The 144179-nt window shown below is 41.5% G+C and overlaps 1 protein-coding gene across 2 annotated transcripts; it reads right to left on the bottom strand.

Moving 5' to 3' along the window:
• Positions 1 to 28161: 28161 nt before the first annotated feature.
• On the bottom strand, positions 28162 to 115503 carry KIT (KIT proto-oncogene receptor tyrosine kinase). Of its 2 annotated transcripts, none has more exons than XM_027544520.1 (21): positions 115324 to 115503; positions 76750 to 77019; positions 73368 to 73649; positions 72158 to 72294; positions 67804 to 67975; positions 63071 to 63260; positions 60818 to 60933; positions 44382 to 44496; positions 42504 to 42697; positions 41197 to 41303; positions 40980 to 41106; positions 40602 to 40706; positions 40407 to 40517; positions 38925 to 39075; positions 36899 to 36990; positions 36316 to 36443; positions 35177 to 35299; positions 32161 to 32272; positions 31948 to 32047; positions 31496 to 31601; positions 28162 to 30402 (listed from the first exon to the last, which is right to left on the bottom strand). In XM_027544520.1, the coding sequence occupies exons 1-21, from the start codon at positions 115388 to 115390 to the stop codon at positions 30274 to 30276; spliced, it is 2934 nt and encodes a 977-aa protein (XP_027400321.1). In that variant the 5' UTR covers positions 115391 to 115503; the 3' UTR covers positions 28162 to 30273. The 2 variants fall into 2 exon arrangements, with proteins under 2 accessions (XP_027400321.1, XP_027400322.1); XM_027544521.1 differs by having other exon boundaries at positions 42516 to 42697; positions 115324 to 115472.
• Positions 115504 to 144179: the final 28676 nt, after the last annotated feature.

Genomic DNA, 144179 nt, shown 5'->3' with positions numbered 1-144179 from the left:
AAGGAACTAATAATTGAAAAACAGACGGTAGTATTCTCATGAAAGCTGTATGAAAGTGTTTAGGTATAAAGAATCATAATGAACACAAATTACTTAACTAGTTCAATAAAAATTTTATATATGTATAATGTGTGTATATGTGTATATGGAGAGAGAGAAAGAGGCCATAGAAGGCAAATGGGGCCAGTATTAACAACAGGTGAATCCAGGTCAAGGATTGTTAATTGTGTTTTACATACTATTCTTATTCTTGCATATTTTCTCTAAATTTGTTTTGAAATAAAAATTTTCAAAATACATTGACTTATTGGACAACTTCATTGCACTGACACTAGTTGACACGGATACTGAAGTTACAAGTGTTATAAATAAATCAACAGTTGAGCAACCTGCACAGCCCATTCTATTCCATTCTGTGTTACTGAGACATGTACCACTTCTAATGGTACAACCAGATTTCTTTAAAAAAAACAAATATATATATATATATATTTGTGACCCTATTAGACTCCTGCCAGGAGAATTAGCAACAACTTGCAAGTCCCTTTTAATATCCCTTAAGTCTGGAAAAGATGTAATGTCTGGGACACTTGAGAAATTTTCAACACCATTTATCAATTCGATCACTGAGAAAGTCCTATGCATGTGCTGACCCTGGTATTAGGCACCAAGGCTAGTGCTGAAAAATAAAGAACATATATGCTTCCTGAACTCAAAAAGGGAACTTAAGAATATAACAGGGAGAACAAGATGGTGGAGGAGTAGGTGGATGTGGAGTATATCTCTCTCCACAGATACATCAGAAATATACCTTCAGACACAGAAGTGCATGCAGAACGCCAACTGACAGTGGACAGGGGTACCTGACCAGTGGAAAGGAACATATAAAACATGTAAAACTTGGTAGGATGAAGGAACTAGGGAGAAAAACAGGAGTGTTAGCAGGGCTGGACCTGCCCTCGGTGGGTGGGGGAACTGAAGCAGGGGTCTGATCCCCACATCAGGGCAATTGTCTGAGTCAGAGGAGAAACATTTAAGGCTGAGAGTAAAACAGCTGATCTGTGGCGGCCTAAATGGAATGAGAATGACAGTCCTTGCCACAGCCATACCCCCTGGAAGGCGCAGCAGCTGGGAGCTGGAGTTTAGGGATTGTGGAGCAATCCCAGGGTGAGGTCTGCTGTTGACTGTGGACAGACAGATCAAGGGGATATGAGGGAGGAGATTGTGGTGGGAAGTGCTGGTGGAGGAAAGCCAGGCAGCCATGGAAGCAAGGTGATACTGTTGAGTCGCAGGTAGAGGGTGGAGACATCACCATAGCCTCTCATCCCACACACCAGCACCGGCAGCTGAACAATAGAGAGGCTGGCCCATCAAACACCTGACATACTGAACTACAGAGTAGGGCCCCACCCAGGGTGCTCCTGAACTACAGAGTAGGACCCCAGCCAGGGGGGCCCTCCATGTGCCTGGCATGCCAAACAACAGAGAAGGACCCCAGGCAAAGGAGCCCTCTAAGTGCCCAAACAGGCGGAGCTATGGAGAAAAACTGGCCAAAGAGGCCTTCTGATTGCCAGCTACAAGAGGCTTGAAAAAAGACTCTGAAAGGGCCTTAACACCTGTGGTAGAGGCAGTCCATGTCCTTGGCACACTTGGCACAGCCAGGGTCCCTGCAAGCCAAGCATCTGTGCCACCTTCATGCCTAACTCTCACTGGGGCACAGCTGCTACAGGCAAAAAAAAGTCTTGTGTCTACTCGTGCAGGGTCACTTCGGTCATGTCCAGCTCTTTGTAATCCTGAAGACTGTGGCCTGCCAGGCTTCTCTGTCAGGCAAGAATCCTGGAGTGTATTGCCCAATACCTGGTGCTGCCAGAAGCCCTGCTACCCAAGCAGCTGCACCACCTCCACACCGGGCCCTCACAGGGACAAACCCAAGCCCTCCAGGACAGCCTCAGGAGCAAACCCCAGTGGACGGCCCACATACACAGGTGGAAATAAAACCACAATGGAAACCCAGGGGCAATGTGGCTAAGGAAGAAGACCCAAAACCTTTCCACCACTTGTACAAACTGCAAATTAAATCCACACGATCAATTAGGCAGACTCTGTATCTATGGAATACATAAAAGGACATTGAGAGCTCCCACAAAAGAGAAGGCACTAGTTCTGATAGCTGTGGACATTGGAGGGAAGAACACACAGGAGTAGGGCCAGATTAGAATATAGCTGCCCGCACAACAGGTCCAGAGATCAGCACAGAGTTGGAGGGCATCCTAGGGAGGCAAGGTGGACTGTGACTCCCGGCAAGGGAAAGGACTCTGACAGCAGTGACAGCAGAAAAACGTTTATTATTCTTATGTTTTGACTTGGTTCACAGATTCTTTTGTACTTTTTTTTTTCCCTCAGTCACATTTTTTATTGTTGTTAGAAACCTCTGCCCCTGAATTGGACTTTAGCAGTTCTGTGGAGTTCTCCTTTTTTTTTTTTTTCTTTTTTTAATTTTTTAAACCTATTATTATTTTTTCGACATTTATTCCTTTGCTTTTCCTACTATTCTTTTCTCCTTTCAGTTAATCTTTAACATATATAAATCTTCTTTATCTACCTCTATTTAACTTTGCATATCTCTTCTTTCTTTCCTTTCCTCTCAACATGCTTGTTAGTTTTATTTTCATTGCTTTATTCCCCACTTGGCACCTTGCTTTAGTTTTGTTTTCTAGTTTGTGCTTTAGTTAGTTTTGTTCTTAACTGGTAGATAAAAATTTTGGCTTCCTTTGTTTGTTGGGTCAATCTATTGTACTTTATGTTTGTTGGACTGTTTTGATTTTGCTTATGGGTGTATATGTGTATATTCAGTCACATTTTTTATTGTTGTTATAAACCTCTGCTTCTATGTTGGGCTTTTGCAGTTCTGTGGAGTTTTCCTTTTTTTTTTTCATTTGCTCTTTTTTTCATTTTAATCTTTTAAACCTGTTATTATTTTTTCTACCTTTATTCCTTTGCTTGCTTTTCCTACTGTTCTTCTCCCCTTGCAGTTAATCTTTAACATATATAAATCTTCTTTATCTATCTCTATTTAACTTTGCACATCTATTCTTTCTTTCTTTCCTCTCCTCTCAACATATTTGTTAGTTTTGTTTTCATTGCTTTATTCCCCACTTGGCACCTTGCTTTAGTTTTGTTTTCTAGTTTGTGCTTTAGTTAGTTTTGTTCTTAACTGGTAAATATAATTTTTGATTTCCTTTGTTCGCCAGGTCAGTCTACTGTACTTTATTTTAGTTGGACTGTTTTGACTTTGCTTGTATATGTGTGTATTCCATTATTTGAATTATTATTTGCCTGATTTTGCTACTGCCATTTGTCTGGGGTTCATCTTTGGTTTCTCATTTTTGGGTATTTGTTTTAATCTCACTTAATGCAATAACAAACCACTTGTGGAATCGTCATACCTTACCAGAAATCAAGACCTGAGCCTCTGGAGTGGGGGCACTGACTCTAAGACCCTAGACTACCAGAGAACCAACCCTAGGGAATATCAAATAGTGAGAATTCACACATAGAAAACCACTTGAATACAAGACCCTGTATCATCCAACCACCAGTAGCACTCTATGCAGGATGCCTCTTCTAAACAACAAACAAAACAAAAATACAAACCAAATCATCAGCAGACAGGATTACCACCTCACTCAGCCTTGCCCATCAGAGGAAAAACAAACAAACAAACAAAAAAACTCAGCACAAATCTCACCCTATATGAAGCTTACACAAATCACTGGACCAATCTTAGGAGGGCAGAAACCAAAAGGAAGAAAGAATTCAACCTTGAAGTCTGGGAAGAGGAGACCTTAAACACAATAAGCTAAACAAATAAGGAAAAGGCAGAGAAATACTACACAAATGAAGGAACAAATTAGAAACACACAAGTCCAAATAAATGAAGAGGAAATAGGCAAACTACCTGAAAAAGAATTCAGAATAATGATAGTGAAGATGATCAAAAACCTTGAAAACAAAATGGATAAAATGCAAGAATAAATTAACAAAGGCCTAGAAGAATTAAAGAATAAACATACAGAGACAAACAATACAATTACTGAAATTTAAAATACTCTGGAAGGAATCGGCCGAATATCTGAAGCAGAAGAACAAATCAGTGAGCTGGAAGGTAAAATGGTGGAAATAACTTCTGAAGAGCAGAATAAAGTGAAAAGAATGAAAAGAACTGAGGATAGTCTCAGAGACCTCTGGGACAATATCAAACACACCAACATTTGAATTATAGGGGTCCCAGAAGAAGAAGAAAAAAAGAAAGGGTATGCAAAAATTTTTGAAGAGATTATAGTTGAAAATTTCCCCAACATGGAAAAGGAAATAGTCGATCAAGTCCAAGAGGGACAAAGAGTCCCATACAGGATAAACCCAAGGAGAAACATGCCAAGACACATACTACTCAAACTAACAAAGACTAAACACAAATAAAGAATATTAAAAGCAGCAAGGAAAAAGCAACAAGTAACATACAAGGGAAACCCCAAGCACTTAATAGCTGATATTTCAGCAGAAACTCTGCAGGCCAGAAGGGAATGATAGGATATGTTTAAAGTACTGAAAGGGAAAAATTTACAACCAAGATTACTCATTCAAATTCAAAGGATCTCATTCAAAATTGATGGAGAAATAAAAGGCTTTTCTGACGAGCAAAAGTTAAGATAATTCAGTACCACCAAACCAGTTTTACAACAAATGTTGAAGGGATTTATATAGTTAAGAAATACAAGAGAAGAAAAAAAAAAATCTACAAAATCAACCCCAAATAATTAAGAAAATGGCAATAGGAACATATATATCAATAATTACTTTAAATGTAAATATATTAAATGCTCCAACCAAAAGACATAGACTGGCTGAAGAGATTCAAAAACAAGACCTATATATATGCTATCTACAAGAAACCCACTTCAGACCTCAAGACACATATAGACTGAAAGTGAGAAGATGGAAAAATACATTCCATGTAAATGGGAAGCGAAAGAAAGCTGGAGTAGCAATCCTCATATTAGACAAAATAGACCTTAAAATAAAGAAGATTACAAGAGATAAGGAAGGACACATAATGATCAAGGGATCAAACCAAGAGGAAGACATAACAATTTTAAGTATCTATGCACCCAACATAGGAGCAATACATAAGACAATACATAAGTCTCAATACATAAGACAAACACTTTGCGACCCCATGGACTGTAGCCTACCAGGCTCCTCCCTCCATGGGATTCTCCAAGCAAGAGTACTGGAGTGGGTTGCCATTTCCTTCTCCAGGGGATCTTCCCGACCCAGGGATCAAACCCAGGTCTCCTGCATTCCAGGCAGACGCTTTAACCTCTGAGCCACTAGGGAAGCCCAAGACAAACACTAACAGACATTAAATGAGAAATTGAGAGCAACGCAATAATAGTAGGAGACTTTAACACCCCACTCACACCAATATCAAAATAGATCATCAAAACAGAAAATTAGTAAGGAAACACAAGTCTTAAATGATACATTAGATGAGATGGATCTCATTGATATCTTCAGGACATTCCATCCAAATGCAGAAGAATACACCTTCTTCTCAATGCACCTTATGCAGAAGACTACACCTTCTTCTCAATGCACATGGAATATTCTCCAGGATAGACCACATCCTGGGTCACAAATCAAACCTCAGTAAATTTAAGAAAATTGAAATCGTATCAAGCATCTTTTCTGACAACAATGCTATCAGACTAGATACCAATTACAAGAAAAAAACTGTGAAAAAATACAAACACATGGAGATTAAACAATGCATTTCTAAATAACCAACAGGTTACTGAAGAAATCAAAAGGGAAATCAGAAAATTTCTATAAACAAATGACAACAAAAACATGATAACTCAAAACCTATGGGATGCAGCAAAAGCAATTCTAAGAGGGAAGTTTATAGCAATACAATCCTACCTCAAGAAAAAAAAAAAAAAAAAACATTGAATAAACAATCTAACTTTATACCTAAAACAACTGGGAAAAGAGAAACAAAAAAACAACAAAATTAGTAGAAGGAAAGAAATCATAAAGATCTGAGCAGAAATAAACACACAGTAAATGAAAGAAACAATCAGATCAGATCAGATCAGTCGCTCAGTCGTGTCCGACTCTTTGTGAACCCATGAATCGCAGCACGCCAGGCCTCCCTGTCCATCACCAACTCCCGGAGTTCACCCAGACTCAAGTCCATCGAGTCAGTGATGCCATCCAGCCATCTCATCCTCTGTCATCCCCTTCTCCTCTTGCCCCCAATCCCTCCCAGCATCAGAGTCTTTTCCAATGAGTCAACTCTCCGCATGAGGTGGCCCAAAGTACTGGAGTTTCAGCTTTAGCATCATTCCTTCCAAAGAAATCCCAGGGCTGATCTCTTTCAGAATGGATTGGTTGGATCTCCTTGTAGTCCAAGGGACTCTCAAGAGTCTTCTCCAACACCACAGTTCAAAAGCATCAATTCTTTGGCACTCAGCCTTCTTCACAGTCCAACTCTCTCCTCCATACATGACCACAGGAAAAACCATAGCCTTGACTAGACGGACTTTGTTGGCAAAGTAATGTCTCTGCTTTTGAATATGCTATCTAGGTTGGTCATGACTTTCCTTCCAAGGAGTAAGCGTCTTTTGATTTCATGGCTGCAGTCACCATCTGCAGTGATTTTGGAGCCCAGAAAAATAAAGTCTGACACTGTTTCCACTGTTTCCCCATCTATTTCCCATGAAGTGATGGGACCAGATGCCATGATCTTCATTTTCTGAATGTTGAGCTTTAAGCCAACTTTTTCACTCTCCACTTTCACTTTCATCAAGAGGCTTTTTAGTTCCTCTTCACTTTCTGCCATAAGGGTGGTGTCATCTGCATATCTGAGGTTATTGCTATTTCTCCCGGCAATCTTGATTCCAGCTTGTGTTTCTTCCAGTCCAGCGTTTCTCATGATGTACTCTGCATATAAGTTAAATAAACAGGGTGACAATATACAGCCTTGACATACTCCTTTTCCTATTTGGAAGCAGTCTGTTGTTCCATGTCCAGTTCTAACTGTTGCTTCCTGACCTGCATACAAATTTCTCAAGAGGCAGATCAGGTGGTCTGGTATTCCCATCTCTTTCATAATTTTCCGCAGTTTATTGTGATCCACACAGTCAAAGGCTTTGGCATAGTCAATAAAGCAGAAATAGATGCTTTTCTGGAACTCTCTTGCTTTTTCTATGATCCAGCGGATGTTGGCAATTTGATCTCTGGTTCCTCTGCCTTTTCTAAAACCAGCTTGAACATCAGGAAGTTCACGGTTCACATATTGCTGAAGCCTGGCTTGGAGAATTTTGAGCATTACTTTACTAGCGTGTGAGATGAGTGCAATTGTGTGGTAGTTTGAGCATTCTTTGGCATTGCCTTTCTTTGGGATTGGAATGAAAACTGACCTTTTCCAGTCCTGTGGCCACTGCTGAGTTTTCCAAATTTGCAAACTAAAAGCTGGTTCTATGAGAAGATAAAAAAATTGTCAAACCTTTAAGCCAGATTCATCAAGAAAAAAAGAGAATAATCAAGTCAACACAATTTGAAATGTAAAAGGAAAGGTTAGAATAGACAATGGATTATAAGAGACTATTATGAACAACTATATAGCAACAAAATGGATAACCTGGAAGAAATGGATAGATTCTTAGAAAAGCTCAATTTTCTAAGACTGAAACAGGAAGAAATAGAAATTATGAACAACCCAGTTACAAGCACTGAAACTGAAGTTCTGATAAAAAATTTCCCAAAAAACAAAAGCCCAGGACCAGATGGCTTCACAGGAGAATTCTATCAAACATTTAGAGAAGAGCTAATGCCTATCCTTCTAAAACTCTTTCAAAAAACTGCAGAGGAAGGAATACTTCCAAACTCATTCTATGAGGCCACCATCACCCTGATACCCAAACCAAAGATAACACACAAAAAAGAAGAATACAGGCCAATACCACTGATGAACATAGATGCAAAAATCCTCAACAAAATTTTAGCAAATAGAATTCAGCAACACATCAAAAAGCTCATACATCATGATCAAGTTGGGTTTATTCCAGGGATGCAAAGATTCTTCAATATATGCAAATCAATCAATGTGATACACCATATTAACAAATTGAAAGATAAGAACCATATGATAATCTCAATAGATGCAGGAAAAGCCTTTGAAAAATTCACCCATTTAGGCACCCATTTATTCACCCACAAAAGCACCCATTTATGATTAAAACTAAGCCTTTGACTGTGTGGATCACAATAAACTGTGGAAAATTCTGAAAGAGATGGGAATACCAGATCATCTGACCTGCCTCTTGAGAAACCTATATGCAGGTCAGGAAGCAACAGTTAGAACTGGACATGGAACAACAGACTGGTTCCAAATAGGAAAAGGAGTATGTCAAGGCTGTATATTGTCACCCTGCTTATTTAACTTATATGCAGAGTACATCATGAGAAACGCTGGGCTAGAAGAGGCACAAGCTGGAATCAAGATTGCCAGGAGAAATATCAATAACCTCAGATATGCAGATGACACCACCCTTATGGCAGAAAGTGAAGAGGAGCTAAAGAACCTCTTGATGAAAGTGAAAGAGAAGAGTGAAAAAATTGGCTTAAGGCTCAACATTCAGAAAACTAAGATCATGGCATCTAGTCCCATCACTTCATGGGAAATAGATGGGGAAACAGTGTCAGACTTTATTTTTGGGGGCTCCAAAATCACTGCAGATGGTGACTGCAGCCATGAAATTAAAAGACGCTTACTCCTTGGAAGGAAAGTCATGACTAACTTAGATAGCATATTCAAAAGCAGAGACATTACTTTGCCAACAAAGGACCATCTAGTCAAGGCTATGGTTTTTCCAGTGGTCATGTATGGAGGTGAGAGTTGGACTGTGAAGAAAGCTGAGTGCCGAAGAATTGATGCCTTTGAACTGTGGTGTTGGAGAAGACTCTTGAGAGTCCCTTGGACTGCAAGGAGATCCAACCAGTCCATTCTGAAGGAAATCAGCCCTGGGATTTCTTTGGAAGGAATGATGCTAAAGCTGAAACTCCAATACTTTGACCACCTCATGTGAAGAGTTGACTCATTAGAAAAGACTCTGATGCTGGGAGGGATTGGGGGCAGGAGGAGAAGGGGACGACAGAGGATGAGATGGCTGGATGGCATCACCAACTCGATGGACGTGGGTCTGAGTGAACTCCAGGAGTTGGTGATGGACAGGGAGGTCTGGCGTGCTGCAATTCATGGAGTCTCAAAGATTCCGACATAACTGAGCGACTGAACTGATTCAGGAAATAGTCATAAAAGGAACCTACCTCAACATAGTAAAGGCCATATATGATAAGCATAGAGCAAACATTCTTCTCAATAGTGAAAAACTGAAAGCATTCCCCCTAAGTTCAGGAACAAGTCAAGGGTGTCCACTTTCACTGTTATTATTCAACATAGTTCTGGAAGCCCTAGCTACACCAATCAGAAAAGAAAAAGAAATAAAAGGAATCCAAATCAGAAAGAAGTAAAACTCTCACTCTTGGCAGATGACATTATACTGAACACAGAAAACCCTAAAGATAGTATCAAAAAATTACTAGAGCTAATCAGTGAATTTAGCAAAGTTGCAGGATACAAAATCAATACGCAGAAATCACTTGTACTTCTATATACTAACAATGAAAAATCAGAAAGAGAAATTAAGGTATCAATCCCATTCACCATTGCAATAAAAAGAATAAAATACCTAGGGATAAACTTACCTAAGGAGACAAAAGAACTGTACACAGAAAATAAGACACTAATGAAAGAAGTCAAAGATGACAAAAACAGATGGAGTGATATTTCATGCTCCTGGGTAGAAAGAATCAATATTGTGAAAATGACTATACTACCAAACACAATCTACAAATTCAATGTGATCCCTATCAAATTACCAGTGACATTTTTCATAGAACCAAGACAAAAAATTTCACTATTCATATGGAAACACAAAAGACCCTGAATAGCCAAAGCAGTCTTGAGAAAGAATGGAGCTGGAGGAATCAACCTTCCTGACTTCAGATTATACTACAAAGCTACAGTCACCAAGACAGCATGGTACTGGCACAAAATCAGAAATATAGACCAATGTAACAAGATAGAAAACCCAGAAATAAACCCATGGCTACCTTACTTTTGACAAAGGAGGCAAGAATATACAATGGGGCAAAGACAGCCTCTTCAATAAATGGCGCTGGGAAAACTGGACAGCTACATGTGAAAGAATGAAATTAGAACACTGCCTAACACCATATACAAAGATAAACTCAAAATGGATTAAAGACCTAAATGTAAGACCAGAAACTATAAAACTCTTAGAGGAAAACTATAGGCAGAACACTTGATAACATAAATCAAAGCAAGATCCTCTATGACCCACCTCCTAGAGTAATGGAAATAAAAACAAAAGTAAACAAGTGGGATCTGATTAAACTTAAAAACTTTTGCATCGCAAAGGAAATTGTAAGCAAGGTGAAAAGACAACCCTCAGAATTGGAGAAAATAATAGCAAATGAAACTACTGACAAAGGATTAATTTCCAAAATATATAAGCAGCTCACACAACTCAATACCATAAAAACAAACAACCTAATCCAAAAGGGGGGGGAAAGACCTAAATAGACATTTCTCCAAAGAAGACATACAGATGGCTAACAAACACATGGAAAAATGCTCAGCATTGCTCATTATTAGAAAAATGCAAATCAAAACCTCAGTGAGATATCACCTCACACCAGTCAGAATGGCCATCATCAAAAAGTCTACAAACAATAAATGCTGTTGAGCCTGTGAAGAAAAGGGAATGCTCTTGCACTGTTGATGGGAATGTAAACTGATACAGCCACTATGGAAGACGGTATGGAGATTCCTTAAAAAACTAGGAATAAAACCACCATATGACCCAGCAATCCCACTCCTGGGCAGATACACTGAGGAAACCAAAATCGACAAAGACACATGTATCCATTGTTCATTGTACCACTATTTACAATAGCTAGAACATGGAAGCAACGTAGATGTCCACTGACAGATGAATGGATAAAGAAGGTGTGGTACGTATACACAATGGAATATTACTCAGCCATAGAAAGGAACGCATTTGAGTCCATTCTAAATAGTTGGATGAACCTAGAACCCATTATATACAGTGAAGTAAGTCAGAAAGGAAAAGATAAATATCATATTCTAATGCATATATACAGAATCTAGAAAAATGGTACTGAAGTATTTATTTACAGGGCAGCAATGGACAAACAGACATAGAGAATAGACTTATGGACATGGGGAGAGGGGAGGAAAGGCTGAAATGTATGGAAAGAGTAAAATGGAAACTTACATTACCATATGTAAAATAGACAGCCAACGGGAATTTGCTGTATGGCTCAGGAAACTCAAACAGGGGCTCTGTATCAACCTAGAGGGATAGGATGGGGAGGGAGATGGGAGGGAGGTTCAAAAGGGAGGGGATATATGTATACCTATGGCAGATTCATGCTGAGGTTTTACAGAAAACAACAAAAGTCTATAAAGCAATTATCCTTCATTTAAAAAATAAATATTTTTAAAAAGATTGCCAGGAGAAATGTAATTTCAGATATGCAGATGACACCACCCTTATGGCAGAAAGTGAAGAGAAACTAAAGAGCTTCTTGATGAAAGTGAAAGAATAGAGTGAAAAAGCTGACTTAAAACTCAGTGTTCAAAATATGAAGATCATGGCATTCGGTCCCATCACTTCATGGTAAATAGATGGGGAAACAATGGAAACAGTGACAGACTTTATTTTCTTGGGCTCCAAAATCACAGATGGTGACTGCAGCCATGAAATTAAAAGATGCTTGCTCTTTGGAAGAAAAGCTATGACCAACCTAGATAGCATATTAAAAAGCAAGAGACATTACTTTGCTGTATAGTCAAAGCTATGGTTTTTCCGGTAGTCATGTATGGATGTGAGAGTTGGACCATAAAGAAGGCTGAGTGCTGAAGAATTGATGCTTTTGAACTGTGGTATTGGAGAAGACTCTTGAGAGTCCCTTGGACTGCAAGGAGATCCAACCAGTTCATCCTAAAGGAAATCGGTCCTGAATGTTCATTGGAAGGACTGATGCTGAAGCTCCAACATTTTGGCCACCTGATGCAAAGAACTGACTCATTGGAAAAGACCCTGTTGCTGGGAAAGATTGAAGGCAAGAGGAGAAGGGGATGACAGAGGATGAGATGGTTGGATGGCATCACCAACTCGATGGACATGAGTTTGAGTAAACTCCAGGAGTTGGTGATGGACAGGGAAGCCTGGCATGCTGCAGTCCATGGGGTTGCAAAGAGTTGGACACAACTGAGTGAACTGAACCGATAACTGAGGACACTGGAGCTCAAAGATCTTATGTAATTTTCTCAGAATCATACAACTAGTAATTAGCAGACTCAAAAGTCCAGGCAAAGCTGTCTGGTTCCAAAGCTCATCCTGCCAATTTGTATCTTCAGCCTTAACTACTCTCCTGAGTCATACCTGGAATATACAGATGTCTGCTTTATATTGTCACCTGCACGATGATGGGCATCTGTAGGCATCTCTTCCATGTCAAAATGAGCATGTCCAAAATGAAGTCTTGATGTTTCTCCTCCCTCTTTACCCACCGAGTCCTCTCTTAGTAACTTTATCACTGTACACCAGATTTTCTCAATGAAAAACTACAGTTGCTATTGATTACCTTCATTCCCTAATCCCATAATGCTAATTCATCAGCAAGTCCTGTTCACTTTGTGTCCAAACTACATCCTGAATCTAGCCCTCATGTACCACCTTCACTGTAAGCACTCAAGTCAGCACTGCTCCTGCAGCAGCCTCCTGCTTTCCCCTCTTGCCCCCTAAACCATCCACCTGGCAGCCAGGATGACCCTTTAATAATGTAAAGCAGATCAAGTCACTCCCTACTGAAAGTCCCTCAATGACTTTCCGTTGCACTTAAAAAGCTAACTCTTGCATGACAGAGGTAGGCATCAGTTATTTCTTTGGTTATCCAGAATCCTATCCTACTTTGCACGCTAGAGACATTCCCTGACTTTTGGGTTTTGATGGGTGATAGATTCTACATCCCACTCAAGAATGCATCAGATACTCACTTTCAGACTCTTTTGTGAAGTGAGTAAGTGGCCACTTAACCAATCAGCTCTCCTTGTCCGCCATGATGGTTATCTTTATTTGTCAAACTGACTGGGCCATAGGATGCCCAGGTATTTGTGAACCATTATTCTGGGCGTGTCTGTGAGGGTGTTTCTGGATGATATTAGCATCTGAATCTGTAGGAGTAAAGCAGATTGCCCTTCCCAGTGTGCATGCTCAGTCACTTAGTCATGTCCAACTCTTTGTGACCTCATGGACTGTAGCCAGCCAGGGTCCTCTGTCCATGGAATTTTCCAGGCAAGAATACTGGAGTGAGTTGCCATTTCCTCTCCAGGGGATCTTCCCGATTCAGGGATCGAACCCAGGTGTCTTGAGTCTCCTGCATTTGTAGGTAAATTCTTTACCACTGTACCACCTGGGAAGCCCCCTAGACCTCACTCCATCACCAAAAGCTTTACTTGACCAATTGGCTGAGAAAGGAAGAATTCCCTTTCACTGCCTGTCTTCGAGCTTAGACACTGTCTTGCAGAAGACTGTTCTTCTTCTGCCTTCAGGCTTAAACTAAAATTTATTCCATCTGCCCTCTTAGTTCTCTAGCTTGCCAACTACAGATCTTGGCACTTCTCAGCTCTATAATCATGTGACTCAATTCTTTATGATAGAACAGATGATTGGTAGATAGACAGATAGACAACTCACATCTTACTGGTTCTGTTTCTCTGGAGAACCCTAATATGCCCACATAACCACCATAAAGAGTCTGCCCACAATGCGGGAGACCTGGGTTCGATCCCTGAGTCGGGAAGATCCCCTGGAGAAGGGGGTGGCAACCCACTCCAGTATTCTTGCCTGGAGAATCCCATGGATGGAGGAGCCTGGTGGGCTACAGTCCATGGGGTCACAAAGAGTCAGACACTACTGAAGCGACTTCACTTTCACTTTTCACTTGGTGACTACAGGGACCCAGTGCAGATGGCAGCATCAGTGGCATTGGCTGCCATCCAGTGGAGTATCCAGTGACAGGGATGATGGCAGGAGCACCATGTTAGTGTCCAGCTGCAGTCCCTTGTTCTTGCCACTTTTCTACACCTGTCCCTGACAATCCTGTGGGCTATCCAAGTTCCTTACAGTAAATTCTTTTTCTGATATAATTATCCAATCATCCTCTATTACTTACTGTTACTTACAGAAGGGTTTATAAATGTGGCTAATGAAAGCTGGTCACTGCCTCCTCCAGTTTCATCACATACCACCTCCCCACTCAGTCCCTACACTCCACCCCTTGGAGTCTTTTTCCCCAAACTCTTCCCATTTTGATTCTTGGGTCTTCCCTGGGTATACGTAGAGGCTCCTTCTTGTTATTAAAGATTCAGCTCAATGGATCCCTTTCAGGGAGAACTTTCCTGACTGTGTGACTTAACACAAATCCTTCTTCATCAAAGTGCGTTTACTGATTAGTTTTCTTTTTTGCAGTGGTAACTACCTGCAAGTTTATTAGTCATGCTTTTACTTGTTTATGGTCTACCTCGCCCATTAGAAGTTATCCCAGTGGAGCAGGGACCCCTTCTGTCCTGTCAGTGCTCCCTCTGCAGAACATGGAGTGGTGTCAGGCACATAACCAACCTGCAGGAATCATTTGCAGAAGAGAGAAAAGGGAGGCCCCTTGAGGGAGAGTCATGGCAGCCAGATTTCTCAGAGGGAAGGGATCACTCTTCATGCTTGAGCATTTGATTTCTAAGTGCAGTAAACTCATGAATTTTGTCCTTCTGAGGATCCAAGCTTTGCCCCCTCAGGGTGTCAGCAGGGGTGGTTCTGTCCATGTGGATTGCTGCCATTTAAACCCTGAAAACCGCTGGAGTGTTTGACAGTAAAAAGTTAGCAGGCCAAAAGCCGCAATCACCCCGAGCTACAAATGTCATCAAGAGAGCCCTGGCTGTGTTGTCAAGAAAGGGCACCCGGGGATGCTTTTCACTGAGAAGCAACAATAACAACAACAACAAAAGATTTATTTCTTTGCTCTGGTCTGTCTTCATCTCTTCCTATGCCTTTTGCGTAGGAAGGGGCGCGAAGAGAAAGGGGGACAAAAAGCAGAGGAGGGTCTGGTTTTCCAGGCTTTGGAGCAATGTCTATAGGGCCAGCTTGGCTGACATGGGCAGAGGGAGGAAGACCAAGGTTACAGGGAAAGGAGGAGGGGAGAGAAAGGGTGGATGAAAAGAACAGACCTCAGAGAGCTGAAGGGAGCTGGAAGGAATGAGAGGAGGGAGAAGAAAGGACAAGGAAACAGAGGGAAGTAGAAGAGGATGGAGAAGGGAAAAGGAGAGCAAAGGAGGAAAGGAAATGAAAAGGAGGGGTGGGGAAGAGCATGATGCTGGGGAAGGGCATGAGGCTGGGGAAGGGAAGGCAAATTCCGGGGACTGTGGATCCCAGACCAGGTTTTTATTTTGTCTTTGTTTTCTTGAATGCTGATAAGAGCAAGTTCCATCTGGGAGTTACTGAAAAGAACTCCTGTGCCTTTAATCTGGATCCCATCTTCCCCTCCTTTCTCTACTCCTTCCAGTGAAGTGAAAGTTGCTCAGTTGTGTTTGACTCTTTGCAACCCCATGGACTGTAGGCCGCCAGGCTCCTCTGTTCATGGAATTTTCCAGGCAAGAATACTGGAGTGGGTTGACATTCATTTCTCCAGGAGATCTTCCCAACCCAGAGATCAAACCTGGGTCTCCCACATTGCAGGCAAATTCTTTACCATCTGAGCCACCACTCCTGTTCAGTACCCATGGTAAGCAACAGGCCCATGTACTGCACTGACCCACTGACCTTGCGCCAGTGATTTACATGTGTTGACTCATTTTTGAAAAAACTTTATTGAAGTATAACTGATTGACAATGTTGTGCCATTTTCTGCTGCACAGCAAAGTGACATGGTTATACATATATGTACATTTTTTTCATATTACTTTCCATTATGATTTATCACAGGATACTGAATATATTTGCCTCTGCTATACAGCAAGACCTTGCTGTTTATCTATCCTATATATAATAGTTGGCATTGGCTAAAAACCTTTGTTGACTTTTAATCCTCAAAGCAACCCTATGAGGTAAGGTCAGTACTGTCAGCCCCATTTTTTCAGATGGGAAAACAAACACAGAGGGGTTACCTAACTTGCCAAAGTTCACACAGCTAATGAAGGGAAGGAGCTGGGGTTTGATTCTAAGCAGTCTACCTCCAGAGTCCACCTTCTCAAATATCCACTCATTTACTACATATTTATTGAGGAGCTACTATATTCCAAGCACCATAAAGTCTCTTCCAATCCTCCAGGCAAAGCTAACTGTTCCCATCTCTTTGCTCCCAAGACACTGTGTGTACCCTGATCCCACAGTAATAAGTTGTACATATGTGATCTGCCACCCCCAGGAACCCATATATTTCTTGAAGTCACCATCCATGCCTTGTTTTTCACCCAGCCCTCTGCTTTCTACAGAGCAGGTACTGAAAAAATAGTTGTTGCATAATTGTGATTCAGTGATTGATTGATCAATATTATTTGGTGTGACTTTGGAAATAGTGCCCCCGAATTCTAGAATTGCAGGCTTCAGGTAGGGAAAATGGTAAAGCAGCAGTTAAGGCAGCTAAAAGATAAAGTATATATGTGCCTGTCTGAGCCCTGATTCATCTACAGCAAAGGGGTGCAGCCCAAGGCAAGATTGGGGTGAGGGAGCGGGGAGCAAGCAAGAGTGATCTTGAAAACCAGGGTAGGAGGCATTTTGCTACAATTCCTAAGGAGCTGTGCACATCTCAGAAGGGTTCAGTTCTGATGTTGTGTGTCTGGGTTCTGAGTCAGGGCTGGGACTGCACTTATTATTTGCTTACATCTAAAGGGCCTGGGTGGAATGCCACACAAGAGAAAGGTCATCACCTGTTCTCAGCTGATTCTGAGAATCTGAATTGCAGACCCTAGAGATCAACCGATCCAGTGGTTTTTACAACTTTTTTCTTGCTTTGGGTAGCAGACCTTTCTTCTAACCAGATATATAGATCAGATAAACATCAGGTAGCTCTGGGTAACTCAAGGGCAGGGACTCAAAGTCCCACCCACTCCCATCCCCATGTTTACTGAGTATTTCAAAAACCACTGATATATCATGACCATCTCATTTCAAAAATGGTTGAGTCCAACCCCACAGAACTTAAATGACACCATCTGAAGTTACCTCAGTGCTGAACAGCCTTTGGGTGGGGTTCAACAGATCTGAAGAAGTTTCCTCCATTATGTCCTTCTGCTTCTTTTGTAATAAATACAAGTGCACTAAAAACAATGATGAGAATGGTACCCTGTGATGTCCAGCATGTGGTTTGCAGGGCACTCTTCTGGAGCCCATGGCTGAAATGCTGCTGCTCATTGGGACGTCAAGAGACTTTTTAGACAAATAACGAATCCCTGAGTTATACTCAGTGCACTTGTCGACTTGTTGGCAGATCGACAAACTCTTTTTCAGATGTGGCAGTATAATTTGTTGGAAGATTAATTTGTGTGACAGGCAGGAGCTGCCAGAAGACAACATTCCCTCCCTTTTGGAGCCTTCATTTTTTAAAGCCTCGGTTCATAGAAGTCATTAGGCTAGCTTTTCCCAGAATGAATGAGGAGACAAGTGGGGACCTGCCAGGGAGGCTGGGGATATAATTGGGGAGACTGTTGGAGACTCAAAGGGTGTAGGAAATGGAAAGCCTGGCCCCCAGGTATCTAGACCCTCAGCCAAGAAGACCAGGAATTGAGTATCTGCCTGCTAACACTTAGCCTGGATTATCTCATTTAATTCTACAAACAACCAAAGAGCTAGAAACGGTTCTTATTTCTATTTAATAAATGAGGCAGCCGAGACTCAGAGAAATTACATGACTCACCTGAAGTCTTAAAGCTAACAAATAGCAGAGCTGAGATTAAAATTCAGGTCTTCTTGACTCCAAACATTCATCACTATAATGTTCTTTTTACAATTTTCTTAATCTAAGGTAGAAGCTGATGGAATACTCCAAAGTATAATTTGGCAAAAACATTTCTGGGGTTATGGTTCAATATAGCCTGTCCATGCAAACAACTTTCTTATGTTCATGGAGAGAACTTACCTTTCGTAGGAGAGAAGAGATGAACTTATTATCCTTTAGATGATTGTGCATAAGCATTTTTTCCAACAACTAGTCTTCTGATGGATTCGGAATGTCAGGGAGTTGGAGGTTATACGGCTTGACAGCTATTGGTGTGCAGCTATTATATTTTGATTGTTGGTTATAAGCAGGCTAATGCTTAACTAATCAGCCCAAACAGGGGTAAGGATTGACATTCTTATGAGTAGGGGAACTGCAATCATTGGAGAACAGTTCAAGGAGGAAGTGATAACTCATTGCTATCTGAGCAGTGAATATCTAATGTAACCCTGGTGTGGTCTGGCTTTATTTTAATCATGGGCAGCTGAACTGTAGATGCATGTGTATGATTGGAAAATACCTCCTTTTCTTTCAATTTCCTTTAGACATCTAAGAAAAGCTAATAATCTTCCTTTTAAAATTCACTGAATAAAAATCAATCCAGGCACACTAATGCACCTTCTACTTTCTTGGCCTCTTTTTACTTACTAAAGGATATTATACTTTCAGATTTAATTAACCTTTAATGAACACACACACCTTACCTGGCATTGCTCTAGGCCTTCTCATATGGATCATCTTTATCTAATAAATTGACTAAAATCTATTATCACGTACTTCCCCAACTCTGTTTTTAACCCAAACAAACAAATGCATGTCAGCTTCTACATTTGTTAGAGGTAGGCCCCAAAATATAAGGTCTATAAACTGTTGGTAGCTAAAGTGATATTTCTTATCTGAAAACGTCAGGTTTTTGGTATGTCCACGCAATGCAAAATTTTAAGCTTCATTTACATGTGGTGATCTAGAGTGATAATCATGATACAGTATAAGTTAAAAACATAAGTTGCAGAATATATAATAATCCCATTTCTTTAAAGAACAAGAAATACATATATAAATATATATGCAGAGAGAGCTAGATAGATGATAGAGGTAAAGATATATATTTGTATAAAATAGAAAGCTATGGAAGGAATCATATCAGAATTCACATTGTTGACCTAAGAGGGATTAACAGTTAATTTGAAAGCAACAAATTGGTTGCTTGGTGCTGGACAGAACTGGAAAACTTGCAGACAAGGAGGGTGTAATTCCTCCAGTATCTTCCTGTTCAGTCAAGAGTGTCTGTTTAATGGCTGAAAAATGCTACCCAAATGCCCCCAGACAGGAAACCTTCTAGTAAGAGGAGCCATCAGCTAGTCAACCACGTGGAAATGTGATAGAATTTTAAGCTACTGAACTGTAGGGAACTTCTGTGGTTTCTCAAATGTGGTCTGTGATGGATTAGTCTGGAGTGACTGTAGAGAAGGGGAATAAGTCTGCCAGGCACACCTCTGGTTCCCCATTGCCATGGAATGTTTTGCTTCCTAGAATTTCCTTTTAACTGGGGATTCAGCAGCAACCCAGCAAAAGAAGTTGAAAATTTCTGATTCCATTGAAAGAGACTTTGGAGCCAAACAAAATTTGCTTAAATTCCCTGCATCTTAGTTTCCTCATTTGTGTAATGGAGACAAAAAGTCCTACCTCCTAGGATTGTTGTGAGGATATGATGAAACAATGCAGGACTTCCCTGGTGGTCTAGTGGCTAAGACTCTATGCTCCCAATGCAGGGGGCCCAGGTTTGATCCCTGATCAGGGAACTAGATCCCAAGTGCCACAATTAAGACCCGGCACAGCCAAAGGAAAAAAAAAAAAAAAAGATGAAATAATGCAAGCAAAGTGCTTAGTACTTAATAAATGGTTGTCTAAAAGGAAAAAAAGTTCACTTGAGCTGTAAACAGAAGAACATGTAGGGCAAGTGATGGGCTTGGAATACCCTTCACAGTATCATTAGCTTCAACTTTCCCTGCCAGCTTTAAACATTATGCATTTCAGAGACCTGAGTTAGCCTGGACTTGTGGTTTTTACCCACACATGTTGAGCACCTGGGGAATTCCTCCTTCTCATCCTGGGGACTTCCACCTCTGCTGTGACTCACGAATAGATACCTTCTTGTATCTGAGGCCAAGGAAAAACATGTGAGGCTTTTACTGAATGAGGCTAACCCACGTAGTCTGTCTTGATTGAAAAAGGACAACAGAGGCAGTTTGACACAGTGCTTTAGAACCACACTCCAAAGCCAGACTCCCTGGATTCAAATTCTGCCTTGGCAACTTACTATGCCAAGTTACTTGACCTCTCTATGCCTCAGTTTCCTCATCTATAATATATTAAACATGGTCATTGAGAGGATCATATTAGTTAATGTATGTAAAGCACTTAGAACATAATAAGAGCTATATAAAGGTGTTATGTGGGTTAACAAATAAATAGCATTCCCCATACCCATGTCCAGGGAGACATCACTGATCGACAGCAGCATTCTGTTTCACTGAACCTGTCTGAGGTTCTAGTATCCTCCTCGAGAAAGCCACTTGAAGAAGTTACTGATAGATTAGGTCACCGAATGAATACCATTTTCACAGACTAATATCATATCAACTGGATGTAAGCGGTAGAGAAAGTCAGTTAACCCATTCCAGTTTTTTAGACCACCCACCCCCTCAAGAGTAAAGCACACCCTGATTAGAGCAAATGATGCCATATAAGGGAGGTTTGGCACTCAGGTCTGGTGACTTGTCACGTCAACACAAATGTTTTCAGCTGCCCTAGAATGTCTATTCACATCCTGAGACAAATAACCACTACAAAAGTGCTTGCCTGTCCTCATTCTTCATTAGCTATAGAACAAAAGCAGCTGCTAAGCCACAGACCACAGAGAAAAAGGTCAGCCTCATACAATACACCAGGGTCTTGCTGATGTGTTTGAAAAAGCACGCACACACTTCAAAGCCAACGGTGGACAGAGACATCTAGAAGAGCCACTTGAGAACATGCATTTCAATTAGAAGCCTTTACCCTGAGGATCCAGCCCTTGAGAGGTTAACACCACCTACCCCCACAACCCCGTCAAATCCACATCATGAAAGCTGCATTTAACCAACAAAAGTGGAATCGACAGTGGAGGAGACATATGGGCGACAGCTTGTTAATTTATAAGCAACAATAACAACTGTTGGAGCAAAGGAAAGGTGGTATTTTCACCCCCACTCTCACTGATCTGCAATTCCTGATTTGCCCTCTTTCTCCAGTGCTTCTCTGCATTTCAGACTCCAGCCCCTGCTGCAAACACTATTATGTTTTTCTCACAAGGCTGGAATGAACAAGACTGTTCTTTTAAATACAAAGGGGAAAATGTCCTTGAAGGATATGAGTAGGGTCACGTGGTACATAGGTGAGAGAGCAGACCATGAACCTGGGAAATCAGTGGTTGATTCTGGAGCCTCACATTAAGTTTGGCTTCAACCACCATTCTCACCAACATTCAGAGGAGACGGTATTAACAATAGGGAGCAAAATGGGTGATTCACTTTCTCTTTCTTTGTAAAATTGAAGGTGAAATGAAATGGCTAAAACCTCATCCAAAGCGCAGAGGATACACGGAGCTTGCCTGTCTATATAACCAACTAGTTTATAGTGACGTTGCTGTTTAAAATTCAGAGATCAAACGAACTAGAGCTTCCTCTCAACTCGACCGCTCCTAGCTGTGGGGTTTAAAGCAAGACAGTGAGCCTCTCAGAGGCAGTTTTCTGATCTTTAACTAGAGATAAATCATACCTACCTCCTAGTGTTATTTTGAGGCTTAAATAAGGTAATCTATGTAAAACATCTGTTGAAGGACAGGGAGAATAAAAAATACCTATGAACTAAGAAGTTATCCTGAGACCAAAAAATGAGTCAGGCAGCTCCATTTAATCATTGAACCAATTTATTAAAGAGTAACTTACAGGATGGATTGAAGAAGGAAATGGCAACCCACTCCAGTAATCTTGTCTGGAAAACACCACGGACAGAGGAGCCTGGCAGGCTATAGTCCGTGGGATCACAAGAGTCATATACAACTTAGTGACCAAACCATCCACCACTACAAAGTGAATATATGCCTAAAGATAATGTGTGAAAAGGATATTTGCCATATACTAGCTAGTTTTTTGGAGAAGGCACTGGCACCCCACTTCAGTACTCTTGCCTGGAAAATCCCATGGACGGAGGAGCCAGCTAGGCTGCAGTCCATGAGGTCGTGAAGAGTCAGACACAACTGAGCGACTTCACTTTCACTTTTCACTTTCAGGCATTGGAGAAGGAAATGGCAACCCACTCCAGTGTTCTTGCCTGGAGAATCCCGGGGACGGGGAGCCTGGTGGGCTGCCATCTATGGGGTCGCACAGAGTCAGACATGACTGAAGCAATTTAGCAGCATAGGATGGATTGACCAGACAAAGATCTGGAAGCATTTGCAGTGCACCCCACACTGCTGAGGGGCCACTGGGACAATTTTATACATAACCTAGGGTATGGGGGTACTTGCTTGGCATCAGAGAGTGAATTCCTAAGTCAAGATTTATGAAAGTGTAACTAGCCTCGTGGGTACTGGGAATACAAAGGCCTTTGTCATTGTTTGGAGACTCAGAGCATAGAGGCCACCTGGTTGTAATGGTTATAAGGAATAATATCTATTAACTACAAACCTGTTAGCAACAAAGAAGGGATTTACCACAGAGCACAGTCCTGGGTAGGAACAGTGGAAGGACAGGAGGAACTGTGTGGGTCCAAGATGGTGTCAGTTATGTTAACCAGCCATACAGCATCCAATATAGACCCAGGTACATAGTAGGCATTCAACAAATGGTAGCTTTCATTATCATCATTACCATCGTCTGCATCATCACTCTTAATATCCAAACAAGGCAACCTATCAATTATCACTGTTATTTGATCAAAACATTTAAAGATCCCAGTGATCTAAATAACTGAGTGCATTCTATGGGAGTCAAAAATGTGGTGTCATCTTACAAGGCAAGAGTAATCAAAAATTAATTCATTAAAATTAGTTGAATACTCATTAAGTGCAAACAAGCATGAGATAAATTTTGGAGAAAATGTTCTAAAACTATATCATGGGGATGGTTGCACAACGCTATAAATTTGAAAAAATCACTGAATTGTACACTTACAATGAGCAGATTTTATGGTATGCTAATTATACTTCAATAATGGTGTTTAAAAAAAAAAAAGTTCTCCTTGGGCAGGAGCTGAAGGGGGATTTAGATAACAGGAAGAATAAAAATTACCTTGTAATAGTATAAAAAGGCAAAAAGAAGGGAATATGAAAGATTAAGTGACACGGAGGGTAGAGTGAGATGCTCTAAGATGCAATGAATTGGAATTCTAAATGGATAAGAGAAATAGGATGGGCAGAGGCAATTTTAAAAGAGCTAAGAAATACCCCATATCCATGAAAAACATCAATCCATAGATTCAGAGTCCAAAAAAATCTCAATAAGAAATAGAAAGAAATTTCATCTCTGGCTGTTTCTGTTTTGTAAGTTCATTTGTATCAATCAGAGCTTAGACATTTCATAGTGAAATCAAAGACAGTGTTAGAAGCAATAAAGAAAAAAGATAACTCTCTTCAAAAGGACAATATATTGATCTGACTTTTCAACAACGATAGAAATCAGAAGAGGGCATGGAAATAAGGATGTTGAAAATTTTAACTGCCATTCTTGAGTTTTAAATCCAGTGAAAAAAATTTTCAAGAATGAAGGTGAAGACATCGCCTTTAGACAGCGAACACAAGAAGACCTGACATCTACAGATCTTCACTAAAATAAAGTTCCTCCTCTGGTTTTTTACAGTCATCAAAACTCTTCATTTCTTCCACCTGCTGGAGCTTGACTCCTCAAATCTAGACAAGGGTTATCAGATTTAGCAAACAAAATATAGGGACACCGTTACATTTGGATTTCAGATAAACTACAAATATTTCTTTAGTATCTATGTCCCCAATACTACATGGGACATTTAACTGGGTGTCTTCTATTTTATCTCACAACCCTAGTCTATACTGGAAGAGAAATACCAGAGACAGAGTTGGAATCATCTTACCATGACAGCCACATCCCAGAGATGATATGAAATAGATCAGGGGTTGATGGGAGCATATCAGATGAGAGAAGACATGAAGGACCAGACCTTGCGCAATTCTCATCGTTGAAGGGGCGATGGAGGAAAACAGAGCAGGAAGACGAAGCGGGGTAAGGGGGGCAAGTTCCAAGGAGGAGCATAAAGTTTCCTTCATTCAAGAAGTACTGCGCATCTTCTACAGACCAGGCACTGTTCTAAATAATAAAATAATTGAAAAGTGTGCTCTGAAATTGGCATTTTGCAGATCATTTTCTTAGTTTTCCAGAGAGCCAATTTCAGTACACTAGTGAGGATCAGGCCACCTGCTACAGTACAGAGGGTTTTTGAGACACTTCTGCTATGGACTGAATTGGTATCCCACCAATTCATATTGAAGTCATAACAGTAACTTCCAGGATGTCAAAACTGACCTTACTGGAAATAAGACTATTGCGGACATAATTAGTTAAGATGAGGTCATACCAGAATAGAGTTGGCTAACCCAACATGACTGCCATTCTCAAAGAAAGAGAAAATTGGACACACACACACACAGGGAGAACACCACGTGAAGAAAACAGAGATCTACAAGCCAAGGAACGCCAACGATGGCTAGTGAACCACAGGGAGCCAGGTGACAGGCAAGAAACAGACGGACAACCTTCAGAAGGAATCAGCCGAACTCTGCCAACACCCTGATTTAGGACTTCTAGCCTCCAGAAGACAATGAATGTCTGTTGTTTCAGCTTCCCAGTTTGTGAAACATCATTATGGCAGGTGTAACAGACTAATACACTTTCCTTTACAGGTATCCACTGGAAGGCTGCCCAGCTGGTACTAGCCAGGCTGGTCCCAAGGCCCCTCCTGGGAGTGCGTGTGCAGGGTTTCTTCATGGAGAGGCTGGCCCTGCTGGGCCCTCCCAAGTTCAAGTCTAGGGTGTAGCTCTCCTGTCTTATTTCTGTACCTCCAGCCCAGGAGGGTCTTTGTAGCCTCCACACTGCACAAGAAAGAGAACTTCTGTCTCTTTCCCTTCCTCCCCAACCCTGCCCCAGCTACCCAAGCCCTCCTTTTCTCTACTTCTCTTCTCCTCTTTCCCACAAGGCAGCTGGGTGTTCCTCGGTGAGGCTGCCAGAAAGAAGTTTCTTAGTTCCCCTTCTCTCTTCTCCCCAAAGCCTCAGCCCTAGGATGAAATGAAGCTGCCTTTCCAAGGTGCTGGTCTGGGTAAATGTTGTATATTTCCCGTCTTTCCAAGACCCATTTCCTCCCAGACGGCTCTCCCTTACTCTGTGCTGATGGAATGTTTAATTATTCATTCAAAAAAGATTAATTAATCACTCATGAAATATTGTGCTAGAAGCCTCAGGAGCATCTGAGAACACCTGTTTCTCAAGAAATCTTGAAATGTGGTGATCATTTAAGGGTGACGGGTGAATCTCTCCTTAGGCTAACTCCCACTGACAAGTACAGGCTTCCTAGAGAAGCTGAGACTAAGGCATCTCCATGGGACAGAGTGCTGTGATAGAACAGGGATGACTACACGGACACAGATGGGGAGATGCCAGCATGCTAAGACCAGGTACTTGTCACCGTGGAGGTGCAGAGACTCCACAGACCACTGAGTGAACTTGGGCTGGTCTTCACACCTAGCAACTTCTCAAGCAATTTAACCTCTGGAGTGTCTACTTAAATATTTTAACAAGTGAATGATAACTTGTGAAATAAGAGACCTTAGCCCATATAGGTATGCTAATTCTAACACTGAATATAGTACAGGTGGGGAGGAGCTAACACAAGAATCAAAATAATTATAGTACCAGGCAGAATAGATTGTAAGAGCAAATAAAAAAGGATGGGTACCAAGTGTCATGGGGATTCAGAGGCAACTTCCAATGAGATTATTTGCCCGGTCCTGAAAGCTGGGGGCTTGCTGGGAGAGAAGAGACAACATGAAGTCGGAATGAATGGGAACACAAGTGTGGGGCACGTTTATGAGTCTATGGTAACATGAGAGAAGAATGGAGGGAAGGCTGGAGCAAAATAAGAGCCTTGAATTCCTGGTGATTTTAATAAAATTTTAATAAAACAGAGACATCGCTCTAGCAAAGTCAAGTTTCACGGCAAACTAGTACAGTTTTGTTTGCATTTTAGAGGAAGACAGTAGCTAGAAGCACATTTCTGACCAGAGTTCTATGTGGGGTACCTGCTGGGTTACGTTGGTAGTTGGTACAAGAGCATCTTCTTCCTTCTTAAGGAGCCTAATCAGTCATGACCAAAGTTACCATTTTTGAGTGCCATTTATGTAATAGGCATATGAACAGACTTCAGTTGAGTATAATGAGGCAGTCACCACTGTTACGGGAGATGAGATTTCAAGAGCTCATCTGTTCAGTGTCACAGAGCAGTAAGAGGTCGGGACAAGGCTGGCACCTTTGAACCCAGAACGTTGACACCAAGCATCTACTTGATTAAAGCTGGGTCAGTGAAGGAAACACCTAGACTAACAGAACAGGGGCTCCGGACTGCTTCTAACTCGAGAGTGCACATACAGGAAAAGTCTAAATGACACTGAAAATATGTATAAAGGATTTTCCTGTTTTGTGGTCAATTAGCATTCATTCTTGTCTGTAATACAATAATGGAAAATGCTTAACTGAAATGTGGGTCTATTTTTCATTGATTATTGATATGTTTCTGGTCACACCATTTCCCCTTAAGACTTTACAAGGATTCCTCTTCATTACAGGTCACCTTTAACCCCTCTTCCCTCTCCTTTCAGGAGTTACTTCTGCAGGAGTAGATGCCATGACAGTAAAGAAAATAAAAACTGATGGTATCTGGTGTGCTTACCTCATTTTTAATAGAATTTTGTGGTTCAGGGTAAGTCTTTATTTTAAGCTGGAATAACTCTTAGGCTCTATGCAGGGTTCACTGGTCTGGACAGCCCTCCTGAATACAAAGGATGCGCCAGTCACAAAACATACTGAATTAAATAATACAAGTCACCTCCCTCCAAGCAAATGATAGAATTTTGTCCCAGAAACAAGTGAGAATAAAGACTAAAAGGTGGAGCACGAACATTTCAGGATGGATGTTCAAAATCTAAGCCAACAAGAATACAAACCATTTTCTCAAGATTCCTCATGTCAACCTTGTGAATTACTGAACTTCACTGTTCATATTAATTTTTAGGCAATCTCTTTCAGGAGGAAACAAGCTAGTTATATCAGATTGAACCACATAAAATTGCTGCTAACCAAGATGGGTCATTTCACATGAATCAACTTAATAATCATCCTAGCAATGTTTTCTATATTACTTTTCAATTTAAATGGAGATCCTGGGTTGTAAAAATAAAATGAGAAAACACAGCATATACAAATTCTTAATAAATGTTTATCAAATCTTTAAGTATACAAATCCTAGTGATCTGATAGGCTTGCATGTACTTTACACACTTTACACACACGCATGTGTGCATGTGCTCAGTCGCAAGGTTATGTCTGACTTTTTGCGACCACCAGGCTCCTCTGTCCACAGGATTTTTCAAGAATATTGGAGTGGGTTGCCATTTCCTTCTCCAGGGATCGAACCCAAGTCTCCTGCATCTCCTGCATTGGCAGGTGGGTTCTTTACTTATGAGCCATCTGGGAAACCTCACCTTACACATACTAGGTACAAACCATTCTAATGTCAGGGTGAATGCACTTTAACACTTTTTAACACTTTCAAGTTTAATTTCACTGACTCTGAAATAATAAAATAAAAATTCCATTGACTTTATATTTACACTTTTATTAGAATTCTTTAGAACTGTGAACAGTTGGACAACGTATCAGGAAAAAAACACATAGAACATAAACAACCTTTAAACCTGCACCGCTTACATATTTACACATAAAGTTACTGTATATATAAAAAATATTTTCAAGGACTCATGGGATTGGGAATATTCAAAAGACATTATTGCTACATTTCAATATTTACAAAAAAAAAAGCCACAAAATAATTTCAAACATAAAGCTACTGCAAAGAAACATCAGATGTAAAAAAAAAAAAATTATAAAAATATAAACTTTCAAGAATATCCAAGACAAAACTCTCAGTGAAGTGCCCCTGAAGTACCTAGACATCTACAATTAACAACCACTTTTCTTACTATAACCAAAGTCAATAGAAACGTAAAGAAAATTTTCAGACAAAGTGTGGCAAACAGCAAAAACGTCTTACATTAGCAACAAAACGCCCCAACCTGTTACCTTTGGAAAGGTGCGAGAGCATAGAACTCCAGTGCAAATGGTTACTTTCAGATAAATGGCCACAGTTCTCTAAATGAAAGCAAAGACACCTAGGAGGGGAAAACCGTGAGGGCAGCATACCTGAATCCTGCGAGACAACATAAACCCTGCCATGTACCCATGGACCTCTTATAATTGGGTAGAGGCAAAAAAAACAAACAAACAAACAAACAGGTAACACTAAGAATAATATCCAGGCTACAGCCTAAAGGGTAGATAGAACTGAAATATGTTTCAGTAGGACAGTAGCATTAATAAGGTCTAAGGAACAGGTACAGTATGTTGAGTATAAGTAACAGAGTGCCTTAAGTGCAGGTGGATTGCAAATAAATATGGACTTAAGCACTCCTCTATGTAGGCTTTTGGTTAGCTTCCCTATACAGCAAGGTGAGGTGAAACAAAAGCTGGGCTGCTGCTGAAAGCCAGGCTACTTCTTGGGTGCTGAAGGACCCTTCTGGGCTCAAGGCAAGACTACTCCCAAAATATTTTGTCTACAAGCATACATACACACACACACATACACACTTATATAGATACTGGCCAGGTGTCCAGGACATGCCTGTGATGGAGGCTGAATCTAAAGTTTATTTTTGGCTACAGAAGAATCCAAACTAAGATAGCACTGGTTGTCACTCCTGCCAGAGTCATGCAATAAATCACTTTTTCAAACGGCATCAAATCCACTGAACACGATGACATTCTGAAGCTGGTCGGCTTGTTCTGGACAATCTCTAGAGCAAGTTCATCGGCTACAAAAGGAGATTTTTGTTAAGACTGTGCTTGGCAATAATTTTTTTTTTTTAAAGCACTGTTTCCTTCAAACTTGTTCTGGCTCATCAGTTATTCCTATACACAGCAGACTCAAGCCAGAATTGTATTCAGAAACTACACCTTGTGGGTTTTCCCCCCTCAAATATGTGAATGCATACAATTTATAGATGAGTATATACAAAATGTGGGCTGGGAGGCCATCTCTCCAATTCAGCTACTATTAGTGAATTTGATTTAGAAACCAGGTCAGAAGCACGAAGGCTCATGCCCAGCAGTCTTTATTCAGGCCTGGAGAACATTTTTCCATGGCCTATGTCTTACTCCCAGCATGAAATACTAGATTTCGTGAGCCCAGATATTCATAGGCTTCTGGCCTTTGAATAACATTCTATTTTCCGCATCAAGGGATAAGGTTTCAGCTTCTAGTCTTGCTACATCATCATACCATCATGGATGATTATGAGGAATGAAGGTGACTACTGCTATGTACTCAAAACTATCAACTACATTTTTCAGATAGAAATTGGAGAAACCTTGGGAAGGACTCAGTGTGTCTAGTCCATCCCACCCTCCCTTTCTCCAAGTCTGAAGTTTCCTTGTTAGCAGGGGCTTGTGTGCTATTAGGAACATAGGCAGCTTGATGGTAGCTGATGACAAAAATCATCAGCCACTAAAGGGTGCTCATAAAGACAGGATTACATCAGGGTGTCCACTACCCTGGAGTAGGATTCGAGTGGAAGGAAAACAAAGGAACCATTGTGAAAACCAAAAGAGAGGGGGTTCGGGGTTGTCAGGAGACCCCCAGATGCAGACTGCTTCAGACATCTTCGTGGACAAGCAGAGGCTGCGTGGAGGAGGCGCTGCTGCCCACAGAGTTGATGCGCACAGAATGGTCCACGGCGGGGTTCTCCCGGTGGGGGCTGCAGTTTGCTAAGTTGGAATAAATCTGAGGAAAAAAAATCCACAGTCAATACGCCAGTACCCACAAGGAACAAAGGGGCACATGTGCAGCTTAGGAACTGCAAATAACTTAGGAAGATTCTTACAGCCAGGAGGTTGACAAGACCTTACAGCCAAGAACCAAATCACACTGACCAAGGATAAGCTTTGTTTTATCCCTCATTTTTCCATGGTCTGATTACGTAAGAAGTGATAGTCCAAAGTGTGCTTTTCTGCTGGAATGCATCCAGGAATGAGAATGACCTAACTTTTTTTAAAAGGTGCATAAACTTCTGTAGCCAATTCCCATCTAATGGCTGATATCATTCACTAAGAAACTGGTGGTTCTTCCATTGAGAACCAGGCACTTGGGTGTGAAATGCTGTCTAATTTGAAATGTGCTTTGACACCCAGAAGAGCGAGCTTCAACCTGAAAGTATCAATGGTATAATCTTAAGAAAAGATAGCTCCAAGCACAATCCAGAAGAAAAAAGCAGCTTAAAAAAAAAAATCTGAGTCGAAATAAGGATCACTCATTCCTCCTTAAAAGCAAAAGAAATCATGAATTTGAGTTTTGAACTCCCCGCTTCTCAAATCACTAGGAGGGATCCCTCAACTTCAAGCAACTCTTCATTCTCTACGGTTTGTGGCCATGAAAGCTATCTGCCATGTTCTGGTTATTTACTTGAGCAGAAGGTTTATTTTACTGCAGGGAACAAGCTGTCTTTTCTACGTGCCTTACCCCAACCCTCCAAAGGCTGAATGGCCTGACACGTGAGACAGAGCAGATGCAAAGCCCCATGACCAACACTTGGGGTGGAGAAGGAAAAGTGGCAAATCCTTATGGAAACTTCTATGCCCACACTTCTGAGTGTCAAGCCCTCTACTCTTTCGCCTCTTCATCTCATATCCCTTGGCTCAGAGTAGGGGGCTAGGCAAAAAGAACTTGCTTCCATTGCTTCACTTTCCTACTCAATTTATAGCCTAAGCAAAGGAGAGAAAGGGTGGGTAGCTTAGTCCTCACCCCCAGAACCTGAGAAGGAGGACATGCTTTGGAACCAAGAGAATGGAGGTCCTGTGCCTGACTGGAGTATACTCACATGATTGGTGCTCTCTGAGATCTGCTTCTCAATCAGCTGCACAATCTGCTTAAATGTTGGCCTTTTCAAGGGATCAGCATCCCAGCAGGTCTTCATGATGTCATACCTGCAAGACCAAGGCCAGTTATCACTCCTCAATGCCTTTAACTGATCTGCAGGTATATGCCATTCAACAATTTTGAACATAATTCCAGGGTTACACAACTGGACATATTCAATGACATGGGTATAAATAAAACTGTGTGTACTGAGACTCTGCCTAAACTCTATGTGGTAGCGAGTTTTATGAAACTCAGCGACCGAAATAACATTTGCCCAAGATGTCATAACAAGGAACCAAATGACATTTTAAGCTATGCTTAGTGAAAACCCTCAATATACGAGTTTCTGTTTTTAAAAAAGGAAAACAAAAGAGGAAATGTTATCTGAAGGAAGGACATCTGGGCCCTTACATTTCCGCAGGTGCATGCTCGGGGCTGAGCATTCGGAAACCTTCCTTGATCATCTTGTAGAACTTAGAATCGACTGGCATTCCAGGGTAGGGGCTGCTTCCTGAGGCACAAACAGTTTGCAAATCAGCATGACAATCAGCAAGGAGAGCACTGGTAGCACCTTAAAGAAGATGCTGAGTGTGATTAAGGTGCCTTTGGCAAGGCTCACTTTACCTAAAGAGAACAGCTCCCACAGAAAAATCCCATAGGACCAGACATCACTTTCAAATGTGTATACACAGTTGAAAATACTCTCTGGTGCCATCCACTTCACAGGGAGTCGAGCCTGCAATGGAAGCACAAAAGATCCAACAATGTTAATCACAAAGCTAAAAAAAAATCAAAACCTGAATAGAAAATATTCCTATAGAGAGGTGGGGTGAGAACTTGATGGGCATCTCACAAAGACCTTCTACCCATATGACCTCAGAGGACCCTGATTGCCTCTGAGAATTATGTTATGTGTGGTTTTTTTAGTTTGGGGTGGTTTTTCTTTTGTGGGGTGGAATAGGGTATGCGTGCCAAGCAGTGGGCAGGACCTCAGTGCCCTGACCAGGGACTGAACCCAGGCCTTGTCAGTGAAAGCCCAGAATCCTAACCATGGGACCAGCAGGGAACTCTTGTGAATTATGAATTTTTACTTTTTTTCTGACTACCTCTGAAATAAGTGGATCACCAGTACAGCTGACCCCTGAAAAATGAGGGTCTGAACTGCATGGGTCCACTTATACACGAATATTTTTCAATAATAAATGCTACACGATCCATGCTTGGTCGAATCCAAGGACGTGGAGGAACCATGGATATGGAGTTCTGGCTTTCATTTATACTGAGATTCACCCCTGCCTTGTGCAATGGTCAACTGTATACTATCTTCTGGAGTGGGTTGCCATTTCCTTCTCCAGGGGATGTTCCCTACCCAGGGATCGAACCTTGGTCTCCTGTACTGCAGGCAGATTCTTTACCGTCTGAGCCACCAGGGAAGCCCCAATACTATCTTCATTTTCAAGATGGGGGTCACTGAGTCTGTACAGCCTGGTGGTTACGAGCATAGTTGTCAGAGACAGATACTTGGGTTCTAACCTGGGCTCCACCACTGGCCTTGTGTAACACAGAGGTTAGTTACCAAAGAAGGTTAGTTACCCTTATCTCTTAATAGAAACGTGGCCTCCCAGGGTAAGGACTACATTGCCCAGCTCCTTCATAGCTGTGTGCAGCCACGTGGCTCGGTTTTGGCCACTAAGTATTATATGACAGCTTTTGGAAAACTTCCTTAATATGAAGTTAGCATGTGTCCTGTGGCCTTTTCCTTCTCGTCTCTTCCTCCATTGTCTTGCCTGCTGGATCTGTTGGCTGGCTTTCTTGAGGCATCTTGGACCATGAAGCTAAGGGCCACACCAGGAATGGTGTAAAATGGAAAGGTTGAGGAATTTGCTCCCTGGTATAGAACCTCCATACCAGGCCTGGCCAGCAACTCCTATCCTTATTTTACTTTCCTCTTGGGTGTTCTGTCAAATACAGCCACAATTATCCCTCACTAACACACTGGGAACATCACATACATCTGTAATAGAAGCCTCAGGATATTCTTCCATAAAGCAAAAATTGTACCTCAAATTCCATGAGTTGTCTTGTGGGTTAAATGAGATAATGTGGGTACCAGTGCTTAGTTCAGTATGGCTGATTCACTAGGATCTGAAAAATTATCCTGTACAACCAACCACTTGATAAGACAGTAGTGGCTTATGCTGACTATGACTATTTCAGGGTGGTGAGTGGCAGATTCAGAGTTTAAATTCAACAGTTGAACTTCACATCCTGAACTCCTTCCGCTAACATCCAGCCAAACTTTCTGTGACTATTCCTCTTAGAGACATTTCTGGATTCTTGGATCTTAATTTACCACAGAAAGCTAAATCAACCCTTCCCATAATCCATTTAGGACCCAAAACTGGGAAGACAATTTTTTTCTGGTCTTAAAGTTATTTTAGTCAGTAGGAAAAAAATATAAATGCTTTCCAGTATCCCCTCCCAGATTTTGTGCTCAAGTTCTTATAGGGGCTCTTAACTTGAGATCTATTAATAAAAGGTGTCTTGAAATCAGAGGTGCTGGGGTCATCTTTACCAAATACGACACACCCACCAAATGACAGAACCAGGTTCGAACTCAGCAAGACTGGGCCCGGAACCCATTAGCCTTTTGTCAATATTCAAAGGCCAGGATAGAGAACCACCTTTCATTCTTCCTTCCAGTAGTGCACCAGGATGGTGGGGACTTGGTGTTATTAACACTCCTAGCCTTAGTGAGTTATTATTATAGAAACGCATGCTGTCATCAGAAAGTAAACCCAGCAACATTTCTACAAAAACCAAGTCTAGTACAGCCCACCCACAGAGACGCCTTAGTGATGGAGAAGGAAATATTACATTATGTGTAGGCACACCAATAGCTACCTCTAGGAATAGCTCTGGACTGGAGCTATGAGCCTGGGAAAATAGATGGAGAAATATATATGTTCAGGACTACTGGCTTCCCATACTAATGGGATATTGCTCTGGGAATCATAGGCTCTGGTTTCAGCCTCTACTGATCCGTGTCATCTCAGACAAATATCACAAAATACACTGTGCTTTTAGTTTCCCCAACTTTTAAAATGTGAAGACACTGCATTCTAATGCCAAGGGGTTGCCCTGATGATAACAATGAAAATTGGCAATGAAATAGAGCACTTTGAAATAAAATCACTATGTTCCATAAGCCAATTATTCCTTATGAACGTCTTTAAGAAGCTCTCTTGATTATAAGATCCAATATTCTATATACCTAATTCTGAACATTATCTTAGATTTTAATCTTTTTCATATAGCCTCTCAATCTCAAAATAAAATTCTCCTGCTGTGACCTTCAGGTCCACATTTGTTTCACTTGAACAAAATCGAGTTCATTGCTATTCTCCAGCTATAATGAAAATTAAGGCTATTTCTGTTTCTTTCACATGCCCCATAATTACACAATTAGAATTAGGAATTCTATTATTGGAATTTTGCTAAAGTATATTTAATTTGACTGCTAAAATGCATGATATCGCAAAGGTAGGATTTGCATTATGAAAATCATAAAAAGACAATATTTTTTAAAAATTGAAACGAAAATCTTTTGTTGGACTGTCAAGAGAGAGTGAGTACTCACGTTTCCTTTGACCACATAATTAGAATCATTCTTGATGTCTCTGGCTAGACCAAAATCACAAATCTTTGTGATTCGACCATGAGTAAGGAGGATATTTCTGGCTGCCAAGTCTCTATGAATACACTATTAGAAGAGTAGGAGACAAAGAAAACCATTTAAATTTATTTTAAACTTTTTAAACAGTGGAAGCTATATTGAATGCTAGAATGCTGCTTTCGTTATACAGAGCCAGTAGCTTTGCTTTACATTTAAACCATTCGGTGCCCCAAAAATAAATATCTAGATGGCGCTCTGAATGGTGTTCAATTTGTGTTTTACATTGTTAGGACTTTAATTACTATAATTGCTTTCAAAACCAACTTGAATAAATGCTTTCCCCCCCCTTAGGACTGCTTTCCTTTTACATGCTTCTCTTTGAATATGTCCTTTTAAAAAGAGTTTCTAAAATGTCTACAACTTGAATTTGACCCCCTCAAAGGACAAAGGGAAGAGGCTCTTTATTTCAGCCATCCTATATCCTCTTTTAGTTTGGTAATTGTTCGGAAATGTCACCAATGACACTTAAGGGTAGGATCTGTAACCTCATCCTATTCTGTTAGCCTGGTTTCCTAAGAAATTCCTCTCACCCTTCTAGAGACCATCTTTCTTGTTTTGGTTCCTTCATTCTCTTCCTATCCTCAACCTTTTGATCAAATGTTTATTACTCTCTCTCGATTCCTTACTTCCCCAGCACTTGGTAAACCATACATGCAATATTTGAAGTCTAACTTCAAAAAGGCTCAAGTATATGCTTCATCAAGCACTGCAACTACAAGAGATACCCTTTCCTTTGGCTGATAAAATAACTACCTCTTTATTTTCTAAGAGCAGCTCCTACATCCTAAAAGCCAAATTCTAAATGAATTCATTGCATATAAAAAATATATTCATAGAAAGCTCATTTAGACAGGCTTGCACTTTAAAACTTATGAGAACAGGAATTTCAAAGAGACAGCAGTTGGAACATGAAGAAACTATATTTCCTCTGCTTTTGGTTACCACACTTCAAGCGACACTCTGCATTCTAACTATGGCTCTAAATACTCCTTGGGGGTGGTGGGGGCAGGGACAGGACCCTTCTGAGAATCACCCCCACTTACATTCTTTGAGGCAAGGAACGCCATGCCTTTTGCCACCTGGTAAGAAAAGCTCAGCAAGTCCTCCAGGTCCAGGGCCAGCTCATCATCTTCCATGATAGCAGGAGTCACGTCTCTTTCTATGTATGAACCTGTTAGGAGAAGAAGGATTTTCTTAGCAATTAAAATCTTAGAGACAAGGAGAGTAAAAGACAGTGACAACACCACCAAGGGCTGGTAATCAGGGAACTGATGTGAACTTGCAGGCAAATCCTCTCCCCAGTGTTAAGGACAGGAAGGTGCTGAATCACAAAGTTAATATTCCCAATCCTGGGCTAAGTTACAAAATCTTTAAGGAAGAAGAATGGTGGATGAACACAAAAGTCTCATATTTTTTTATATGTATCTGATGTATTTTGATATTCATATGTTATCATATATGCAACAAGATGCTCAGATACAGTAACACAGGCTCTGACTCCAAATACCTGCTTACCCTGAGCCTATTGTAAAGAACCGGTTACTACCAGGAATGATGTTAGATTCCATGGTGATATGAGAAACTCTGAGTCAGTGAGGTTGTTCTTATTGTTTGATAGGTACCTACCTATTCTTGCAGATCTCCTCTTGTCTGCCTTGGTTGGTACAACATAAGAAACTCCAGGTTTCATGTCCATGTACTCATTAGTACTATCATTGCTGGGAGAAATGAAACGTCCATCAAATCACGAGTAAATAAAATGAGAGATGGGGGAGCATGTGAGAGGCAGGCTATCTCTCCACTCCCTTTTTTACATAAGAGGCTGATTTATTTAAAGAAAGTATTGCCAAGTTTAAATGAAGAAAATCTTATTCAGTAAGATATGAGTTTTTAATATTCAACATTTGGGTCCAATCCCTAGGAATTAGATGGCCTTTTTTTGTATTCAACTGTAGTGGGGACTCTGGTTAGAAATGTCCTATCTCTCTACACCAGGGATTTAATGAGAAACAGAGAACCAAAACCATTATCCCACATCACTTCAAACTCTCTAAATTAGCCTCAAGAGAGATAAGATGAAAGAGACAAGAAAGAGACAAAGAACCAGAGCTCCTGAGATGTGTTATTAGTGGGGGAAGACAGGGATCGTTAACATATAGCGACTGATGGAAGATAGTTTAAAAAAACCAAGTTTGGTTCAGATAAACACCAATAATTTGGATGATTTTCTGAACCATCTGGACCTCTTGAATCTGTAACATTTGGCTGGAGAGTCTTCAAGATTTCTAGTACTTCCTGCTTCTGATTAGCATAGAAACACCATGACAACAATCTCCTTCAGAGCGTGCTGGTGGTTCCAATCCCATATGGGATCCCAAAGCACAAAAAACACTACATAGGATTGAACTATTTAGGCCATTATTTCAGAAAATCAAAAAATATATGTGAGGCCAAGGTTTAGAAATAAGGCGAAGTGGTTCATTCATTCACATAAAGAGCATATGTGCTAGAGAAACGACCAAAGGTGGTTTGGTTTACATTGTATTTTACTGCCCCTTGACACCACTCAAAGTTTACAGGATCGAAAAAAAATAAAAAGCTTCATCTAGGGTTTAAAACTTCAGCCAGAGGTACAGAAAAACCCTTTAAGAGGTAATCACCCATCAACCATATTTACTGAGGTCTCTTTCAGGGCCTGGGGTTAAGTTCAGGAGACAAAGTCTTGCCTTCTCAAAATACAGGGGATATGGTAAATAAAAAGGAAAGAGGAAACCCATCACACAACTGCAGAGATAAAATGTATAAGGGATTAGGCATGATGACTATGATTCTGTCGGGCTGCATAAATCTAGAAAATCTTAAATGGTGGATCTTAAAAGAAAGAAAAGGCAAAAGATGGCAGAGAATTCTATTCTGATTGTAAACTACACCAATTCTTCTTAAAGGAACTTGAAACTCTTGACATATTCAAATTCAGAATGGTATCAAGGATAAAAGAGATGAAAATAAGGTGCAGAATTTTTAAAAATGTGCTACAGTAGTTGTGCCTCTTGATAACCTAAGTTAAGGAAAAAGAGGGCAAGGAATACAGAAATAATTCGGAGGTAGATGGTGAGAAACCTCAGTACAGAGAGCTGTTTGGAGCTCTCTGCCATTCTGTTAAAGGAATTCACTGTGACAACTTGGCAGCCTTTCCCATGTTCCCTATAAACAGTCTCTCACTCTAAAGATGCATATAGGACCCTATTGTACAGTATAACGAGAACGACACACAGGAAAGAACCACGGTAAGAGAAACAGGTACAGAAATCATACAGGACCCTGGCTCAACAGTATAAAGAGAACGACACACAGGAAAGAACCATTCTAAGAGAAACAGGTACAGAATTCATTCAACTAAAGAGAACTAAAGTTCAGAAAAACACTAAAGATACATTTATAAAAATCAACAAAAACTTAAGTTCAAGACTATCTGAATCTGTAAAAACAGTTTGAACTTTCTAAACCGTTAATCACATTTAAATGATTTAATAATTCTGATTTTGCACCTCAAAGTACCTCAGTTCACTTTTTTAAAGAATCAGCCTTGATTGCAAACCCTTATGACCCCATGAACTGCCTATCAACAGCTATTTATGTAAATCAGTCTTACCAGGAAGACTCCTTTGAATGAAGAAGGTTCTTATAAAGCGCCACTTCGGCGTGATCTTCCTGCTTTGAGCAAATAAATGAATCACGTTTTCTTCTCAAAAAATTCAGAAGATCACCATAGCAACAATATTCTGTAATGACCAGGGTGGGCCCTATGAGCATTTAAGAGAAAGTTAGAGGGAGGTAAGATATACAGACCACCCAGTCTTCCATAAAAATACTCAGTGGCAATCACAGCCATTCACATTCAGGGTCAATGTTAAGCCTACCAAGTACGAGTACAATCCTATCTATGAACATGGCTTAGCAGAACGTGGGATTCTGTGGAGTAAAACTAAACAACCTTTGTAACCTGAATTTCTGCCTGATTAGGGGTCAGGTGTGACTGCTGGTTTTAGACAGAAGTTACAGCTTTCATCATTAGTTATCAAGCTTCCTACGTGAGTCCTCTGATTCACTTCTGTTTACAGAGGGGGCTTCACGCCTTTTGTAATGTCATTATGGAAATGATGATGAGCATAAGCACAAATGGCAGCATAATAGGAAAAGCAACCATCGGAACCACCAGCTGAGACCGGAAGGTGGGAGAAACCCTGAAAAGCAGGGCCATCATATGTGTTTGGGGCTCTATCAGTTGAATTTGTTTTCTTTCCCTGTTGTAAAAGCCTAAAAAACTATAGCTCTGAAGTTATTTAACAGACAACTAATTAACTTGGGCAAAAATCTCTCATAAACAATTCATGATGTCGGTGAAGCAACATTTATGGGGGCTGTTTTAAGAAATTACAGAAAGCTGTCAACTTGACCGTGGATCTCTCCAGATCTTGAGGAATGGCTCATTTTAACACATCTTTGTTCCTTTAGACCAAAATGTTTTCTGGAAACATCGTAGAAAGCCTTGATGGGAGGACTAATGAATGCTTCAAAACTGGAAATTTCTTATTTTATCAAAGTGAAGTCTTTGCTCATTTGGTGTAGATTTGAGGGCTGGTAGGCTTGGAGGCCTATTTTTAATGATAGCATGCAGATGAACATTAACTCTTTAGTGGCTAAAGAGTCATCCAGCCTATATAAAAGCTTGCAAGATAAAAGAAAAGCTTTCTGGAGGAGATGAGACATTCTCAAGATATTCAAGAGGTCAATGCTGGTGTGACATACACGACAGTATGTCCTGGGTGTTCTACCCCATGATGATAAACACAAAATGTAATTCTTAAGAACAAGACACATGAACCTGGGTCTCCTGCATTGCAGGCAGATTCTTTATCATCTGAGCCACCAGAGAAGCCCCATATATTCTTATATACATGAAAATATACATTCTTAACATTCAGGGGGTCGGGGGAAATCCAGCAAGAGGTTAACCATTTGGGTCAAAATCCTGCAAGGAGCTTATAATCAAGCATTGTCAAAAATCATATCAAAATCTCCCGCCTTTTGATAATTTGACCAATTACAAGAGGCAGGTTGGCCACAGCCTTACCTCCAATGGTGCACGCTCCCAGAAGATTCACAATATTCATATGATTACCGAGGTAACTCAAGACTTTGAGTTCAGACATTAGGGCTTCTCGTTCTGTTAAATGGGCGCTTGCTAAAATTAAAAACATCTTATTTTAGCAAAAAGCAAATCTGGGACACTGACGGTGAGCACCCATAACAGCCTGCAGGAACTTACGTTTGAGCATCTTGACAGCAACAGTCATGGCTGCATCTGATTTAATTAAGCCATAAGCGGTGGCCTCAACAACTTTCCCGAAGGCGCCAGCACCCAGGGTTTTCCCTGTAGGAAGGAAGACAAGGGAATAAGTGGTGGTGGTGGAACTGAAGAAACATTTGTGTCATTTCAAAACCAATAAAGGAATTAGGGACAAATGTGTCAAGATACACTTCCCTAAAGTGTACTTGATGCCAAATCTACCAAAGGCAGTGAAATCACAGAAAAAAACCTTATTGTTTCAAGTGAAATAAAATAAAGAAAGTTATTGGGATTCCCTAAAGGCAATGTGATGTGAAAACACAAAGGTGTCATGGAAAACCCCTGTAGTATACTGACCAAAACTCAGCCTGTTCCTGGGAAACTCCCATTTGTGATCATAAGGAAGTTGTGTTGGGTCTATGTAAACATAATTGTTTCCATTTATCTCCTCGACAACTTTCCACTGTACTTCATACATGGGTTTCTGTGGAGGGAGAAAGGGAAAGGAGTCATCTTTTAATGGTTAATGGTTCACCATTACAGCATTTGAGGGAGAGGACAAATAAATGGTTACCTGCAAATATTTGTATGTAAGAATCATCACGAAGATACACATTAAACCAGCTGCGATCACAAAACCAATCAGCAACGGCGTGAACAGGGTGTGAGCATGGATTTGTTCTAAAATCAAAGAGGGATGTGGAATCACAACCTATTAGCTGCATCAGATCATCACACAACACCTCTCACCTCCAACTCACCCACCTCCCGCACTACCTACCGCCCATCACAGTAGGAGTCAAACCAGGTGCATCTGAGCTCCCTGCCTTGGCTATTATTTTACTCTAAGGATCTTTTAACATAAGCACTTTCAACCAGAAAACTGTGGGAAAGAAGCTGAGATTTCCACAGCACAAGAATAACGTTAGGCAGTTTTTCAGTAAAAAGTGACATCTGAGTGAACTTTGCACTTCAAATTCCTGCCTTGAACTTTAAGATGTTTCCTTTATGGATGTTTTATTACTTTATTCTTTATGCTTTCCTGTATTTCCCAAATTTTCTACATGGAGCATTGAGTGTCTTTCACAACTGAGAAAAACATTTTTTAAAGTGTTCTTTTCATTGCCCTGCCTGGAAAAAAAACATCCATGATGAAGAACAATATAAGACTCTTCCCCTCATCACTCAAATACTGAACAAATACCACTTTTTGGCACTCGTCTTTGCCAACTGAAGAAAACACAAACTGAACCCTACGAATGTATGCACCGAGTTCTTTTGTCTTCCAACTTCATACCAATTCATCAATTTGTCTACAGGATCATTTAACTTATGTTGGGAGAGCTAGTCATTCATGAATCAGATTTTAAAGATGTTAAAAGAAAATAGCTCATTAACATGATTTCACAAAAGTTAATGTTAACTTTCTAACATGGTATCTGGTGATGTGTTAAAATAGTTGATTTTAAGTAACAATTTAAATAATTTTTAATTGAATTTATATTTTTTAATTGTCCTTAATTCCGATTCTGTTTGGATATAAGGTAAATCTACTTCCCCTATTTTATTTCTCTACCCTTTTCTAATGGAAACAGTTGGAAATACACAATTTTATATATATACACACATGCACATGCATACACACATATATACATATGTGCACACACATAATACATATAACACATAAAGTGCATGGTTACTGCACACACTTTATTAACAAACTAGCACAGAATGAAACTTAGTACATTTGATGACAATCACATGCGTAATGTAGATATTACCGGAAATGACATGCCAGTGATGGAATGGACTTAAAAGTCATGATTGACATGGCAGGCAGAGTCTAAACATCCCCTTAAATTGGATTAAAAAGAAATATACCTTTGCTGTTACCTTTAAATGCAAAGTTAAAAGAGGCAGAACTCTTGCCCACATCGTTATAAGCCCTGCACTCCACCGTCCCATTGTGTTTGAATGTGCTGTCATCAATGGTGCTATAAACCACTAGTTTTCCAAATGGTGAGACAGATGAGTTTTGGATCTGTACATCCACTGGCCCAACGGGAACAGAACACCTAGGTGGGAGAAACAGCGGCCCAGACTTACTCTCAGAGAAAATCAACTGAAGGCATCGGATACGGCATACTTTTAAAACCAAGTCAGAGATTCATAATCAGATACTCCCTTTTACAAGTGGAAGTGTGATGACAAATGAACATGTCTGTGGCACTGAGAGCAAGAAAAGCACTTCGAAGAGGAGGAAGAGAAGAGGTTTTGAGGTGAGATGTGGGTTTGAAATCCGGACTCAAACACCTACTCTGTTGACTTGTGAGTAGTACTTAAAAGTCTCCAAGACTCAGTTCCTACAGCTGTAAAACTGGGGTAGTAATACCCATCTTGGAGGGTTACTGAAAGGATTAGAGATGAATTCAGTAAGACGGCTGGCTCCCATTCCTGCACAGCAGCCATTTATAAATAGAGTAATTGTGAACAGATGTATGCAGGGTTGAAAAGGAAGACGGCGGAGGAGGAAAGCAATAAAGTCTATAAGGATGAAGACAGGGCCACCCCCACACCCCGGAAGTGAGGGTGCTTTGGCTCGAAGTGCCATGGAGGGAGATGGAGATAGTGCCTGCTGGGTTGAATGAACTCCAGGTGGCAAAGATCATCAGGAACCAGACTCAGATGACTGTATTTTAAATTATCCCCTGCACATGCCTAGCAATTTTGTTCCCATACCTGGCTTTCTCCCTTAGCTCGTAACACCTGCAAATGGTAGTTGTCAGTCTTCTATCCATCTCTACTCACTAGAATATAAACTCACTAATGGGACTCAGGTGTGTTTTGTTCACTAGACCCATGTCCAGCATACAGTTGGTATTCCATAAACATTTTCTCAGCGAATGTCTACAACTCCTGGGGCTGTGTCCCCTGTGGGCAAACTTTCCAGGGGTCTTGAACCTCTCTCCTTCTCCCCCAAAGTAAACACTCAACTAAAACCCAGCTGAAAACAAGAGTCTTATGTAACCTCTCCAACTTGCTGTTTATTTTTTTTTTTTAAAGAGCTATTCTGTGAAAAATAAAATTTCTATTATTATTGTGACTACTCAATTGTGATGTTACACTGGGCTTTAAAGCCTGAGCGTAAAATAGCATTTGATGGATAAAAACAGTGAAGCTGACCCCATTTTCATCTTCAGGTAATGCGAAAGGACAATTTAAGGCTTAAGTGTGGATTGTGAAAGAGAGGAAGTACAATTCCAGATGCGCTCCACTCAGGGGCTGAGCACCTCATCAAGGAGAAAACCTTTTTAAAACATGTAGCTCCCCAGCACCATATGTATGGTAATTGTGCGATCATTACTTTTTTGGTAACTTGGCAATTAACTTCTGAGGTAATTTTTTTCATGATAACTACAGTCACATTTCCCACACATATTACCTCCTGTGTATATATTGGAAATCTAATTACTCTGTCCTGGGAAATTGCTTTATCTACCTGCAGGCTGGAAATTGCATGATAAATCCAAAAGATAACCACCAAAATAAAGACGTCGTTCAGTAATCATGTTTCAGCAAACAAAATTAATGTCTACCAAGAAAAATAGAGCAATTATGCTCTCTAAAAAGCCACATAGATAGAAAAAAATTAATCAAAACAAAGTTTAAAAAAAATACTTTGAAAACATATTTGAAATTCAACTGAATTGCAGTCTTTTCCTGATGAGTATTAAGTGGTAGCCAAAATAATCATCTCACCTCTGCTCAGTTCCTGGACAAAAGTACCAATCGATGGTTGGCTCCGGGAACCCTGCGGCCACGCACTGTAGCATGCCATTCACCAGCCTGTCATGCGTCAGGATTTCTGGTTTTGCTGGAGGAAGAGAGAAGTGGCTGTATGTCAGACTGCTGGAAAACCTCACCAAGGCTCCCTCCACAATTTCTGAATTTTTAAAAACTTTCTCAAAGCTTAAGGGGACCCTTAGGGAACATGTTGCTCAAAGGGGAGAATGTGAACCAGAGAATGGAAGGTACAGGTAGGCGGATGTGAAGGTTTGACCAAGAAAAAGGCTTTCCCGGTTAGAGCTACCCAGCCCCCGTGTGGACTGTTCATCCTGTGGATGTGGGGGTCTCTGAGCTCTCCCTGCCTCAGGGATGACTGAGGTTGCAGGACCACCTGGCAAGGTTTCTGTCCCCAGGGATGGGGAACCTGAAAGATGGGTTCTAATCAGGATTCCAGGGTTCCCAACTGTCTAACAGGTGAAGATGCTGAAGCTCCAATACTCTGGGCCACCTGATGCGAAAAGCTGACTCATTCGAATATACCCTGATGCTGGGAAAGATTGAGGGCAGGAGGAGAAAAGGGTGGCAGAGGATGAGATGGATGGATGAATGGCATCACCGACTCAATGGACATGAACTTGGACAAACCCCAGGAGATAGTGAGGGACAGGGAAGCCTGATGTGCTGCAGTCCATGAGGTTGCCAAGAGTCAGATGTGACTTAACAACAACACTGTTTATTAAAGTATTCCTGCCATTAGGATCTCATTGGAATGTCAAGTTATTGCAGGAACTAGAAGAAATTAGGAGGGGTTACGGGAAAAGAGAAGATCCCCCCCTCGGAAATGTCCCCCCTCCTTTTTTTGATGGGGGTGGAAGGGATGGTGCAGACAAGGAGCTGAATCACCCCTTTAAAGAGAAGCCAAAACATCAGAGTAAAACACAATATGGGCTTTTAACTCCCAACTTTTATTTCAAATGCAAAATAGGAATAGAAAATTAGAAGAGGAAACCAGCCCAAGAGTTTTACTCATACATATGTCTAAACCTGAGTACAATCACTGAAAAAGTAAACTGTATCAGCAGGAATGCTCTCATTTGACATTTCTGTGTAACTATAATAATCAACTGATATTCAATCAAAGGTACCCTGCAAATTCTTGAGATTAGTGAACAGAAAAAGAACTTACATTCAGCTGTTCTACTGGTAATACACTTGAAGGATTCGAACCCTCTGAGAATGAGTAAACCACACTGGAAGCATCTGATGGCAGGGACGGTGATGAGCTCATCCCGCATCCCTGGTACAGCATCGCAGGTGCCGACCCCAAGCCTGTGCACAGAGCTACGGGTGGCCATGAGTGTGGTAGACAGAGCTGTACCCAAGCTCTGGCTCTTGGTGGATCTCTGCTCTCCACCAAGTCTCCGGGTAGCCAATGGGAATAACAATAGTAACAACAGGAATTCTTCATAGTGATGTTGTGACAATGAAATGAAATGATTCTTGACAAAGAATCCAGAATGATTCACAGAAATCAAACAGTAAAAGCATTAATTAATGGGACTTCCCTGGTGCTTCAGTGACTAAGACTCCATGTCCCAGTGCAGGGGGCCTGGGTTTGATCTTTGGTCAGGGAACTAGATCCCACATGCTGCAACTGAAGATCCTACATGCCTTGACTAAGACCCAGAACAGCCAGTAAATAAATTTTTTAAATATTTTATAAAAAGTATTAATTACTAATTTATTACTCATTTATTATTTTTTCTCCTTAGAGTACCCACCTTCCTAGGTTAATCAAGTTTGGTACCAATTAAGTTAACTGTATTGGTCATTCTAAATATTCTCTTCAATATCTAAAGATATTAGATATTGAAGAGAAACTGCTTAAGACAGCATGATAACATGTATGTGTTTTAACCTGAAGAACTGGGAATTTGACATTGATTACATTGCAACTGATAGAAAAAATAAATATATTTGGTCAGAGGAAAAGGCCAACAGGTCAGAAACTAATTTCTTCGAAGGAAGGTAACGCTGATAAATGACATCTTTGTAGAACAACCTCTCAGCACCTCATCTCCTTGCAGGCAAAATGGCTTGGCAGGGATCAAAGTGTCTGCATGCATGGCACACCCACCTGTCATTCAACCTGGCCCTGCTGACGGGCAGGCCATTTGGCTAATACACACAAAAGAGCAACACTCCAAAAGCAATCTCAAGGTAGGGGCATCCTTGAGAGTTTGGATCCAACGCCAGCTTTCACAAATAGAGCAAGAAGACAAGCCATCGTCTTGCGAAAGCATCCATCTGGCAAGTTTCATTTAATTATCATGGGCAACTGTGTGACCAGGCTGAAAAGTAGGACATAACACAGAAAATAGTGGAACTTTAGGAGAATGCTATTTGCTGAAGACGGCAGGCGCCATACGGCAGGTCTCTCTGGACTCAATTCAAGTGTCATCTCCTTTTCCTAGCCATCCTCAACTCTCCAAAGCCAAGTTGATTGGTCTCGCTTCCCTACTCCCGAAGCACTTCAGAGCACCTGACGCACTTCTATAATATCCTGGTCTGCCTCCATCCGACTGTTCTCAAGGGCAAAGACCATGTCTTACCGATTGTACTTCTGACTCCTAGCAGAGTCTGACCTATGGCAGACACACAGTAAGAGCTGTTAATTATTAAGTCCTCCCAAAGAAACAAGTCCTTCAAATTCCAAAGGAATTCAATTAGTGTCACAAGCAGGGACCTGGAATAACAGCCTATGGTGACTTTCCTGTTACACCATTTTGCAGTAGTGGGCCACGAGATAAGAAATCCGCACATAAACCTGGCCATGTGGATTTTTTTCTTCCATACTGAGATTAACGAGGAGAGAAGGTCCACACACAGATAGCAAAGACAACTGGATATAAGACAGATTTCCTCATAACAACCTTCTTCTTGTCATTCATTGTTCCTAATGCTACATGCTGGATTTTTAGTGGAATTAACTATTACTCAGTAGGAAAAAAAAGAGGGGGCTGAAAGGGTGCATTATGTTTATAGTTGTTATATCTGGGTAGTAGAGTTATACATCAATATCTGTTTCATTCTTCTGACTTATTTTCTAATTTTTTTTTATAATGAGCACAGCTAATAATAAACTTATAAAACATTTTTAATTTAAAAATTGGAACAGCTGAAAATTACATAATCAACTACATTTACCTTTGGTTACAAGTGCCCTAAGATCCAAGCCTTCCAGCGTGACACCTGGTAGCAGTTATACAATGGCCAGGGCTGGCAAACAGTGTGGTCCGGCTGGCCTACTTGTTCCTGTGTGCTGGTTAATCAGGCACATTTTTAAGCTACTATCCCAACTATAACCTGAGGCAAGCCAAGCAGCTTTTGTCCTGTTGGCTCGTAAGCTGGCCAACCAGGCTCAGAGGGCCGCTCAAACCTCAAGGTGCATTTGAAGCACAGAGAGATGAGGTTAAAAAGCATATTCCTGGCCCACTTCACCTCCCCCAAGATTAAGTAATTTGAGAATCTGACCCAGAATGGGGTTATTCTAGAGAATCTTCAAGGGACCCCATCAGGGCCAAGACAAGGATGTGGCAAGAAAAACACCGAAGGTGAGGAATTTAAGAAGGCTCTCATCCTCCAGGCCCTGCAGATTCAGGTAGACACCAAGAGTGAGCACCTCCTTAAATTCTGCACCCTAGGCATCTCTCTTGCCTCATCCTAATTCCAGCCCTGTCCCTAATGCTGGTGACAAGAGACTTCATTCTGAAAGGGCTAAATTACACGAGTACAGCTTGGGCTATACGTGGCAAGTTGCACAAGAACATGTTTAATGCATAAAGAATGAGCTAGGTATAATTCTGATTCCTAAAAATGAAAATCTGGGCTCATCTGCATTTTGTAAGTGCCTCAACGCACCGTCTAAGTCATTAAATATACATTTTGCTTTTAAAGATACATAACTCCCTGCAATTCACCAGGTTAAATCTGAGCTGTGTTTTCTTAGATATTCTGCAATCAGCAGTATACCAAATGACACATTCCCTAAATCCTCCCAAGTTGGAGGTTTAGATAAGCCTAAGAGGTGTATAAGTTATGTATTTCCTGTAGAGATAAAAAAATAGCCTTGTCTCCTTTCAAAGCACTGTGGACCTGAGTCATCTGGCATCTCCGACAACACTGATCAGCTTGTAGGCAGATTTCAGAGTGCTTGTAACTCTTCTGAGAATTTAGTGCTCATGCAATTAAAAACCCCAACCATTTGCTGATTTATCCCACAGATATATGATCTTAAAAAAAATTCCTTTTCACCACCATCAGGTCTGTAAGGAAGGCAAGAACAAGTTGAATTTTAAAAAATACAGCACAGATAATAGGAGCTGGGGGGCTGGGGGTGGGAGGAGGTATACAAGTAACTGGTGCGAAAGAGATGAGCATAGTTTTTGGCTTACCCTAACTGACTCCACCAACTCTTGCTACACACACACATCTGCCTACACTCTCTAATCAGCAAAGAACTCAGACTTTAGTGTCCGTGTGTGTGTGTGTCCATGTGTGTGAACATGCGTGTGTCCAACTCTGCAACACCAGGGACTGTAGCCTGCCAGGCTCCTCTGTCCATGGGATTTTCCAGGCAAGAATATTGGAGTGGGTTGCCATTTCCCTCTCCAGGGGATCTTTCTGACCCAGGGATTGAACCTGTATCTCCTGCATTGGCAGGTGGATTCTTTACCACTGAACCACCTGGGAAGCCCAAGTGCCCATATAACAAAAGACTAAATGAAAAGGAACCACAAGGACGAATTTGTTTTTACAATTGCAGGTCTGATGATATTTAACAGCAAGACAGCGATGCTTTGTAGCAATTTGTCACTATCCTAATTTGGATCTGTGTCAAATCCACATTCCTGCCATAATATCATTATAATATAGGAATTTAAATCAACTAAAAAAGTATTTAAAAACTCCGGTTAACTTTTACCTATAAAAGGAGTATTATACTTAAAAAAAAATCTCCAGAACAGATATTTTGAAGGTACATTTTGGATACTAATATATACAAAATAAACTACAAGATCCTACTGTATAGCATAGGGAATTATATTCAGTATCCTGCAATAAATCATAATGGAAAAGAATATGAAAAAGAATATATACACACACTCACACACAGAACCGAAACACTTTGCTGTACACCAGAAACTAACAAAACACTCTATATCAACCATATTTCAATTAAAAAAATGAAAGAAATTACATTTTGTTTTATACTTTCTTAAAGACATCTACAAACTGGTGTGTGAGTACTTTAACAGAAATTCATTTAACCAACTAAACAAAACTTCCAACTACAGTCTTCTGCATCGAGTTATGTTTTGCAGAATGTCCATCATTTAAAAAAAATCATTCTCCTAATAAAGTGATGTCCTAAATAAAAAGTATGCAAACTTTTGATGTGAAAGGTGAAACTAAATATTCTACATTTTAGGGGTTATGAGTCTCTCTTACATACACTCAATTCTGCCACAAATGTAGCCACAGACATGTATGCAAATGTGCAAGGCTGTGTTCCACTAAAATTTTATTCACACACACTGAAATTTGACTTTTTCACATCTCACAAATCTTGTTTTTTAAAATCATTCCTACTTCCCACCCATCCCAAAGAAATAAAAAAAAATTCTTAGATTATGAGCCATTCACAAACAGGATACTTGTAAAATCTGGCCAGAAGGCTACAGTTTGTCAATCCTTATTCTAAACAGCCATCAAAAAGATCTCCCTATCCTAGAAGTTAGCTTTACAAAAAATGATGAAACTACTTGGAGAAAGCCTTTCTCAGCCAGAATCACTGTGCTCAATTTACAAGAGCACCATCACCAGTGACCCAGGGGTTGGGGTGCGGGGATGTGTACCCATGTTACAACGCAGTCCAGCTTGCTGCCTAGGAGTGCAGACATGTGATAAGGTGCTATTTTTCTACTCTGTATAAGTAGTGGATTCATTTGCCACATTAATTTAGAAGTGGAAGAGAAGGGTTAACACAATGCCCGTTGAAAAATTACATACCTATTCTTGGATTAATTTAAATTTCCACTATACATTATAGGTGACCGTGTATACATCTGTAACCGAAGGGGACTAATTTGATGTTAAAACACATGGGGCTCAATTGGAAAGGAAATTTCCACAGAGCAGCAGTTCCACTCACATGAAAGCGACTACTCAGGCTATTTTTAGAAAAGTATGTCCCAGGGCCTGGGTCAATTCTAGCTGAAGTTTGAAAATGAAAAAGTGAAGTGTCTCAGTCGGGTCAGACTCTGACCATATGGACTGTAGCCCACCAGATTCATGGAATTCTCTAGGCAAGCATACTGGAGTGGGTGGCCATTCCCTTCTCCAGGAGATATTCCAGACCTAGGGAATGAACCTGGTCTCCTGCATTGCAGGTAGATTCTCTACTGTGTGAGCCATCAGGGAAGGCCCAGGAATACTGAAGTAGGCAGTTACAAACCTCTTCTCCTGCTTTCGCACCATAAACATGAAATAATGGCCAGATCATACCAACAAAGGGCCTAACGATCTAGATAGGTTATCCTGTTCTCCAATCAGTTCAGTGATTGAATCAGATCAGATCAGATCAGTTGCTCAGTCCTGTCCGACTCTTTGCAACCCCATGAATCGCAGCACGCCAGGCCTCCCTGTCCATCACCAACTCCAGAGTTCACTGAGACTCACGTCCATCGAGTCAGTGATGCCATCTAGCCATCTCATCCTCTGTCGTCCCCTTCTCCTCTTGCCCCCAATCCCTCCCAGCATCAGAGTCTTTTCCAGTGAGTCAACTCTTCACATGAGGTGGCCAAAGTACTGGAGTTTCAGCTTTAGCATCATTCCTTCCAAAGAAATCCCAGGGCTGATTTCCTTCACAATGGACTGGTTGGATCTCCTTGCAGTCTCCTTGCAGGGATTCTCAAGAGTCTTCTCCAACACCACAGTTCAAAAGCATCAATTCTTCGGCACTCAGCCTTCTTCACAGTCCAACTCTCACATCCATACATGACCACAGGAAAAACCATAGCCTTGACTAGACGAACCTTTGTTGGCAAAGTAATGTCTCTGCTTTTGAATATGCTATCTAGGTTGGTCATAACGTTCCTTCCAAGGAGTAAGCGTCTTTTAATTTCATGGCTGCAGTCACCATCTGCAGTGATTTTGGAGCCCAGAAAAATAAAGTCTGACACTGTTTCCACTGTTTCCCCATCTATTTCCCATGAAGTGATGGAACCGGATGCCATGATCTTTGTTTTCTGAATGTTGAGCTTTACGCCAACTTTTTCACTCTCCTCTTTCACTTTCATCAAGAGGCTTTTGAGTTCCTCTTCACTTTCTGCCATAAGGGTGGTGTCATCTGCATATCTGAGGTTATTGATATTTCTCCCGGCAATCTTGATTCCAGCTTGTGCTTCTTCCAGTCCAGCGTTTCTCATGATGTACTCTGCATATAAGTTAAATAAACAGGGTGACATTATACAGCCTTGACGAACTCCTTTTCCTATTTGGAAGCAGTCTGTTGTTCCATGTTCAGTTCTAACTGGTGCTTCCTGACTGGCATACAAATTTCTCAAGAGGCAGATCAGGTGGTCTGGTATTCCCATCTCTTTCATAATTTTCCACAGTTTATTGTGATCCACACAGTCAAAGGCTTTGGCATAGTCAAGAAAGCAGAAATAGATGCTTTTCTGGAACTCTCTTGCCTTTTCCATGATCCAGCGGATGTTGGCAATTTGATCTCTGGTTCCTCTGCCTTTTCTAAAACCAGCTTGAACATCAGGAAGTTCACGGTGCACATATTGCTGAAGCCTGGCTTGGAGAATTCTGAGCATTACTTTACTAGCGTGTGAGATGAGTGCAATTGTGCGGTAGTTTGAGCATTCTTTGGCATTGTCTTTCTTTGGGATTGGAATGAAAACTGACGTTTTCCAGTCCTGTGGCCACTGCTGAGTTTTCCAAATTTGCTGGCATATTGAATGCAGCACTTTCACAGCATCATCGTTCAGGATTTGGAATAGCTCCACTGGAATTCCATCACCTTCACTAGCTTTGTTCATAGTGATGCTTTCTAAGGCCCACTTGACTTCACATTCCAGGATGTCTGGCTCTAGGCCAGTGATCACACCATCGTGATTATCTGGGTCGTGAAGATCGTTTTTGTACAGTTCTTCTGTGTATTCTTGCCATCTCTTCTTAATATCTTCTGCTTCTGTTAGGTCCATACCATTTCTGTCCTTTATCGAGCTCATCTTTGCATGAAATGTTCCTTTGGTATCTCTGATTTTCTTGAAGAGATCTCTAGTCTTTCCCATTCCGTTGTTTTCCTCTATTTCTTTGCATTGATCGCTGAAGAAGGCTTTCTTATCTCTTCTTGCTATTCTTTGGAACTCTGCATTCAGGTGTTTATATCTTTCCTTTTCTCCTTTGCTTTTTGCTTCTCTTCTTTTCACAGCTATGTGTAAGGCCTCCCCAGACAGCCATTTTGCTTTTTTGCATTTCTTTTCCATGGGGATGGTCTTGATCCCTGTCTCCTGTACAATGTCACAAACCTCATTTCATAGTTCATCAGGCACTCTATCTATCAGATCTAGGCTCTTAAATCTATTTCTCACTTCCACTGTATAATCATAATAGATCCCCCAAATTAGCTACACACCCAGCCAGACCACCAAGTTTCTTAGGAGACATGAAAGAAAAATCATGCCAACACACCTAAATTTTTTCAAAATATAAGAGACTCAAACTCCACTTTAAAAGTAGGTTGCCATGATATTCCTTTATTCTTCCAGTTTAAATGTCTATAGCAATTCTTGCAACCACAGAGATCCTCTACATAAGGAGAAGATATTAAAGTGTCACATCAAAAACAACACTCATAATTCCCAAGCAATTTAAGAACAAAAACTCATTTCAAGTTCAGGAAAAGAAAATAAAAACAGACTTCAGATATTGTCAAGTATCTCAAATTACCTATAAAAAAATTAATGTAGAAAGACAAGAAACTATTTTTACATAGATTAGCTACCCATACTAACATTATTTCTTAATTTGGAACTGTCCTGCAAGCCAGCACAGCTTATCTTCCTAGACATATGTTCAAGATACAGGAGCATGAAAGACAATGACAGATGATAACCTCATTGACTTCCTGCCACTAGAGTAAGGTTGCTCATTTGAGATTAAATAAGATAATTACAAACTTTAAATAATCATTTAATAGATTTCTTTTAAAATTCAATCACATCATTTCAGAGTTCCACCTCATACACCACAATGTCTCAAAATGGTATCAGATACTGGTATCTGATGGTTAAGGAAATCATGAAATGGTTAAGGAAATCATGAAATATCCATGCAAGGAGAAAGCAAAGTGATATTTGGGCTTCCTGGGTGGCTCAGATGGTAAAGAATCCGCCTGCAATGCTGGAGACCTGGGTTCAATCCCTGGGTTGGGAAGATCCCCTGGAGGAGGGCATGGCAACCCACTCCAGTATTCTGGCCTGGAGAATCCTCATGGACAGAGGAACCTGGTGGGCTACAGCCCCGGGGTCACAGAGTCAGATTCGACTGAGCAACTAAGCACAGCACTGTAGAAGAAATATCACGGCATGGAAAACGGCTCACAATGCGTTCACCGTTCAGCACCAAAACACAAGGTGATGCAAAAGAACTTCATTTTGTCATCCCCCCCAGAAAAAGTTTTTTTAAGTGGTCTGTAAAGATATATATTAAGAGATATATTAACACTGGTAATCCATAAAATGTAAATCAACTTTAAAAGGAAGAATTTAAACTTATTTCAGTCTTATTTCTGCCTACTTATAATTTCCAGTTATCACACCTGTCATATAACAATTTTGTAATATGAAAACATTGTTTTAATCTAAAAACAAATGTGTATAAGTGTTTGCACAAACCAGGCCTCATTCTGGGTATACTGTGGTAGTCTTACAGCAAACTCAGAAAAGCAAGTAAATAAATCAGAAAGGAGTTCTGATTTATTTAGCACTTATCTTTGTAGCACTAGCTTTATTTAATGTTGAAGAACTCCAATAATTTAATACAGAAGTAGGTCGAATAGAATCCACCTAACCAGAAAAAAGAAAAGAAAAATACTAAAAAGCAAAGCCTCTCAAGCAAAACTTGGTAAGTGTGTTAGCATTAAGTCTCAAAATTTTAGCCTCTAACACAAGTAAGATTTGGACACTCAAATGTTTGGAAGGTCCTATCACTTTTAAAAATGGTTAAGACGTTAGAAAACATGTCCATCTTCCAAAAACGCAAAGTCCTAATGACTCTGCTCTCTTGACTCATGAAGATCTGGAAAGATGCCCCAAACCCGATAGTATTACTTTTACCCTAAATATAATCACTGAGACTTGCAGCCAGGTGGGTGACTCAGATGGCTGGCAAGCAGGCTATCCAAAGCCATCTAGCTACAAGGCTGTCCTGACAGCCCTACACTCACCTGTGGCAAATGGTGGGCTGCCCAAGGTGTTGCAGGGTATTCCACACTGGGGAGCTTCTCCTTGGAAGGATGGTCTAGCCATCCATAACTGGATTTAACTATGACCACAAATGGGCTTCCCTGGCGGCTCAGTGGTTTAGAATCTGCAAGACACGTGGGTTCGATCCCTGGGTTGGGAAGATCCTTTGGAGAAGGTGGCTTCCCAGGTGGCTCAGTGGTAAAATAATCTGCCTGCTAATGCAGGAAACACAAGAGACGTGGGTTCAGTCCCTGGGTTGGGAAGATCCCCTGGAGAATGGAATGGCAACCCACTCCAGTATTCTTGCCTGAGAAATCCCATGGACAGAGGAGCCTGTTGGGCTACAGTCCATGGGGTTGCAAAAGAGTCAGACATGACTTAGCGACCACAAATATATAAAAAGCAGCCCAGATTCTGCAGATGTGGTCAAGGGGAACATTCCCATCAAAAGGCCTCATTCTGAATGATTTATTACTTTGACTGATTTGGGTATACTGTATGATCTATAAATAATCGCTTATACCAGACAGGATGTTAATTATGTGATGCAGTGGTTTAGAAATAATACATTAGTTAGCATTTCCTTAAATTGTTTCAACCCCTCTGTTAACACTTTGCCATAAATGAAGGGAAACTGGTGATTCTGAGAATTTCGTGTAGAGTTCAGCAGTCACGTGGATATCCAATGGAGCTTAACATCATTTGTGTTCCATGTAAGCCTAAAGATGAAAAGCAAGCCCTTTCATTCTCCAGACTTTTCTTGTCCTGCTGGCCATTACGCACCACCACCTGAGTACCACCATTCTTTCACTCAACTGGTGAAAGTGTTAGTCACTCGGCTGTGTCCGACTTTTGGCAACCCCACAGACTGTAACCCGCCAGGCTCCTCTGTCCATGGGATTCTCCAGGCAAGAATACTGGAGTGGGTTGCCATTCCCTTCTCCAGAGGATCTTCCTGACCCTGGGATCAAACACGGGTCTCTTACATTGCAGGCAGATTCTTTACTGTCTGAGCCACCAGGGAAGCTGAAACAGGTCTGTCATTAAAGGACAGATCTTTGAGATTGAAGAGAAAACTCCAAATACCATTTGCTACAAATTTTAAATTCATAATGTGGATCTGGAAATGCTACCAAATAACATTTTATTGATGTAATGCTACTAGTGTCAATCTAGGTTACTGGCAAATCAAAACTACAATGAGCTATCACCTCAAATCTGTCAACCTGGTTATCATCAAAAAAACACAAAACAAGTATAGGCAAAAATGAGGAGAAAATAAAACTCCTGGTTCCTTAACATAACGGGAAGGTGGGAACATAAATTGCTATATCCATTATGGAAAACAACACAGAACTTTTTCTTATCTACAAGGATATCTGTACTCTCACATTCACTACAGTGATTTTTACAACAAAGTATGAAAACAATGCAAATCTCCTTCAGTGGATGAATGAATAAAGAAAATGTGGTGTGTGTGTGTGTGTGTGTGTGTGTGTGTGTAAGAGAGACAGAAAAGTCGAGAATCAGGATTAATTAGGGTTAAAATACATGTTTGGCCTTTTATTTGTCCTAGATCTGATAAAAGCCTTTATTGTATGACATTTATTATCACCAAGGAGATAAGTTTCTTTCCCCCTGCCCTGCCTTTTTTTTTTTTTTTGGCTAATTTGTAAGATTTCTCTAATTTTATTTTTTTGCATTTAAAAAAAAAATTTAACCTTTTTATTTTCTATTGGGGTATACTCGATTAACAATATTGTGATAGTTTCAGGTGAACAGTGAAGGGACTCAGCCATATATGTATCCATGTCGTGCTAAGTCGCTTCAGTTGTGTCTGACTCTGTGCGACCCTATGAACTGTAGCCCACCAGGTTCCTCTGTCCATGGGATTCTCCAGGCAAGAATACTGGAGTGGATTGCCATTCCCTTCTCCAATATATGTATCCATTCTCCTCCAAACTCTCCTCCCATCCAGGCTGCTATATAATATTGAGCAGAGTTGCATGTGCTATCGGAGAAGGCAATGGCACCCCACTCCAGTACTCTTGCCTGGAAAATCCCATGGACGGAGGAGCCTGGAAGCCTGCAGTCCATGGGGTCGCTGAGGGTCAGACACGACTGAGTGACTTCACTTTCACTTTCCACTTTCATGCATTGGAGAAGGAAATGGCAACTCACTCCAGTGTTCTTGCCTGGAGAATCCCAGGGACAGGGGAGCCTGGTGGGCTGCTGTCTATGGGGTCACACAGAGTCGGACACGACTGAAGCGACTTAGCAGCTGCAGCAGCAGCATGTGCTATACAGTAGGTCCTTGTTGGTTATATATTTTAAGTACAGCAGAGTATACATGTCCATCCCAAACTCCCTAACTATTCCTTCTCTCCAGCAACCATTAAATTCATTCTCCAAGTCTATGAGTCACCAGAGAGACCACAGATTTCTAATCAACCATCACAGGCTACCTAACCTACAGAATCTTGGTGTTACCACTTTTTCTCACACCTGCAGGAATCTTGGAACGGGTAACACGTATTAAGAAAACACCTTTGGTTAGTTCTATAGTTCCTAAAACCCTGGTTTTCACCAATTTTGATCTGAAATGGAAACAAATGGCCGTTTTCAAAGATATGAAACTTCCTTTTAGAATGAAGAATCTGACTTCTATATACATCTTCAATAAGCGATTCAAGAATAATTATAGCAATGCAAGTTCAAGGCAAAGAATCACTGATTTTTTTGTTTGTTTTGTTTTTTGGCCATTACAAACCACCTTTAAGATCACTGAGTCAACAGACCCATGCAAATCATGCCTTGTTAGAGAAGCTAAAAACAGTACTAAAACACTTTAAAGTTTAAATGTATATAGCTTTCTCTTAAAGCCTCCCACATAAGTGATTAAAACACAAACACACACATGTACAACATTCTCAAATCTTCAAAGCAAATGAAGTCTTCAACTACCAAATATTTAACTACTCAAAATCAAGGATTTCCTTGAGCATTTCTCATGGCTGAATCTATTAAGCAAGTATGTATCCCTGTCACTAAAAGTAGCCTGAATTTCTACACTAACAGCATGCATTTATTATTCTGATTTTTATTCATTCTAGTTTCTGCAGAGCACAGTTCCTTTCACCCCTGGGGCTCAGCTTATTTACAGAATAAACCACGCAGCAGATCTACATATGCATTTGGCTTGCTAAAATAATATGTCAAAATGGACACAACTGGTCCAAGTTTAAATTTTAAAATTATTTTTAGCTTTTGATTTTAAATTTAACATAAAAAATCTTGCCCCATGATAGCATCAACTAGTTTTTTTTTTTTTCAATCCAAAAAATAAAAAGTCAGCAAAGAAATTAGCTAATTATATCTGTGAAGGGCAACTGGGACACAGTTCCTAAGAAACAGATAAAGTATTCACACAAAAATGCTACCTCTGTCAAAGCATCTAGAGATCAAGAACTCCAATGTGTTAGGTAAGTGAAGTAAATGCCTTTAGTCAGCTTAGTGTCTGTAATAAAACGACTTCAATGAATAGACCCCTGAAGAGCTCAGCCAACGAGAGAAGACACTGCACACCATCATCCTTGTGCCCAGTGCTTGAAGCAGGACCTCAGCACATGCTGAGAAGTATTTGTGACCCAGGCCCCAGGATTATAGGGAATCCAAGAAACAATCATTTGGGAAGGTTTAGGCCATTTCCTCTCTAGTCTCAAATAGGCATGAGTTCACCAGTAGAGGTGATTAATATGGATCCTGTCGGATGGCAAATTAGGCTGGTAAGTAAAAACGTAGCAATTTTGTCACCCAGAGAAAAGTAAGGGTGACTTCAGAGATGTCTTTCTAAGGTCAATGACTCATGACTGACTGGTAGGCCACACACTGGCAAATGGAAGCAGGAAAAAGGGGGAGAGAGATCTTCATGAGCCCTTGACCTTGAAGCCAGGGAAAGAGATGGATACAAATGACACAATGTTAGAAAATTCCCAACAACGAAGCTTCTCAAAGTGAGGCCTGTGGAGTAGACCATGGCCACAGTCTACTAGTTCTGGTGCATAGCATGTAAGCACAGAAGCCAAGACTAAGCACTGAGAAGGAGCACTTTCACTTAATTATATCTGTTGAGTCTAGTAATAAAAAAAAAAAAAATCCATTCTGAGATTTTATATATCTTTGTTCTTTTCCATCTCGCTATTCTAGTGACCAGTTCTTTCTGTATTTTGTTAAGACGTATTGATTCAGAACAAATTGGAAACTACAAATACACAAGGTCCTTGACCATAGTTTGAGAAGCACTGCACTGGAATGCCTAAAATAAGGTTTTGTATAGACAGTAATGCATATGATGTTTGCAAGGATATTGATTCACCTGCAATCATCTCTTCAATTACTTGAACATGAAGATTTCTCAGAAGCAGGCAATTTTGCCCATGTGTAATACACTAATCTCTGATTAACATCTGAATTAATCTAGTACCTGAATTGCAGGCCAATGAGAATACCATGCAATCAAAACTCTTCTGAAGAACTGAGATGTTAATTAACATGTTTCCCTTGGAAAAGCAGTTTTGTGGTCATACAAATTTGAGATATATGCTCAATCTCACGCCTCCTTCTGAGCAGGCAAAATATACATTAGTGTATTAAGGATGCTGAGAAAGTCTGTAGCTCAGAAAAATCTGTATACAGATATGATGCTCTTTATCTAAATACATGTTAACACCTTGTTCAGGAAATACAATTTTGGAAATGCTGGAACAGACAAAAGACTCCAGATTACCAACCAAAAACCTGTCTTGAGTATCACTCGCTAGCTGTTTCCATTTGTAAGGGGATCACGCTTCCCACCCCACCATGCTGGTGAGCGGCACCATCAGGGAGGTAACGATGGAGAATCACTCCACACAGCAAGTTGGAAGCTCCTGGAAGATGGGGAACTGGCTCCCTTCCTGCAGCCCAACACTTATGAAGGGCTCAGCCATTACTGAGCTGTTTTCCAGGGAACGTTCCAGATTGTCATCTCACTCCACCCCCCATACACCCTGGATAGCTAATTCTGCTGGTCATTTTGTGGACAGTCCCTTGGGATCCCACGTCTTTGGAGGCCTCCAGCCTTTGGTCCCCTGCTGGTGTGGTATGGCAGGCACCTGATCCTCTTTCTGGGAAATGTAGGTGACCCCACAGTAGAGCCAGGAGCAGGTCGTACACTTGAGAAAAGCCCCAGCTAGTGAGGACAGCCCCTGCAGCTCAACCTTTGTACAGAGGTGTCGTGGGACGTGGACCACACAGGGCTCAGATGTTCAGGTGTCCACGGCCATCCTCCCACCTTAAACCACCTGCTCCCTTCTCCCCCAGTCCCCGCATGGCACACAGCAGGGACACTCTGAGCTGATCAATACTGCATTCATTTCACACAAAATAATACCCTAACCTTGAAAGAAAAGGTGCTGTAACAAAGAAATCGTTTGTCGGGGCTTGATAGCACCTCTTTCCCACCTAATACCATAATCCAGCTCCTATTCAACCTCCAGCTCCCCATCTCAGCAATCAATAATAATACATTGTCCCTCAAACTGTTGTTATTTTTAACTTCTATGTCTCTTCTGTTGACTTCAAAGGGCAGCACCCAGCATCTGAGCGCCAGCTACAAGGTCATGTGGTCAGCGAATTGTAGGACAAGGAATTGGTTTTTGTACACATCCTTCCAACCACCAAACCACGAGGTCTTTGTTAAGGTCAAAATTATCATGAAACATTATTGACCCAGTACACAATGAACTCGGGGCGGCAGCTGTTGCAAACACCAGCCACAACTTAAAAGAATAAAAAATAAAAAGATAAGGAACCATTTGTTCTACTCACTGTTCACGTAAACATTAAATGTCACGGAAGAATTGACATCAGAATTGGACACGTGAAATGTGTAAGTGCCTCCTTCAGTCCCTTTTAATCTGGTTAGATGAAGTTCATTTACGTATCTACAAAAAAAGAACAACCCATCAGTCACCTGTGGATCACCTACCTCGAAACGTGTGGCTTTTTCAGTTTCCATCTGGAAATCCATGCCTGTTTTGGAAAACTACGTCCCATGTAATTCAGTGTTAACAAAATCCACGTTAACAAATGCCAATACACACATACATTTCATTGAGACAAATGCCTGGTACATGAGAACAGAGTGGGGAGAGGCTTTCTCGCCATAAGGCAACCTCACCCTCATCCTGCGCTGTCCTTATGGCCAGCATCCTTCCCCGCCCTGGTCCTCTGTTCAGCCTCCCTTCTCACCAGTGTCCTGAACTCACTTGCCCTACTTTAACAGCACCTGCCTGGCAAAACCCCAGGCTGGCAGGCATCTCCATCAAGGTGTCTCAAAGCAGACACTTCAGGGCCATGCAGCAAGGTCAATACCATGGCCCTCACCTTCATTCTGACAACACCAGCATCTCCTGGTTCTCCTCCTACCCCTGCCGCTTCTTCCAAGTGTCCCCAGGAGCATGTGCTACCGGGGCTTCTGTTTTACACCAAGGTTATCACAGGTGGCTATGTTCAGCACCACCATCAGGGAGTTACTGACATGGGCTCCAGTGTGGACAGAGCACTCTGGGTGGCCCTAGACCCCCAAGGGCCACAATCAACTCTGCACTGGGGTGGCTTGTTCAGTCTCCTGTCACACTGCATACATTCCCTGGGCATTCACGCTCCTCTGAACTACTTACTGTTGCTTACAACTTTCAAATCCTGACCTCTAGTCCAGACCTCCCTGTCCTACGCCTCTTTCCTCTCCAGGCCATTGTTCATGGCCCCCAGTCCAAAGCACCCCTAGGACGGGGGTGCTCACCCCCATCACCGGCTCACCGGCATCCTGTTTACCTCCTTTCGCCCTCCCTACCCTACTTCCCCAACTTTCTGCCAGGTCTTTCTCTTCTTAATGAAGCCCTTGCCTGTGAATCCCACTCTCAGGAGCTGCATCCAGGGAACCTGACCTACAAAACATCCTACCTGAGTATCTCCACTCAAGATCCCACAGGCAAGTTCAAATTCAACAAACCCCAAACTCAGGTCACTCTCCCTCCCCCTGGAATGGTATCACCTCTTATCATCCAATCTGGCTGCCCCAGCCAGACTCCTCCCTCTTCCCTGCCCCTTCAGTCACCGAGTCCTTTAAGGAGGAAGCCTGGACAGCACCCAATCCATCCTCCTCCCTCCAACCCTTAGACTTTGGTCCAGGACAGTATCCACTCTCACCCATATTTTTACAACAGCCAAGAGCTCCCAACTAGGGGGAAAAAAACCACCAATTGTAACTAGGCACCAACCTCTTATAAGCCATTGGCTCTTGATGAGATTACTTAACTCAATGAAGTCTCAAATTCCTCTTCTATAGAAAGGAGGGAAGTAAGCATGCCTCCTCATAGCATTTGTGAGGACTAAATTTATTGAGTTAATGTACATAAGGGAATGAGAACAGCGTATGGCCAGAAACAAGCACATACAACTTATCTGAGAATCGAATGAGAAGTCTGATGTAAAAGAAACTTGGGTTCATTGCTTGGCCCAAAGATGCTTAACGATTCTTAGTTTCCTTCTAGCTTTAAAAATGTAACTAAAGGCACTAACATGCCTCTTTCTCTGAAAAGAATTATTTACTGTGGCCCTAGTATATGCTAGTCACTGCTCTGAACTATCTTCAGAACTCCAGGACAGGACTCTCCTCTAATTTACAAATGAGACAACTGAGGCATGGACTTTTCTGTGTGTTCTAAACACACAGCAAAATGAAATGATGAAGACTCAGGGAGCAGCCCCAAACTTCCTTCTGTATCAGCTGTCTTCTCATACATTGATGGTTACATAAATAGGATGAGGTAGCAGTTAAGAATCCACCTAGACTGCAGGAGATGGGATTTCAATCCCTGGGTCAGGAAGACCCTCTGGAGAAGGGAATGGCAACCCACTCCATTATTCTTGCCGGGGAAATCCCATGGCCAGAGGAACCTGGTGGGGCTCAAGCCCATGGGGTCAAAAACAAAAAGTGGGACATGAGTTAGTGACCAAACAACAAGTGCAGGGGAAAGGTAGAACTGCATAATTGCCAGTAAAAGGCCCTTTTCTTACCTGATATTACTTTCATTTTCAGACTTAGGATAATCGTCCCACTTATCAGTGGAGGTTCTGTTCATATATATCCATTGTCGGTGTACAGGTTTGGGATATGCCTCATATTCAACAACCAGATCCACATTCTCTCCATCATTTACAAATACTGTTGTGTTCATCATAGGGAAGATATTAATGAATCCTTTATCTAACCACAGCAGAATGAAACGGAAAGAAACTGTTACCTGCAAAAATCTTAACAAATAACACAACTTCATTTTTGGATTATAAAGGTAACTGACTGATTTCCAGTATTAACTGGTAGTGCCAAGTAAGCTGGTAAAGAATCCGCCTGCAATGCAGGAGACCCTGGTTCGATTCCTGGGTTGGAGAGATCCCCTAGGGAAGGGATAGGCTACCCACCCCAGTATTCTTGGGCTTCCCTGGTGGCTCAGATGGTAAAGAATCTGCCAGCAATGCGGGAGACCTGGGTTCGATCCCTGAGTTGGGAAGATCCCCTGGAGAAAGAAATGGCAACCCACTCCAATATTCTTGCCTGGAGAATCCAATGGAGAGAGGAGCCTGGCAGGGTACATACAGTCCATGGGATCACAAAGAGTTGGACAAGACTGAAGTGACCTAGCACACACTTAGCATGCCAAGTAGGAATTTTAACTAGCCATTTTACATTTTGTTTTGCTCTTGGAGAATCACAGTCATAAATGAGAAAGGACACACATTGGAAATGTTTATTCTTTTATTTTTATCTCTTAAGCAACTCTGTTAAAGATCTATCACCATGGGATAAGTCTTTTAGACCTACTAGTCCTGATGCATATTATGCTAAAAATTATTTGGACTAAGTAGCCTATTCCTAGACCCAATATAATTGTATATGTGATAAGAAGATGTCATAAATCAAGGAGGGGAAGATAGCCCCAATATTCAATAAAAATATTGCATTTTAACAATTAAGCCATATTTTTAACTAAACAACAAAACTGACTTCTATTAAACTTTGACCAAGCTGGGGGTGGGGGTGGGGGCAGTTTTCTAGGCTTTTTAGAAGCAATCAAAAAAATAAAACTTATAAAAGACAAATCTGAATACATAAATGTTTTCAAATGTCTACGTATAGAAAAATTAAGGAAAAAGAAGACATGAAAATATATAAGGAAAAATAAACTAGTAATTTAAATAGGGGATCCCTTTTCACATATTAAAGACAGCAAAACTTCAATAGAGCTGTTAAAAATAATGTATATCCATTCTATGGAAAACTAGCAAAGCTAATTTGAAATAAACTTAATAACTTTGCAAGTGTAATTAAAATAGCATGCTGAATTACACTTTAATTTGGCAGAACTCCTTTAGAAAGCATTTATAGATAAAAAATTATCTATTTTTCAGTTTAATCCAGAGAACTCTTCTTAGTGAGGTAGATAGCTACATGCAAAATAGAAGTGCTATTTACCCTAGTCATAATAATCTTAAAAATGAGAAAAGGGAGAACTGGTTAAGTAAATAAAGCAGCCCTTAGAAATGGTTATATAATAATACAATGAAGAGCTTGAAAAAGACCATAATAAAATAATTGCCAATATTATATTTATAACCTTTTATGAAATGTTTACTATGTGCCAAGAACTGCATTAAGTTCTTTAGCATATTCTATTTAATAATTATGACAAATATTTAATCTTACAGCAATACTGAAAGTGAACCTTGTAACCCCTGATTTATAGATGAGAAAAGAAACCAAGTCCTGGAAAGCCATATAGCTGGCTACCCAAAGGCAGAGACTAAACGTAATGTACACAGTGAGAGGCCAAGGCTGGCTTCTTACTGTAGCATACCCTAGAGTCTCCACATACTTTAAGTGAGAAAGAAAACCTAAGATTACATGTATAATTAAAATCCTGTTGCAGTTGGAGAAGACTCTTCACAGTCCCTTGGACTGCAAAGAGATGATTTTCCAGGCAATAGTACTAGAGTGGATTGCCATTTCTTCTCCAGGGGATCTTCCCAACCCAGAGATCGAACCCGGGTCTCCCGCATTGTAAACAGACACTTTACTGTCTGAGCCACAAGCGAAGTCCATAAACCATATACCAAACCCTAAAAATGGTTATAGCAAGTTAGTGGAATTATGAAGGAGTTTTAATCTTATTGTTTTATTTCTTTTTCAAAATTGAAGATGGAATTATAACATTTAAGACTGTCATCCACTATCTCTGGTACTATTTAAATATATTTACACCCCAGGCTTCCCTAGTGTCTCTGTCGGTAAAGAATCCACCTGCAATGCAGGAGACACAGGTTTAATCCCTGGGTGGGGAAGATTTCCTAGAGAAGGAAATGGTAACCCATTCCAGTATTCTTGCCTGGAAAACCCCATGGATAAAGGAACTTGGTGGGCTACAGTCCATGAGGTTGCAGAAGTTGGACACAACTTACAGACTAAACCACCACCACTTACTGAGTAGATATCCTCCAGAGAGTATCTAACATGCAATTGGTACCCCACATGAGGTTGCCATTAGAATATTTACTATATAGTTTCCTACAGATTCAGAATAAAAAAAAAATGGAACCCAACTGTCCTTTGTATCAATGGAAAAACATTTTTCAGGTGAAATTTTAAAAAACATCCAAATGAAATCAAGTTGGAAACCAACAGCTTGTTCTAATACCTGAATCATAAATGATGCCCCTCTGTCATTCTTTAAGCTAACTTAAGTTAGTTTTGAGTAAATAAGTTTTATCTGAAAGCTACATTAAATTTTCAGGTACTCAAGGTCATAAATTCAAAGATAAAACACAATGCAAAATATAGAAATATTACAGGCAATATTATTTGCACTGATTTCTGTCACAATCATCATGAATAAAACACTAGTGCCTCCGGAGTTTTCTACAGTATAGTCTGGTCAATATAGTTTTATGTCCTATAATAGAACAGAGTTTCAAATTCATGAAGTGTAAGAATTATTAGAATCAAAAAATCCTATCTGGCTTGTTATAAAGGATGGTTTAAGAAACTGATGAGACATTAACAGTTAATCAGTACAAACACTATATCAGGCACATCTATAAAATCTGTTGCTTTTCTCCCTTCTACAGCCTTGGGAGTTAGAGGTTGTGTGTCTCATAAGAGAAAATAGAGGCAGAGTTAAAGTGGGGTGCATTTGAAATTTAAGTGGTAGAGCCCCAACTCAAAACTAGGTAGGGGTCATCCTAAAGTCTTGTGCTGCGCACCACTCCACTCTGTGTCCAAATTCTACTCCCAGCCCCTAAAGATCACTTTTCTCTGTCTCTTCCTGCTCTTGTCCCATCCCAACCCTCTCCCGAAACAGTACAGATTCAGATTACATGGACCCAAGTCTTTCCAGTTATACAGTTATATTCTTGGAAATTGATGAATGGATTTTAAAAATCTGATTACATACAACAATATGCTCAAAACATCCTTACTAATTGCTTTCTGGAGCTGAAGCTGATATATCAGCATGCTCCCTAATCAACTTAGCAAATTAGCACTTATGGAGTTTAATATTTTAAAAGCATAGCCTTTTATTCAAATTAATAAATGGTTCACAATCATGTTTAGGGACAGAATAGTACCCTTTCTCTGGGCTAGCTCTGTAATTGCAAATAAAGCGTCTTTTTCACGTTCATTTTGGTGAGACACTTTCCATTACAACATGAGCAGAAACAACTAACTCATATGAGATAATTGTGGGATAAATTGCAAACCTCTAACACTGCTACATAAATTATTGAAGAAATATGGGGGGAAAGAGAGAAATGAAAACAAATATATAATTTTATTATTGATAAAATTATGAGGAAGAATTTCACCACCCTACAAGTACTTAATCAAAATCAAGCAATGAGAATACGGTGGCATCCAAAAAAAAAAAAAAAACCCCAAGAAAGTAGATTAAATGCAAACAATACTGAGAGCCCAAAGAGTGTAAAAGAAATAATTTTAAAATTACTACACTTTCCAGTAACTCAAAAACATCATGTACTTTGCCAGTTTACTCTCATTAAGTAGATGCTTGGGAAATAAGTATTTAGTAAGATTGCTAGATCAGGGAAAACTAAACCAGTTGTGTATACCAGTTATGATATAGGTTAGGGTACAGGTTAACATGTTTGTTTATGCTCTGTAGAAACAAGAAGCCATGCCCAGTGAGCTGCCTTCCTGAAGGTTTATGTTATAGCCTGTAGGGTCAGAGGACAGGGTAAGGTGAGGGGCATACTGAGAAGGAAAAGTCAGTTCAGCCCTTTCTGCTGCCAAGTGACTACAGCCCAAGAACTGTAAAACAATAAACCAAAAGGCCAAAGGACCTCACCAAAAGATCCAGAGAAATACATTAAGGTCTAAGCATACGTCTTTCTCCAAAGAAAAAAGTCTCCATCCATTTCCAAACTCAAGTCATTCAGCAAGGAGTAAAATTCTGGGGAAAGCTCAATCTACATTTGTTGGGGTAGGGGGGTTAAGCAGAGAATGACATGTTCAAACACCTTCACAGTTACAGCTTTTCCACTTGCCTCTATTAAATGGGTAGAATTTGCTTTTGTGCTCTGGTTGGAAGATCATTTTTTTTCCACGTATTCATTCATTCAGTGATACTAAAATCCCTAAAGAATCTGTTAACATTCCATTAATGTAAAAAGGAAACTATCAGGTAATTTCTTCATTCACTATGCCAAGTAATTTACCCATTCCCAGAGGTATTTACCTACTACTTCTAAGGTTGTTGTGACATTTGCTGATCCAAAAGTGTTATTGGCGTAACACATGAACACACCGGAATCATTCACTCTTGCTGAGCTGATAGTCAACCTTTCCTGACGGAGATAACTGAAGTCACCCTGATGCCAGCTATTCTTCTTCGTCTGTGCTTTAGTCTGCTGCTCTCAGAAGGGGAGGGGAAGAAAGAAATCAAAGATTACCATACAATTTATATTCAGGATCTTTCCTAGATAAATTAAAAATAGCAGCAATTAACTTCTCCATATTAGCATTCATTATACACTACTTAAGTAAGAATAATAAAACATCATGACAAGTCTGTCATTGGAACACTTCATATTACAGGATTATATTGAAAGATAGTCATTATTAATGATTGGGAAAAAACATGAAAATTCATTTCTTAATAATCACAGCATACATAATTCCAAATTCTCTGCAGTGCTCAACATTTTTTTTTAAACAGTGCCAAATTTTAAAAGCTAGTATATAAGAAATACTACAGGATACTGATATTTTACAAGTCAGCATACCTGCATCCTATCAATATTTCCTGTTTTATATACATATTTATGTATTTTCTATTCTATAGCCCAGTGATTGAAAGAAAACACATCACTACTAACAATCATGTTCTATTTTATTAACATTTATATTATTTTCATTAATAAAAATAAATTTACAATGTCTAAGATTAACTTGAAAATTCATCCTATTGTTCTTATCCAGCAGAATGTTGGCAACTATTAAAGAGCATTCAGAAGTACACAAGACGTGTAAGACCAAACCCCAAATTATTTACACATGAGCTGAAGAAAAAAGGTTGTGCATTTACCCTTGTGATATCACCATCCTACTGTTAATATCTGTCTGCACATAAGACATGGAGAGAGTTCTTGTATGGAAACCTCATGGGGAAAAAGCCATAATATAAACTACAACCATCTCTGAAAAAATGAAATGGAATAGCATAGAGTTTTCTGTATCTTCCAATTTTTTTTTTTTTTACATGAACACATTCCTATTACAATGGGGAGGGGTAGGAGGGAGAGGGGAAACAACTAAAAAAACCCAAAACAACAGCGGATCTTGACATGGAACAAGATCAAGGTGACTCCCTGTACAGGCTATGGTGGACCTATTAGCATTAGACCATTTTGACAGTACTCTAAAGCAGAACAATCCTTCTGGAAAGCAACTAGGAAGCATGTTCTGAGCCCTGATCAACTCCAGCAAATTTATCTCAAAGAAGCAACTCAACAGGAAACAAAAGCTTCAAGATATTTGCTGAAGTGAAAAACTGGAGATGACCTAATGTGTACCAGGTATCAAAAAGACTATGAATACACGAAAATTAAAAATGCTTATTTTATGTAAAAAATGTAAAATGAGTATACCTTAAGACAGTAACCATGTGTTCATACATATGCATGGGGACAGAGAGAAAAGAAACATGGAAAAAAATGTGGGCAATATAGCATTTATAAGGACTAACCACACGAGACTGCAAGCGCTTGAAATGCAAACTGAAGGGTGTTGTAAATATAAAATATGTCCCAGACTTTAAAGACTTAATATGAAAGAAAGTAGTATAAAATAACCCATTAATAATTTTAATTACATGATGAAATATTTTGGATACATTGGACTAAATACATTAAAACTGATTTTACTTTGTTTTAGTGTCATGTGCCTACTAGAAAATTTTAAATTACATAGGAGGCTCACATTCTATTTTTATTGCACAGTGCTGCTAATGTACAGTGGCAGAATTATAGCTATTTCTCTTTTTTCTCATGTTATTATATTTTTAGAAATTTTTTTTACACTAAAATAAGCACACATAAAAGCTGACTGCCAAAGCTAAATGTTTTGAAATAAAAAGAAGAGAAACCTGTTTGGTTAACTAACTGTGAGATCTTGGCCAAGTCAAGGATGCCACTATGGTCTCAGATTTTATTTCCAAAAATGAATAAAAGTCTTTAAAGGCCTGTCTAGTCTGGAGCACTGTGTCGACTTGAAGATACTCCCTTCTAAGAGATTCTTCTAATAATTGGCAGAAATCTAACATTTTTGCTGCCTAACAGCAATTGTTAAGAAGAGACGAAGGGGAAATGACATTTTTCTCTGGCCTCTCCTAGTCCATCATGTTACAGACTTCTCCTCTGTAAAGGCAGAGAGACAATGGACAGATCACATACTATATTCCACATTTACCGAATCTTCCCTCTAGTTCCTGCAAGAGCCCAGGAGTCCATTGTTAGGGAGCTAAACAGGACAATGAATACACTGGTGTTGGAAGGAATAGTTTGTCGATAATTGATACAATATCAACATCCAAACCCGGAGGCCATAATTTAGGATACTATCAGAGATCATGATTAAAAGCAGTAAAAATATGAGAGTTTATAAGCCTTAGAAAAGCTAACCAAGATTTACAGTGTTGAATAAACTCCAAGATCCTCTTACATTTTAAAACAAACAATTGAAAAAACTCTCCAACACTCAATTCACCCTAAATTTCATTGTGAGTTAAACTTATTCTAAATGATTCAAATCAAATTCTACAGATTTTTAAAATAATTTGATAGTGCTATAATAGCACTAAGTATTCCAAATTAAGCCAAAGGAAAATCAGTAAAAGATTCATGGATGAACTCTGGCATTCAGCCATGAGCCCCATCTGCAAGTCACACGTTACACAGTGTTTGCACGTGATTTGGTTTTCCTTAACCCTTGGAGGTACGCACTGGGATTTCCCCAAAGAGCTCCCAACACTGCAGCCTTATCTACCAGCGCCAGTGGATTAATTGGGAATGGCAAGCAGGGCTCCTGGGAAAAAATGGTTCAGAACAAAACTGCCTGGGGCAATTTATTTCTCATCTCAGAAAGGCTAATTTTCAAGTTATACAGAGGCTCAGCTATCCACAGTCTAAACTGTTCTCTCATCTGAAATCAAGGATCATAGAAAGGCAATTAATATGGGATTGTGTTCTGTAGGGTTAGTCAAAAATCCGTATGCAAGCTATTGTTTTTATTAGGTTATATGATATGAAAATTAGGACTTCTTTCTCGGAGACATTGGTTCCATTCTCCTAGTCCATGGCAGACTTCACTTAGCAAGGTATCATCCATCACAGGTCTGCAGGAACACCATCATAATGCTTTGCATTATGGTAATCGCCATGGTTACTTATTTAGCATAGGATTCTCTAAACAGGCATAAAATTGCCAATTCAGAGCATGAGGAGGAAGAAGATGAGGAGGAGGAGGAAAAGACAGTATTTTCTTCCTTCCAATGTAATATATATGTGTGTACTGAAGAAAAACTACTATGATAGCAAATTAGCAAGATGGCCAAGATTATGCAAACAGAAATTATTGAAAACTCAGTCAATGGGAATCTTAAAAGCAAAACTCTAGGGAAACTGGACATTTCAAAGTCCTTGCTATTAATGTGAGTGAATTCAAAGGGAAAAAAACCCTTCAAATATAACTAGTCAAAATTTATTAAGATATGCCTAACACAGTATCTGACATACAGTAGACATTCAATATGCATTTGTCAAATGAATGATAACCTAAACATGTCCAAATGCTTCATATTGAAGATAACCATTTTATTAATAGCAACTGAAACAAATAGAAAACCATTAGCAATCTGATCTCAGGTAAGCAGTCTCAAAGGAGGAAATCAGACCCATATACAAAGATATCCATTTCTCAAATGGACAGGCCTTTTCATGGGGAAGGGAAGGGCTTCCTGGTTAATATCTAAGATCACGTTTCTTAATATGGAAGGGGAAAATGGCAACTTTTCACAGTATTTTAAATAATCTGGCCTGAATAGTTTCCATAATAGCTTTATAAAAATTAAGGTAGCTATTCACTGAACTGTTAATTTTTAAAAATATTTTCCCCGCTAAAGTCATTCAGAGAAACAGTATAGAGTAATAACAAGTCTGAAGTTTTCGATTTTCTCAAAATAAATTTACACAATGACATTTGTTTGTTACTCATAATGAATGTACACGTCTGCATATGGTGCTATGCAATGGGGAAATACGCATCTCAACGCACTCCAGACAGTTCCACCTCTGACAGACACACCAGCTGAGCCATCCTCAGGATGATTAATAGACTCTCTCAGAATTTGAAAAAGAATGCATATATATGTACTACTGAATCACTTTGCCGTATAGCAGAAATTAACACAACATGGTAAATCAACTAGACGTCAATAAAATACATTTCTTAAAAAATAACACTTTAAAGAAAAGCCTTCAAACCTCCCACACAGCATGATACATTGAGGAAAACGGAGCAGACAATCCACTCACCTGGCTGTTTTCCTTTATCCACATAGAGTCCACGGAACTAGACACGTCTTTAATCAAGCATGTCACTGCAAATTCCTCTCCTTCCCTGAGAAGATAGCTGGTTTTGGACACAGACACAACTGGCACAGCTTTGATGGCTAGAATAAAATGAAAAGTGGCCCTCAAACAACTGGTTGCACTGTAACTTAACTTCTTAACTTACCATTTTTCCTAAGCCATGCCCAGCTCACTCTGTGGTCTTTTAAGCAAAATATAAAGTAGGGCACTAACCAATCTGTATTACTTGTGTACCTGAAGACATCAGGAATTAAACTATGCGTCCCCCAAGTAAATTAATTAATATAGAGTGAAAAAGAGAAAATGTCTACTTTGAGATGATAATAATCCTGAACAAAGCTAGGTAGAAACCCTAGCATAGTGAAGCTGCCTTTATCTTTACTTCACGTGATGGTTTCATAAGGATGTGACCAACAACTAATTACATCCTTTTAACCAAACAGGCAACTTTCCCATGTACTGTAAAATTAATATCTTGATTATTTCTTAATAACAGGTTTTAAACAATCAAACTTTCCTTAACTCCAAAGAGAATCCTTTTCAAAAGCCTTAACGATAACTACTCAATAGCTAAATGCCCACTGGTATTGAGTTAGATATTCTCTGAAATACAAAATTCTAGGTATCCACCAGCTACCAAAATATTCTACCTCATGTCGAATTCATAACAAGGTCCATTGTTAGCTGGTACTTCTCAGATTGTGAACAGCCTAAGAAGGCATTAAAATTAAATATTTAAGGAGGAAGTCAATTCACAGATCAATAGTAAATCAAGGAGTGAATAATCTGTATGCTAATCTTTTCAAACAGTGTAAGGCTTCCCAATAAGTTTTCCTTGAAAAGAACACTGTGCATTTATGAAACTTTGGGATGTCCTGATATCAGTAGGTTTAATGACTGTCCCCAGGACCATCTAATTGCTCATCCCTGGTAGACCCACCCAGCTGGAGGCGGGTCTTGGGCCAGTCATGGGCCAGTCATGTAGTATGAGGACTGTGAAATAAAGAATTTACAAGCAGCTGGCATTATTTTGAGGCTGGGAGAACCGATCAGAGCAGCTGCCTGAGTGACCAACATACTAAGATGGACCAGCGAGAAGTCTTAAATCAATGGATGCTCCGACACCCAGCAGAAAGCAAACAAGGGCCGGTACCTGCCCGCACTTTCAGAGTGAATTTCTTCGACAGCATGGACTTGCCCCTCTGATTCGCTGAGCAGTGCAGACAGAGCCGATGGTACTCGCGCTTCACATTTCTGATTGTGATACCTGCCTTGGGGTCGGCCACAAATGTCAAATCCTTGGGGAGAGGTTTCCCCTCACACCCCGTAAGAGAGTAATTGGTCACCTCGGGGTCTGTCAGGGGACAGCGAACCAGCGTGTCGTTTTCTTCTTTCCCGTACAAGGGAAGGTCAATCAGGAAAAGCTTCTCGGGGTCTATGGCATAACCGACAATCAGTATTTCAAACGGCACATATATAAAATGACAATGAAAACATTTTATAAAGATCTAAGACGTTGCCTTTCGGGGACTTCCCTTGTAACCCTGTGGTCAAATGCTTCCACTGCAGGGGGCACAGGTTTGATCCCAGGTTAGGGAATTAAGGTTCTGCATGCTGTGTGGCTTGGCCAAAAAATTAAAGAAAAATAAAATGCTCTCTCACAGCAAAAATCCCCAGTAGCCCAAATGGCTGCCGACTTTATTCTTTGCAAATGAAAGTAGAATTTATCTGAACTATACTAATAAGGAAAAGGTGGCACTTAAACCATATGTCAGGCACTAAGATTGGCCCATTACACATTCACCTTTCTCATTTAATCCTCAAAACACCCATCATGGATGCATGCTGATGTATGGCAAAACCAATACAATATTGTAAAGTAAAAAAGAATAGAAAATAAATAAATAAATAAATTGCAATGATCTAAAAAAAAAGAAAAACACCTATCATGTGATGGGCACTATCATTATCACCATTTTATAGATAAACCGAAGTCTCAAAACTAGCAACTCTCCTTAAGTGATGTGGCCCAGAAATGGCTAGAAAGAACTCAAACTCGGGTCTGACTGATACCACAATCTGAGCTCTTAAAACTCTGGGAATATTTTACTATAATATTTATAAATATAAATATTATAAATTTTTAATTTTTATTTTAAATTTTATTTTTAAATTATGAATATTTAAACATATAAATGTTTTATAATATTTATGAATATAAATATTTGTAATATTTATTATAATATTTGCTTTTTTTCTAAAATGTATAACACTGCAAAGAAAATAGGCCACGAATAGGCAGGCTGATGACATCTAGTAGTGTGGGGAAAAGTGTTCTCCACTAACCCAAGTGACCTTCTTTCCAGAGTTCACAGTCTCCAGGATCCTCCAGCTTCTGAAAAGAGTCTAGAAAACTATCAGGGGGCCACACAGTATGAATAACACGTGGTCCGTGCTCTATTCATATTCCTTGAAAGATATGTATAAATAGAATTTCTGGAAATCAAATAAATTGATATGCACAAGGGAAGCTTATGAGGTTCAGAAATGCTGTGGCAAATACATGATTGTCCAAACCAGGACACCTGGACGTGAAAGAGGTACAATTAGCAATTATGCTGGGATGCCTGGCATGGACTGGGAAAGCCTTAGGCCAACTGGGACCTCTATACACACCTCATTCTGTACACACAATATGCTGCCACCTCTATACTGTGTAACGATCATACAGACACATGGTTGAGCCAACGGATTACACTTAAAAAGTTTTTTCATCTTTTGGCCACACTGTGCAGCATGCGGGATCTTAGTTCTCCAACCTGGGATCGAACCCGTGCCCCCTACAGTAGAAGTGTGGAATATTAACCACTGGACCACCAGGGAAGTCCCTAAAATGTTTTTTAAAATGTCCTTTCCACATGCAAATTGAGTGCGCCACAAAAATCAATGAAATAATTGAAATCCACTTATCATATAATTTTGACCAATTTTCAAAGAGTTTTCTTAAACGAATTATGCACCTCCCAGCCTAACTAATTTATTCTGCAAATAAATTACCTCATAATGGCTGAAATATAGTTCGAGGCTATCATTGGTTATTTTCCCACTTATTCTTTCTCAATCACTTGAGCTATAGCTCCCACAACAATGCCCCGATTTCCTTCACTGCCATAAGACAAACTATACAGGCATCTAAACATCTTAAACCGGTAATAATTAAACACAGTTCCAAGTTATTGAGGATGACTTCCCCTATCAAGAAAACCTGAGCGCTCTGTGAGACTGATTTGGCTAATGCAGCAGTTTCCCTATTTATTCAGACGTCTACCCATCCTATTAATAAGCAGAATGACACTTCATTACCACCTGGAAATTACAGAGTACCTTCTTGAATGTCAAAGAACAGAACACGGGTGGCTCAACAATTATGGAAACATACCCAGAGGCTAGCTGTGGCTTGTGAACATGTATTTCTTTTCAGCTATCCACCCAGGAAAAGATAAAGTAAGGAGAGGCAGTTTCAGTTTCATGGCAACCTTCTCACAGCAAACAGGAGAGTCAATTTTACTAACCCTCCATAGAGCTAGAATGTGCATTAATTCTGTCTCCCTGAAAACAATTATATAAGGAGGACAGAGCAGGTGATCTTATCCAAGTGTTGCTGTGAGGAACTGTAACTCCAGAGGTTGCTCAGATCCACAATCTAGGACAAATTTATTGGATCTTCTTCCACCATACCATAGATGAGGTTGCAATGACAACCTCAGTCCAGGTACAAATCCAGGACGAGAACTGAAACTATTTCTCCTCCTATAACTTTGGTATGTCTCTTAAGCTTTAAGTATTCTAGTTTTTACACCAAGAAAAAGACCCCTCCCCTATCCCTTCCCCTGGCCCCACCAGGAAACCTTCTTCTGACAAGCTTATTAAAAGCACAAACACAGATGAATCACTGCATTCATCACAGGAAATGAGGTACAGAAATCCAACCATCACATTTTCCTTTTATTTCTCAGAGGTCACAATTTTTTAAATGAATAAACTGACTACTATTAAGAACCCAGGAAGGACAGAGGGTGCTTAACCAACTGAATTGTTTCTGGAATTTACTGTCTAAATGTGGATCAATTCATTTGAAGCTTTGGTCTGTTTGGGGCCTTTAGAGGCCTTTAGTTCCCTGAAGTGTTTTTACTAAGTGGGAATATCTGGGATCTCAAGGCATTAAAATGCTGTCTTCCCAAAGGGCCTAATTTATTCTCAGGGTTTACTGACACCACCAGGACAAATGGGCTAAACCATATTGTAACCTCATTAGGAAAAGCATCACAGCCTTACAAGACCTTCAGCTGGAGTCATACCCGAAGCCACTATGCATCAGAAGATGTGGGAAAACTAACTAAGAAAACTGTGTTTTATGCTTTCTAGACCCAGCCAGTAATATTTTATCCATGACTCAGCTATCTGTATGTCATCCTTAATTAAGGACAGGATATAAAGTTCTCTAAGCATAGCATCAAAGAAAGCTGAGCATTTACCTCTAACAAACACATAAATGGAACTGCTCAAGCCGCCTTTATTGGTGCACGTGTAATTGCCTGTATTTGTGGCCTCTGCTTTCTCGGTGATCCATTCCGGGTTTGTTTTCTCACTCAGTTGACCCAGGATCTCAAAAGTCCACTTGACAAATCCTGGATCGGTGCATAACAGCCTAATCTCGTCGCCAACGCTGACAATTAACTCTGATTTTGCTGGGTGGATAGATGGTAGAGACAGTTCCCCTGGACTCACAGATGGCTGAGAAGAGCCTGCCAAGAAAAACGAAAATCGTGTTGAACATGATCTTTTTCTTGGGCGAAATAAAGCATTTTTTCCAATATTGATTTCCATCTTCTGTGTACTCGACAATAAAAATAGGACAAAGCTGCCCAGCTATTTATGGTGAGAGTTCTGTTTAAAGTTTCTAAAGTTCATCTAGAAAATTAAGTTATTTTCAGCAACTCTCAATTAATCCTGAGGGTCACCCTCGGTATGCAAGCCAAGACTTGCTGGATGCCATGGCATTCTCTGGGTTAAACATACAACGGGGTCAAGTTTCCATTCTGAATATGGGCCACTGCAATGACACTGACATGCTGACACCCAGTCTAGAAGCAACAAAAACAAAACCTCCCACGATTAAACAACACAACAAAAAAACTACAGGCCCATCGCTCTTTAGGCAAAATATCCATGATCGTGATAGCCTGGCTTTTCTTACAGCTTTGTGAATTCAGTTATTTCTATGCAATTGTCTTTATTCGGTGATGGTCATTTAAAAAAAAAAAAAAGATCTTTGTGTTTCAAATGATAAGGCAGAAAATGAAAATCTTATTTTAATGATCAGATCATGAGATTTCATAGCAGACGTTGGGTTGCAGCCTGATCAACCTAATGCCTACGGAGATTTGCTACATAGCAAACTAAAGATACAAAAACTAAAAGAAGTGCCTAAATAGCTCAGTTGGGAGAGTGTCAGACTAAAGATACAAAACTAGAGACTCTGAATATGAAACTGGAACCTTAGAAAAGCACAGCAGCCAATCCATTCATTCATTTGTGCATACAAGTATATACATGCATCCGTTGCATGAAGGTAAGTATCTGTTCATTACTTATGAGCTGCAAAAGCACTGTGTTAGATGCTGGGAGAAAATCCATGTAGACGGGACACACAGTCCTTACAGTCCAGAGCTTAAAGTACACAGTGTTCAATGTCAGAATAATGCAACATAGGTACAAGACTTAGCTTCAGGCGACATAGAAAGAAGTGGGCTGGATTTCCACGATATCAGAAGAGGAGAAAGAGCATACACACAGATACCACAGACAGACACCAGAGACACTCGTGCACAGTGAGATACCTGAGGTCAACTAGACTCAAGATCAGTGAAAAGTTCTGGCCCTCAGGTCAGCAGAAGCCACAGAACTCACAGTTAAGGATTTAAGACAAAAGAGGACGATGTGAGGCTGCCAGAGAAAGAGCACACTGGTGGTGATGGTACCATGAAGAACACAAAAGGCTGACTCACGTACGATCCGGGTGAGGGGAGCGAGGGCGCCAGGATAACAGAGCTCCCTGGGGGGTTTTCAGTCACTTCTGCAGGATCATGGGGGGAATGGTTCGTGTGCTTGGATTTGTGCCCCCCTCCACACATACAAGGTCAGAGACAAGAACTGACGTGGGTTCTCAAGGAGGAGCAAAAGCCGTCCAGGCCAGTGGAGGAAGCGGCGGGTGGGAGGCAGGGGCAGCCAGAGAAAGCCACAGCAGGAGTCTCTGCACACGTTCAGGGCAGAGATGGAGATAAGGTGAGAAAGGGGCAGAGATGGGAGAAGCAGGACACCTGCTCCCAGGTGCTGCATCTGGCCAGCAGGTGGACTTACCACGAATTCAGATGGTGAGAAAGGGACAGGCGGGAGAAGCAGGACACCTGCTCCCAGGTACTACACCTGGCCAGCAGGTGGACTTACCACCAATTCAGATGGTGAGAAAGGGACAGGCGGGAGAAGCAGGACACCTGCTCCCAGGTGCTACACCTGGCCAGCAGGTGGACTTCTCACCTGATTATGTGAAATTCAGATGGTGGGGAAAGAGCAGTACCTGTGAAGTTATAAGACAGGATCAAATAATCTGAGGAAACGGTTTTGTAGAAAAAAGAGGGACACAATGAGTACTGGTCGCAGAGTTCTTCCAGCTAAGAGTGGGTAGGAAAGAGTCAAGACAGATTTTTTTTTAATGGGACCATCAGAAAGGAAGGGGAGAGGCTAAAAAAGACAAGGGAGGCAACACATCAAAAGGTTTCCAAGAGAAGGTGGGTGGGTCCCAGGGCAGATGCTCAGCAGGATCAAAGGGAATGAACATAGGTCCCCAGATCTGGTTAGGAAGACACCACAGGAAATCCAATTTCAGTTGAGTGGGAATTTCTGCTGGCTTCAAGGTTAAGCCTGCAAGTGTAGACCTCTTCCTGGAGAATTATGGCAGGAGAAAGCACAGAAATAGATCTATAGTTAAAACTTTAGTAGTAGTTAAAAGGTTACAAGTTTATATAAAAAATAGGAGGCATGCTGACATCTGAAGATAGCAGGAACAGAATCCATGGAGAGGGACGGCCCAGAAGTACTCTACAGAAGGGCTGAAGTTGCCCCCTGAAGGTGTGTATAAATCACCAGTCTCAAGTTTAGTTATCCAGACAAATATTTCATCTGGGTGCCTTCCAACCATGCCATCAATTATAGCCCCATGATGTCACGCAAAGTACACCCCAGATCAGAAGATGCTGGGCAGCCTTGAGTCACAGAAAATTCAACAATAAGGTGAATTAGTCATCACATGTTACCGAGCATCAACAGAAAGAGAAGTGCTATGGGCCAGACTGTGTGCCCCCAGACTGAAGCTCTAAATGATGGAACCAGACTATGGAAATGAAGTGGTTGGGGTGATTTTTAGTCATACAGACTGTTAAATAATGAAAATGGGCACAGTGGTAAGTGAAGATGCTGGTTTTTCAAGTATTTATCTCCTTTCAAAACGAAGTACTTTCAATTTAATCCAAAAATTCTTAAGAATTTATATTTCAAATGTATTTCAATCTGGGCTTCCATGGTGGCTCAGTGGTAAAGAACACAGCTGCCAACGCAGGAGGTGTGAGTTCAGTCCTTGGGTTGGGAAGATGTCCTAGAGAAGGAAATGACCACCAGGTTCCTCTGTCCATGGGATTTCCCAGGCAAGAATACTGGGTGTGCTGCAGTATTTCTTTCTTCAGGTAGTTATGGTGAAAGCAGTAAGGCATCCTAGATAAGAACTTGACTCTTTTTTTTTTTTTTTTTTTTTTAGGTTTCTAATTTTTTTTTTAATTGAAGTATAGTTGATTTACAATTATGTGTTAATTTCTACTATAAACAAAGTGATTTGGTTACACATATATTGGAAAAGGTCAGTTTTCATTCCAATCCCAAAGAAAGACAATGCCAAAGAATGCTCAAACTACCGCACAATTGCACTCATCTCACACGCTAGTAAAGTAATGCTCAAAATTCTCCAAGCCAGGCTTCAGCAATATGTGAACCATGAACTCCCTGATGTTCAAGCTGGTTTTAGAAAAGGCAGAGGAACCAGAGATCAAATTGCCAACATCTGCTGGATCATAGAAAAAGCAAGAGAGTTCCAGAAAAACATTTATTTCTGCTTTATTGACTATGCCAAAGCCTTTGACTGTGTGGATCACAATACACTGTGGAAAATTCTGAAAGAGATGGGAATACCAGACCACCTGATCTGCCTCTTGAGAAATTTGTATGCAGGTCAGGAAGCAACAGTTAGATCTGGACATGGAACAACAGACTGGTTCCAAATAGGAAAAGGAGTTCGTCAAGGCTGTATATTGTCACCCTGTTTATTTAACTTATATGCAGAGCACATCATGAGAAACGCTGGACTGGAAGAAACACAAGCTGGAATCAAGATTGCCGGGAGAAATATCAATAACCTCAGATATGCAGATGACACCACCCTTATGGCAGAAAGTGAAGAGGAACTAAAAAGCCTCTTGATGAAAGTGAAAGAGGAGAGTGAAAAAGTTGGCGTAAAGCTCAACATTCAGAAAACGAAGATCATGGCATCCGGTCCCACCACTTCATGGGAAATAGATGGGGAAATAGTGGAAACAGTGTCAGACTTTATTTTTCTGGGCTCCAAAATCACTGCAGATGGTGACTGCAGCCATGAAATTAAAAGACGCTTACTCCTTGGAAGGAAACTTATGACCAACCTAGATAGCGTATTCAAAAGCAGAGACATTACTTTGCCAACAAAGGTCTGTCTAGTCAAGGCTATGGTTTTTCCTGTGGTCATGTATGGATGTGAGAGTTGGACTGTGAAGAAAGCTGAGTGCCGAAGAATTGATGCTTTTGAACTGTGGTGTTGAAGAAGACTCTTGAGAGTCCCTTGGACTGCAAGGAGATTCAACCAGTCCATTCTGAAGGAGATCAGCCCTGGGATTTCTTTGGAAGGAATGATGGTAAAGCTGAAACTCCAGTACTTTGGCCACGTCATGAGAAGAGTTGACTCATTGGAAAAGACTCTGATGCTGGGAGGGATTGGGGGCAGGAGGAGAAGGGGACAACAGAGATGAGATGGCTGGATGGCATCACTGACTCGATGGACGTGAGTTTGGGTGAACGCCGGGAGTTGGTGATGGACAGGGAGGCCTGGCGTGCTGCGATTCATGGGGTTGCAAAGAGTCAGACACGACTGAGCAACTGATGTGATCTGATATATATTCTTTTTCTTACACTTTTCCATTATGGTTTATCACAGAATACTGAATATAGTTCCTTGTGCTATACAATAGGAGCTTGTTGTTTATCCATCCGACTTACTTCCCTCAGTACAGTCACATCTAGAGATAAGACTGTCCAGATTTGCATCTGCCAGGATGCAAGTGTGTGATCCTTAAGAAAGATACCAAGCATCTCTACCTTGGTTTCCTCATCTGCAAAGTGGGGACAGTAACAGCACCTAATTCATAAGGCTGTTATGGAAAGCACTCAGAATTGTCCTCAGGCATGCAGAAAACACATAATACATACAAGACACGATTACTCTAAAAACAGTCTCATCTTCCCTCCAATCAGTCCTGACATTTCCTATGGAAGTAACTGGACACATCATTTCCCAGATTTCTGCCTGACTTCTCCCTCCTTGGCAATAAATCATACCAGTCATTCCCCAGAGCCTGTCATACATCCCTGTATGCCTCTCCACTCCTGCTGCCCTGATCCCAGAAGTCATTTACTATGTCCAGAATGAACAGCCATTCCTGAAAGATACCCATGCCTCCAGCCTCCACTCACCCCACCCTCAAATCATCCTGCCTCATAACCCTGATATCCATCAGCCTAAAACACTTTTTCAACACCCCCAACCCCAGCCTCAAAAACCCTAACAGAGGCAAGCAGCAGCTAACACTGACATCATGCACAGCTTACAAAGCACTCTCATGGTGTTAATTTCTAGCTGTTTCCTCTGGACCCAACCTGCCTCTCCAATCCTTTTAGCCTAAGGATCCCGCGAACGCTCTTCATTCCATGCTACGCCCACCTCTCTGCCCATGCACCCAGGACATAACTACTCCATCAATTTGCCTCCTTATCAGGAAGAAAGCCCAATCTTCATGGATGTTGTTTGCTCTCTAACTATTCCAGGTCACAACCACCTGTTCCAAAATCCTCAGCTCCATCACCCATTTGGCTTCTGGTGTACAAGAGTGGTCTATATCTAGATCTTACCTCTGCCTACTCTGGGGTATTAGGGCCCTCAGAACAGGATCATAAATCGTACTCCCTCCCCACCTGAGCACAGTTACATAAAAATTCCCTTCAATCACTGACCATATAAAAGATTGGTGGAAAGACAGGTTCCAAAATACCTAGCCCCAGTAACAGATGTCAACAGTCTATTGACCTATTCTCCAAAGGAGGACAATGTCTATTCTGCTGCTCTACTAAGAAAAAGTAATGGCTTGATTCATCCATTAAAATTACTATAGATACCACCGAAAGAAAAGCTTCCAAATTTGAGATCACTAGCTTACACTTTCAGAGAAGGCAATGGCAACCCACTCCAGTACTCTTGCCTGGAAAATCCCATGGACGGAGGAGCCTGGTGGGCTGCAGTCCATGGGGTTGCGAACAGACACAACTGAGCGACTTCACTTTCACTTTTCACTTTCATGCACTGGAGAAGGAAATGGCAACCCACTCCAGTGTTCTTGCCTGGAGAATCCCAGGGACGGGGGAGCCTGGTGGGCTGCCGTCTATGGGGTCGCACAGAGCCGGACACGACTGAAGCGACTTAGCAGCAGCAGCAGCTTACACTTTACTTTTAGAGTTTAAAAAAATAAATTTTTAAAATAGTCACCACCAGAGGCATTCAGGGTTTTCTTTTCAAAATAAAGTTTAAGTTCAACCCTCAAACTTGAGCATATACTAGAGCGTGGCTGTGGATATTATTCTCTTTTCTCCAAACTATCTTGAGTGCTGTTATAATGTTCTCTCTCTCACACACACACAAAGATTAGAGGTTCATGTTAAATATATATATATGTACATGCATATATATATATACACATACCCACACATATACACATACAAACATGCAGACATATATATATACACACACACACACACCCCTTTATATTTAAAAGTCAGTATCAGTAAATTAGTCCAACTGAGCTTTGAAACTGCTCTGGAATCATACATTTTGAAATGTATCTGTATATAGCAAGTTCTCAACAAACATTTGCTGAATGAGGTTTTATCTATGTCAGGACCCTTTGCATTTGAAATGTACTTCCCTAATGATGTTTGACTAATAAAAACACTGACTTATTTTCTGTTTCCTGAATATGTTAATTAATAAGTCCCCCAAATATGACAGATGGCAAAACCCACCATTCTGAGGAGCAACTAGTCTAGTGAATGATGGCTGGGGGCTAGGAACTCCAGCATCTATTCAGAAAATATTCATTCCAGGTATCCTGCTAAGTGCTGGACCTAGGAGACAGTCCCTGCTCTCAAAAAGCATAAATAAGAGAGGAAAAGGGCACTTGAGCAGTCAACAATGCAAGATTTTAACAGCAGTTCAAAACAAATACCAACATACCCTCTATAACCTTTGACCAGTATAAAATTCAACCACATCCAAAAGAATTGAAAGCAGGAATGCAGATACCTGCACACCAACATTCATAGCTGCAGTGTTTACAATAGCCAAAAGGTGGAAATAACCCAATTGTCCATCAACAGATGAACGGGCAAACACAATGTGGTGTATACACAAAACAGGAGTATTATTCAGCCATAAAGAGGAATGAAATTCTGACATGCTGCAACATGAACTTTGAAAACATTATGCTAAGTGAAATGAGCCAGAAACAAAAGGTTAAATATTGTATGATTCCTCATATATGAGGTACTAATAATAGGCAAATTCATAGAGACAGAAAATAGAAGAGAGGTTGCCAAGGGCTAAAGAGAAGAAGGATTGGAGAGTTATTCTTTTAATGGCTACAGAGTTTCTGTTTAGGATGATTTTCTTTAGGACATGGTGACGGTGGCACATCATTATAAACACACTTTAACAGCACTGAATTAGACACTCTCATGCAGAGTTGACTCATTGGAAAAGACTCTGATGCTGGGAAGGATTGGGAGCAGGAGAAGGGGACAACAGAGGATGAAATGGCTGGATGGCATCACTGACTCGATGGACATGAGTTTGAGTAAGCTCCGGGAGTTGGTGATGGACAGGGAAGCCTAGAGTGCTCTAGTCGATGGGATCCCAAAGGGTCAGACATGACTGAGTGACTGAACTGAACTGAGACACTCCTAAATGGTACTTTTTATATTATGTATATTTTGCCACAATTTTTTAAAAACTTAAAATCAGTAATTCTTAGATTTAAAATCAATAAATCAATAACAATTAAAATTGATCTAATTTAAAATCAAGGCCCAGGTGAAGCCTCAAACTTTCTCAGGCTTCTTGGCTCTTTCTTATCTGACCACTCGGACCTTCAGTAGCAGCCTCTGTGAGCCCCCCAAATTTATCTTAAATCCACATCACTAAAAATTAATCACAGTTAATATTTTTATTCATTCCACACAGTTGTGCTTAAGGGCATGAACACCACCTTTTCTTCCTAGCTTTCTACTACCTTATAAAGTAGGCATTCATAGCAGAAGCTCTTTAACTCTCTGGGCTGAATAACCCAGAGTTTTAAATCACACTGACTACTGCCCAAGAGACTTGAATGTTCAAGGCTACCAGATTCTTCTTCCATCCATTTTTCCTTCCCTCCTCATACTATCTGAGTCCTTTGGTTTTATTTTCAAACCTGTTTATAGAATTGGGACTTGACAGTATATTATATATAAATTGTGTGTGTGCTAAGTCATTCAGTAGTATCTGACTCTGTGTGACCCTATGGACTGTAACCCGCCAGGTCCCTCTGTCTAATACTAGAGTGGGTAGCCATGCCCTCCTCCAGGGAATTTTCCCAACCCAGGGATTGAACCCACGTCTCTTATAACTAAGCACATGTTATGAAAGTTGATGAAATATGGGTATGTGTTGGGGGGAAAGCTGTCGATTCTCTGATAACTAAGCAACACTCTACAAGGGTGGCTCAACTGAAAAAAAAAAAAAAACCCACAAGTACTTCAAGTTAAATGTGGGTGAAACACAAGAAGAGTGAGAGAGGGCCTCCAATTTGCAAACATGGGGGGATTCTGCATTCCAAGCTAAAATTAAAAATTGCAGACTTTGTTTTGTGGGTGTGGAGGACAGCAGCTCAGAACGGTCTGAGAATGCCCATCAGTCAACCCAAACTCAGGAAAGGTTCTGCTTCTCCATCAAAAAGAACAAAGCTATCAATCTTTCTTTTCTTAAGCAAAATAAGCCCATTCAAGGTAGACCTGTTATTTTCTGTAATCTTTAGATTAAAAGACTCATCAAGAGTCCACACTGGGCTTCTACAGAAGGCTCTTAATGACCTGCGTAAGTAGGGGTGACTTGCTTGAGCACAGGAGGCTCCCCAAGCATCTACAGTAGTGGTTGGACCATGTCAACTGTTTATTCAAACAAGTCTCACTTGTCCTCCTTCACAAATAACTAAAATATCCTTCACAAATATCTAAAGCTGCAAAAACCAGATTGACAGCTTAAGTTCAAAGTAAGGAAGTCATTACAAAACCTTCTCCTCTTTGGACACAAGTATAAGGACCCAGGTAAAATAATGGCATTGAAGAAGATCCACGTAGAGAGGCTATTTTCTAGTTTGGGGGAAGTAAAGCTGTGACAAAGGCAAAGTGCAAAGCTCTACTGCAGTTCAGCTACTCTTTGGTTCACATACTATTCAACCACAATTCGTAATAAAAGAGCTAATGATTTGTATATCCTACTGTTTCTGACATACTTTTATATTCCCACAGGAGTAAACTGGATAAAAATCAAGATGGAAGGATTGTAGTAATTGCCCACAACACCCATGAGGCTTTAAAAACAAGTGGATCATACTGGAAATAGAATAGAGCTGGGGGAGGGAGGTATGAGCTCAGTGAAAACCATACAAGTCATAAAAAAATGCTCTTGCCCAGTGGCAGGGAGAGTGTGAATCCACTCTGGATCCCCACGCAAACTGAAGGAAGCCCTGCCATGGAGGACCCCAGCACGGTCCCCATCCCACAATGGTGAAGCCATGCCACCAGAACCATTAAGAAGTCACTGTTATCAACATGGATCTATTGCATGATTATTACCATGGTAGTGAACTAGATGGAACTCAGTTTTGTAAAGGAGACAAATCCAATGCAAATGAAGCAAAAATACTGAAAGATGACAAACAGGTCCCAAGACTCAAAGGAGGCAGCTGTCATTCTGCCTAAAAGGAACATGAAAAGCTCCACGGGGAGGCACTGTGAAAGCTGAGCCAGGAAGACTTTGCGCCTTTGTATGTGTCTGTTTGTATGTGTGTTTGAGGAAAAGTTCATCCTATGAGGACCCCACCCCACCCACTAAACAGTGAGCTCTCAGAATCCAAAGCAAGGTTTGCACCCATCTCTCGCCTCAAAGCCTCACGGGGTACCAGGAATACAGAAAGTGCTCAGTAAGTGCACAGTGAAGGAATGACTACATGCAGGAAGTGCAGAGCTGCAGGACTGGGGAAGATAATTTAGGACGTCACCTTACAGAGCAATGCTTTTCTCATCTAGAAGACTGCGTAACAGTCTTCTTGAAGGTCAATTTCACTCAGTGACAAGTAACTGCCAACGTTTGTTTTATATTACAATACATACTGTAAAACAGAAAAAAAATCAAATGCATCTTTTCAGGGGTGGGGGAAACATGAGCTTTCAAAGAAACTGAACTACATCCCAACTACACACTTCCAAACACATCACCCAAATCCTGAGGATCTCCAACCTTGAAGAGCACCTCCACAGGTCAATCTGAGAACAGTCCTAAATGGATCATGTGAATTCCAATTTACAATTGTTCTGTTTCTGATGGATTTGGGGGGATAGGAGAAAAGTTCAGTTATCTTTAATTTTGTAACATAGAGATTTAAAGGACTCAACCGAGTAGAACTCACTGCCTAAATCTACTTGGTTTTGGACTTGAGATGAATAAAAAGTAACTGACACAACTTTCTTACCATCCTTTTAAGTCTCTCACTGTAATATTCCCATGTTTGGGGACTGAAAAAACATTTCCTTGGTACAGTGGAAATTTGTACTTAGCTTTTGAAAATAAAAGAAATTTTCTCACTGCATGCTAGGTCTTGGTACTACTTTAGGTCCAGGATATTTAGGGATTACACAAAATCTGTTCCCATGTTTGAGACAGTTTACAGTTTCAAGTAATAGCAATAGACCATTGTAAAATGATCAGCTGTTTGAAAGTCAGTTTAAAAATCACAAAATAACAAAGGTTTCCTGCAGCACAGCTTTTTTTTTTTTTTTTAAGTAACTCAAGTGTCTTTCAATGTTGGTCTAAAGATTATGAATTAATTGAAAGAAAGAAACCAAAGGACAGAGAAAGAAAAGCTGGAGTGTTAGTCATTAATCGCACAGAGAAAGGGCTCAGAAACAAAGCCAGCGCCTGAAACGTGTGTTCACAGATGCAACGGTAATTGAGCGTCTACTATTTCGCCTGGGTGGGGCCAAGGACCAGGAATACAGAGCAGGGGATGGCAGCCCAGTGGGGAAGCTGGACTCACACAGATAATGACAGTACAATGAAGCAAACATAGGCAAAAAGGGCGATGGGGGGGACGGTAAGAAGAGGGGTCAGAAAGGATTCCTAGAGCTCGGATTAAAGAATGTGTGTGACCTGGCCAGGCTGCATGCAGACAGAGAAGAAGGTCTACCAGGTCAGGGACCACAAGAGCTAATGTCACAGAACCAGTAAAGTGCATGCTTAGAAGTCACGTGTTACTCAGAATCCCTGCAGCATCAGGGTGTGTAAAGCCAGAGACCCAGTAGGGTCTCTGTCATGTTAAGGAAGTGAGCCTGCCCTGATGGGGAGCTACTGGTGCATGTTTTGGGGGGACCCCTCTGGGAGCAGGGGAGGACAGTACTGACAACACAGGACTAGAGACAAGAACAGCCAGGAGACTGGATCCAGACAGGAGCTAATGAGAGCATAAGCCAGGTGTGGGGATGGACAGGAGAGCTTACTGGGTGAACATGGGGCCTTGCGATGGGCTGGATCTGAGCAGTGAGGAAGTAAGAGGAAGGAGAGAAGACACCCCAGTTTGGGGCTTACACCTATGAGAAGAGAGGGTGCCAAAAGACTAGAAGGGGATAAAACTGATTTAGAGATATGTGGACCAGCAGGTGGTCGCTAAAAGGTCCCGCAAACCGAGAGGGGGTGGTGGGGGAGATCAGGGCCACAGACATACTCGTCAGCACCCAGTGGGTGGTCAGAGGGTGGTATGAGGGGTGTCCATGAAATCATCCACGAAGGTAGTGGAGACTACAAAGAACAGAGGGGCCAAGAAAAAAGTGACAAAGCCCAAGGTGGCTGACTTGATTGGTAAGAAAGAAGCAGGAAACTCCAAGCTAGATGGTGAGGAGAGACTCCTAGAAGGATGCTAGATTCTCATGGCAGCAGGTGAGGGGAGCAGAAATGGTCAGAGAACCAGTCTCAAAGTCTTCAGCACAGAATTTATCACCGACAGTAGGGAGGAGGGATGAGTCATAGAACTTACACCACTCATTCGCACCCCTGACTGCACACCAGCACCCCAACCTCCCAGCCCTACATCACGCCAATTCCAGCAGAATCTCTGATGGTACTGCAGTCATAGGATATGGGAGAAGAGGAGCCCTGACTACATGGCAAGGGAAGGAGGGGCAGGCAGGGAGGGATGAGTCGGGGAGATGAGGGGGGAGGACTCCTGAAGTCAGTGAGTAGAGGAGGCCCATGTGAAAAGGTGGGAGGATGAATATCCGCAGGAGCAGGCAGCCAGGGTGAACAGCAAAGGAAGAGGGAACGGGAAGAAGAGATAAAGAGGAGAGATAGCAGAGAAGGTCCGTAGGCAGACCTGATGGAAGCACCAAGGGAGCCACTGCCTGACCTCAAGGGCTGATGAATGTGGCCACGAGGTGCATGAGGCAGAGTAAAACCACTATTACTTTTAAGCCCCTCTTTCTTTGGACCTGTTCTTTTCAGAAAAATATCGATGCACAAAGGAGCCATGAGACCACCGTGGGTCCCACATTCTGATGGACATCTGAGCAAGAGTGATTCATTCATGCTAGGAAGGGATGTCCTGCTGCGAAAGGGGGTGCCCTTCTCCAGGAGGCAGGACTGAGCGACACTATCCCCACCACTCCCTTCACTGGCTCACCCTTCTGCAGGCTTTCAGCCTGGGTGGATTCACCTGTGGTTTGGGCTCTTCCTGCCTCTGCTCCCGAGAGTGGTTTCCTCCTGGGGCCAGAGTCAGCCCCTCTATTTTCTGCCTTAACCACATGGACTAACCCAGAACTAATAAATCACCTGTGCTGCTCACATCTTTCCTGCAGTACTGGCATTTTCTGCTTTTCTGGCTGTTATTATGATCCTGGGCCAAATCATGCAAGCCTGGTGCTCTGCTATAAAGCATGTCCCCACTCAGATCCACCAACAGTCCCCAACTGGGAGCCTCCCTGTGCTTGAACCCCCAACTCCTTCGTTCCATCAGTTCTCCACTCACAATTGTGCCATCTGGTGGCAAGAGAAGACATCCTTGGGCTGTTTTTGATGTTTGAAAAGCACAGCCAAGATCAAGGAGATGTTAGATGTTCTGCACACCTGTAAGGAAATATACTAAGAGGACTCAGCATCAAGGATTCGAGCTTCCAATAAATGCCTTTTAAAGATACAACACCTGTCAAAGCTTTTCTCCGGTTGGAGGCGACAAGCAAAGTTATTAATTGGCTGGTGTCTGCTAAGATATTTAATATCTGCACGTTTTAGATGAAATGTGTAATTGCATATTTTTCCTCTGAAGCAGTTAGTGAAGGATGTGAAGAAAAAATGTAATGTGGGGACATAGAGAAACTCTAGATTCTAAATCTTGAGCAAGTCCACAGGCCTGTTTCCTCTTCTGAAAAACTAAAAAGAGGGCATCGAAAGCCATCCAAAGCTCTAGGATCTGTACCTAATCAAATACTTAGGCCTTAAAAGAGTCATGATAAAAAAAAAGTAAAAAAAAATTCAGTAGCTAGACATAAAAAGTACTCAACTATTTGTGGCAATAATGAACAGCAGTGATTCTCTTATTATATAAGTAATATAATTAATTGCCTGCTTTGTTTGAACACAGAATTAGAATAAGGGCCTAAATATGGAATTCAGTCCCTAGCTCTTACATCTTACAAAGTGAACAGTAAGCATGTGTCATTCATTGGACAACGAAAGGAGGGTCCTTCTCATCTTATTATCCTGCAAAATCTCTTCTAGATACACACACATCCTCCACAGCAAAGGCTTTCACAAGGCTACTTAATATATTTCCTACTCACTTATCCTAAGAAAAATACAACCTGATGTTTGAGGAAGCAGAACTTCCCCTTTTGATCTTAGACAAAGATCTGCAAGGCCATTATGAAGTGTGTCTTTGGGGAGTCAGATAAGGTCTGGACTTGACAAGCATGATGTATCAGGATCCACCCGTGCAGCAGAAAAGAGGAACTTCCTCATTTCCAGTGGATTTGCCCCAATAGCCTAGTGCAGCTCCTGTTGTAAATATGTAGATTTCCGTGTTTTGAGTTCTGGAAAGCACTTCCAGAAAGAAACACCAGATAAGAAACAGAAGGACTCAAATCAATAAGCATCAGAATAAGACCCTTACCATCTGTGAAGTCTGGGGTTGGGGGTGGAGGTGGGGGAGCTCTTGATTTCTTTCAATGTTAACTTCCTTGACTTAAAGAACAAATACTAAATATCTTATCAGACACAATCAATAACTTTGCTCATCACCTCCAACCTGAGAAAACCTTTGACAGATGTCACTTCTTTTAATGGCAAAGTAAAAAGGAACAGGGCAAGAAGGGCATGGAAGGTCGGCCATGCTAGTCAAAGGCTGGCTTCACCCCAGACCTACCAAGGGCCAAGGAAAACTGACATGCACGCATCTCACTTCTCAACAGAGCCCCCTGGCTGCACGCTTCACAGAGGGCAGAATAGCCAGACCCTTGAAGGGACCTGTAGATGGACCTGTCAGACAGAAACTGACTTCGTGTCAGCACTGTCCTGGACACGTGTGGTTGGGAGTGAGTGTGGGTGTAGAGTTCTAATCTAATCACCACGCCTGTCTGCCAGCCAGGAAGCTGACAATTCCTCAAAATGCCAATTCCCAGGCTCAAATGGGGAAATGAGCCGGAGTTAAAAGCAAATGAATGCTTACACAAAATAAAAATGTGACACTTAGAAGTTCTAGTTTTAATTCTACAATGACATCAAACTGTTACCAATAAACAAAGGACTGTAATATATAATGTAAATATATGCCAATAGGGGTATTTAGAACATTTTCTGCTGGCAAAATATATGGAACATAAAATCTATCACTTTAACCATTTTTAATTAAACAATGGAATGGCAGTAAATATATTTACAATGTCATGTGACCACCACCACTACCCATTTCCAGAGCTTCTCCATCATTCCAAAGTCAAAGTCTGCACCCATTCAGGAATAACTCTCCATTATACCATCACTCCCACACCGCAGCCCCTGGTGACCACCGTTTTACTTGCTGTCTCAAAAATCTGACTGCCCTAGGGATCACACAAAAGTGGCAGCCCCATACAATACTTGTCCTTCTGTGTCTCACTTAACTCAGCATAAAGTCTCCAAGGCTCACCTACGTTGTTAGTGTGTGTCAGAATTTCTTTTTTAAGGCTGAATAGTATTTCACTGTGCGTATTACATTACATTTTAGTTTCTCCATTTATCCTGACGTTTGGGTTGTTTTCCTGAGGCGCTTTTTAAACTCTGTCTTCAAATGTGATCTATATTTTTGAAAGAGCTCTCTCTGCTTTTCTAGCTTGGAAAAATGCTTGGAATATGTGGCTTAAATAGATGTTTAAGCTAACTGTCACCATAATGGGTAAATCAATGTATTTAATTAGTGATTATACTCTGAATTCTGTTTTTAATAGACCTGTCAGACAAGGGAAATTGCACCTTCCCCTCTATCCCAAACACTAGGAGGACAGAACTTTTTCCTTTTGTTTCCACTTTCAAAATGTCGTTTTATAGCTGGTTTAAAACAGAGGAAATAAAAACAAAATTATTGATTTAAAAAAAAAGGAATTTTATCTGAAGCACTTGCCAGAGAAAAGGTAACCAGCATTGGTTGTGTCCAGTTCTTTGCAACCCCATGGACTATAGAGTCCACGGAGTTCTCCAGGCCAGAATACTGGAGTGGACAGCTGTTCCCTTCTCCAGGGGATCTTCCCAACCCAGGGATCGAACCCAGGTCTCCCGCACTTCTGGCAGATTCTTTACTAGCTGAGCCACAAGGGAAGCCCCAACTCTCTTGAAAACAGAAGTCAAAAGGAAGGGGTCAAATAGTTTATCTGCAGCCCTGAACAAGGTAGAACGAAACCCCATTCTCCCCCTTTTTCACAAAGTAGAAACATATGAGGAACCCCTTTTTATTTGCCTGTACTAGATGCCATGGCAGAGAAGGCAATGGCACTCCACTCCAGTACTTTTGCCTAGAAAATCCCATGGACGGAGAAGCCTGGTAGGCTGCAGTCCATGAGGTCGCTAGAGTCGGGACACGACTGAGCAACTTCACTTTCACTTTTCACTTTCATGCACTGGAGAAGGAAATGGCAACCCACTCCAGTGTTTTTGCCTGGAGGATCCCAGGGACGGGGAAGCCTGGTGGGCTGCTGTCTATGGGGTCGCACAGAGTCGGACACGACTGAAGTGACTTAGCAGCAGCAGCAGCAGGTGCCATGGCACCCCACTCCAGTACTCTTGCCTGGAAAATCCCATGGACGGAGGAGCCTGGAAGGCTGCAGTCCATAGGGTCGTTGAGGGTTGGACACGACTGAGCGACTTCACTTTCACTTTTTACTTTCATGCATTGGAGAAGGAAATGGCAACCCACTCCAGTGTCCTTGCCTGGAGAATCCCAGGGACGGGGGAGCCTGGTGGGCTGCCGTCTATGGGGTCGCAAAGTCGGACACGACTGAAGTGACTTAGCAGCAGCAGGTGCCATAGAAGAGGGTCTACTGGTTAGATGCTGGAGAGAGCCCATTTTCAGAAAGGCAGTTGCATGGGTTTTAGGATCTAAATTAAAGGACTGGGACTAAGGCTGAGGGCAAGAGTGAGCTGAGGCTCCCTGCTTGGGCCCAGGCCCCAGCCTGGGAGCGGGGCTGGGGGGGGTGGGGGGGGAGGTGGAGGGGTAGAACCACATGGATTGGGGCCAGAAAAGGAACTCAACCTGGGTGGCCTCCATATTCTCATAAGTCCAAGGCTGAGGCTCAGATGGGTTTTCAGGGAGGCATATTAGCAACTTAACTCTCAAAAGAGTCAAAAAAACTAATATGTATATACATGGACAAAGCAAATGAGGCAAAATGTTAATCCGTGAATCTAGTTTAAGAGTATCCTGAAGTTCTTTGCATTCATCTTGCAACTTCTGTAACTTTATTCAACAGTATTTTAAAGTCTAGAAGCCAACTCAGAGACTGGGGATGACTCTGCTTTTCTAAGCTTGGATGAGCAGGGGAGGCCACAGGAATAAAATGGAAAAGGTATGGGTTTTAGAGATTCCAAGTTGAGTGATGTGAAACTTGGGAAGTTACCTAACCTCTCCAAGTTTCAGAGTTCCAACATCTATAAATCAGTAGTGAGCTACATCAGGATTTAGACATTATCTCTAAATCCTATACCTACCTTATGGTCAATAAATGGTTGCAAATGAGAAACAGTGTTTATGATGTTTGTTCCAAAACTTACTGTGTTTATTCCATTTCACTTTACCTATCAGGAGTTTACACTGGGTATGAGAGTATGCTGAGCCCCAAATGTAAAATAAACACAACAATCCATTAATTGACAAATACAGAGAGCAGATTATCAGCTTCCTATATTAAAAGTAAGAGTCTCAACAAGCCACTCTAGATCTTGAAACCACCATCTTTAAAGAGGATTTAAGTTACTTCCCCGGCTGTCCAGTGGTTGAGACTCTCTGCTTCCACTGCAGGGTGCAACAGTTCAATCCCTGGTCGGGGAACTAAGATCCCCTGTGCAGTTCAGTTCAGTCGCTCAGTCGTGTCCAACTATTTGTGACCCCATGAATCACAGCACGCCAGGCCTCCCTGTCCATCACCAACTCCCGGAGTTCACCCAGACTCACATCCATCGAGTCAGTGATGCCATCCAGCCATCTCATCCTCTGTCATCCCCTTCTCCTCCTGCTCCCAATCCCTCCCAGCATCAGGGTCTTTTCCAATGAGTCAACTCTTCTCATGAGGTGGCCAAAGTACTGGAGTTTCAGCTTTAGCATCATTCCCTCCAAAGAAATCCCAGGGCCGATCTCCTGCAGAATGGACTGGTTGGGATCTCTTTGCAGTCGAAGGGACTCTCAAGAGTCTTCTCCAACACCACAGTTCAAAAGCACCAATTCTTCGGCGCTCAGCCTTCTTCACAGTCCAACTCTCACATCCATACATGACCACAGGAAAAACCATAGCCTTGACTAGATGGACCTTTGTTGGCAAAGTAATGTCTCTGCTTTTGAATATGCTGTCTAGGTTGGTCATAACGTTCCTTCCAAGGAGTAAGCGTCTTTTAATTTCATGGCTGCAGTCACCATCTGCAGTGATTTTGGAGCCCCCAAAAATAAAGTCTGACACTGCTTCCCCTGTGAAGCATCCCCCCAAAACAAATGAGTCCTCACTCTTAATATGTGTATTTTAAATAAATTATACCCATTGATGCTATTGCCAACCCTTCCACTAATTGTTAGCAAGGCTTACTTAGTTTCTGATTTGAGGCAAAATGCTCCCACTTTGAAGCTATCACCTCTGGGAGGTAACTCGCATATTGTCACCTTCTACAATAGGAATGAAAAATCCTAGCTTATCTAGGCCAAGACTAATTGACCAAAATGAGGCAAAGGAGTGCGTGTCAATTCTATCAAACAGATCTGAAAGTGGCCGCGGAGAAAGATGGTGCCCCAATATCAACTTCTGTGAGCAGAGTGAGCAGGTCTTCCTGGAAGCCCTGAGGGGACAGAGGACGACAGTCATTTCCCTGAAACCCCCCCAGGTGCCACCTTTACCACTTGGGCTACTGGCCTGTGTATTATGAATATCTCCATGATCAGAGGATTTCCCCCCTTTCCCACATCCCTGAATGCATAATACTCAAGAACCTCTCTTGGGCGTCCCATAAGCCAGATTCCAAACTAGAAATCATGAGATTCTGCTCCCCTGTGCAAAGGACTCCCCCTTCCAGCAGTAGAATTAGATGACGGTGGCAACTGCTCTTATAAATAAAACACACTAGGTGACACACCATCAAAATTGCATACATTAACCACCCCACATGTCCTAGGAATAAAAGGGGACTACTTCTCCCTACCTTTCATTCATTCATCCAAAAACTTTTCTTGAATGTTTGCTATAGGCTGGCCCCTTGGGCAGCAGTGAAAAAGGCAGGGTCTCTCTCTCTCCCTCACAGAATTTATATTTGGCTGCACCGGTCAACCAGTATTGTCCAATCACACAATTACAGTGTGCAGAGTGGGGAGACATGCATCATTCAAGGTGCCCTGACCTGACCTACCCTGGGGGATCAGAAAAGAAACACGCCAGCTGGGGTCTGAAGGGCACCAGGAAGCAGGGAGAAACTGGTGCCCCTGGCAGGGGCAGAGGGGCAGGGAGCTCCAAGGAGCAAGGACAGCTTCAAGCAGTGAAGCAAGCACTGAGAACAGAAGATGAGGCAGGTACTGTGTGCAAAGTGGAGATCAAGTGGAGCCACTGGAAGTCTCGGATGGGATCTACATGGACAGACTTTATTCCAAAAACACTGAGAAGTCTCTCAAAGGTTTGAGTCAGAGAGGAACACAATCACACTTATTCCTTTAAAATACAATCCAGAGGGGCCTTTCCATCACCGTTCCCCCACCCCCACTTCCATGAACGACTTTTTTGCAGCCTCTACCCGGGGCATTGTCCCCGAGAACTTCAATTGTCTGCTTTCCTATCTGGAGCAACTGAAACACCTATCCATCTTTTCAGCGCAACAGAAAGAGAACAGAGAATTGCACACTGTTCTAACATTCAAGAGGCTACATTAGCTTTAATTTTTTTAACTATCTCAGCCCAACACTGCAACAAAGCTCAGTCATTTTTATACTCAGGACTGGTGGTTTTAAAACTTTAGCATATACCAGATACAGCTGGAGAGCTTGGTAAAAGGGACCACTGGGCCCCATCCCTAGAGTTTCCAAATTTGGTGGGTCTGGGGTGGGAAGGGAGTCTCTACACCCCTGAAAAGCCCCAGGTGATGCTGCTGCTACTACACGTCTAGGACCACACTTAGAGAACCAACCATCCCCTCCCCGACAAAGCAGTCAGTTACTAGGAGAAACCTATGGCATTAGTGCAACAACAACAACAAAAATTCTTTTTAACCAGCATTAATCTGGATCTGTATCTTGGAATTCAAAGCGAACCTGCAAAAACAGATTTTCTTGAGTGAGCAAATCTGCCTGGCTTTTACACCTAGAAATCGGCCTCGTGCTGGGTCCCCCTGACAAGCTTTGGCAGCCACTCGGGCACAGATTTCTCGAATACCCAAGCTTTAGAAGTGGGAAATATTGCAGAATTCACCAGTCACAGCTACAGGACTCCGGAAGAGTGACACAGGGTGGCAAATACAACTTCTGCAGCACACCAGACCTCAATCTGGTGCATGACATGCAAGAGCCCACCTCCACAGCCCAGGCTAACCAGTGACGATCTCAAGGCTCCCACCTGCAGTGGGTCAAAGACAGACAACAGCCCAAGCCTCTCCTTAGACTGTGTGTGCTCCTGCACAAAGTCCTGTGAAATGCCAGGCACTGTGAGTAGTCAGATACCACTCACCAATTTTCTAAATTGCTAATCAGATAATTGCTGCAATCATTAATTCTGCAGCCATTCTACATTTGAATACACAAAATAAAAAATAATTAGACCAAAACAATCACATTGGTCTAAAAGCACACTAATGGACAAAATTAGTTTATTCAAATTTGTTGCAACATTTATCAAAAACACTTGGCTGGTCAATCTGCTTAATGAGTATTGACTTTTCCCTTAATTTTTCTTGGGTGACATTCACTTAGAGCAATACATTAAGCCTGCTACCCTTTGCAAAGGATTCTTAAAGACCAGCTCCATTTTGAAATTTCTTCTTCTCAATCTCTTCATAGAAAACCAGAAGGAAATGTCTGAAAATGATCTTGTTCTATTTTCCAGAATTTTTTTAAAAAAAGTTTCTACTATGCCCATTGAGTAAGTTTTACTTCTTTAGAATAATGGTTGTCCCTTAATACAGGAGGAAAAGGGGGCCAATTCTAAATTGTCACCTTTTAGCATGTAATTTAAATCAATGGCCAATTGGAGGAAACTCAAGTTGGAGGAAGGAAATTTCGTATTTTTGGAAATCTAAATTAATATTATGTCAAATCCTGGCAGCATTTTTTTCAAATGACTATAATTAGAGATATGCAAATTCTGCACTGGGGGGAAAAAAGCTGAAAGAGAAAAATGCAACTAATTAAGTAATGATTTTATCTTTATTAGATGGTATTAAAAGTGCAAATGTGGTTTAATCCTTTTAAAACTATAAAATAGAATTGTCTCCTTTAGAACTCAAGGAATATCAACCCAAACAAATAATGGCAAAAGTGGGGTGGCTTTTTACACCTTTTCCTCAGAAACAACAGCCCAGAGATGACTTACTGGTCCTCAGATAATTTCAACCATTACATTTGTAACACTAAGTTTAGAATATGGCTTAGGTAGCCCATAAAGTGGCCAGTTTTCAGATAGTTAGAAGCACTAACTTTTCTATCACACATTCTTATATTTTGAAAGAAAATTACTTTTAAATAAGGCAGCTATTATTAGTCATTTAATGTTTTAAGACTTTGCTATTTTGCTAGCAGACCCAAAGGTTACCAATTTTATGTTAAAAAGCCCATAGATATTCTGGCAAGACGGTGGTGGGAGTGTAATTCATCGAATCTCCCCAATTCATCCTAACCATAAAAACAGACAAATAGAGCAGAACCAAAAACCCATGGATAGCATCTACAACAAACCCAAGTGATACGGTATCCCCGTGAATCCTGTGTGTGAAGGAAGTGGGCACAGACTACCAGGAGCTTGAAGAACGGCCACTAGGTACTCACTGGAAAGCTCCAAGTCCCCATTCTGGAACACCCACAGAAGCTGGCAGAGTACTCTGCAGGTTCCAACTTCCCTAGTGTATAGGGATTGTGTCCCATGTACTTCTACCATGCTGGAATGCTCTGGAGGTGGGGGAGGTCTAATCCTCATGAACTAACAAAGTCAAAGCTCCACACTGAGGAGAAACTAAGGATGAATCCAAGGTGAGTAAATTGGGGCAAAGGAAAGATTCAGTCAGATAAGAGCTGGGGACACAGACCAAAAAGTTAAGATCTTAGAAGTAGAAAAGTCAAGTCCATTTGTTTTTAGTTTTTTATTATTATTAATTTTTTTTTTACTTTACAATATTGTATTGGTTTGCCATACATCAAACCAGAATTGAAAGAGACACGTGTACCCCAATGTTCATTGCAGCATTGTTTATAAAAAGTCCATTTTTTTTAAACCACTTCGTGAAAACAATGTAAGTGGGTTCTTTACAACTGTGAAGCTAGAAGAGCTATAATAGTTCTACGAAGAGTACCAGAAAACTAAAACTAATAGTGAACAACAGAAAGAATCACAATTGAATCCAAATGTTTTATTTTAAAAAAGCGTAAGGAACAGAATCACATCTTTAGTATAGACAATACAATCAAGCCAGAAAGACACATATGAAAACTATTATACTTCAAAAATGAGCTAAAAGAAATAAAAAAGTTTTAAATAGACTAAATCCGAATTTTAAAGTCATAAACGAGCTGATTGAAAATATATATAAATAAAACGGAATCACTTTGTTGTATACCAGAAATTGACACAACATTGTAAATCAACCATACTTCAATTAAATAAAAAAGAAAGAAAATGAGCTGACTGGAGAAAAGATTTGAAAAATGGAGATAAAAAACTAAGAAAAATGAAAGAAAAAAATCATTTCAGAAATAAAGGGTAAATAAAAAGAACACAAGAGCAAATAAAATGAATAATGCCTCAAAAGAAGTAAAGGAGGAAAATGTTTTAATTCTATCAAATTATGAAGATATTAAAAGGATTTGAGAGAAAAAGGTCAAAATAAAAGATGGGCAAAGAAGATCTAACATGCACACAATGGGAGCTCTAAACGCCAAGAAGAAAAATAGAACCAAGAGCAAAAGCTGCACTGTAAGTAAATTTAAATTTATAGTTGAGCCCAGGTTCCCTGCATTGTCAGTGGATTCTATACCATCTGAGCTACCAGGGAAGTAGCACATTATTGTCCTTGGGGGGAAAAAGAAATCAACCCAGAGCATCTAACAGTACAGAACTACTAGACTTCAAAGAATAAAGGTAAAAAAACAGTCCTTTGGGTATCTAGACAAACATACAAGCTAAATATGAAGGAAAGAAAATCAGATTGCCAGCAGACTTTGACAACACTTTATGGCAAAAGACAATATAGTAAAATATTAAAGATCCTTGAGCAAAGGAAAGATGAGCCAAGGATTTATATCAAACAACCTGACTTTTAAGTATAAAAAGCAAAGGCTACAGACAAGCTCCTGTGAACATAATTCAGGAACTACTTCCCATGAGTGCTTTCTGAGGTACTTTAGAGAATGAGCTACAGAAAACCAAAATGTCAGGAAAGACAAGACATAAGCCGTGGTGGCAAGCATTAAATATACATTTACTTGCAGAACTAAGATTAAATGATGATTTAAAAAGGAAATAGCAGAATATGTGACTGCTATATATTGTGATAAAGTAATTTTGGTGTCGTTTCAGAAAAGTTAGGGGACGGAGGAGTATGCAAGAATATGCTTGCTGACTGCCTCATAGATAGTAACTGGGAGTACAAGAGTATCTCTTCAAATCCCAAGCTAGGAGAGAAGAGGGAAAGGACAGACTAGTAACTAATTTAAATGTTGCTCACAGAAGGCAACCAGTAGGAAATTGGGCCCAGAAAGAGTGAACCAAGAGTATTATATAAAGGTATCAGTGTAAAGGCAACCATCAGAACAAAAGCCAAAAACTTTGCAAGTACTCAACAGTATATCCAAAACAGGGAAGAAAATAAAATTATAGAGGAACACACCATCTATTGACGTTATCTTGTTAAAAAAGAAATCAAACCCGAGTATAATCATACCTCTATGTGACAAGTCTTACAGGAAGTTCAGGGAACAGAACATGTCACACAGCACCACAGGAATGCAGGCAGCAGCATCTGGACTGTGGAAAACTGCACGGGACAAACCCTCAGTTTCTTCAACACACACTGGGGAATACAGCCGACAAAACTAGAAATGACTTAAAGGCCGTATCAACCAACTGACAATGTGGCTCTTGTGCAGAGTCTAGCAAAAATTCTTATGTTCACATATGTTTTCATATTTATTTTCAATAAGGGAAATGTAAATCCTGGATACTCAATGACATTGTGGAACTTTACTGATTTTTGAAGGCTGGGACACTGGCATCGTTATGTTCAGAGAAGGGAATCCTTCTATTTTAGAACTACATACTGGAAACATTCACAAATGAATTTCTACAATGCTTGAGATATGCTTCAAAATAATGGGAGGAAAAGGTGGGATGGATTCCCTGGCAGTCCAGTGGTTACGACACAGGCTTTCAGTGCCATGGACCGGGGTTCGATTCCTAGTCAGGGAACTAAAGATCCCACAAGACACACAGTGCAGCCAAAAAAGAAAAACAAAATGGGAGGACGAAGTAAAGAAGACAGACTGGTGCTGATCCAACTGCTGAAGCTGGATGATGGGTATATGAGGGTTCGTTACACTTGTCTCCATGTGTGAGATGGCCCCATAATTATTATATATATGCCTGTGTACATGCTATGTCAATTCAGTCATGTCTGACTCTTTGTGACCCTACGGACTGTAGCTAACCAGGCTCCTCTGTCCAAAGAATTCCGCAGGCAAAAGTTCTACAGTGGGTTGCCATGCCCTCCAGGGATCTTCCCCAGCCAGGGATAGAACCCATATCGCTTAACATTTCCTATATTGGCAGGTGGGTTCTTTACCACTAGCACCACCTGTGAAGCCCCACTATATATATATATATATATATATATATATACACACACACACACACACACACATACATACACACACACACACTCACATTTCTGTGTATTTTAAAGGTATATATTCATATAGTCTTTAAAGTTATTGTGAGATCCAATTCCTTCATCTTGAAATAAAATGGCTGCTAATAAGTTTTCAAATAACCCAGGAAACAGCTGAGAAGTCACAGGCCCCTCTCTTGTTTTCTTCAACCCTTCCCTAATCAACCGAGAGCAAACTTAATAAGTCTATTACATTTAGGCCCTGATGTTCTCACCCAAAACAACAGGTACTAATGAAAGACAATGACACTGGATTTTTATTTTATTTCTACTCTCAGCTTAGAAACACTAGTCTTCCGTCTAGACTGCTGCTGCTGCTAAGTCGCGTCAGTCGTGTCCAACTCTGTGCGACCCCATAGACGGCAGCCCACCAGGCTCTCCCGTCCCTGGGATTCTCCAGGCAAGAACACTGGAGTGGGTTGCCATTTCCTTCTCCAATGCATGAAAGCAAAAAGTGAAAGTGAAGTCGCTCAGTTGTATCCGACTCTTAGCGACCTCATGGACTGCAGCCCACCAGGCTCCTCTGTGCATGGGATTCTCCAGGCGAGAGTACTGGAGTGGGGTGCCATCGCTTTCTCCGTCCGTCTAGACTAAGTGCTTTAAAGCAACTGATTTCATAATTACTTAAGCACCCGCACTTGTATACCTAAGGCTGTTAGTTTCATCAGAATTGTTAACTGACACTGTCCCAAGTACCTGAGTACCCACCTGAATGCCGTCATTAAGTAACCACAGCTGTAGTCAGTGGGGATGCCCTCTCTTCCACACACAGCTCCTGAGGGTACCACTCGCTGTCCCCAGTCTTGAGGACTACCGCCACCAAAGGCAGCACGAGTCCTACTCCGCGCCCCCAAGAGCGGAGAGAGGAGGAGCTTTCCTGTCCTGTGTACCCAGAATATCCATTCTCACTGGGGGGAGTCCTTGATTTGAAACTGGAGGGCTTATCACTTCATGGACCTCTGAAAGTTCATCCTAAGGCTAAAATGCAAAGAAGTCATCCTGTCCTCTTATCCACGCTACTGCAGTTAACAGCAGAGTGGAAACAGCACGCCCAGCATGACAAGACAGTGGCTGAACTGTGTTTTAGCTTCACCACGACCTGCGTGCTTTGTCAGACTCGAAGCGCTAAATATAGGTATCATTAAAAACCGAAGATGGTCAATTTCGACAAGAAAAAGATGAAAGAATGTGAAAAGGAGGTACAGAGCCTCCGTCCTTGGAGACAGACTGGTGAGCATTCAGCCTGCATCCCTGAAGCATCTCTCTCAGCTGTGAAAAACCATTCTGGTCCATTCGGAGGAAAAAATGGTTCCAAACCTACAGACGGATGACGGACTTTTGGCACATTCAAGTCTCCGCAAACTCCTGAGAAGTGAAGACATTCCCTGGCATTGTGGACACTTCTGTCACCCACTCTGCTACCCCGTTCATCAGTACAGTCTCATACCTGCTAGAGAGGCTGAAGCTACAAAGACTAGAGCCATGACAAGCTGGGCGACTCGTAGGTGCTCAGCCCTTTGAGGGCACCACAGAGGCAGACAGGGCTCAGGAGACAAACATCTCACAAAGCTCTTCCTGAGTTGCCACAACCCGTTTCCCTCCTCACTCCCATCTCTCTCCATTTTGCCTCCTCTGGCCCCTCCTTCCCTGTGACCAACCCTCTGAGAAATCTTGCCTTTCTTTACTTCCTTCTTTAATTGACCCTAATGCAAAACTGAAATAAATCTAAATAAAGCTGCTTTCTCGTGGAGAGCCCCTAGACTTTTTCTTTCTTCTGGGCTCTTTGTAAACCTGGGCTCATGAAAGGAAAAGAATTCGTTAGAACATAAGCCCCAAAAGGACAAGGATCTTTGCTTATTCATGGCTATGCCCTTCCACCACATCAATAATTATTTGTAAACAAATCTACAAATTCCTGGTACATGTAGGGTCCATTGAAAAGATACTGAAGGGACGAAGAGAATGAAGCTGTAAACCTTAAGCACTATAGCTTTATGCCCAGAGGTGCTGTTCCAAGATTCCCACATGGAGAGAGAAGCCACCTGCACCTGCCTGGATTGTGTTCACCTGCCTGGAGTGTGCTCACCTGCCTGGAGTGTGCTCACCTGCCAATGGCAGGCTGCTCACTACCGTAGCACTTTCAGCATCCTGGCCAGCCTCTCCTTAGAAGGCACTCATTCTGAAACTAAAGGGATCATTTAAAATAATATCCCTTGAAAATGCTGGAATGGAAATTAGGCTACACATTCATATCTCCTTAAAAAATTCATAAACCCTTCTACATATGCTAGTTTATTTTAAAAGACTGGAAAGAAGAGTTCTTTTTCATGAAAGTGAGCTAGAAACTTGCCTACAATTTCCCTGTAGTAAATACACTAACTATACTAAAGTAACAAGAAAAACACTTAAACACCCCAATTAACTGTTTTCAAGTGGCGATTCTAATGACGTATTTTTAGAGAAAGGATCCTAGTTTAATTTAACTAATGACGAAAAGCCTAAAGCCTGTGCGGTTTTACCAGGCTGTTTCTTGAGATGAAAATCTTCCATCAGTCGTTAAAAAAGAAATCTACATTGTGAAGAACATGATGGAAACACATTTTTAACATTTTACAAACTATAAAACACACTTTAAAAGGAGCCATAGTCTTTCCAAGTAGAATAATTCTCAATTTTTTAAACCATTTAGTCTTGTTTTCTTTAAAACATATCCTAGCCAAGTAGAAAAACAGCCAAAGGCCACACAAAACCACTAATATTTTCCCCAAAAGTCAAATCTACATTAGATCCGTTTCTATAAATACTTCCCTTCCAATAAAAGACACCAAACAATTAGCAAACCTGGTAACGCCTCCTTTGTTTAAACCCTGCAAAGCAATTCCTCTGCTAAATCTGCATAGGCCATTATATCTAACTTACTGGCAGCCCTGATTGTTTTCAAGAATTTTAAAACGTCCTTTGAAATTATCTGAGTCACCTGGGGTAAAACCAAATGTTTTTTTAAGAGATACAAAGGAAAAAGTAAGGACTTCTCCTCTTTTCATTTACCCTATTATTTTTTAATCCATTAGGTCAAGTACAAGGCATTCCCTGGAAAATACCATCATTCACATCTTTATCTCAAATAATAGATTTCCACCTCTCACAAACAGCTACCTCTTCCCCGAGGATCACTGCTTTGGAAAGGGCAGTAACCAGCACCTCTCATTACCTTTTAATTACCTTCTAATGCAGGGCTAGGGAATCCAGAGCACATCAGAATTCTTTTCAAGGCTTGAGGGTTTTACTTGCTGCTGGGTTTTTTTGTTTGTTTGTTAAATAAATGAATTTATGCATATTTATGCATAAATTTATGTTACACACTTGAGTTACCATTATAATAAATATTTAAAATTTGTTAATAAGCTAAGACTCAAAGATTATCTCTTGCTACTATCAGATGTCGAGCATACAAAATCTGTGACCTTGGCTGGGGGCGGGGGTGGGTAGGTAGGAAGGTAGGGGAGGTAATCAGCCCTGGACTTAAAAGCAACTCCAAGTACATATCCGTGGACCTACTCTGGATGGGCACCATGCATACTGTGTGTGTATGTGTGTACGTACACACGCGCACGCGCGTGCCCTGCGCATAGTGTATATGTGTGTGTTCGTTGCTCAGTCGTCTCTGACTCTTTGCGACTCCAGGCTCCTCTGTCCAGGGGATTGTCCAGGCAAGAATACTGGAGTGAATTGCCATTTCCTCCTCCAGGGGATCTTCCCAACCCAGGGATTGAACCCAAGTCTCTTCAGTCTCCTGCACTGGCAGGCAAGTTCTTTACTACTAGCACCGCCTAGGAAGCCCACAATATATGTAATACCATGCAAAAGTGAGATCCACACTCTTCCTAAAATTACTTCTCTGAGTAAGCACCTACTTGACCAGATGACACTTTCAAAAACCTCATCACATATGGCATTATAGGAAATACTGCAATTACTGAAGAAAAATCCAGGTGCCCTAAAACTTATCCTATCTCGTATTCTGTTAGTCTCCACAGAGACTGTTTTCTACTGGAGTCTTTCAGCTAACTGTCACTCTCTGCTTCTATTGTTCACACCCTGACCAATCATCCCACTCTTCAAGGTTTAACTTGGCTTCCAAATCTTCCTTGCAATCAGCCATTCTACCTGAAAAGTGAAACTTACTCCTTCAGCCCAATACAATACAATATGTGTCTTACTTAGCTTCTGGACCCGAACTGTTATTTAAGTCTTATTATAAATTTTACTACATTAGCATCTACCTAGCACTTCTGTTTCCATAGATTCCCGGCTCCTTCAAGGCAGGAAATCACATCTCAGAAATCTTCATGCATGACGACATGACAGGTGTAATGATGTAATCAACCAGAGACTGCTGAATTGCAGTTCCATTTCTACCACCTTCCCCTGCTGGATGGTCGGCTGATTTAGCAACTGCCACTGAACCATGAACACCAAATGGCCAAAGGCAAGGGGCAGATGCGAAGGGAAGTGAGAATGCTGGGCCAGCCCCAGAGCAAACAGTCCATCCCTGAGTAATCAAGGGGAAAGGGCTCCTTCATCCTTACAGACCTCAGCCTGCGTGCAGCATGGCTGACTGTGTCTCAGGATCACCAGTCGGTGGGGCAATCACAGAGCACAGCCATTCTTAGGTCAGGGCTAATTACGGCTGATTATAGATTACTCTAGACCTCGAACTTCCTTGTTTTTATTCTGGCCCTCAGCTTAAGCTATGGCACTGTACAATTCATTCTGTGGTTATTTTCACCATCCCTACCTCCAATACATCAATCAATAACCCAATTTTAGGTGCAAGTTCTTTATTGGCTACCTTGAATATAACCCAAAATTGTGAAGATCCTGTTAGTCTACTCAGAATTGATGAGAAACACTCCACAGCCACGGCAGTGAAGAGAGAAAAGGGGCTAGTTATTTTATTTACCAAAGATTTCACGTAGGCCCCTAAAAGGTCATCATGCCAACTGAGGGGCACAGGACCTAACTATTTAAAGACGAAAATTACTTACTTGGCTTTTGTCATACCTGCAGCCAAGATCCTATAACTAGTTCTGGTAACACAATAAAGTCTTTCCAACCTTTCCAACCAAAGGATTTTCCACACACACACTCAAAAACAAAAAAAACCTGACTTCCCTTCTGGGGCAATTTAAACTAGTCTTATTTAGTCCCATTCTTCACTCATATTCTGCAAATATTTGAAGACTGTCATTCACTAAACCTCCCTTCACCTTATCTTCTTCAGGCTTAATAAATCCAATTTCTTTAAGTTGCTTTCAAAGGGCCTATTTCCCAAAGCTTTAATCAACTCTATATCCTCTTCTATACCTAAAACATCCATTTTATTCTCTGAGAAAACCAATAAACATACTTTTTAAATGGTCTAATGCAGAGAATAAATGCAGAATTATCTTCCTGTCATCAATTTTTCAGGAAAATGTGCTTTTCATTACATGACTGGTACAGAACACACAATTCTTTCTAATCCCCAAATCCTACTGTAACATTACAGAGCCATGTTCTGTTGACCTTTGGAGCTTAAGTTTTGTTTTTCACTTGGACCTGACCCTAAGAAGAATTTCATTTATATCTATCGTAGTTTCTGTGAAATTGGGTTTCAAGAAAATGCAGTCTGTAAGTAACCAAAGAACAAACATAGCATCCCATGCCCTCTTTCAAAAGGTCTCATCCTCTTAGCTTTATTTCTGTTAATTCCATAGCACCCCCAGTTCTGTTACCACACCCACAGTAACTCCTGTTCCCCCCCCTCACTATCTCACCAGTGACTGGCAAATCCAAGATGCCTGTAAATTGGCCAAGTGAATGAACCAAGTCTGCCACCTTTATCTTCCTCTTATTTCTAAAGTGTTTCTCTTTCTCTCCAGAGCATGCACCCCAACACCCAAGTGCTCAGTTCTTCATCCAAAGACCATCTAATCATCTAACGAGTGTGACTGATGGACCCCTGCACAGCTCCCCACAAACATATAACTGCTCAGTCAAAGGCTTAACTCCACTCTAACAGAGGCTCCAAAACTCTCCCTTAGATATTTGTACACCCATGTTCATAACAGCATTCTTCACAATAGCCAAAAGGGGGAAGCCAAGTGTTCATTGATGGATGAACAGATAAACAAACTGTGGTAGACACGTCCACATACATGCACTGCCCTCCTTAAAAAGGAAGGAAATTCCGACATATGTACCACATGGTGGTGCAGTCACCAAGTCGTGTCTGACTCTGCAACCCCATGGACTGTAGCCCACCAGGCCCCTCTGTCCATGGAATTCTCCAGGCAAGAATACTGGAGTGGGTTGCCATTTCCTTCTGCAGGGGATCTTCCCAACCCAGGAATCGAACTAGACAAATTCTTTACTGACTGAGCTATGAGGGAAGCCCTGAACCTTGAAGACAGTATGCTAAATGAAATAAGCCAGTCACAAAGACAAGTACTGAATGATTTCTCTTATGTGAGGTCCACAGAGCATCACAATCATACAGACAGAAAGTAGAATGATGGTTGCCAGGGGTTGACGGACTGTTTCATGGGTTGAGAGTGCTAGGTTTTTGTAAGATGGAAGTGTTCTATCTTAAATAACAATGTGAAGATAATACCACTGAGCTGTACACCAAAAAATGTTTACGATGGTAAACTTTACGTGTATTTTACTAAAACTTACACACACACACACACTCCTTAGTTTCAGCTGCCCACAGCAAGGGGGTGCCCAAGTTTTCGGAGCTGGCTGGGGAGTGTGCATCAGGACAATATGGTGGAGCAAACAGCCCTGGACTACTGAGCAAAGCTGGGAGGGCCACTACTGGGTCAAGTCTACCATAGCCTTGACTACAAAAGTATTTTGCAGAATCTGGACCAAACCCAAAACTAAAACGACCCTCCCCCACCAATGATCCTTGAGGCTAACCAAAGTCCACCTTTCCAGCCTCTTCCCTCCAATTCCTTCCCCCTAGTCCTAACATGAATTGAATCTTCAAATAAAATCTTAATCTCTTGCTCCCTCTTTCAGTTTTTTTTCCAATACAAGCCTCAACTACAGACACTCTGCCCTCCTTTAAAGTGTAGAACTTAATGTCAAATATTATCTCCCATATGGACACTTTTACTGATCCCTGATCTCTATCACATGCCCACCAAGATGTAAACTCCTCTCCTTTGAAATACTGCCTGGGTGCTCTGCTCTTATGACACCGAATTCTACTTTGAATTGATGGTTCTGCTCTCACTTTATTCCTCCACAGCTCAGGAGTCCACACGTACAGTACCTGCAAGGACCAAAGCATAGGGATTGATCATCCTTTGCTAAACTGAATCTGAAACGTTGACTGAGCAAAGCTCTATACAAGTGCTGGAGAACAGGCGAGAGTTTAAACTAGTATTGACTGAGCACTGCTGTGCGTCCAGTAGTGGGGGCAACGGACAAGCCCAGCTTGGTCCTTCAGCAGCTAGAGAAGAACCTCTTAACAGTCACGGAGCAGCCTCTCCCTCTCAAGGCTTTCAATGCCACTTTGCAAGGCATAGGGTTCAGGGACCCTCTGTGAGCTACATTTACCTATTCACATTGAGAAAATGGCCATCTACAGAACTTTCCCCCCCTAAACTTTTATCCAGAAAGCTGAACCCCCTTTTATAGAAAGCAGCTATGAATAAGGTTAAACAGAACCAGGGAGAGAACTATGCACAACGCTAACTGAATCTTTAAAAAAAAAAAAACAGACAGACATTAAATGGATAAGCTTCAGGACTTCCCTGGTGGTCCGGTGGTGAAGACTCCATGCTTTCACTGCAGTGGGTACAGGTTCCATCTACGGTCAGGGAACTAAGATCCCACATACCTCTCCATGAGGTCAAAAAATATATATAAAAGTAAAAAAATAACCATAAATGGATAAACTTCATCTTGATCTGGGCTTCCCTGGTGGCTCAGATGGTAAAGAATTTGCCTGCAATGCAGGAGACTCGGGTTCGATCCCTGGGTCTGGAAGATTCCTTGGAGAAAGGAATGGCAACCCACTCCAGTATTCCTGCCCCATTCCAGTATTTCTGGAGAATTCCATGGACAGAGGAGCCTGGTGGGCTACAGACCACGGGGTCGCAAAGAGTTGGACCTGACTTGATTAATAACTTGTCTTGATTAATACTAAGACAAACCCCTCTATATAACCTGGTTTTAAACCATTTCTTAGCTCTTAGGAAAGCTAAGAGACAAAGCTGAAAAAGAAACATTAAAGTCAGCCTGATGGTGGAGTTCCCATGCTTTCCCTGTAAGGGACGCTATGCAAATGTGTTTTGTGCATAATCTAATTTTCTCCTTTTAGTAGCCCTATGCCATCATTCCCATTTTCCAGGTGAGGAAATGACGCTTGAGCGAGGTGAAGGGTCTCATCCCAGGCCACAGAGCTGGCAAGAGGTAGAACTGAATAAAAACCCAGCTTGTCAATTTCAGAGCCCAAGCTCTTAACTCCACATACGCTGAATAGCAGTTTCACATAAACTTTAAAGTTTAAAAAAGCCTTAAAAACATAGCTGTCAGAAAGGTATGCAGCCAAAGATACCTAGCAAAATCATTTCATAACTAAAAGGTAAGCACTAAGGCTAAAGCATAAGATGAATGGAAAAAATTAGGAGGGATAAATATTTTCACTGGAGAAATCTGGGTTTTTTTTCCTCCTGAGGAAAAAATAGCCCAAGATCTGTTCAATCTCTAAGACTAGTGATTCCCAACTGTTATGTCAAAAGCTATATAAAATTCAAGACAAAAATTAAAGTTCATTTCATTTTAAAAGTTGTCAAAATCTGTTGGTATCTACATGCAAGGACTATAAAGAGAAATAGTCAAATTCTACACACTTATGAAGTTTCTTCATTTGTTAGGTGGCTATCCAATCCCAGATCCTGCACCAAGTATTTTCACAAGAATTTGTTTCTAATCTTTAAAGTAATCATATTAGAGAAGGCATTAATCCCATTTTAGGGATATCAATAATTTCTAATTTATGGATAATACTTATGTATTAAACTTGACATGTATTGAGTTTGTACCATGAGTGTGCCAGGCAGCACCATGCTAAAAACTTTATATGTAGCCACATTCGTACTGACACAGAGAGGTTAAATAATTTTCCCAACGTCACACAGCTAAAACTAGGATGAAAGAAGGAAACTCAGCAAGAGGAAGCAATTCGTTCAAAGGTCACAAAGCTGTCAGTCATGGAGTCAGCAGACTAAGACAAGGCTGTCTTCATTCCTTAGGCCTGTGCTCCTTCCACCAGGTACCTGCAATATCCCACCTGTGCTCACCAGAGCCCAAGGCTAAATACCCAAAAGCCTGACTGGCAGTAGAGAGGGATTGTCTAGAGCAACAGGAAGAGCTGAGGTCCCATGTAAAAAGCAATTTTCAATTCTTCAAGAGAATTGAGAAATCTAGATTTTGATACAAATTCTCCATATTTTAAATACTTCCCCAGTGTTTTCTATAAAAAGCATTATGTGAGCCAAATAAAACACATCCAAGTAAGGGCTATCAGTTTACAATTAAGTGTCTGAAGTCAAAAGATGGGCTGTCTCAGGTCCAAAATGTCAGAAACCAGAGTTGCTAAGCCAGGCTTATTCACAAGTCCTCTCTACTTTCAACAATGATTTACACTGAATTCCCTCTATTATTCAAACTTTTACCTCTTCACTCTGGATTTGCAGCCATGAAAATATCTATTCAAGTTACAGAGACCACGTGTGAAATTTTGCATGCCTAAGGTTTCTTCAAATGTCTTTCAGTGCCTGCTTTTAAAAAGACACCGAACACAAACACAGCAACATTTAGCACTTCCCCAGCCTATCGGCTGTTAAACTAAATTCATTCTGGAAAACACCGCTGCAGCCTTGACCACTGCCTTGAGGGGTTCCCGCACTGCAGTCCAGCTTCAAGAATTCCGCTCAGGACACTACGGCTCATTTCCTGGTATCCTTTAATCAGCTGGGGAGACTTGAGGAAATGAGTCAAAATCCTAAGGGCAACTTTTAGCGGCCATCAACAACAGCAGCAAAATCCATCACCACCACAACATCTGTACATAAACGTGCTCCAAGGGAAGCCCACAGAATAACTTGGCACACCATTTGTTCGGGGGAGAGAAAGGTTCTGAGTGGTGAACTGCATTATAGCTCATGGTGCTCATCTAGGGTAAACGGCCAATGGTGTTATCCATCACTGGGGGATTTCTCTCACAAGTTCACCACAAGTATACAATGCAAAGACCACTTTTTATTTTTTTTATAGTGGGGATGGAAAAAAACTTCAACTAACTTGCATCATCATTTTAGAGACAGCGCATCTTCATTTTGGAGGGATTCTAACTGGAACAGGACAGTTCACACCTAAAGCCCTCATGCTGTGCTAAGTCCCTTCAGTCATGTCCAACTCTTCTCGACCCCATGGACTGTAGCCCACCAGGCTACTCTGTTCATGGGACTCTCCAGGCAAGAATACTGGAGTGGGTGCCCTCATACCCAGCGTCAAAAGGGGAGCTATCGTACACAGGTATCATACATAGCCCTGGGGAGCTATCACTGAGTGACTCCCTCTTTGATGAAACTTCCCTCAAATTAAGAACTCTAATTCAGACACCCTGTGACAGGCAATTCAAGGTCTTTTTTCACCAACATTGGGAAGGTAATAATCTTGACGAGCCTATATTCCCAGAACCTCCAACAATGCCTAGCATATGATATATAACAGTTTCAAATAAATCTCACTTTATAACTGACTGAGAAATCATGTGAATGGATATACACCTGGGCAGATGGGGCCAATCTCAGGCTTCACCACTGATTATTGTGGGAACTGGCTTATTCTCAGCCAGTTTCTCCAGATTTGGTAGGGATGGTAACAGGACTACCTCCAAGACTTATCGAGAGGACTGGAAATTTCAGGCAATGGAACCCAACACAGGATCTGGCACTAATGCGAAATTTAAGGCACACTAGAAAAACATGTTGCAATAACAAAGCATGAGTGATTTATAAAGTCTTGAGGAAAAAAAATGTGTGGATGGGTGGGAGAGACCAGAAAGGGCATAAATGAAGTATCTGGGTTTCCTGTATAAAAGCGTCATGTTATTTCCAGCAGGATAATAATCCAGAATGTTCTGTGTCCAGCTGCTGAGGATGACTCTAGCCTCACACCTGCAGGAACGAGGGCAGGGTATGATTCACTATTCCTTGCAGGTTCATCCTGCTGGGTACAGGAGTTGTAAACACTGCAGTGGAGGCGGGGGGGGGGGGGGGCGGAAATGGAGGATCCTGCAGAGTGGGCATCTCCTTCAAAGAGAAACTACAGGCAAGCATGTGAGAGAACACACACCTTGCTGCTTTAACCAGAGGCAGACGAGTGGGGTACTACCAAGGAGTCTCTGTGACCAGGAGAGGCAGTGGAATTTCAAGAAGGCAGGAAGGATTCAGGGTAAGAGTTCAGAAGTAGACAGTCTATGCTCAGGACACTGAAAGAGGAGACTTTGGGACCCAAGGAATCCTTCATGGTGCAGACCCCTCACTACCCCGTGGAGGACGCTGTGCTCCCCTGAATTTAAGGGACTGGCACAATGGCACGCAGCCAATAAAAGCTGAGAAAAGAACCAGAAAGGCAGCACGAGCCTTTGTCACTATCCCACACTGCCCCCCGCGAGCCAGACCTTAAAATCCCCTCTGCCAAAAAAATTCTCTAGGATGGAGCAGGCTAATTCTGAGGAAGAAGGAAGCTATTCATTTAATTTTCCAAAAAATGGGAAACAGTCTGTGTGGTAGTTCTCGTGCCCCCATCAGGTCCAGTGCACATGTCTTAAATGAAATTAATTAAAATGTCAAGGCACCAAGATGTAAGGGACCAAACATTTCATTTGAAGCTTAGGCGGTCAAATCAGCCACCGGAACCCGGCCACTCGTCATGATCCTTCCTACCTCTCTTCCCCCACAGGAAAGCCCTCACAATGCCTTAAGATTTTATGGGAAAACTGACCAGCAGTCAGAAAACTGACGAGGCAGTTCCACAATAGTTCATAGCGATGCTTCCTCTGGAGCCCTTGAATTCCAGTTCAGACTCACTTTCTATCCTAACATCATCAAGTTAGCCTTAAGGGTTTAGAAAAAAAAAAAAAAAAAACGACGTGGGAAATAGCAGAGCTTCAGGGGGTTAGCTGGGCGACTTGCACTCGCTTGCGCACCAGAGACACCCAGAAAAAGAGAGAGGGGGCAGGAATGTGATTGAGGGTTTCCAGGAGTCTACAAATCCTCCTACTCCACCTGAAGACCCAAGTTCCCGCGCAGATATAACCGATTTTCACAACAGCTTTAAGATTTAAGTAAGATTTGCTGAAAGTTCCACTCCATCTCCCACCCCCCACCTCGGGCAGCCGTTAAGTAAATCACGCGAGAGGCTGTGTTGCGATTCTCAATATTCCCAAAGAAAACAGGGACCTGCGATTAGAGGTCGCACACACCGAAGGTGCTGGAAGAGCCCAGTCAACCTGGCCGGGCACTCTGGCCGGGCGTGGGCGGCGGCTGGGGTCGGGGACCGCAATGTCTATGCGCGCCATCCCTGTCTCCCGCGGGAGCAGGCAGCAAACGCAGCCACCAGCCGCTCCGAGGCGCGTTGCAGGAAAGAAACGGCACGCGGCAGAAAGGGGCGAGCCTCGGGCACGGGATGTACAAAAGCAAAGTCTGCAACCTAGCGGCTGCTTTCCACACCCCTGCCCAAGTTGTCTCCGAAGCCGCACCTCCAGGTTCGCGGCCACAGAGCCGCACGCTCCCCCCTGCTAAAAGCATAACTGGGGAACCCGAGGACGCCGCAGCCTTCGACTCCGGTCCAGAGTGGCGCCTGGAGCAGAGGAGGCAGCGGGTGCGTCCCCAGCTCTGGGGCACAAAGAGCGCCGCGGTTTGGAAAGCAGCCGCTGCAGAGCAAAGAAAAGGCTCTCCTACAACTTCGCCCTCGACGCGGCTGAGAACCTGCGGGCCGGTTCTCACGCACAACTTTTAACAAAAGGATGCAACCGCCGCGCCTCAGCCGGCGGAGATAACGCGCTGCGTGAGAACTCCCTCGCCGCCCGCCTCTGACCCCGCTCAGCTCGCCCTCCTCACAAAAGCAGCCCTAAACTCACACACAACCCGCTGCCCTCAGCCTAAGCCCCTCGCCGCCCGCCTTCCTGAAAGACTCGCAGCTCAGCGCCCCCACCACCGGCTGAGGAGGGCTCCCGGCGCAGGTGAGCAGGGCAGGGCGCAGTAGAGTCCCGGGGCCGCCCCGAATCTTCCCGAGGCTGAAACGCACCGGCAGCCGGCTCTCCCCAGCCACCCCAACGTATTCGGACCCTAACGGGCACAGGCTGCGCCGGGGGGGGAAGGGGGGAGGCGCGGTCCGAGTACCCGCAGCGTCCTCCCACCTGTCTGGACGAGGAGCAGGAGCAGCAGAACGAAGAGGAAATCCCAGGCGCCGCGAGCGCCTCTCATCGCGGTGGCTGCGCTGGGACCGGAGCTCTGTTCCACGTTCCGGCTCTCGCCCGAGTGCCGGGAGCGCGGCAAAGCCGAGCCCCCAGAGCCGCGAGCGCCAAGCCGCGGCCGCTCCTCCCAGCGCCCTCCCCCTGAGCGGCGGCCACGCCCCTTCTGCGCGCCCCTCCTCGCCTTGGTCTGGGTCTAGCTCCCTGGCGGCGGTGTCTGACCCCTGTTCTTTCGAGGTGCTGATCCCGGGGGACTGAGCCCGCGGGGAGTGGTTGGGCACGTCGGCCCTCGCCCCGCGCTCACGACCCCAGAGCCCATACATCTCTCCACCTCTCCTCCCCGGTGATGTTCCCGGACGAGAGTGGTGTTGCCCGCCGCGCGCTTTGTGAAGCTGGGCACCACGCGCACATCAGGGGATCGGCCCGCCACCTGGCAGATGCTCCCCAGACAATAAAGGTCCGCCACCGCCCCTCAAGCAAGCTCCCGAGGGAGGAGGCTGGACGCCGCTGGTGGTGGAGGGGTGCGGGGAACAGGAATTTGGGGGGAGCGGAATTGGGCCCCGACATTCTTCTGTATTCTTGTTGTTCGAGGAGGACCAAACGTGGCTACAGGAGCTGCGGTAGAAGGCTGAGCCCAGGCGTAGGTAATTTTTAATGCTCAGTTTCTGCACCTGCTCCTCAATCTGTAAGGGCACAGTTGGTTTCTATTGGTCGGCTTGGCCTCTGCCGAGACCTTTCTGGAGACTGGGGCTTTGGGGGTAGGGAGGGGCCTTGTGAAGTTTACTCTGCGAGCTCGAGTTTTCAAACCCTTTTGAGCCAAAGTTCTTGTACTTTTAAGCCCTCTGAGCGTCTATTTTTTTTCCCCCTTGTACTCTTTCTGTGCCTCTCTATCAGAAGGTAGTTACAAGGGTGGGGATTCTTGTGTTCCTCTTAGCTGCCCTAGCCTGTACCAAGAGCAGAACAATAGTAAAATGATCCTCTTAAGCCAAGTTTTTCACGGCCTAGGAAGTGCTTTACCCAAGGAAACAACAGTATCTGTGTAGGGTTTTATAGTTCCTCCTTATGCTGAATGTTATTTCATGCTCACAATAACAGCTTTGTGAGGTAGGTAGATTTATTATTTCAGTTCTAAAAGTGGCCCAAAATCACACAGTTAAAAGAGGGGAGACCCAGCCATTTTAAGATTGACTCCAGGTATGATGAGTCTTCCCTCTGCATTCTAATAAATCAGTAAGACACCTCTCCATTCTCTTCAGAATGGAAAATAAATGGAAAGTGCCCATAAGAAAGAGCTGTGGAATAATTTAGATGCATTTAGACTCTTCTCTAAAGTAGCAGCCAAAATTTATCATTAACCAGTTCTCCTCCTCCCCTTATTTCATACTGAAAGCTCCCTTGTTCCATGTTGGTAGGGCCTAAACTGGTTTAAGAAATGTAACTTTCAAAGTTAGCTAATCACTTAAAAATTATCACTACTCGATCAATATGATATATGATCACCTCTCTTTAAATATATTTATTTATTCAGTAAGCACTTAAGTGTCTATGGAGAGCAAGGAGGAACTAGGCACTGGGAGGACTATTGTTCTTAGACAGGTGTGGGCACCCCGCCACAATCCTTAGAGTCAAGTGTGGGAACCCACAGTCCAATGTCCTAGCAAAAGGTTCAAGTCACACAGCTATGGGATGACTGAAATTCAAAGGGTACTGTACTCAGGACCATCAGACCACATCTTTTTCTGAAAATGACAGAGATATAAGGTACCACTCAGAGCAATGATAAGTTTCTGGGATCTTGATTTATTTCTAAAATCATTTCATAGTGGGGAGAAAAATCACTATGTGTTAAAATATCAACATTATGCCTGAGAGAGAAAATTTACAATTTTCTTCTTCAATCAACTGATATTGGAGAGGATAACAAGTCTTCAGAAGATTGAAGAGAAAAGAGACCATATTGCAATTTAATTCTAGGCAGGAAACTTCTATCCAGAAAAAAAAAAAAAATAGAGAATTATACAATGCTGGACTATCATTCATGTTCTCTCTTCAAAAACACCTATGAGCATCTAGGTAAGCATATGCTACAAAACCAATAAGATGGCGTCTCTGCCTAGAGGATTCTCATTCCAGGAGGGAAAACAGATACCCCAATAAGAAACTAAAATATCTGTTAACAGGGTCCATGTTCAGCCTGTATATACCCAGGGTGGCCATATTGGTTGGGAGAATATTGAAATCTTTCTGTACTGAGAAAAACAAACACTACTTCCCTAAACACCTTCTCATCCCAACTCCCCTTAAGAACACCCCAAATCTCCTCAGATATAGCAATTAAAGGTTTAAGGCCAGGCATGGCAGAGAACCATCAGTCCTAGTGCCTTTAGGGTTATTAGCTATTTTTCAAAATATCCTCTGCTAGCTCTGTCCTAAAGGAGGCATGTAGAAGGTGCTATGAGTGAAATGCCATGGAATGCACTAGGTTTTAGATCGTGTCCAGTAGAAACATTTACAATAATGGAAATAGTTTACATCTCATGTGTGAGACCAGTTCTGCACTATTTTGTGATAGCCCTTGCACCCTTTCATGAGTTATACTTTATATATTTTTATTGTTTTCATGATTGTATTAGTGAGGGCTCTTGATTGCAAGTTGTAGAAACTCAACTCAAACTGACTTATGCAAACAAAAACATAAAACCTATTAGCTCAGATAACTGGAAAGTCCAGGGATGATGATGTTCCAGACTTTCCTAGGTCTAAGAGCTCAGTCATCAGGACTTGAAGATGTGTATGTCTGTGTGTACACGCATGTGCATACACACATGTATTCTTTTTCATCTCCATCCTTTAGCAATGCTTCCCTGTATTGCTTTCCTGACTTCATATGCAGCTCTAGACTTACAGCTCATTGCAGATGCAAGCAGAGTTTTTCTGCCCTCAGGAACATCTCCTACAAAAGTGCTGACTTGGCTTAAGTCACATGCTCATCTAGAACCAGTCACTGAAACCAGACAGATGGAACATAAGGATCAGCCAGGCCTGGGTCACATGCCCCGGCCTGGGTCACATGCCTATCCCTGGAGCCAGGGCTGGGGGCCCACTTCATCCACATCACAAGGCTTCAGAATGTGGAGGGCTGTGTTCTCAAAGGAAAACTGAGGAGGAATGTTGCCGCACAAAGAGAACCAGAAAGGTTCACTATAGCCTCACACAGCCCAAATCTGTAATTTGAAATTTTTTATATTTCTGATTGTAGAAGTAAAGATGCTTACTGTAGAAAATTTAGAAAATACCAAAAATGATAATGAATGAAACAAAACAACAATCACCCAAGGTATAATTACCGAAGGGTTCATTTTGTTATGTTTCTTTTGAATCTTTCTTCTCTGTTTATTCTAACTTCTTTTTTTCATTGTATGATTTAAGATTTTACAATATTTGGTAGGTTTCTATCTAGCTTTTTCACTAATCATAACACAAGCATTGTCCCAAATCATTATCAATTCTTTGGAAACATACCATATAATGGTAATATAATGTTCAGTCAACCCTATATATGTACCATAATTCTGGATGTTTCATCATTCCTTTATTTTTTCCAGTTTTTTTCCTATCATAAATTACTTGGTGATGATCTTGGTGAATAAAACGTCCCTGCCTCTGATCACTTATTTAGGATAGATTCCTAAAGATGGAATTAGTACATTGAGGGGACAATCATTTTCAAATTTGCTCCTTGATAGTCCCTATTTTTCCAGTAATGATTTGAAAGTCGATCAAGTGGGAGAAATGAGTATATGATCTTTATTGGTAGATTCTGTTTTCATGATAATACTCAGAGTTAGTGAGGACAAAAGAAGATGATGTGTGCTCTTAGTACAAGCTTTCATGCAGTATTTGTTGAACACCTAAGTGTGTTCTATTTGGTGCTAGGAATGTGGAGTTGGACAAGACACAGATGCTGTCCTCATGGGATTTGCAGAGAAAGAAGAGGGACACATCAGGGGGTCAAAGATGAAATTATTATACGTGCTCTAAAAGAAGTCTGCCCAGGGTGATTTTGAATGCAGAGGAGATCCTTGATCATATTGTACAGTGGCCTCATGAAGCTCCCGCAAAGAGTTGGCAGATTCTGAGTCATGCAGAAGAGAGGAGGGCCAAGAGGGAGAGGGAGAAAGCAGGCGTGCAAAGGGCTAGAGGCCGGAACCAGCATGAGGCAGATGAACCACGCTGTAGTTCATCACAGCACAGCTAGGGAAGGGTGTATGGTGCAGCACAGCCAGGGAATCAGGGCCTTACAGGAATGGGAGACCACAGAGATAAACAAGAATCATTCCTGCCAAGAACCATGAACTTCATCCTCTGATGAAGAATGAAGCTATGAAGAGTCACTACAGGACTACTCTGGGGCCAGAAGTGATTAAGATTTACATTTTAGAAAGATAGTGGGAAGACTCAGTGAAGGGTAAATGAAAAGGAGCCAAAACTTGAGAAAATAGTCAGGAGCCTAATGTGGTGATCCACAAGAAGAGTGGTGAACTGGATTAAGTTAATGGAGGTGAGAATGGTGAGAAAGGGTGAAAAAGAAATACCGAGCAGACCTTAGACCTTGATCCCCAACTGTGCTGTGAAAGGGGAGTGGAAAGAGGGACGGATTTCTGATGTCAGTTCCAATGTGCTTCCCTTCAGCAAGACACAGAAGCAGGCTTATAATGGAACGTGAAGGATGTGGAGTCGGGCCTGGTGGGTGTGAGGTGCCCATGGGTGCTGTGTAAGCTAGACGTGCAGTCTTGGAGCTCAGCACGGGTCCTGGCCATAGCGAAGTGGTGGGGGCCGAGGGTTTGGATAAGATCACCCCGATGGAGTAGATCACCCCGATGCAGTGTCCCTCGGGAAGAAAACAGGGGGCTGATGTCATACCTAGGGAAACGCCCACATTTAAGGGATAAGCAGAAAAAGTTCTGACAAAGGATCCTGATAAGCAAGGGTCAGAAAGGCAAAGAGAGAGAGCTATGGCTCAAGGAGATTTCAGGGGCATGGGTGTGTTCAGGTGTTGCCTATCTCTTAAGAAGGTCAAATAAGATAGAAATGCAGCAGTTGCCTTGTAATCATAATAGGAAATCGCGACACCTCAATTCAGTTCAGTTCAGTCACTCAGTCGTGTCTGACTCTTTGCGACCCCATGAATCGCAGCACGCCAGGCCTCCCTGTCCATCACCAACTCCCGGAGTTCACTCAGACTCACGTCCATCGAGTCAGTGATGCCATCCAGCCATCTCATCTCTGTCGTCCCCTTCTCCTCCTGCCCCCAATCCCTCCCAGCATCAGAGTCTTTTCCAATGAGTCAACTCTTCACATGAGGTGGCCAAAGTACTGGAGTTTCAGCTTTAGCATCATTCCTTCCAAAGAACACCCAGGGCTGATCTCCTTCAGAATGGACTGGTTGGATCTCCTTGCAGTCCAAGGGACTCTCAAGAGTCTTCTCCAACACCACAGTTCAAAAGCATCAATTCTTCGGCACTCAGCTTTCTTCACAGTCCAATTCTCACATCCATACATGACCACTGGAAAAACCATAGCCTTGACTAGACAGACCTTTGTTGGCAAAGTAATGTCTCTGCTTTTCAATATGCTATCTAGGTTGGTCATGACTTTCCTTCCAAGGAGTAAGTTTCTTTCAATTTCATGGCTGCAGTCACCATCTGCAGTGATTTTGGAGCCCCCCCCCCAAAAAAAAGTCTGACACTGTTTCCACTGTTTCCCCATCTATTTCCCATAAAGTGATGGGACCAGATGCCATGATCTTCGTTTTCTGAATGTTGAGCTTTAAGCCAACTTTTTCACTCTCCTCTTTCACTTTCATCAAGAGGCTTTTTAGTTCCTCTTCACTTTCTGCCATAAGGGTGGTATCATCTGCATATCTGAAGTTATTGATAATTCTCCCGGCAATCTTGATTCCAGCTTGTGCTTCTTCCAGCCCAGTTTCTCATGATGTACTCTGCATATAAGTTAAATAAGCAGGGTGACAATATACAGCCTTGACGTACTCCTTTTCCTATTTGGACCAGTCTGTTGTTCCATGTCCAGTTCTAACTGGTGCTTCCTGCCTGCATATAGGTTTCTCAAGAGGCAGGTCAGGTGGTCTGGTATTCCCATCTCTTGAAGAATTTGCCACAGTTTATTGTGATCCCCACAGTCAAAGGCTTTGGCATAGTCAATAAAGCAGAAATAGATGTTTTTCTGGAACTCTTGCTTTTTCCATGATCCAGCAGATGTTGGCAATTTGATCTCTGGTTCCTCTGACTTTTCTAAAACCAGCTTGAACACCTGGAAGTTCACGGTTCACGTATTGCTGAAGCCTGGCTTGGAGAATTTTGAGCATTACTTTACTAGCATGTGAGATGAGTGCAATTGTGTGGTAGTTTGAGCACTCTTTGGCATTGCCTTTCTTTGGGATTGAAATGAAGACTGACCTTTTCCAGTCCTGTGGCCACTGCTGAGTTTTCCAAATTTGCTGACATATTGAGTGCAGCACTTTCACAGCATCATCTTTCAGGATTTGAAAGAGCTCCACTGGAATTCCATCACCTTCACTAGCTTTGTTCGTAGTGATGCTTCCTAAGGCCCACTTGACTTCACATTCCAGGCAACACCTAGCAAGTTCCAAATTCTTTATGTTGATAGAAACTAACTCATTTCAACCTCACAGTAACTCTACCAGGTAGGTACTCTTGGTACCCTCAGTTTATAGATGAGGAAACTGAGGCTCAAGAAAGTTAAGTAACTTACACTAAATTTACACCAGGATTCAAACCCTTGGCAGGCTGATTCCATACCCTGGTACATAATTCCTGTGATAAGTCACCTCCCTACTCAACCTCAAGGTTATTGGTGACTAAATCCATACTCTCTCACTCAGACACACACCTAGACACACACACTCACACACACACAGAGTTTATGACACCAGAATTTAGGCTGCAGTGGGTTGAATGATACATTAGGGGTGAAGAGATGGAGCCAAGGATTTATTGCTAGATACATTTTCAAGAAATTGAGTGGTATAAAAAAAGGAAGGGATGAGGCAAAGGACCACAGGGAGATTGGGAAGCCTTGAGCAGTTTGTAGGGTGAGGTGAGAACACCAGAAGAGGGAGATTTGAAAGATCCAGCTGGTGGGAAAGGGGAGATGAAAATAGAATCTAGGGAATTCCCTAGTGGTCCAGTTGATTAGGACTCAGTGCTTTCACTGCCAGTTGGTTCGATCCCTGGGCTGGAACTGAAATCCCACAAGCCAGGCAGGCAGAGTAGGTAGAGAGAGCCTCTCTGTGTTCAGTCACTCAATCAAGTCCCGCTCTTCGTGGGCCCATGGAGTATAGCCCGCCAGTCTCCTCTGTCCGTGGGATTTCCCAAGCAAGAATGCTGGAGTGGGCTGCCATTTCTTCCTCTAGGGGATTGGGGGTCAATTTTTAAATCCTGAAGTCATTTATATGTATATATAAATATATACATATTCATGTATTTTAGTACTTAGTACTTATATATTTTGGAAATTAACACACACACACACACACACACACACACACACACATATATATATATATATACTTTTTATACTTAAAAGATGAAACTAAAAGATTATTATACTTAACAGCAAGTACTCTTCCTGGGTCTCTGTAAAAAAATAAATTAATTAAAATCAACTCGATAGGGCCTCTTATCTAAATCCTTGCTACTTCCCAGAATCAGAAGTATTTCTAAACTTAAGAGTCACATTTGTGTTCCATAAATCTCCTCAGCACATGGCTCAGGCATCTCTGAAGTCATATATCTTTCCTTGCCTTTTATTAGAATTATTTGTAACCTTGTCATAGCCTTTCCACTAAATAATACATTCTTTGAGGAAACTGTGCTGTAATTCAACTGTGGGTCTCAGTGAAGGCCTTGCACAAGACACAGCTGTGATACACACAGTAGGGACTGAATGTCATCAAGATGGAGTTACTAATAAATGTGCGTCTAGCAGGGTGCCTTTTTCTTTAAGTTTTATTTTACCAAATTTTATTTGGGCTCCAAGAAATCTAGCTTCTTTTTCTGAAATTATTATTGTTGTCATAAATTTGTGTAATCCAAGTTTGTCTTAATCACGCACTAAATGCCATGACCTTTTCACCTTTGACATTTTTCTTAGGCTCTGATAAAGAAGTCACGTTGCAGGAGAAAGGGAGGAAGAAAAACTTGCTTTAAGATAGAAAGTATTAAATGATCAAGTAAATACCAGGAGGAAAAAAGTATTTAAAACACACAAAAAAGAATACATATAAATCAGGTATCCTGATTGATGAGGGAGGGAAAGAATAGAATTATTTAATCTTTTTAGCAGTCTTGAAATTTGCAACGAAATGATCTCAGATTAGGGACCTTTCCCTCATTCTTTGCTTTTTCTTTAATTGAAGGATAGTTAATTTAAAATGTTGTGTTATAAAGTGTACAGCAAAATGATTCAGTTACACATATATATTATATATGTATATATTCTTTTTAGGATTCTTTTCCATTGTAGGTTATATAAGATATTGAGTATAGCTCCCTGCACTATACAGAAGGTCCTGTTGTTTACCTATTTTATATATAGTCTTGTGTACATGTTACTCTCAAACTCCCTTCATTCTTGATTGATAAAAACTACTTCCATGATTGAAGGGATAGCAATACTAACATGGTCCTTGTTACTCCAGTGCTGTAGCAGAAAACCGTTCCCAGTGACAGAAGTGTCTCTGGTTGTGGCTTGTCTGCTGGCCCCCAGTGATTAAAGTGACTGTGGAGATGGGGTATATACAGAGCAGGCAAGGGTAGGGGTGAGCATGAGGAAGGGGCCTGAGACACTTTGAAGAATGAAAAGGGACAACAGGCATAAACCAAACAATCCAGGAGGAATGGTTACTCTAAGCATAAAGATTACAGCAACCTCTCCGCCATGGCTACCTCATTTCAATTCGGAATCAGATCTCTTCTATCCCTTGGGCCCTTTAAGACAGAAACGTCTTGGAGATGTGTCTGCAGGGATTGAGTCCTTCTGTCCTCAGCTTGGAGGAGGGTGTGAACCCAGAGAGAGAATGAGAGAGAGAGAGGATGCAAGTGCAAACTCACTAGCAAATTGTGGTTGACAATTAACTTTAATTGACTTGCACATTAAAAAAAATAAATCCTGGCCAAAATCCTCATCCTCATCCTCATCCTCATCATCCATAGTAATTATTATTGTGTATTATAATTATTCCTGGCATAATAACCAGAACTCCCCACCTTTCTACTATAGAATGCCTTTAAGACTTATTAATGGGTCATAACTACTTCCAGATTTAATAATAATAGATAATGTTTGTTGAGTAATTATGATGCTTATGTGCTGATCTGTTTGCCTGTATTAACCCATTGCTTTTCCAAGCAACCCTTAGAGGTCAATCTATCTTTAGCCCCATTTTACAGATAAGGAGAGGAAGGCACTGATAGATCAGGTGACTTAGTTATGGCCACCTTGTTAGTAAGTGGTGGAGATGGACTTGAACCCACGGAACCAATGAGCAAACATCTATCTGTGCTGCTTCCCTCTGCATATGGTTTATTTCACTTCGATAGTGGGTTTTCAACTTCATACTCAACTGCTCAGAACCAAACGGTAAGGATTTTTTTTCCCTACCATCTCTGTATCCTCCACAGTCTTTTGTACTTGTTGAAAGTTCAAAATTTGCTTGCTGCAAATTAACTATTTTAAAAGAAGTTGAAAGTGTTAGCTGCTCAGTCATGACCGACTCTTTGCGACCCCATGGACTGTAGCCTGCCAGGTTCCTCTGTCCATGGAATTTCCCAGGAGAAAACACTGGAGTGGGTTGCCATTTCCTCCTCCAGGGGATCTTCCCGACCCAGGGATCGAACCTGGGTCTCCCACGCTGCAGGCAGATTCTTTACCATCTGAGCCACCAGGGGCCTAAGTGAGTGGTAAATGGGGAGGGCAATTGGAACCCTGATAGGCTGTTTGATGAGATTATTGTTATTTTTAAGATAATAGCATTGTGCTAATATTAAAGAGTCCTTAGCCTTTAAAAAAAAAAAAAGAAATATTGCAGCAACATGGATGGATCTAGAGAATATTATGCTTGGTGAAATAACTCAGAGAAAGACAAATACTATAAAGTAAAAGTGAAAGTCGCTCAGTGTTGTCCGACTCTTTGTGACCCCATGGACCATACAGTCCATGCAGTGGGTAGCTGTTCCGTTCTCCAGGGGATCTTCTCAACCCAGGGATCAAACCCAGGTCTCTGCACTGTGGATTCTTTACCAGCTGAGCCACAAGGGAAATCCAAGAATACTGGAGTGGGTAGCCTATCCTTTCTCCAGTGATCTGCCCAACCCAGGAGTTGAACAGGGGTCTCCTGAATTGCAGGTGGATTCTTCACCAACTGAGCTATCAAGGAAGCCCTATATGATATCACTTATATGTGAAATTAAAAAACAAACAAACAAATGAATCTATATACAAAATGGAAGAGGACTCACAGAAAACAAACTTGGTTACCAAAGGGGAAAAGGAGGTGGAAGGAGGGATAAATTAGGGATATAGGATTAACAGATACAAACTACTACATAAAATAGATAACCAAAAAATATTTACTGTATAGCACAGGGAATTATACCCAACAACTTATAATAACCCCTAGTGGAATATAATCTGCTGAAAAAAACGCACCCAAACCACTATGCCACACATCTGAAACTAACACAATATTGTAAATCATCTATACTTCAATAAATATTTTTTTAAATGAGTCCTTATAGTTTAGATACATACTGAACTTTTTATGATGAAATGTGTGATGCCTGATGGAGGAGGAAATAGCAACCCACTCCTGTATTCTTGCCTGGAGAATCCCTTGGACAGAGGACCCTGACAGGCTGCAGTCTGTGGGGTCACAGGGAGTTGGACACAACTGAAGTGACTTAGCATAATGCCTGAGATTCCCTTCAAAATTATCCAATGAGGGCTGGTAGGTGGAGAGTGAGTGGGAATACGGAGGAAGCCAGATTGGCCAAGCAGCTAATGATTGTTGAAACTGGGTAGTGGGACCCCTGGGGCCCATTATACTATTGTAGATGTTTAACTTTCTCCACAATAAACAGTGTTTGGTTTTTTAAGTTGTTTGTGGTATTAAAGCAAGTGGGAAAAACCATGGGAATGACTGAGAATAGTGAGCAGCAAGATCTATGCCCCGACAAGCTCATCAGCAAGCTTAAACTTGACTCAGCTACCCTAAATGCTGTGGGCCCAGCATCTTTCTCGCTTAACATGAGAGGTTTGCCCTTGACATACTTCTGAGATTCTCCAGAAATATGTCCAGCTCCAAAATGTTGATGACTCTGATATGGGGACAGTAGTTAAAAGAAAAAAACAAACACCAACTCTTTGCCCTTGTGGCCAAGAGGAGATGCTATGTGTGTGAGCGTGTGTGTGTGTGCTCAGCCCCTCAGTTATTTCTACCTCTTTGTAACCCCAAGAGTTGTAGCCTGCCAGGCTCCTCTGTCCATGGGATTTCCCAGGCAAGAATACTAGAGTAGATTGCCATTTCCTTCTCCAGGGGATCTTCTCAAACCAGGGATTGAACATGACCCTCTTGCATTGGCAGGCGAATTCTTTAGCACTGAGCCACCTGGAAAGCCCTAAGAAGAGATGCTAAAGCCTCCCATACTCTTTAAACTTCTTTAAGTACTGTGTCTCTGGCTTTCATTCCTTTTGCTCCCTGGCTATGTGATTCTTGGCAAGTTATTGATATTTAACCTCTGCACCTCAGTTTTCTCATCTGTAAAATAGGGTTAAAATATCACCCCAACCACCTGATAGGGCTGTGAGTTAATATATGCAAAGTGCTGAAAGCAGTACCTGGTATACAGTAAACACCCAATAAATGAGAGATCTTTTTTTTTTTTTTTTAAACTATCTTAATTCTATAGCTATTAAAACGAATTGTGGTTCAATGAGGAGAAGCGATTTGGCCGAAGTCTATCCATTTTAATAAACAATGGAGCAGACACTTAAAGGCAAGTTTTCTGATCATAAATCCAAGGCTACTTCCACTCAAATTGCCTTCTGAGGGCATTATTATGAAAGATAGCAATTATGAAAAATTATACTAGACGACAATCTAGGAGGATAGGGTACTAGCCTAAGACTCCGGCAATCATCAGAAACCAAGTTAACATTTGTTGTTAACACAAAAACTTAGTCTGAGTTGCAGACTATGGGCTCTGGGTCTTGGAGCCAGCCAGCCTCTCTCCCAGACAGCCTGGAGCCCGGGCAGTGCAGAGGGAGAACGCTGGGTGGCTGAAAGGTAAATTACAAGAAGCAACAAGAGCCAGCCTAACACAGGGGAGGGGATGGGCCATTCTTTTGTTTGCAAACTGAAAAGCTTCTTACCCAGGAACACTGGGCCCCTTAGAAAGAACCGGTCTTCTGGTCAGGCTGAACTCAGGCGAGCCGTTTATTTTTCAAACGGTAGCAAATTATGAGTAATTTTCCCAGCAGCTCCACCATCATCGGCCTTAATCTGTCATGTCAAGATTATTTTTGTAATGATCCTTGTAGAGATGTTAGATGACAAAGAAATACAGTTGATCTCTGTTTATTCACATAGCGTTTAAAGATATGCTGCTAAAGAAAAACGCAAGTCACAGAGTAGGACGTGTCAGATGACTAAATATTAGGTGGCGTCCTGCAAAGGTATTGATCATTTGACCATTTTGATCAACTAAAAGAGCAGTTTTAGATGGCTCCACCTAATATAGAACTACTTTTCTAAAAGGATACACATCAAACTGTTAACTGTTCATCTCAGGCAAGGAGGGTAGATTTGGGGAAGGGGGAACGAAGTAGGCAGGTTCACTTTCTTCCCCTTTTTCTTTTTGTACTCATTGAACATTTATTCAAGTCGGTTCATGCATCATTTAAAAATTTTTTTTAAAGTTGCTATTTGCCAAATTTAGCCGTGTCAAGTATTTTCTGAAAGAAACTTAGGAATTAATAAATACTTATGTCAAATTAAACATTCCTATCCTCAAATACTTTTGCATTTTGCATATCCCAGCATACACACTTCAGATGTCACTAACTTTCAGTTTCCCCCTCGACTGAATTTTTTTTCTAATTGAAGTATAGTTGATTTACAATGTTGTATTAGTTTCTGGATGGACCTAGAGATTATCATACTAAGTGAAATCAGTCAGACAGAGATTTGTAGTTATTTTTTTGGCTGCACCACATGGCTTGTGGAATCAAATCCCCAATTAGGGATTTGAACCCTTGGCTGGCAGTGAAAGCATGGAGTCGCAAAATCCTAACCACTGGACCATCAAGGAAATCCCTAGAGTTTTGTATTTTTATCATCCATTTGACCTATCCACTTACTTACTTTACTGATTTCTTTATTTATGAGGATAATGGGGATAATTTTCTTTATATTTGTTTTTGAATGGAGGCAATGAACATTTCTAACCCCTGAAGGCTAAGTTAGGGGCCCTACCATGTGTTTCAATTGGTGTGACTGCTGACACACCTTTTGGGTCTTAGGACTTCTCACTCTGTATTATAATCACCCATTTACCTGTCTGTGTCTCCCAAGCTCCCCCATCCCCTGCTTCCACCAGAACAGCGACTGGAAAACCACCACCACATTCACTCATTGAGCCCTTAGCACAGAACATCCACCATAATAGGGGCTCATCAACATTCAGTAAATGAATGAAAGCTTACATGTCTTGGGGGTGACAACTCTTTTCATAAATTGTTCATTTTTATCTTTTAAAAAAAAATATCTGTGCCATGTTTATAGCAATGGCAGAGCAGAGCTGTAAAGAATTACTCATGTAATGGTTCAAGGGCGAAGAGCTAAAAGCAAGTCAGAAACTTGTTCACGTTTTGTTCAAAGCCCACTAACATTTCGACATGTATTAAATGTTAATAAGCAGCTATCTGGGTCAGTGGGTTAAGTAATAGCGGTGGTAGAAGGTGAGAGGTGAAGAAATACATGAAAATTACATTCACGGATGACGTGGTTCACCAGAGCGCAACTTGTAGAATAACATGCAAATGATTTAATCGTGTTATAGTTTTCCCTTCTCCTGTACAGCAGGCTTGGTAATGTGACAACATTCTCTTTACTTGGGCATCTGCCGAGCCTGATAAAATCTGAAAATATCAAGAAGAAGCCAAGGGGTGGGTCACCTTCTTCTCCTTAGTGGCAGAAAAAAAATATCACTACATTTAACAAAAGTTCCAGGAGCTGGTGATCCAGTTTGTGGCTCATCCTTCCCCTCTCCACACATTTGACCCTTTGTCTGCATGTTCTCATCAAGGCCGAGCAAAGAAACAAAGAGGTTTTTTAAGTTACTGCTCCTTAATGACAACATGTGTGTGCTAAATCACTTCGGTTACATCTGAGTCTTTGAAACCCTATGGATGTAGCCCCACCAGGCTCCTCTGTCCATGGGATTCACCAGGCAAGAATACTGGAGTAGGTTGCCATTCCCTTCTCCGGGGGATCTTCCCGACCCAGGGATCGAACCTGTGTATCCCATGTTGTAGGCAGATTCTTTACCATCTGAGCCACCAAGGAAGCCCTTAATGACAATACAATGACCATACAAAATGATAATAACTAATGGATTTTGAGCACTCATTGTGTGCTGAGTACCCTATTAAAATCACTGGTCAAGGGGAAAGGATGCTTTTGCCCACTAGGGGACATAAACTTTGCTTTGGATGAATTGTCTCATTTAACACTCAAACCCCCACTAGGAGATTATTGTCTCTATTTTACAGATTTGGTAACTGAGGCATGGGATGGTTAGGTAGCTTGCTCTAGATCACACAGCTATTAAGCAACCCAAGCCTGTCTAGCTCTGGAGGCCCTAAACTTGGCCATGGAGTATGGGTGGAAAGGGAGCAGATCCTCTTAAGTTTGCTGTGTATTTTATGATTGCATGGCAGAGGACTGCTGCCATAGGGCCCTAGGGTCCCTCACTGGCATCCCTAGGAACTTGGAAGCAAGTGACATCTACTTGCTCAAAAATGTGAACTCTGTAAGTGTACTTAGTGCTCTTTGTTCTATTTCCAATTAAAACAGTCCAAGACTGTATTATTTTTATGAAGATAATACTGATTTGTAATTAACAGTAGTTATATTGAATGAAAATAACTTATAAAGCAGTTTGTGTATAGTTCTCCAGAAATAATAAAAGTACTGGCCAAAGAAGGAAATAGTAAGTGCAGCCTTTCCTCATTCTATGGAATTTTTCTTCAGCCTTGCATCTCAATGGGCAGACTGTATTCTAAGTTATGTGAAATTCATGAAGCAGCTTTATAGTCCTTATCAGCTGTCATTTTCCATATTTTACAAGAATTGAAATTTTAAGTATCTCAGTGCAGTGCCGTAGTACCAGACCCAGCAAGAAGATATTTCACATGGTTGTAATTGTATTTTGTACATAAGGGCTACCTTTCCCCTTCAAAATCCTCAAAGGCCTATCATTGGCGGAATCTACTGAAAATCATCCATCCTTCCATGAGGCCAAAACAGGTTCCATATTTAATGGGCCAACGTAAAACATACTAGAAATATTAGTGTGTATGTTATGTTTTTCCTTCCTCTCAGTGGGTAATGTTTCTTTTACATTCCTACCTCTTGTCATGATCAGATTTTTTGTTTATTGACTTATTACCACATTTGACTTGATAGTTTTCATCCCATATGTCTAATGACATTCTCAGCTATTGATAGCAGGACAGAACAGGTATCTCTAGGATCACCCAGGCCCCCAAAATATATCTGAAATATTACTATCTCCATAATAATGCCCAGACTTTGTAATACTGCTCCAATGTACTGCAATAGTGCTTAGTTAGAATTGGTGAAAAAGAGGAAGAGGAAAAGACCCTAGGAAATTCATAAGGAGGAGGGGGAAGTTTTTAAATAACTGAACCATTGTTGTTTTTTTAATTATACTAGTTTTTAATGAGAGAGTATATCCAGTTCAGTTCAGTCGCTCAGTCACATCAGTCTCTTTGCAACCCCGTGGACTACAGCATTCCAGGACTACAGCATGCCAGGACTCCGTCACCAACTCCTGCAGTTTACTCAAACTCATGTCCGTTGAGTTGGTGATGCCATCCAACCATCTCATCCTCTGTCATCCCCTTCTCCTCCTGCCTTCAATCTTTCCCAGCATCAGGGTCTTTTCTAATGAGTCAGTTCTTCACATCAGGTGGCCAAAGTATTGGAGTTTCAGCTTTTCAACATCAGTCCTTCCAATGAATATTCAGGAGTGATTTCTTTTAGGATGGACTGGTTGGATCTCCTTGCAGTCCAAGGGACTCTCAAGAGTCTTTTCCAATACCACAGTTTAAAAGCATCAATTCTTTAGTGCTCAGCTTTCTTTGTATTCAGTTCAGTTCAGTTCAGTTCAGTCACTCAGTCATGTCCAACTCTTTGCAATCCCATGTACTGCAGCACGCCAGGCCTCCCTGTCCATTGTCAACTCTCGGAGTTTACTCAAACTCATGTCCGTTGAGTTGGTGATGCCATCCAACCATCTCATCCTCTGTTGTCCCTTTCTCCTCCTGCCTTCAATCTTTCCCAGCATCAGGGTCTTTTCTAATAAGTCAGTTCTTCTCATCAGGTGGCCAAGGTATTGTAGTTTCAGCTTCAGTATCAGTCTTTCCAGTGAATATTCAGGACTGATTTCCTCTAGGATGGACTGGTTGGATCTTTATATTCAGTTCAGTCACTCAGTCATGTCCGACTCTTTGCGACCCCATGAATTGCAGCATGCCAGGCCTCCCTGTCCATCACCAACTCCCGGAGTTCACCCAAACTCATGTCCATCAAGTCGGTGATGCCATCCAGCCATCTCATCCTCTGTCATCCCCTTCTCCTCCTGCCCCCAATCCCTCCCAGCATCAGAGTCTTTTCCAATGAGTCAACTCTTCGCATGAGGTGGCCAAAGTATTGGAGTTTCAGCTTTAGCATCAGTCCTTCCAAAGAACACCCAGGGGTGATCTCCTTTAGAATGGACTGGTTGGATCTCCTTGAAGTCCAAGGGATCTTTATATTAGGATATATAAATTGATGTAGCCACTATGAAAAACAGTATGGGGATTCCTCAAAAGACTAAAACTAAAACTACTGTTTTATCCAGCTATCCCACTCCTGGGTATATATCTAGAAAAAATAAGAACACTAATTTCAAAAGATATATGCATCGAAATGTTCATAACAGCACTATTTATAGTAGCCAAGACATGGAAGCAACCTAAGTCCATCAACAGATGAATGGCTAAAGATGTGTTCTATATATATATCATGGAAATTAGCCATAAAAAATAATATTCTGCCATTTGCAGCCATGTAGATGGGCCTAGAGAATATTATGTATAGTGAAGCAAGTTAGAGGAAAACAAATATTGTATGATGTCACTTATATGTGGAATTCAAGAAATAATACAAGTGAGTATATACGAAAAACAGAAACAGACTCACAGACATAGAGACCAAACTAGTGGTTACCAAAGAGGAGAGAGAAGGGGTTAAGGCCAAATTAGAGGTGTGGGATTAAGGGATACAAATTACTATGTATTAAATAGATAAGCAACAAGGATATATTATATAGCACAGGGAATTATAACCATTATCTTGTAATAACTTTAATAGGATATAATCTGTGAAAATACTGAATATGCTGTATACCTGAAACTAACATAATATTGTAAATCAACTATACTTTAATAAAAAGGAGTATTAGGATAAAATAACATATATCCTTTATTTTGGAGAAGGGCATAGCAACCCACTCCAGTATTCTTGCCTGGAGAATCCCATGGACAGAGGAGAGTAGTGGGCTACAGTTCATAGGGTATCAAAGAGTAGCACATGGCTGAAGTGACTTAGCATGCACACATCCTTTATTTTAACAAAATAATTCAATTTCCTGGGTGATCTCTTACTCAAATCTAATATTAAGTTAACATTAAACCACATCATTGGACAAAACCTAAATTAATACATATTTTATCTTTTAGTTTCAGGAAGAAAATAATAACAAATATTTAAGTTGCTGCTGCTAAGTCACTTCAGTCGTGCCCGACTCTGTGTGACCCCATAGATGGCAGCCCACCAGGCTCCCCAGTCCCTGGGATTCTCCAGGCAAGAACACTGGAGTGGGCTGCCATTTCCTTTTCCAATGCATGAAAGTGAAAAGTGAAAGGGAAGTCGCTCAGTCGTGTCCGACTCTTAGCGACCCCATGGACTGCAGCCTACCAGGCTCCTCTGTCCATGGGATTTTCCAGGCAAGAGTACTGGAGTGGGGTGACATTGCCTTCAACCTCAAAACAACTTTGTCTCTTGCCACTACCCCTCCCCTACCTCTCTAATCCATGCTGCACTCTGCAAGGAGAGTTATCTTTCTAAAATAAAAGTATGTTAATTTCAAGGCCTGTCTCAAAACCTGCGATGAATATCACTCTTCCCTAAAAATAATGCTCCAATGCCTTACCATGGCATTCAAACCCTTCTAGATTTGGCTGTAATTTAGCTTTCTAGCCTTATTTCTTGCCAATTCTCACTTCTTTTTATTTCCCTCATCACCCAAGAAGCTTTCATTCCAGTCATAGCAGACCATTCAAGGCTCCTCAAACATGTGTGCTATTGTTAGGTCCATTACCTAAATGATCATTGTCATTTTACTGTCCAATTCAACCCATCCTTCTAGGCCCAACCTAAATAATAGCCTTCTCCCATTCTTTTCTCAACAATAGAATCCTTTAAAACATCCAGTAGGTATTTTTGGTCACTTACATAGATATTTGTAGTATATACTAGTTTCTGGGCTCAAATTTTATACAATTTTTATAACATAGACTTATGCCCATAATTGGGAACCAAGAAATGTTTGACTTGAATGAATTGATCATAGGGGGTGTGTTTTGGGCAGTAATTTGCCTGAGGAAGCTGAGATTATTGTCTACACTGGCCACTCTTGGCATTTTGTGTATTTTGAAGGTGTTTAGGAGTAAGTGGTATGAAAAACACATGTCTTAAATAGGTCAATTCTGCCAATAACTGTGAGATCTGATTCCTTTACCATCAAGTTTATATCAGTTCAACAGCATTTCCCCAAGTCCCTCAACCCCAACTATCCCACCTTTAGGCTAAAGATGCTTAAAAAGCAAAACAGAACTTTTCCCACTTTTGTTTTCCCAGAAAAGCCACTTCCTTTCAGTAACTCCAGTCATACAGTAATTATTATATTGGTACAAGGATTTTGGACTCAGTGCCATACAATTTTCATTATAATTTGCAAAAACCTGGCAATTTAGCAATGTCTTTACTCTTGGTGGAACAGCACATAACCCATGATACAAACATTTGGCCTAAATAAGGCCCACTTGGGTGTATTGTACTTAGGAATTTGTAAACAGAGAAATTTCAGCTTTTCAAATCCTTTATGAAGAAGCAGCCGCCACATTCCTTCAGGCTCCTACTCTCTTGTTTCTCTCTTAAAAACTCCCTAGGCCCTAAAAATGGAACAGCAGAGATTGCTTTCCTGACTCAAAATTTAAGGAGGACCAAGTAGCTACTGAGGTACCAGTTAGACTTAAGCCTGGTTAAAGGACCCACTCCTAGGATGCAATCTACCGACAAAGGTTGTTAGTCTTGAGAATGACCTAGAGGCAAGAGTCAACAGCTCCATAACCTCCAGGCGCCCAGCAGAAACAATGTAAGAGCAGACTGGTGGGTAGGAAGTGTGGTTACCTTTGGGATATAAGAGGTTGTAGCTCTTTTAAAAGGAACAAACCCTACCCTACCAGGCAACAGTTCCTGGGTAGGAATCAGGGGCCCATTTTTGCTCAGAATTTCCAATTTTCTAAGAGAAGCTGAAAATCTAGATTTGGGGCCAAGGGATCTCCCTATTGGGAAACTAACCAACTTTTATTTTCAAACATCATGTAGAGAAATCAATCTGCAGGCTGGATGTGGCCTGAGGCTACCAATTTGCAATCCTGGTCTTAGGGACCACTTAGTCCACCTCCTTTATTTTATAGATGGTTATAAAGCAGGTGAGATTGATTTTACACAATTGGTTGGAGGCAAAAATAAGACTAGATTCCAAGCCCTCTGATCTCCAGTCCCCTTATCATCATTCACCTTGGATTCGGCATTGGAATCTGAGACTCTGGAATATAAGGACTGAATTAGCCTAGAGGTCTCTTACCTGGTTCAGAACATAGATTCCAGGCTCACTTGAAGTTACTGGGTAACAGGATGATGGATACATTTCAGGTCCCTCTACTATCTCTCAAAGCCCCTGGAACTAGACTAGCACTTCCCTTATATGGATCATCAGATACACCTGAAAGAAAGTGAAGTTGCACAGTCGTGTCCGACTCTTTGTGACCCCGTGGACTGTAGCCCCCCAGGCTCCTCTGTCCATGGGATTCTCCAGCCAAGAATACTGGAGTGGGTTGCCTTTTCCTTCTCTAGGGGATCTTCCCGACCCAGGGATTGAACCCAGGTCTCCTACATTGCAGGCATACGCTTTAACCTCTGAGCCACCAGGGAAGCCACAGATATACCTGAGGACCTTACCAACTACATATTTCCAGGTTTGAACCTAGAACTAAGCAGTCTGAGGCTCTGGACATATGTATATTTTCAGTAAGCCCCATCAACAATTCTCAATGATTCTTAAGTTTGGCTGCTCTAGGCTGGGGAGCCAATGTGGGCCATACCAGGAACTCCACATTAATTCCATTCCAAGGCTCCGGGCTTGAACATGGAGCACTGCTATGCTTCTATTAATTTTTTCCACATTTTAAAAAGTGTTATCTTCCAGCTTTCTAGATTCTTGTGTTCTTTATTTTCTTCACACTTTCAGAAAAAAAAAAGGTGAAGGAAAAGCAAACCCTGTCATGGTAAAACTTTTGGTCTTTAATAGTACTGCTGGATGCAGGATATTTTTGTTCAGAAATGAACCTGAACAGCTGCAATGAGCTACTTAATTAAATCATGAATGATACATTCCTCATAAATTATACTTACACATTTTATAATTTTAATAGTTCTTATTTTTTTAACTATAATCTGTAAACATTTAAGTAGAAGCTATGAATTAGATTTTGAAATAGATGAGTAATTTTAGACTGTGACATCCATTTTCATAGCATTCTAGTTTATTTTAGGGGACAATTAGTAGCACTTATAAAAATGTATCTAATTGCTAAGCTAAATCAAACTCTGCAGTACTTGGATGTTTTTACCCTCATCAGTCCTATTTTTTCCCCATAGTGACCAAAACAATAAGAGGATGGAAGCAAAAAAAACCATTCTAAAAGCCAAGTGCTTATCATAAACATAATTATCATTTTTGAAATCAGCCCAGATTTGCTTAGGCTAATAACTCTTCATTTCTAGATCTAGTAAATCCCTTGTCAAATTGACCCTGATTACAGACAAGGCTAAAGTACTTACTGATCAAATGTAACTTGAACCTCTTTATATCAACTTCGAACGATTGGTTACATTATATGGGCACTTCACTTGTTTTCAAATGCCTGGATTAAAACTCAGATTTCATCAGTAATGATGATGATGATGGTGATGGTGATCCTCTGCTGCTAATTCATCATCAATTGATACAATAAACACTTTGACTTGTCCAGGTACAAGCTGTTTGTCAACTGTCAAGGCATATGGCCCGGACAAGGTTTAAATAATGCCCGTTTTTTTCCTCCTTTCTTTGGGAACATAGGGTATCCTTGCATAGCTTTTATTAGCTGAGTTAGCTTGATCCTAAGAGGAAAAAATCCATTCAGCTTCTTACACCATGCCTAGAATTTAACAACAAAGAAAATCTCAAGAATAGCAAACAAAATTTCTATTATTTATTACTGTAGTAATAAATAACCTACTGCACCACTGGCAAAGAACTTTGGAAGAATCTCTGAAGGACCAATCAGGCCTAATACATCTCAATCTTGCACAAATATTCCCTGAGTTGATTTTACATTCCTGAAGGGTTTGCTGCTGAAATTCTGTATTTATCTAGTTTTAAAATCCCACTTATTTTCAGGATGACTACAATGGGGCAGGATCCCCAGGATCCTTGGGTCAACACGAATTGTTAGTAAAAGCAAATGGAGGGGACACGGACTTCCAAAAAGGGCAGCTTCTCGCCAGCCTCAGCCCCTTGTGCCATGTGGCAGAGGTTCCCATGTGGCTAGATCTTCTGGCTTTTCAAGAAAGGTTGGAGTCAGGATTTTTATGTGATATCCCAACTTTTAAATATAGCACACTCATTTAAGGCCTTCCCAGGTGGTGCTTGTGGTAAAGAACCCACCTGCCAAGGCAGAGACACGGATTCAATCCCTAGGTCAGGAAGACTCCCTGCAGGAGGGCATGGCAACCCACTCCAGTGTTCTTCACCTGGAGAATCCCATGGACAGAGGAGCCTGGCAGGCTAGAGTTCTTGGGGTCACAAAGAGTTGGACACAACTAAAGTGACTTACCAAGCACGTAACTCATTTAGAACAATTTAACATACTACCCAGATTAAACAAAAACATTTCTGTAGGACACTTCTAGCTGAGACAATGCCAGTTTGCAAACTCTATATTGTGAGAACCATGGCTCTGTGCATCTATAGTTTTAGTACATCAGGTTAGAACTGTCCCTGGGATAGCCTTTATGTCACAGCACTACATATATGTGCCAATCACTGTTCTAGATGTTGAAGCTGCAGCAGTGAACAAAACAGACAAAGTGTGCTGACATTCGAGCAAACATTCATATTCATAAAATCCACAAAGGATGAGACAAGAAGGCATGAGGAACTGGGGAACGAAAATAACCTCAATGAAATTGAGAGCTAGATGATTTTAATAGAGACTTCAGCATGTCATATAGAGCTTAATAAAATTAAAAATTTCTTAAAGCAGACTTTTTGTTGTTGTTGTTCAATTGCTCAGTCATGTCCAACACGTTGCAACTCCATGGAGTGCAGCACATCAGGCTTCCCTGCAGTTCACCATCTCCCGGAGCTTGCTCAAATTCATATCCATTGAGTCAGTGATGCTATCTAACCATCTCATCCTCTGCCACCCTCTTCTCCTTTTGCCTTCAATTTTTCCCAGCATCAGGTCTTTTCCAGTGAGTTGGCTCTTCACATCCGGTGGCCAAAAGCAGACTACTTCATGGAAAATGTAGCCTTTTAAAAAACCACCTATCAAAATAAAGTGTTTCTTGATATAATAGGTATTTGTTGAGTTTCTACTTTGTGGCAAGTACCTTGTTACACAAGAAAAATACAGTGATGAATAAGAGCATGATTTTAGCCCTCTACACTCAAGTTCAGGAGGCAGAAAATAAATCAGAAAAAAGACAAATAAATAATAATAATAATGTGCATACTCAGTCACATCTGACTCTTTGTGACCCCATGCACTGTAGCCCACCAGGCTCCCCTGTCCATGGGATTCTCCAGGAAAGAATACTGGAATGAGTAGACATTTCCTACTCCAGGGGATCTTCCCAACCCATAGATTGAACCAGGCAGACTCTTTAACACTGTGCCAGCATGATAAATACTATGAAAAGACTAAAATAGAGAGTAATGACCAGAATGAGAAATCTAGTTTAAATAGGATAGTCTGGAAAGTTCTGCCTGAAGAAGTGACATTTAAGGTGAAGTCTAAGGAATGAAAAAGGAGAGCCACGTGTAAGAGAAGGATAGGATGGAGTGAAGATTTTTTAAAATAAACAAAATAGCATGTTCAAGGGCCCTGAGGCCTGAAAGCTCTTACTTAAGGAATTGAAGACTAGCAGGGCTAGAAAATAGTAGATTGAGCCTCCAGGAACAGTCAGTGCCATAGATCCACAGAAATGATTTCAGATTTACCTAAAGTGAAAAGAAATTACTAAAGACTTGTAGTCATGTTGTTTGTTGTTTAGTTGCTCAGCTGTGTCCAACACTTTGTGATGCCATGGACTGTAGCCCACCAGACTCCTCTGTCTATGGGATTCCCCAGGTAGGAATACTGGAGTGGGTTGTCATTTCCTTCTCCAGGGGATCTTCCCGACTTACGGATTGAACCTGCATCTCCCTTGTAGCAGACAGATTCTTTACCGCTAAGCCACCAGGGATGACATAATTTGATTTATACTTTTTGAAAATCACCTTGGCCATTGTGTGTGGGAAAGTCAAGCAAGCATTGACACAGAGAGATAAATTAGGAGGTCATTGTAAGCAATAGTCTCAGTTGCAGGTAATGGTTGACTGCCCTAAGAGAGAGGCATTAGAGACAGAAAGAAGGGCATTATTTCAGATACATTTTGATTGGGGAGCAGGGGCGGGTGGTTTCCCTCAAGTCCTGTGACTCTCTCTCCTTGTCTATTCTTATTTTTTCTAGGAAATAAAAATCACAAGATTTAAAGTCAACCTTGCCTTCTGATATGAAAAGTCAGTACAGGAAATGGACAGTCCACTCCCACCTAGTAATAATAACTCTGTGAGCTGAATTTCACTGAGGTTAAGTCCACAAAGATAAAAATCAGGGGCATGGTTCTGCCTGTTGAGTATCTCCCTTAATGCCAAAAACTTGGGTCACTAGGAGTTCTTCAGACTCTGAGAGATACAAATAGCATGATTGTTCTTCTTATCAAAATACTTTCCACATTTGTTTTGTTGCTTACTTACTTTAAAAAAAACGCTGACACCGTAGTTGCAGGGGAAGCCTCACTGTGACTCTTAACTAAACAAAACTAATGAGGAATTAGTCTTGAAGAAAAATTAAATGAGTCCAACAAACTGACTTGGTGACTTGGGGTTCCTGTGGCTAATTTTTTTGCTCTGTGTGATAGGAACACAGTGAAGCCAGCCTGGGCCCAATGGGGCAGTGTTCCCAACAAGCTGGGCTTGAAAATCAAGCATATTTGGAAAAAAAAAAAATCAAGATAAATATCTGTGATACAGAGAGAGGAATAAGGAGAGAAAGTGGAAGACAGAGTAAGAACTCTCAGCCCAGAACCTCTGCAAGGAGATAGTCTCTTGAAGCCCCCTCTCTGCCTCCTAATTCAATAGTATGGTCCTAGCTTTACTCTGGAGAAGGCAATGGCACCCCACTCCAGTACTCTTGCCTGGAAAATCCCATGGATGGAGGAGCCTGGTGGGCCACAGTCCATGGGGTTGCTAAGAGTTGGACACGACTCAGCGACTTCACTTTCACTTTTCACTTTCATGCATTGGAGAGGAAAATGGAAACCCACTCCAGTGTTCTTGCCTGGAGAATCCCAGGGACGGGGGAGCCTGGTGGGCTGCCGTCTATGGGATCGCACAGAGTCGGACACGACTGAAGCGACTTAGCAGCAGAAGCAGCAGCTTTACTCTGATCAGTCACATCTTCTGTAACCCTTTCTGGTGTGGATTTGGACTGGGGAGAAGGAAAATTGGAGAATATCAATACAAGAGAAAGTAGCAGAGGTATTATTGTTGTTCAGTCTCTCGGTTGTGTGACCCCATGGACTGCAGCATGCCAGGCTTCCCTGTCCTTCACCACCTCCTGGAGCTTGATCAAAATGTCCATTGATTTGGTGATGCCATCCAACCAATCTCATTCTCTATTGCACCGTTCTCCTCCTGCCCTCAATCTTTCCCAGCATCAGGGTCTTTTCCAGTGAGTTGTCTGTTCGCATCAGGTGGCCAAAATATTGGAGCAGAGGTATTAGGGTTGGAGTATTTGAAGTTCCTCAAGTTTTAACATTCCAAGTGGAAAAGGAACTAAGAAAAAGGCATAAAATTCGTAAAAGGTTTAGTCTATCTTACCAACCCTTATTTTACCTTGAAGGGAGGCCCAGGATCCTCAAAGAACACCAATCCCTTTAGCTGATCCCTGGAGTCATTTTTCTTAAGCTCCTTTTTCTCCATCCAATCCCAGCTCAAACTAAAGTTAGCATCACCCTTTTTGACAACCTGGTTACAGTTGTAAAAGATTAAATGCTTAATCCAGGGAATCAGTGCTAGTGGAGAGCTAATCTACTAACATGAAACAGAGAGTTTGTAGCCAACTCCAAGAATTCAGTCAGGATATCTAAAGATTTTAAACTTCTTGGGGAAAGTGCAAGGTCTAAATCAAGGGCTTCTTCCCTTAAAGTTGCCTTTGTGGATATGTTGTAGCCTAAGAGTGATTATCGGAGAAGGCAATGGCACCCCACTCCAGTACTCTTGCCTGGAAAATCCTGTGGACGGAGGAGTCTGCAGTCCATGGGGTCACTAAGAGTTGGACACAACTGAAGTGACTTAGCAGCAGCAGCAGCAGCAAGAATGATTATGGCAACCATACATGGCTCCTGTGGGCTTCCAGGTGGCACTAGTGGTAAAGAACCCACCTGCCAATGCAGGAGACATAAGAGACGTGGGTTTGATCCTTGGGTTGGGAAGATTCCCTGGAGGAGGGCATGGCAACCAACTCCAGTGTTCTTGCCTGGAGAGTTCCATGGACAGAGGAGCCTGGTAGGCTACAGTCCATAGGGTTGAAAAGAGTTGGACACGACTGAAGCAACTTAGCACCCACGTATGCACATGGTTCCTATATGTGTCAGGTGGTGTCCTAGGAGCTGTACTTGTGTGATGTCATTTAATTCCCACAGTGACCCTCCAAGGTCATCCAGCTAGTTTGTGAGTGGCATGGAGTCTCACTAAGGCAGCCTGGCTCCAAATATGTGATTTTTTTTTTTAATTTTTATTTATTTATATATTGTTTTTGGCTGTTAGGTCTTTGTTGCTTCAAGGGCTTTTCTATAGTGTGGCAAGCAGGGGCTACTCTCTAGTTGCAATACACAGACTTCTCATTGTGGTGGCTTCGCTTGTTGCAGAACACAGGCTCTAGGGCACATGGGCTCAGTAGTTGTGACATATGGGCTTAGTTGCTCTGCATAATGAGGGATCTTCCCAGATTAGGGACTGAACATTGTCTCCTGCATTGGCAGGTGGATTCTTTACCTCTAAGCCACCAGGAAAGCTCCAGGTGTGTGCTGTTAATACCCCTCTTCTCACTCTCTAGCCCCAATCCTCAGAGATGGCAATGGCAAGCCACTCCAGTACTCTTGCCTGGCAAATCCCATGGATGGAGGAGCCTGGTAGGCTGCAGTCCATGGGGTAGCTAGGAGTTGGACACGACTGAGCAACTTCACTTTCACTTTTCACTTTCATGCATTGGAGAAGGAAATGGCAACCCACTCCAGTGTTCTTGTCTGTAGAATCCCAGGGACGGGGGAGCCTGGTGAGCTGCCATCTATGGGGTGGCGCAGAGTCAGACACGACTGAAGCGACTTAGCAGCAGCAGCAGCAGCCCCAATCCTGGCCCTAGCTTTAGTAATGTGTCTTTTTAAAAAATATTTATTTATTTATTTGGCTGTGCCAGGTCTTAGTTGTCGCATGTAGTATCTAGTTCCCTGACCTGGGATCCAACACAAGTCCCCTAATTTGGGAGCGCAGTCTTAACCACTGGACCACCAGGGAAGTCCCTAGTGATATATGTCTTTAAGTCATGTTGGGTATTGGAGAAGGCAATGGCACCTCACTCCAGTACTCTTACCTGGAAAATCCCGTGAACAGAGGAGCCTGGTAGGCTGCAGTCCATGGGGTTGCTAAGAGTCGGACACTACTGAGCGACTTCACTTTCACTTTTCATTTTCATGAATTGGAGAAGGAAATGGCAACCCACTCCAGTGTTCTTGCCTGGAGAATCCCAGGGACGGGGTAGCCTGGTGAGCTGCCATCTATGGGGTGGCGCAGAGTCAGACACGACTGAGGCGACTTAGTAGCAGCAGCATGTTGGGTATTCTTGTAGGATTCTTCCCTCTCCTTTCTAGCTCACATGTGAAACATTTGGCTTTGGATTGAAAGAATAAAGTAGGAAAGGAGGTATGAGAATATTGTTAACCACAAAACCTAACACATATGGGATTCACCAGATGTTAGGCACAGTTCTGAGAATGCTACACTGACTATCTGTTTAATCTTCACAACAATTCTAAGATAAATATTATCGCCCTCTAAATTAGAAATGAGGAAACAGAGACACAGAGAGGTACAGTGATGTCCCTAAGTCACACAACAGGAAGAAGTAGAAAAGAGATTTGAAGTCAGGCTTACCTGCTTGAAAGCACAAGCTCAGAGCCTCTGAACCTGTGAGCTGCACAGTCTGTCAGGACTCTTACGGTCTGTTCTCTCTCTGGTCTTCACTCAATAAAACAGAAGGGTTAGCTGCTGTAGCAGATACCAGGGTATGCTCCCCAGGTCTCTACTGCAGGATGCATTCATCCAGCTACTGGAAGCATCGACTGCTGCTGTGTGCTCTCCAGAGATACCTTGGTGGGAGAGAACCACCTTGGCCAACATCATGCCCCTCCCCAGACAACTCGTGGCTAATGACTACTTTCAGGTATATAGAAGCTCAGCCCCTCACCCTAACCTGAGTCAACTCTGAGTTATCCATTGGGTAGGCTGAGGCTTGCATCTCCATCACAGTTGATCATTCCCCTTGCCACCCAATTCAACTTTCCACACACTCCACTGGTATTGATCCTGAGACCACGAACCAATAAAGTTCCTGCATACAAATCTCAGTCTCAATGTCTGTTTTCTCAGAAATTGGGCCTGTGACAGCTCCCAAGAGTCCTAGTGCCCTCTCCACTGCCTAAC

Source organism: Bos indicus x Bos taurus, chromosome 6 (assembly GCF_003369695.1).
Source record: "Bos indicus x Bos taurus breed Angus x Brahman F1 hybrid chromosome 6, Bos_hybrid_MaternalHap_v2.0, whole genome shotgun sequence".
Lineage (NCBI taxonomy): Eukaryota > Metazoa > Chordata > Mammalia > Artiodactyla > Bovidae > Bos > Bos indicus x Bos taurus.
Note: the sequence above shows the minus strand (reverse complement) of the source record. Positions and strands in the feature narration are given on the sequence as shown.

What these genes read in the sequence shown, in the direction of transcription:
- KIT (XM_027544520.1), bottom strand. Translation starts at nt 115,390, where the DNA reads ATGAGAGGCGCTCGCGGCGCCTGGGATTTCCTCTTCGTTCTGCTGCTC. An exon ending in AACAACCTTAGAAGTAGTAG is followed by an intron (nt 63,261 to 67,803) that starts GTAAATACCTCT and finishes TGCTGTGGTTAG; the next exon opens with ATAAAGGATTCATTAATATC. An exon ending in ATTTAAAGGTAACAGCAAAG is followed by an intron (nt 41,304 to 42,503) that starts GTATATTTCTTT and finishes CTTTGATTTTAG; the next exon opens with AACAAATCCATGCTCACACC.